The sequence below is a fragment of the Wolffia australiana genome, chromosome 15 (genome assembly GCF_029677425.1).
Source record: "Wolffia australiana isolate 7733 chromosome 15, ASM2967742v1".
NCBI lineage: Eukaryota > Viridiplantae > Streptophyta > Magnoliopsida > Alismatales > Araceae > Wolffia > Wolffia australiana.
Window position 1 is genome coordinate 12,489,151 of NC_135849.1, and position 144,179 is coordinate 12,633,329.

Sequence of the window (144,179 nt, forward strand, 5' to 3'; positions counted from 1 at the left end):
CATGAGAAATAAGAGTACCTCGCATGAGATGAGATCCTCTCAGGTTGAGTAGAAGGGAAATAAAAGGCATTGTGGAGACAAGGAATATCAAGGGGTACTCAACAAATGCTGAATAAAATGGTATTGTCATTGCTTGTTTATGTCTTATAATAAGAGCAATAAGAACTCAAAACTTAAACTTTAAAACACGTAGTCATAGTTTAGAAGCTTCATCCAATTTACTCTTCTTAACTCCCCTGGAATCCCTTCACTTGCCAAAGATCCAAACATGCCCTAACATTTCTTAGCTAAAATATAATATTGATAAGCCAAAAATAGGGGTAAATTTTATGCAATTTTAAACCCTTGCCGTCGTCAATTTTAGCTTATACAATAAAATTTATAAAAACTCTACTTAAGATGTGTAGAGATAAGTACGAGTGTCGTCCAAGGGAAGCTAGTAAGGAATCCAATTGATGTTCTTCTTGAATAATTTGAACCTAAGTGGGGTTAATTTAATCTTCAACAGAGATTAAATCACTCTAATTAGATGAGAAATTTGGAAAGGGGGGTAGAAGAGATGAGAGGACTAGATGAAATAAGGGGCTATAAGTTTAATTAATTGATCCAATTGAAAGGATCAAAGAATTCAATTAGAGAGATTAAGAAGAAAATTTAGAAGTGTTTTGGTTGGTTCTTTAGGTTTGAGAATTCAGTAATAACTACTCTATTGGATAATCAAATGGAAAATTTAATATCCTAGAATGTTAACCCTTTTTATAAGTTTTTTATAGTTTTCTTTTATGTGCACTTGGAATAGCTAGGAAATCTCTCAATTTCTCCTCTAAATCCTAGTCAGGGCTTGTACATTCCGCTCAAGCCAAGCGATTTAGAAGTTCAAACAGGGATCAAGAAGAAAGATTAAGAAATTCAACTAACAACATCAAAAAATACACAAAAAGTTCAAATACAAAGAAGGAAAAAGTAAGAAATAGGTTGATCCAAGCTGGAGCTCCTCTCTGTCTTGCAGCTGTGATAGAGCACCATCAAGCATGAGCTCCCCCTCTCAAAATTTAGCTTTTATACTTAGGTTACATGGTAAAAATACCATTTTACCCCCGTTTAGTAATTAATTTTTATCTATCAATGTAAGCTGGATTCTGAATGATCCAACCATACAGATAGAAAGATGGGATCAAGACGAGAAAATCCATAAAAAAATCATCTCAATCGGACTTCAGGAACAAAAGTTATTAATAAATGAATTTTAAACCAATTTAATCCATTGGATTTAAATTGATTTATTTATTCATTTCTTTTTTTAACACGCCATGACGTGTCACTCTCTCATTGGCTGGCGCATTTTGAATTCTCCTTTTTGCAGAAAAGTCCTTTAAAAAGACCAGAATTGCTACTGGAGGCCGCCCAAAAGTAATTGTGTATATGCCCCTTGCGCACTCTCTCTCCTCTAGTTTCTCCTAAAAACATTAAAATAAATATTAAATAATTGCAATAAAACCCTAGAATATTTTAAATAATATCTTTACGCCTGCAACCACGACCGAGAGCTGTTTTGAAGGTATCATTGCAACAAAATTTTACAAAAAGGCCCTCCAAAGTTTGAAAATAATCTTAATACTCATTTTTTCCTTATAAATATACTTTTTTTTCTTAGAAAAAATGCATTTCTTCTTCAAATAAATCTCAAAAAAATCCTAAAAAATCGTAAAAAATCCTAGAAAATTCACTGATTCATCCTTATACTGATAAATTGCAAAATTTAATATTAAACTTGCCATTTTCATTCAAAAATAATTATTTCAAGCTCAAATAAATCCCTTAAAATTCATACAATTAACAGAAAATTAGGGAAAAATCAGGAATCACTTGAAAACAGTATTTTCATGTAAATAAATGATAACAACCCCATTTTAAGCTCTTTAAATACATAAAATTGTGCTAATAGCATGAAATAAAGACCGAATTTAGGGTGTTATCAAATATGTTTAATTATATTGTCTTTGCCATTGCCATCAAGATATAGAGACCACTTGAAAACATGTATTGGGAAAAAAACCTGCCTAAGATATGTTTGGATCATAATTATTACTCAACATTAATGAAACAGTTCTATATAAAAGCCATTCCAGATTATGTCAAAAAAAATAACTATGTGAGATAATGCTTTGGGATAAGGGCAATATTCTGTTGCTGAAGATGCTTCAGTTTAATGCCACCGTCTTTGTTCATTATCTTGTTTAAAAAGAGAAAAGAAAAAAGAAAAAGGAAAAATAAAGATAAAGAAGGAAACAAAAGGAAAAGTAAAGATTAAAAAGAAAATAAAAACACATGAAAAAAGAAAAGAGAAAAGGCAAGTATTAGATCACGACCCACGTGACTTTTGGCGGTATCACGTGCGGAGAAGAGCAGCTCGCGCGTGCTGACAGGAGATAGAATTTGATGACGTCACAAATGGATGAAAACGTGCCTCAGCAAAATGGCGTCGCCCGGACTTGAACCGGAGACCTTCAGTGTGTTAGACTGACGTGATAACCAACTACACCACGACACCTTGTTACAAGTTAACTTTATGTATATTTTTTAATTAATTATCACCTACACGAATCCACATAAATGCAGAAAAATGTCTCTTTCTCGTGTCTTTGTAGACTTTTATCACATTTGGGTATCAGAAGACTTCTCTGCTTGAATAGAACATTTTCTGTCAAAGACTGCTGTTATTATAAGTTATATCAGAGAGGAGCTTTAAGTGGTGGCATGAGGTTTTCTTACTCATTTCTCTGTAGCCATAACCTCACTACAAATGAGTGGTGAGATGGGATTTCTTTCACTATTTCTCCATAGTGATAACCTCACTGAAAATGACTACTGTCATGGTATTTTCTACTTAGTTGTCTATATCAATAACCCCGATACAAATCACTGGTGACATGTGACTTCTTTCTTATTTCTTAATAGTGATTACCCCACTGCAAATAAGTGGTGCCATGAGATTTCAAAGTTACTTCTATAAAGCCATAACCCCACTACCAATGAGTGGTGGCAGGGGATTTCCTACTTATTTCTATAAAGCCATAACCTCACTACCAATGAGTGGTGGCAGGGGATTTCCTACTTATTTCTATAAAGCCATAACCTCACCACCAATGAGTGGTGGCAGGGGATTTCCTACTTATTTCTATAAAGCCATAACCCCTCCACAAATGAGTGATGTGGGATTTCTTACGTATCTATATATAGCCATAACCCAATTACAAATGAGTGGTGTCATGAGAATTCCTGCTTATTTTAAGACAGCCATAACCCCACTACAAATGAGAGATGGCATCGGATTTCTAACAATTTTTTCTACAGTCATAATCCCTCCACAAATGAGTGATGGCATGGGATTCTTCCCTATTTATACATAGCCAGAACCCCACTACAAATGAGTGGTGTCATAGGATTTCTTAAATCTTTCTCTAAAGCCATAATCCCACTACGAAAGTGGATCATCTTCTCCTTCATATTAGTTTTTATCTTGGGATGAAAACTTTTCAGAGTAATGGACTCCCAGGTGGCTCAAATATTTGGACCATTTCATTCTAGCTTCTACAATCAAACCCCATTGGTAAAGTTATACATGGGAATGTCATCTAGAAAACTTACCCTGTCTCTAACACCATCATATCCACGAAATTATCATCTGTGATAGCGCCGACGTAGCAGTCTAAGGTAATGGAGATATTCTTCTTGAAGGCAATGGCAGTTTGTCGCCCTCATATATGTCAGATTCCTAAAAGTACTACTTAATACACTACTAAATTAACACTCTAAGTAGGGCATGGTCATCCCAACAGAAGCTTATAATAATGTATGGAAACAGCCAGTGTCTTTTTTATGTCTCGCAAAGCAGAGAGACACGCTTCAATTTTCAGGTTGATGATTTCAGGTTGATGATTTCAGGAATTTCAGAGCAAGTCTAGTTGATAATAACTAGCAATGACCACGCCGTTCAAATTGGTGATGATGAAGAGTTCTACTCTGTGTTCATCATTTAACCAGACACCCCACGCGTATTTACGAAACGCCGATGTACTGTTTCATGGCTGGCAGGCTGCGACTTTAATGCTAAAACTGTTCGACGGGATCGGAAGAGTAGTTTTTGAATTCACAATCAATCGCAACTTTCTCTATACTTTTAATTTTTAACCGATTATTGAGCCAGATAAATGCAGATGCTGATTGCTGAGCCCCACCCCTTGACTATCTATCTATGACTACAATCATGTATAGAGCTTGAAAATAGCTGGCAAGTGGCAACATATCGAAGGCTTGAAGCCTCGAACTGTTTAACGCGATCACATCAATACTTTTTGTAGTCTCAATCAACAGCAACAAGCAACAGCGACCACAAATACTTTGATTATAAGTTTATACAATTCTCTTAACCCCGACCGAATGGAGGGAGACACCAGGCTCGTTTTGAACGACTCTGCGTGTATCTTAATTGCGATATAGATGCACAAGTCTCTTAGTCTACTGTTCGACGCGTGATTGCGACCATACATACATACATACTCGTACAGTTATACAAAATGAACACCCTTTCTAGGGCCGTATAGTTATTTATATATCTAGTCAAACACAAGCGACGGAGTATTATATTCAACACGAACTATATATATGTATAACAGAGAGACACCAACAAAAGTCCCTTCTCAAGGGGGTCAACATACGAGAGAAACAATAATAAAAGAATAAAGGGCATTCGTTGGTTGGTTTGTTCATTTCATTTTATTCACAGGAAGTCAGGCGAGGGAGCACTCGGCAGGGAAGCCCTGCGGAAAGCGCCTGGCGTCGGCGCAGTAGTTGTAGATCATGTAGTTCTTCTGCACCCACCGGAGCCTCCTCAAGCTGGTGGCGTCCAGCTCTTGGTTCATCCACAGGCCCTTCTTTCCGCCGCAGCTGGACACGCCTCCGGAAGAGACGCAGGCGTCGGCGTTGAAGTTTCTGTAGGACGCGGCGAAGGGCGCCTTGCTCCAGTCCGTCTTCACCAGCCCGCCCCGCGTCGCCCAGTCGTCGGCGTTCCACAGGCTGGAATAGAGCCTCATGGGCTGGCTCTTGGGGAAGGGAACGCCCCTCGCCTCGTTGTTCTTGAACTCTCTGATCGGCGTCCCGTCCACGGAGAAGCTGCAAACCAGGGAACGAAACACGATCGTCAGGCCTTGATTGTTCAGGTGGTTCTTGATATATATATATATATATAAATAACACGGAAGGAGACTCACATGATGCGCTGGGGGTTCCAGAGGATGGAGTAGGTGTGGAAGTCGGCGGTGGGGTCGAACCAGAGCTTGAACTGCTGCTCGCGGTTGCCCTTGCCCTGAGAGAACACGTTGGTGTGGAGCGTGTAGGGGTCTCCGCTGAGGTTTCCCAGGAACTCGAAGTCGATCTCGTCGTGGGTCGGGCCTTGGGAAGACAGCTGAAATGCCAAAGTCCCCCCAAAGTTAGAAAAAAATATATATCCTAAGAAAAAACAAAGGCTGCTGCGTGTTGGACCGAACGTCGTCTTCCTCTCGCGCGTTCATCCGCTGCAGCGAGACTAGTGTGGGGAAGAGAGGAGAGAAGGAGAGGGAAAAGGGAGAGAGTACTGACGTAGTAGGCGGTGACGGTGCCGGCGGAGTTGCCGGGGACGAGCTTGAGCTGCATGTCGATTCGGCCGAAGAGGTACTCGCGGCGCGACTGGAAGCCCGAGCCGGAGGTCCTGTCGAGGGAGAGGGTGAGCGTCTGCCCGCCGTCGACGATCTTCCCGCGGCCGTCTCCCCACGTAATGTCGAAGTCGTTGAAGAAGTTGCCGGCCGACGCGGCCGAGAGGGTGCCGAACAAGAACAAGAAGGTGAAGAAGAAGGTCGTTGAAGGCATTTTGGGCGGTGGGAAGAGAGAGAGAGAGAGTTGTGTGTGTGTGTGTGTGTGTGTGTGTGTGTGTTGTTTGGTGGAGTGGCGGTGGCAGTGGTGGGAGGAGGAGGAGGGTGGTCGGGGTTTTATAGCGGGGGAGGCAGCGTGAGGAAGAAGGCGAGCTCTTTCTGTCCAGTGACCAGGCCGACTCGCTTAGCTGGCTCCAGATGGACGGTGCGGCTGTCGTAGTTATCGCAATACCCGCGCCACACGGTTTCGTCTTGGTCACTTTCTCTCTCTATCCTCGGTTCTGCTACTAATGCACTGATGCGCGTGACCTGCGACGCACTCCTCTCTCTCTCTCTCTCTCTCTCTCTCTCTCTCCTAATCTACCATTATCTCTCTCACTCCTAATCTACCCCTACATCTCTCTCCTAATCTACCCCATATCTCTTTCTCTTAATCTAACCCTACATCTCTCTCCTAATCTACCCCTATATCTCTTTCTCTTAATCTACCCCTATCTCTCTCTCTCTCTCTCAATCTACCCCTATCTCTCTTTTAATCTATCCCTATATCTCTCTCCTAATCTACACCTATGTCTCTTTCTTTTAATCTACCCCAATGTTTCTTTCTCTTAATCTACCCCTATAGCTCTCTCCTAATCTACCCCTATCTCTCTTTCTCTTAATCTACCCCTATATCTCTCTCCTAATCTACCCCTATATCTCTTTCTCTTAATCTACTTCTATATCTCTCTCCTAATCTACTTCTATATCTCTCTCCTAATCTACTTCTATATCTCTCTCTTAATCTACCCCTATCTCTTTCTGGATCTCTCTCTCTCTTTCTCTATATGTTATCTCTATCTGGATCTCTCTCTCTTAATCTATCTCTATCTCTAAATCTATCTCCATCTACCTCTTATTCTATTTCTCGATCTATCTATCTCTCTTTCTTACTCCATGTCTATCTCGATCTCTCTCTCGTAACGTATGTGTTTCTAGCTATCTCTATTTCTGTTTCACTCTAATCTATCTTTATCACTGCTTCGAGCTCTGTCTATCTCCATATCTCTATTTTTCTCAGTCGATTTCCATATCTATCTCTCAATTTATTTGCCTCCTATCGCTCTATATCTTTCTCTCGATCAATCTCTTCCTCTAATTCCGGCTCACTCTCTACCAGTCTCTCTCTATCTCTCTACCAATCTGTCTCATTATCTCACCACCCTATATCGATCTTCCTCTATCTCTCTCCCTCTTTTTCTCACGCGCAATCTATATCTATCTCTATCTCCTTTCTCTATACATGGCATGGACTGGCACCGACTCTTATCTTCTCTCTTTCAGTCAATTAGAGTGATGGGGCAGCTTTCGAGAGTGGCTGGAGAGCGGCTGGTAATGAGCTGTCGGTGACTCGGTTGATAGAAAACGATGAGATGGAATATAATATACTCTTCTCCAAGATCTTTATGACCGTGTCTGACTTTCCATAAAACGACGCGCGCACGGTGTTATTTATGGCCTTTAACGCCTCTCCAGTCTCCTCAGCTCCCTCTGCACACGATAACTATTTTAAACTAAAACCTCTCTCCATCTCAAAATTATTCTAGAAAAAATAGCGTCAGCTAATATAGATATGAAGACTCGATGTCTTTGAGAAAATAAGAGTGAAAATATATTTTTTCTAAAAAAGAACATTCAGTGGCTGGACAGCGAGAGTCTGGCCAAGTGCTCGCTGCAGGAGGCCTGCCAAGTCACGAGTGGTGTCTCTTCTTTATTCAATACAGTCTTGGAAAAGTCTTCAACGGAGATGACTCCAGCAGTCCAGCTGGCCTTCGTATGATGCCATGAACCCTAATGTCGTCGTTGAAGAATCCATGTTTGATAGATATGCATACCTTGGGGGGATTAAATTACTTAGCAGGTTTAACCTTAGTGTCAGATAGAAACATAAGTCAGAGTCGAAGTTGGGTCTCACTCGTGTTGTTATCCTTCTGTTCCTTCAGAGTTGATGGTCGGCTTTTCCACAGGCAGGCCTGAAGCCCTGCCAATTCTTTAATTCAGCAGATAATGCTGATTCTTTTGTGGAAACATCTTTTTAAAAAGTGCAAATTTGTATACATAATTGGTTTTTATGCATTCCAGGGGTGGAGTGTATATAAACCTCAGTTTAAAGGGGGAAGTAGTATCATCAAGGCTGTATAAGAAGATAGCCAACGAGGCAATGTATTGGGCTTCATTTCACTGTGTTTTCTAGTTTTTCCATCAATGACAAAGTAGCTAAACAGTTGAGCAATGAGCTTATTAAAGACTGTACAGGGTGCTGTCTCGTTTACAGAAACCTAATTATTTCCCTGTAGAACTCCCAATGACAAAGCTCCAGTCAACATTCTGTGTCTAATGTTAGATTGGGGTGAAGTAAATAATTGGCGAATGCATAACCTAGAGATAAATCGAAACATTTATAATCGCCTTTTACAACAGTACAAAGATAAATAATGGGAGGTGAGTGGTCCACCCTCAGGGTTTAGGCTTTGGTTACTTGGGCTCTATGAGAGGAGTAATTTTTTATCAGTTCTTGAATCATTAATCTTGTGAATCAGTTTGATGAGTGTATTCATTCAATCTATATACTATATTATATTACACGATTCAAAATTCCAATTGGTCTTAAAAGTTTTCAAATTATACTCAGTTGAATTTATCTGCATTACCGTGCAATTAAAATATCTGTTCATCAATATCAGGGTGTTCAAGGATGGGTGAGTTTATCTCATCGTTATGATTCATTGTCTCCTGACTTCTAAGAGATTCTCCTTCATAATAGTTAGATAACTGCTAAAAATTTTGCATAGCTCAGAAAAATACTTCAAGAACACAAATTTAAACAACTTAGGTCCAACACATCCCACATCTTCAAATCGTACCTCGCTTAAATATTTAGTACTAAAAAAATTAATATCAAAGTATTTTAATCGAATTTCGAAAGCCTCTCTCACAGTTTAATATTTGCTATGCATATTCAAACCAACACACTACCTCGATCATACACTATTCTAAATTAACATCTAATTATTAGCTATATTCTATATTATTACAAAATCACTTACCTCCAGTAACATTAAACCAATATGATAAGTCTGCATGAAAGAACATTAAGTAGTATGAATAACATATCAACATCAAGGTGTCGTGGTGTAGTTGGTTATCACGTCAGTCTAACACACTGAAGGTCTCCGGTTCAAGTCCGGGCGACGCCAAGACTTTTTTTCGCGCATGATTTTAATTCCTTCTTTAAATTTATCTTTGTGACTTTCGTGCAACCCTTTCATTTGCACCGCCCAAAGCGGACAAATCATGCCCAGTTTTAAATTCTAATCTTTTTTCACAAGTCACAACAAACGTGAAAAAGAATAAAGTACTAATCACACTTCTGACTTGTTAGACTGGTAATGACACTCATTATGAAAGAAAAACCGTAATTGTAATATTTTATTTTGAACAATATTTACGCCGTCAGGCATGCGTTTTATTTGTACCGTTAGCGACTGTCCCCAACTTATTTCACAAAGCTTAACATGACCAGATGATTTGGCCAATGCTATAATTTTAATTTTAAGATAGCATTCACAACATATCTCATTAAAATTGACATTTTTGTTGAGCAAATTCAGTTTATCGCCATAAATTCAAAACAAGCGTCGTTCTATCGATTTCTTTGAGAGAGAGATTCTCGACTGATGGATCTCGAGACAGGGAGAAGCGGAGATAGATGGATCCTGATCAAGATAGACATTGACTAAGAAAGAGAGAGAGAGATATCCTCATAGAGATAAACAAATATTAAGAGGGAGAGAGATCCTGATAGAGATAAGACACATATTGGAGAGAGAGAGAGAGATCCAGAAAGAGATAGGGGTAGATTAAGAGAGAGATATAGAAGTAGATTAGGAGAGAGATATAGAAGTAGATTAGGAGAGAGATATAGAAGTAGATTAAGAGAAAGAGATATAGGGGTAGATTAGGAGAGAGATATAGGGGTAGATTAAGAGAAAGAGAGATAGGGGTAGATTAGGAGAGAGCTATAGGGGTAGATTAAGAGAAAGAAACATTGGGGTAGATTAAAAGAAAGAGACATAGGTGTAGATTAGGAGAGAGATATAGGGATAGATTAAAAGAGAGATAGGGGTAGATTGAGAGAGAGAGAGAGAGATAGGGGTAGATTAAGAGAAAGAGATATAGGGGTAGATTAGGAGAGAGATGTAGGGTTAGATTAAGAGAAAGAGATATGGGGTAGATTAGGAGAGAGATGTAGGGGTAGATTAGGAGTGAGAGAGATAATGGTAGATTAGGAGAGAGAGAGAGAGAGAGAGAGAGAGAGAGAGAGGAGTGCGTCGCAGGTCACGCGCATCAGTGCATTAGTAGCAGAACCGAGGATAGAGAGAGAAAGTGACCAAGACGAAACCGTGTGGCGCGGGTATTGCGATAACTACGACAGCCGCACCGTCCATCTGGAGCCAGCTAAGCGAGTCGGCCTGGTCACTGGACAGAAAGAGCTCGCCTTCTTCCTCACGCTGCCTCCCCCGCTATAAAACCCCGACCACCCTCCTCCTCCTCCCACCACTGCCACCGCCACTCCACCAAACAACACACACACACACACACACACACACACACACACAACTCTCTCTCTCTCTCTTCCCACCGCCCAAAATGCCTTCAACGACCTTCTTCTTCACCTTCTTGTTCTTGTTCGGCACCCTCGGCCGCGTCGGCCGGCAACTTCTTCAACGACTTCGACATTACGTGGGGAGACGGCCGCGGGAAGATCGTCGACGGCGGGCAGACGCTCACCCTCTCCCTCGACAGGACCTCCGGCTCGGGCTTCCAGTCGCGCCGCGAGTACCTCTTCGGCCGAATCGACATGCAGCTCAAGCTCGTCCCCGGCAACTCCGCCGGCACCGTCACCGCCTACTACGTCAGTACTCTCTCCCTTTTCCCTCTCCTTCTCTCCTCTCTTCCCCACACTAGTCTCGCTGCAGCGGATGAACGCGCGAGAGGAAGACGACGTTCGGTCCAACACGCAGCAGCCTTTGTTTTTTCTTAGGATATATATTTTTTTCTAACTTTGGGGGGACTTTGGCATTTCAGCTGTCTTCCCAAGGCCCGACCCACGACGAGATCGACTTCGAGTTCCTGGGAAACCTCAGCGGAGACCCCTACACGCTCCACACCAACGTGTTCTCTCAGGGCAAGGGCAACCGCGAGCAGCAGTTCAAGCTCTGGTTCGACCCCACCGCCGACTTCCACACCTACTCCATCCTCTGGAACCCCCAGCGCATCATGTGAGTCTCCTTCCGTGTTATTTATATATATATATATATATATCAAGAACCACCTGAACAATCAAGGCCTGACGATCGTGTTTCGTTCCCTGGTTTGCAGCTTCTCCGTGGACGGGACGCCGATCAGAGAGTTCAAGAACAACGAGGCGAGGGGCGTTCCCTTCCCCAAGAGCCAGCCCATGAGGCTCTATTCCAGCCTGTGGAACGCCGACGACTGGGCGACGCGGGGCGGGCTGGTGAAGACGGACTGGAGCAAGGCGCCCTTCGCCGCGTCCTACAGAAACTTCAACGCCGACGCCTGCGTCTCTTCCGGAGGCGTGTCCAGCTGCGGCGGAAAGAAGGGCCTGTGGATGAACCAAGAGCTGGACGCCACCAGCTTGAGGAGGCTCCGGTGGGTGCAGAAGAACTACATGATCTACAACTACTGCGCCGACGCCAGGCGCTTTCCGCAGGGCTTCCCTGCCGAGTGCTCCCTCGCCTGACTTCCTGTGAATAAAATGAAATGAACAAACCAACCAACGAATGCCCTTTATTCTTTTATTATTGTTTCTCTCGTATGTTGACCCCCTTGAGAAGGGACTTTTGTTGGTGTCTCTCTGTTATACATATATATAGTTCGTGTTGAATATAATACTCCGTCGCTTGTGTTTGACTAGATATATAAATAACTATACGGCCCTAGAAAGGGTGTTCATTTTGTATAACTGTACGAGTATGTATGTATGTATGGTCGCAATCACGCGTCGAACAGTAGACTAAGAGACTTGTGCATCTATATCGCAATTAAGATACACGCAGAGTCGTTCAAAACGAGCCTGGTGTCTCCCTCCATTCGGTCGGGGGTTAAGAGAATTGTATAAACTTATAATCAAAGTATTTGTGGTCGCTGTTGCTTGTTGCTGTTGATTGAGACTACAAAAAGTATTGATGTGATCGCGTTAAACAGTTCGAGGCTTCAAGCCTTCGATATGTTGCCACTTGCCAGCTATTTTCAAGCTCTATACATGATTGTAGTCATAGATAGATAGTCAAGGGGTGGGGCTCAGCAATCAGCATCTGCATTTATCTGGCTCAATAATCGGTTAAAAATTAAAAGTATAGAGAAAGTTGCGATTGATTGTGAATTCAAAAACTACTCTTCCGATCCCGTCGAACAGTTTTAGCATTAAAGTCGCAGCCTGCCAGCCATGAAACAGTACATCGGCGTTTCGTAAATACGCGTGGGGTGTCTGGTTAAATGATGAACACAGAGTAGAACTCTTCATCATCACCAATTTGAACGGCGTGGTCATTGCTAGTTATTATCAACTAGACTTGCTCTGAAATTCCTGAAATCATCAACCTGAAATCATCAACCTGAAAATTGAAGCGTGTCTCTCTGCTTTGCGAGACATCAGTAGGCATATCAGATCATGTATTATCTAGATGTAATAAGGGTAAGGTTTCTTACACGAGAGAATTATGCTGGAAACATAACATCAGGGAGAGAAAATAAATGTTAAGAAGACTAGTGAAAAAATATCAAAGACCCAACATGAGAAAGCACAGGCATGACCTTAGAGTAAATTTAGATAATTTATATGTATTATTATTATTAGGCTTCCTGGTGCATCTAATTGTTTGCATGCCAAAAGAATACAATTCCCTCCTGAAAAATGTGAGCTAGCCTCTTACCTCTCTCTCTCTCTCTCTATATATGTATTTATTATGTTTACCCCTTGTGTAGATAAAGGCTTGTAATTCCTAAGATCAATACATTGGTGTTTCACTTTACACATGGTATCAGAAGCCTAGGGTTGCCTAGGATCTCATCAAAGAGAACAGCTTTCACGCCACTATTGCTGCCGCTCTATTTATAATCATTATCATTATATTTATCTTTCTTTGATTGCCTATAGTTCTAGGAAACCCCCTCCATATCCATCTATGTATGGTTTCTTGCAATTTATGCCTAAGTTGGTTCATCTGCCAGCTGTTTGCGTTATATACAATCCCTGCATGTTACTGATTGACCGAGATGCTACTCATTATTTAAGTATTTAATTATTTAACTATAATCATGAACTTGATACAACTATTACCATTATCTTTCTTTGATTGCCTATAGTTCTAGGAAACCCCCTCCATATCCATCTATGTATGGTTTCTTGCAATTTATGCCTAAGTTGGTTCATCTGCCAGCTGCTTGCGTTATATAAAATCCCTAAAAATATTATCTTTAATTTTACATATACGATGAAATGATCATATATGCGTGTAATCAAGCTAAGAATGATTAAATTCATATTTAAAATACTACTCTAAATTTTCTAGATTTTAGGGTATTTATGGATTTTTTAATACGATATTCATAAATTATTGTTTTTAGAAGTCAAAATCTGTTCGTATGAATTTATTTAAATGATATTATCAGTTTATCATGATTTAATGCTGCCGTGCCCCGTGAAAGAGTCTTATTTATTCAGATTATGATCAATCATTGGTTACAGCCAATCTACAGCTGTAAATTATGATTGGTTGATTTACGCGTTATGAAAAGGTGATATTATGGAATTCTGATTCATTTCACCATTGGGCACCAATCACTCCTTACCATTTTTAACTTTTAAATGAGTATGAAATGTGTCGACACAAAAATCAGTGATTTAAATCACTGATAACAGAAGTATAGTACAAAGTCAACAATATTCCTACAGAAACATGGTGGAACAATATCAGTGAAATGGAGAAAATGAGGATACATTTTGGTAAATCCAAGGACACACATAACATCCACCAGAATTAGTATCAATTTGAGCTTTAAATGTTGAAAAACGTGGTTGAATCTTTGAGGAATCTGAATCAAACGAAGAGATTGATTTTGTTCACAAGCTGCCTGTTCTACTCATGCATCAAACTGAGAGATCGAAAATCAATGGGCTAGAGACATTAAACTTGACACTCATACCCTTGGATACTGATAAGCTCAAATAGAGGTATTAATTTTTCATGGATATTTGTCTTAATCAATAAAATAAACATTAAGCATTGTCTCGTTTAAGAATATGAATAGCTTGTATCAAGGGTTATCCCCACGAGAAGCAGATCTTATAGATTAATGTATTTTAAAAAGTGATGAGGGGTTAGAAGATATATTTAATAAATTAAGAATACAAATGAATTCAAATTTAGGGTATTTTCTTGTCATTATTATTTATGTCAAGCAATGAAAATTTATAAATATTGTCTTCTAAAAGAACTTGACTGGTCAGTGATGAGTAGAGGTCATCTCTACAAGGATAATAAAAATATGTTTTTAAACACCTTTTATGTGGTGATTGCGGGATGAGAGGCCATATTGATAAGTAAAGAATAATCTAAGAAGAGGATGATGATAATGGATGGAATAAGAAAGGCGTGGTGAATAAAAATGACATGTGAATAAAGATGAATGCCATGTATGAATATGATGGATGAGATCGATGTATAAGTGTGGATGTGAATGGATTTGACGATGAGATTGATATGTATGAAGAGAAGTTAATGGATGGATTTGAATAAATAGCTGATATCGAGAGGATGTAGACAAAATAAACACAAAAAAGTATCACAGTATATCTTTATGTGCTGCCAGGATCAGGGTAATTTAGGAAACAAGAGAGCCCCTTCACTTCTCTTTTCCTTCTAAATTTGATCAATGGTGAACACTAAGAAAACTTGAATCATCTTGAAATCACTCTCTTTCACTCGTACTACTTAAGTAGGAGTAACCCCAAGATCATGTTGAAATATATAGATTGATATATTTATATATGTATATATTGATGGAAGTATATGTGGTTGGCAAGCCAATCACACATTCCACATCTCGTTCCATGTTCATTAATAGAACATATTCATTATAGTGCACGTGTGATGCGTATAATGAAGTCCATGAATACATGATCGGACTTAGTGAATTATGATGAGATCGTAATATGGAGATCACTAGTCTTTAAGCATGTGTCTAAACATTCCTATTCAAAGGATACCCGAGAAGGACATCAAAGTATCCAGATAGAATAACACTATTTAGCCTCACTCATATGATGAGTATGGCCGGTCCCGTAGCCATTAGTGTGGCGACACTAAGGATAGATAGTGGGTGCTCTTTAGTGGAAAGAGTTCATTGAATTCATCCGTACGAATCCCTGAATGGTATTATACCGAACTGTCAATCAAGTTGATTCATGTCACGGTTGTGTAAGTGTTCCTTAGACCTAAGACACCATAGACATCTTGTGGACAGACGGTTGTACTTTGACTATGGCTAGCGAGTCTCTAATCATGGGATTCTAAACGGTCTTATTTCGGTAACATCAAGAAGTACACAAAGACGATTGAGTGGTCAAGATGGAATCCTCCACCCTCGGTATAAGAGGTGACAGCTCAAGGAAGATGATGCAATGAAGTCCTTGGCCAAGGCAGTGAAATATCGGAGAAGAGTTCTCCAATGATTTCTGAATGCATCAGTACTAACTCGGATGACCGATTAGGGTTTGACAGTTGACCATACCCTAAGTCGTCCAAGGAGCATCAAGTGGATGAGGGATTATACATACGCGGTAACCGATGACGAACAGGTTCCATGAGTGAGTCGATACACACTCCTTTGTATATTCTAGGACACGAGGTGTAGCTTGGCACCCCACATGCTGGAGTCTCGACCTATCGATTGGGTTAAATCGATCCGACATTAATTAATCTATATGATGATATAGTTAATTAATTTGGAAGGCCAATAAAGGTTATTGGGCCGCTGGAGTCGTTAACTAGACAGATACATGGGCCTAGAGGGTCACACGTTAACAAAGGATGGTTGGCCTAACCTTCAAAGTCCGGTAGTTCAATGCATTTATACTTTGACGCAAAATTTGGATGGTCAAAACTAGACTAAATGCTTAAACAAATCCCAGTGATCTGGATCAATATAAATCAATTTGTCTAGTCAAATACTTTGACCAAAATCAGATTTATGCATTTGAGTCAACTATGGATTATTTATATGTTTTGAAAGATACAAATCTCATTAATGCATTTTCTCAAAATGAAACTTGTTAATTTTTAAATGAGCTTTCCACGGAAATTTATTTCAGAATTTTCTGATGTTATTTCATTTTTTTAGGCCTGATACATCAGACCTAAACAATGTTCTGATGCATACCTTTGTTGACTTTTAAATATACAAATTTTAAATGTTTCACGTCGTTTATTTAATTTATTTATTAATGATGATGTGGTTGGCATAATATAATAATGAGTGCATCAGAGTGTCCTTTAGGATATACCATAATTGCCTCATGAATTCTATACCTGCTAAGAGAGAAGAAGGGTATAAAAACACTTAACTATTTTGGCTACCATTCATCTCTTTTGCCCAAAGCAAGCTTGCATCCTTCCCACAGAGGTAAATCACGTGAATGTATTTTAATATCAAATATAATGTGTTTCTTATTGTAGATTACTATGGGGTGTTTTCCCATAATGTGATTCCTTAATACATAAAGTTTCTGAAGTCCATGTTTAACATTAGATTTAATACATTTTAATCATTATGTCAGTATCTCATCTGATGGGATATTAAAGGCCCTCTCTTGGATAAGGTAAGGTACCTCTCTCAATGTAAACATCTTGATCCAAGGCACATCCTCCTACAAGAAATTTTAAGAAAGCATTTAAGATCGTTCAACGTCTCCTTGATTTTCTCTATCACAAGCAATCAAGGAAAGGGATAAATTTTAAGAAAAAAATTGAGAAAAGGAAAGATGTAGAAATTTTGGATTCAATAGAGATATATTTAAGAAACCTATTTTAGAAAGAATTGAGTAAATAAAATTGGGAGACATCAAGCATTGAATAGAGAGAAATTTTGAAGATTTATTTTAGAAAGAATTGAGCAAAGGAACAAATAAGAAATATTTTTTTGGTCCATTAACTTGATTTTATCAGGACAAAGTTAAGGTATTTAACTTTTGGATATATCTAGTGAATCTTATTGGGCCAAGAATTAAGATATATATTGAGCTATTTTAGGAGTTTAATTGGGAATTTTTATCATATATCTTTTTGGGCCTTCAGTTAAATTAAATTGATCCCATTTTAAGAATATTATAGGATTATTTTAAGTGAAATTCAATGGACAAAATTGAGCGGCTTCACTGGGATGAAGTTAGAAGGTCTTATTGGGATTAAACCAAGTTCTTATTGAGTCAAGATTCTGAAATACTAGAAGTGAACAAGAGATGTCATCTGTCATTTCATTTGTTATTGTGACGGATCCGTGGCAGATGATGTGGCAGTGACGCATGACATTTTTTGGCCCCGTCATGGTGAGGGATGACATGAATAAATACCCACGACGTGTGACATGATGATGACAGGGGGTCTTAGAGGGGTGACGTGAGGGAACTGCCGTCACAAATGACAGTGGTGACAGAATTTTAAATGATGAAAAAAAAGAAAAAATAAGAAAATTGTATTTAGAATAAAAAGATAGATACTGTGGTCAAAATTAAAAACTTAAATATTACAAATACATTATAATATATATAAATTGAGGGAAAGATAAAGAAAGAGAGATTATTTTATTCCATAATTTAAAATTAATAGCCCTGGTCATATTGAGTAGGTTGCTACTACCGATGCATGTATGCGATACCTGTTATCCCAAAAATTATGAATGCAGATGTTAGTGGATTTGGATATCAATAGTGAATGTCATATATGTTGCTGAACGGATAACAGTTCGCTATAACCTTTGGCGGATAGGGACATCGGATACTGAAATCTTTTAGCTGATAAAAATAACATTATCGAATACAGTATGGGCAAGAAAAATAGATATCGTGCATAACATTGGGATTTTTCATCATCAAAATAATCATTTATTGGTTAATTAGTAAACATTACGAGCTAGATTATGGACAATAAAGGTAATGTGATAATGTAAATGAAACAAACGTCTAATGCTAAATTAATGTTCTGCATTGAAGTCAATTGAGAAAACCTTCCCAGTTATACACTGTAAGAGTAAAGATAACAGGCGTCATTTGGTGAGATTGAGACCACATCGTATTTCATTCCATAAGCTATCTATGTAGAAAGTTTGGGCTGATGGAGGTAGCCTTTGATAGAGGCTGCGGGTGACCTGATATTGGACAAAATCATCACGAGGGAAAAGTTATAGCGGCTCTAATTGATGTGGTCAGTCCACAGGTCAGAGTAAGTTTCACGACTTATTGGGATGTGGCTCGTTTATGAGGTCAACTAGAGTTAGGTGAAGGCTTGCAAGGATTTGTTTCAAACTAGCCTAAATCAGTTCTATTTGCTCTGATGAGAATGGAAGAACATTGGTTGTGGTTTCTTCTTAAGTTAAATCAGACTTGTCGTGGTTGTGATCGTTAGATTCAAAAGGAGAGCTAATGGTGTGCACTCTTGAGTCTTGTGGTTGCTTCGCAAGGCATTGAAGGAGTAGTCAAACACTGGGGCATTGAAGGAGCAGTCACATGGCACCTTTAATGAACTCCATGGTACTTTTAAGATCTGATGTAATAATCAAATAGGACGTGAAAAGTAAACTCCTCTTTCTGCTAAAAAATATCCCATGTCCACAAAATAACAAATAGTTTACTCATATTATGGAACCATTGAATGAATGAAAGATATTATTTGTAATTGAAATCAATAATTTGGTCTGGTCTTATATCTCCAACATGATGCTTCATGAACTACGATGTAAGCCCATCATCTAGATGCCCTATGTCTCAAAAGCTATTGTGGCATCTGAAATTATTATAAAATTATTAAAAAATATATATGCTTAACATAAATTATAATTAAAGTAGATTCATATTTGATGTTTCTGGTTGGGCATCAATGTTAGTGTCAAGAAAAATATTGTACCATTTTTTCCCCTCGACACCAACATTTTTCACAAATGAGTGTGTAGATACTAGGCCCCTAAAGTTGTGATCGGTCGTCAGTGACATGTGCATGACCAGTAGAAAACAACCGTTCTTATGGAGCTGTTGTTATAGTACAGGGATGCAGACGGGACGATATTTTCATCCCGGGATGAATTAGTGGACAAAAATTCTTCCACCGGACGATGGGACCGGTCGATTTTCGTCCTGCCGGATGAAAATTTTGTCCGTCCCAAAGTCGTGGACATTGGACGGATGAATGTGGGAGGAAAAAAATTGGTGAAATTTGTATTAAATTCTCGAAAAATGTTTTGATTTGCAATAAATATGCAGAAGTCATTATTGAATCCCTAATTAATAAAGAATATAATAAATCTTAATACATGCCAGATTAATGTATGGATTTCAAAGCTTTTGATCAATTTCTATTCATTCCATTCTCATCATATTAAATTATGTCTATTTTTTAATTTCATTGGGTTAAAATAATAGTTTAATGTCTAATTAGGGTAATTAAACTTTTTAGAATGGCATCTTTAACTGGATTATATTTTAAAGTAATGCAAAAAATAACAGCAAAATGGAAATTAATTATAGATATGGAGAAATCTTTCGTCCGCCAACTGTCGTTTAACTTACCATTGCGATCATCACGGCTTCAATTTCCTCGTCCAAGACGGCTACGGTGAGTTCCCCCCATCTCTTCTTCTTGATCTTTCTATAAACTTCATCATTTTGAGATCCATCTATGAGACTATGACCCTCATCATCATTTTCCAAGTTTCACCCCTGACTTAGGGGGAAAAATTAGTTGACATCAGCTTTGTTCTATGTTTATTATTTTTGCAGCGCATTGCATTGTGGTCAAAGATTCTATGGGGAAACAGGTCGCCATGGCCTATCTAGAACGTCTAAAGGAAGAGTTTAGGAAGAGATACGGTGGTGGTAGGGCAGACACGGCCCGCGCCAAAAGTCTGAATGATGAATTTGGGTATGTCTGAATTTTTTTCCTTCATCTTGGTTTTGTTTCCTTCTCCTCAATCTTTTCTGAACTTTCTTCTTATTATGCAGTCCTATTATTAAGGAGCAAATGGTATATGTCGTGGGCCATTCTGATGAGCTCATAAAGCTGCTCAAAGTCAAGGCCCAGGTTTCTGAAGTAAAAAACATAATGTTAGAAAATGTTGAGACGCTGGGTTGGTCCATTCATATACCTACCTCTTCCTAACATTCTCATTCTATTACTCTGCCAACCTGTTTCCAACTATCTCATGTTATCACTGCCTTCTTATTTCCAGAAAATATTAACTTTCTTCAGAGGGCAAAAAAGAAATGGAAAAAGTGGGAAGAAACCCGTTACTCAAAAGAGGATGAATCGTGAGGCCGGTAAGCACCGTAGCTGCCTCCGCCACGCCCAAAGGCCGGCCTTTCCCAGCACTAAAAATTTAACCAGAAATTTAATTATATATTGCAGAATAAAAATATGAATAAATAATATTCATTATATTATTTGAAAAGTAATGGCCAATTCACAAAAAGATTTAAACAAACCAGCTCAGCCTTATTTAAACGTGACTGAACGAGAAGTTCAGAAATGTAGCGAACCCTAAAAATTGTTGAGATTGGGAACGAAGACATTAGAATTAAATGAAAAATTACATATTTATCTTAACAATCAAGAGCAAATAAATCCGAATTTTTCGAAAACCCACGACCAAAAGCGCAAATTGTGATATATCTTGAAAACTTTGAACAGAATATGGGAAGCAAAAATCAAACATAATTTGCTTACTGTAAAGTACATCAAAATTTGAAAAAATACATTGGCTACCTCCTGAAAGTAAATAGAGTGATCCAGGTGAGCCTTAATTATCAATGTACTTAGTTTTATCCTGCAAATAATTGAACTAACTCTAGAACGAAACAAACTACAATCTTTGTGAAGACCAGAAATGCATAAATAGACGATGAAGGTAAATATTAATCTCCACACCCAAGAGCAGATGACATGGTAATGAGAACTCCAATTCATAAATCCCAGTTAAATGAATACCAAGAATTAGCAAATGAAATAGAGAGAGTGAGTAACGAAGAAGCATAACTTACGTTAAATGTTAGAGTGTATGAGCGAATGAAACCCGTCCACCACGATCATGTTGTCCCCCCTTACTATGTAACATGGAATATAGAGAGCCAGTAAAAAGAAACATGCTTATGAAAAGATAGAAAATGATCAATCGTAACGCACCAGCACCCGCGCTGTCATCGTCCTCAGAGTTATCATTGGAGTTGGAGGAATCCGGCTCTATACGACGAAGCCATGCGCGAAGCATCATCAACATCTCAATGCTCTCTACATCCAGGCATGATCTTTGGTACATTGTGATGCCTCGGTCGATTGAAAAGAGGCGCTCCACCGGTCCGCTGGTCGAACTAACAACCAGAAATTGGCAAGCAATTTTTTTAAAATTCAAAAAGTACCGTGTCCCAACATCCTTCCGCCAACTTAGAGGATTGTCCTCCTCCTCGCTGCATGGGATGTTCAGATACTTATCCATCTCTTACCTCGGCGTTGACCGTGGTCTATGACGATTGCACGGGCGCGTATATTGCTCCTTGGACGGAAGATACTGTGTCAGACGGTGACTTTTCGACAACTCTTCCTGCTCTGAGTCACATTCACGTGCTTTTGTCATTGACGCATAATCCAAGAGACTGCCAAGATAGGAAAGCACACTTTGGCGACATGACGGATGGACAACCTCTAATTTTGTGAATGGATCCAATGTAGCGACGGTATTATTGCCCCAAAGTACTGGTGCGTACTGCATCAACTTGTTACACATAGCTCAGCATCCAATGCTGCCCCTGCATTGTTCGTAGCACGTTCAAGGTGATTATTCAGCTCCGTGACCAATGACGTTACTTCGATTATTGGCAATTTCTTCGTCAAACACACAAAGTCAGTTCCCTAGCACAGTGGGTCGAGGATGCAAAGGTATTCATCAATCAACTCCCATTCCTCCTGACATAGGCCGTAATCTCTCGAGGACGTCAAAATGAACCTCATAGCCATATGGTCCAGAACCTCTTTCTTCGCAAGAGCACGCTCTAACATCGTGAAAGTGGATTTCCAGCGCATTGGGAGTCGACCTTTATCTTGTTCGAATCCAGGAGCTCAAACATTTTACACATATCAACATATTTCTCCATATGCTGCGTGGATCCCTAAATGACATTGACAATGGCTCTCACGCGTGAAACTACTTCTCCCACGGTGCAACTGTTGTCATTGTATCTTCGCCGACCTGTGAATTGGCTGGGTCATATGTGTCCAACGATTTTATTGGACAAAGATCTCGGACACGTAGCATATTACTTTGAAGAGGTTCTGGATTGCGAATGACCTTGAGTTCGGCCTAGACTACGAGGTTTAGTACATGGGCAACGCTTGGTACATGTCGGTCCATAGTGAATTGGGGGTTTACTATCTTTAGTTGATCCACAATGGAGGTCATCATTGTTCTGTTGTTGGATGCATTGTCCCGTGGTGATGGCACATAGCTTCGACTCGATGCCATATTGATATGCAACTTCCACGACAATCATCGGTATGTTCAAGCGGCTCTTGGGTCCCTTGATCTGTTGCAATCCAAGAAGAAGCTCACATAGCTTCCAGTCCTTGTCGATCCAATGAGCAGTGACTCCTAGAAGGGCGAGGTTATTTTGGGATGTCCAAGCATCCACGGTAAGTGATACGCTGGAGACATTGACAAGCATTTCCACCAGCTTCACTTGGACTTCTCTTTATATCCTTTCAACCGTTGCCTTGACCTCATCAGGACCAGGGATGTCCCCGACCATCTGTCTCCCGTAGAACCACAATCTTCAGAAAGACTTCTTCTTCACAAGATGCCAATGAAAATCGTTGTCGCAGATGAACCTAACGAACTCTTCTTTCGTCTTCTCCACGGTGATGCCGCGTTAGTACAACTTCCGGGAGAGTAGTTTGTAGTGGAGAATGGTTCTATGCTTTAGCTCGAGTCCCTTAGTTTCATCGTGACATTTACAGTGCGCCTTCTCCAGATGTCTCCAAAATATGTTTGTGCTCTTGATGATGACCTTACGGATAGGGTTCTCTGCTTGACATAGCATGCACTGGTACTTGTCCGGGGAAACTTCAACAAAACAATCTAAAACTTTAGATCCTTTGCATCTTCTACTACGAGTTGATATGTTGTCATCAACCTCTACAGGGATGCACTCCGCGGAAATTGACGGCGTAGCCCTAGCAGTCGATTTTGGGGTAGTAGTAGCTGTAGACTCCATCACTCTACCAAGATAAGTAACAATAGGCAACCAATTGTAAAATATGTGACACTTACATTTACATTAATCCACAAAAACTATGGGCCCATAGCAAAAATTATTACCTAGATTTATTTTCAAAGATTGCTGATAAATACAACGTGATATATCAGAATGAATATTCACTTGTTTCACATAACATGGGACATAATTTGATAAAAATCTTGGCCAGGAATGAAAAAAATCAATTTATGTTCCAAGATTGCTGATAAATACAATGTGATATATCAGAATGAATATTCACTTATTTCACATAACATGGGGCATAATTTGATAAAATCATGGCCAGGAATGAAAATAATGAATTTATGTTTGAAGATTGATGATAAATACAATGTGATATATCAGAATGAATATTCACTTGTTTCACATAACATGGGGTATAATTTGATAAAAATCATGGCCAGGAATGAAAATAATCAATTTATGTTCGAAGATTACTGATAAATACAGCGTGATATATTAGAATGAATAAAAATCATGGCAAGGAGTGAATAAAATTTTGATTTATATTTGAAGACTGCTGATAAATGTAACGTAATATATCATCATGATTATTTGATCAAGAAACATATTTAATCAAAATCATTGCCAGGAGTTGAAAAAATTGATATATGCTCTAAGATTGTTGATAAATTCAATAATATATATCAGGGAAAAAAACATAGTTCATGAAAATCGTCGCCAAGAGGGGGAAAAAATTGATATGTGCTCGGAGATTGCTGCGAAACACGACGAAATATTTCATATAATATATTTTATCAAAATGCAAAATAATACCAGAATGAAATTGATCCCGGGATAGAAGATTGCATATAAATACCGGAATTTATAAAATTCATCTCAAGGAGTGAAAAAACAATCGATAGATGATTGAAGAACATATTTTATGAAACTCACAGCAGGAGTGAAAAAATAAATCGATACATGATCGAAGAACATATTTTACGAAAATCATCGTAAGGGGTGAGAAAATGACATTGACCCGAAGATTGAAGATTGGTGATAAATACTGGAATTTATAAAACTCATCGGCAGGAGTGAAAAAAGAAATCGATACATGATCGAAGAACATATTTTATAAAACTCATTGGCAGGGGTGAAAAATTAAAAAAATTACATGATCGAAGATCATGTAGAACATATCAGACGACACAAACGGGGGACCAAATTTCAAATTCTAGCGAGATAAATCGACATCGGGCATACCTTGACATCTAAGAAGTGGTGGTCCTCTTCTTCCTTCAGAGTTCCAAAGGATGCCCTAAGTCTTTTGAGCGTGGGACGGTGGGAACCTTTATGTTTCAAAGAGGAAATGTAGTAATTATAAATATTAATATATTATATTTTTTCATCCGAGACAAAGGACAGGACGGTTTTCAGCCTGGACAGGACAAAAAATCATCCCCAGATTAATGAATAGGACGATTTTTTTGTCGGTGGACAAAAATCCATCCCGTCTTCGTCCCTACGCAAACAACGGACGTATGACGCAGTGAAATTTGTCTCGATCCGTCCTTCGCCCACAGCCGGGATGATCCAGCACTATAGCTGTTGTTGTAGACATTGTTTGAAATTGACTCTCAATATTTGCTATGCTGGGTAGACAAGAACACCATTACCACTCCTTGGTGTGTAGTACGTAGGAAGGTCTCAAATTCCTACAAAAGGGGAGCCAGTGAAGTTGTTATTATAGAGGTTTTGTTACTAAGTGATGGAAGTATATGTGGCTGACAAGCCAATCACACATTCCATGTGTCATTCTATGAATAGTAATAGAACATATTAATTATAGTGCACGTGTGATGCTTGTAATAAAGTCAATAAATACATGATCGTTCTTAGTGAATTATGATGAAATCGTAAAATGGAGATCAGTTATCTTTAAGCATGTGTTCAAAATGTTCTTATTCAAAGGATACTCGAGAAGGACATCAAAGTATCCAGATAGAATAAAAGTTTCTAGCCTCGCTCATATGATGAATATTGCCGATCCCGTAGCCATTAGTGGTATTTGGCGGAAAGAGTTCATCGTGTTGATTCGTACGAATCCCTGAATGGTAATAGGCCAAAATGTCAATCAGGTTGGTTCACGTCATGCTTGCGTAAGTGGTCCTTAGACTTGAGACACCAAAGATGTCTTGTGGATGGACATATGTACTTTGACTATGACGTACAAGTCCCTAATCACGAGATTCCAAATGGTCCTAGTTTGTGTGCATCAATAACTTCACGAAGATGAAATAGTGGTCAAGATGGGATTGTCCACCCTCTTTATAAGAGGAGCCAATGATAACATGCATTTTAGTACCTTAATATGACCATATTTACATGTTGTTTGCATTAATCCAATTATATATGCATGTTATCAAGCTTAAAATGATTAAATTTAAATTTAGAATGTTATTATGAATTTTTTCACATTTTATGTATTTTTTCAGTTTTTTGTGACAACAAATTCTGAAAGAATATAAATTTCTGAGTCAGAATATGATTTTTGTGGAATTTTTTGGCATTAAATTTGTAAAAACATGATTCTTCTAAGTCAAATATATATATTTATATGTATTTTGGCTGTTCTTTTATTAAATAGGGAAATTTGAACATATTTGACATTAAAGTTGGACATTATTTTTTTGACTTTTCCAGGCGTGGGTGATGTGGACCAATCAGAAAAAAGGAACGCCTTTTTTTTGCAAAAAATACATGCGTGGATTGAGGTGGAAAAAGACAAAAAAATAATGACTTTTTCTTCTCTCTCTCTTTGGAATGGTCAACAATGACGGATTGGCGACGTAGCAGCACAACATAAGCACCATGTGTACATGTGGCATGTGCATGTACACATGGCATGCAAATGTCAAAATTTTATTGGATGAAAAAGGGGAAGTTGCTGACGTGGCACATTGACACGCCGCCAATTAGTTGCGAGAATGGTAAAGTAAAACCTATTTAAAGTATATAATAAGCTATACGCATTTTTCCCTTTTCCCCTTCAGGTATGCGCGAAAGAAAATAAACTATACGCGAAAGACGAAAGGACGATGAATCTTAACAATTTGACAGTTCAACCAAAACAAAAAAGGGGAAGTGTCAGCCACGATTACGAGGAGAGAGATAGAATAAGGGCTAGGATTGCTCCAAATTCAAACTGTGATTCTGACAATTAACATGTTTGATTGAGCTGAAATTGTTAGCATTGCTTTGCCTCCTCATTCTCTTTCCATCTGTATCCTCTGATCTATAATTGATGCCTGGATCACTATAAAATTTATCATGAACTTGCTTCCTACTGAGGGAGGCAAATTGGGGTGTTAATTTTTAAATGTTGTTGTAAATTTAATTTTCCTACTATCAAATAAATTTGATAAAACATATAAAATTACTCAAATGTATAGTTAGAGTAAGGTCGTCTCCACAGGGACTTGCCATTCAATTTGTTGAACGGTGACGAATCACAACTATCGAAGATGATTGGCGACAGCCAATCATTTAGTCGAGCAATCATGGCTTCACGATTCACAAAGCCATGATTGCATTTATGACTAACACTGATTTTTGATTTTTTTTGATGCAAGAGCGACATGAACCAATAAAAAAAGGAGGCCTTTTATACAATCAATGTGCGGGTGGGCCGAGGAATAAAAAAACAAAAATAAACTTTTTTCTTCTTTGTCTTTGAAAGGGTCAACAAGGATGTCGGCGACAATGCATCACAACATGTCGCCACGTGTCCACATGGCACACGAATGCACACGTGGCGCGTGCATGTCAGTGGATGATTAGAGGAAGAAGAAAAAGCCATTGACATGGCGCGCGCTGATGCGATGCCACATCAGCCGCGACCTAGAATATAATATATTTAATAATATAGTGCTAATATTTCTTTTTGTCTTTTTCTTTCCACACGTACATGTGGCGACTCCAAAAAATTTGAGCGCACAAGACGAAGTGACACTGATTTTCAGTGATGTGACAGTTCAATTGAAAACAAAAAAAGGAAGCGTTAGAGACAATGACGAGGACTGAGAAAAATCAAGGGCTAGGATTGCTCCAGCTTCAAATGGCCATATCTGACGAACTACAACTCCGATTGAGCTGAAATTTTCAGCACTACTTCTTGCCCCCCTCCTTTTTCCATCAATAACCTCTAATATATAAATAGAGGCTTGGATCACAGTGAAATTCATCCTGAACTTGCTTCCTACTTATGTGGACTGATTGAAAGATAGTGAGTTTTGAGATCCATCAATTGTGTTCTTGGTGTCCTGGGTGTGTGAGGAGAAGCATTGGTGAAGAGGGGAAGCTTATCGGTACTCGCAAATTGATAATCCAAAAATAGGGGTGAATTTTGTGAATTTTATAATCCATTGTTCTTGTTAATTTTAGCTTATACAATAAAATTTATAAACCTTCACTTAAGATGTATAATGATAAGTAGAGGTATCGTCCAAGGGAAGGTAATAAGGAATCCAATTGATAATGTGCTTGAGTAATTTGACCTTTATTAGAGTTAATTTAATCTTCATGAAGATCAAATCACTCTAATTAGATGAAGAGTTTAGAAAGGGGGGTAAAAAAGATGGGATGAATAGAAGAAGTAAGGATCTCTACATTGACTTCTTTGATCCAATAAAAAGGATCAAAGGGGTCAATTAGCAGGATTAATAAGGATTTACTATCTTAATTTGTTTTTGGGGGATTTGGAAACCAAATACACTAACTATTATATCATAAAGAAAATCTATTTTATCCTAGAAATCAAAACTTTTTTATAATTTTTTTCTTAATGTGCAAATGGAATAACTAGGTCAATTTCATGATCTCTCCTCTTAATCCTAGTAAGGGCTTGTACATGCTGCTCAAGCCAAGCGATTTAGAAATGCAGACCAAGTTCAAGAGGAAAAATTACAGACTTCACTAAAACATGGTCCAAATTACACTAAAATTCAAGTACAATGAAGAAAAAAGTACCAAACAGGGTTGATCCTAGATGAAGCTCCTCTTTGTTTTGTAGCTGTGAAAGAATCACCTCCAGAATGACCTCCTCCTCTCAAAATTTGGCTGTTATACTTAGATTACATGATAAAAAATACCATTTTACCCCCCGTTAGTAATTAATTTTTATCCATCAATGTGGGATTGATCTGAATAATACAACATATAGATAGAAAGAGGAAGTCAAGACAATAAAATCCATAAAGAAATCACTTCAATCAGACTTCAGGATCAGAGGTTATAAATAAATGAAGATTGACCAATCTGATCCATTGGATTAGTTTTCATTCATTTAATTTAATTTTTTTCTAGACGTAATGATGTGTGATTGGCTGGCGCATTTTGAACTTCAAATGGTGCGTTGGCCTCTATGCACCATGTACCCTCTAGCAAAAATAGAAAGACAGTATAAAAAAATTAGGAAATGAGTATCAAATTCACTTACCTGTGAGTTCGCATTAGCCCCACCCAATTGAATTTATCCACCTCACGCACAGTGCACGCTCTTTGTATGCATGTCAATAGCATTGAACTTGCCGCCTTCAAAAGAAATAAATTTGTGTCATAATTAACCCATCGGGTTTGCATCTGACGGCTGAAATTTAGCCACGTCTTCACCCGAAAACTTAGACTTAGCGTTCTGCGCTTAAGTCCCTCCTATAGTTTGCATGCGCAATTTGATGTTGCCTAGAAGTATTTATGTATATGCCCATTTGCTCTCTCTCTCTTCCATTTTTCATAAAAAACATTAAAGAAATCTTGATTAATTTCAATAAAATATTGCAACTATTTTAATTGAATCTTTCCGGCAACATACACGACCAAGAGCTGTTTTAAGGGCATAATTTTAACAAAAAATTAATAAAAATCCCTCAAACTTTAGAAATTGCTTTAAAACTCATATTTTCCTTATAAATATATCCTTTTTCTACTTAAAAATTCATTTCTTCCTCGAATAAATTCCCAAAAATTCCAATAAAATTTTAGAAAATTCTAGAAAATTCAGTAATTTGTCCCCACATTAGTTAAAAACAAACTTAAAATTTAAACATGCTATTTTCATTTAAAATTGAATTATTCCAAGTTTAAATAAATTCTAGAAAATTCATAAAATTATCAAAAAATTAAGGAAAAATCAGAAATTACTTGGAAACATTAGTTACATGTAAATATATGATAACAAACCTATTTTAAATTCTTTAAATGCATCAAATTGGGGTAATTACTTGAATTAGATATACCAAATATAGGGTGTTATCACAAATCACTGTGATCTTGGCGGAACGTAAGGATCTATGGTAAGCGTCTTCGCCTTACACTGTTTTTTCCCGACATCATAGTTAGCTTAATTAGATTTTTCAATAAGTTTTTATTTACTATCATTCCACTTCCTTATATTCCCCTTATCTCGTCTCTGTCTTTTCCATCACACCATTCCTACATTCAATCACGATCATATCCTTCGTGTTCTCTATCTCATCTACATATTGCTTCACATAATTTTATGTTCACTTCCTCGTTTCTTGCTCTTTTATGTTGAATTATAGCTATATACAACACATTACGTGATATCACTTTCTCGACTAGTCTATTCTTGTCTTTATATTTTCTCATATCATTAATCACTGTAATAATAAAATTAAATACTTAATCATCGTTCCCTGTGGAGGCGATCCGTACTCATCACTAGCTAAATATTTCTAAGTACGGTTAAATATATTTTTGTTGAATAATCTCAACTACCAATGATGAATTAAACCCCTAAATTTGATATTATCACTAGTTTTTTATGCATGGCTATGCATGTAGCCATCCTTGATGCTTGGTCTCTTCCAGGAATGATGGATAATATGTGGCAGTCAATACAAATAACACCGCCATGTGTTGCTTAAGTTCGTTAAATAAAATATTAGTCCATTATTGTTCGAGCGTGAATACACAAAATAACTTAGTGAATTATGATGATATAATAATACAATGATCACTAGTCTTTAAAAATGTATTCTAAACATTCATATTCAATGGATTATTGAGATGACCATTGAATTATCTTAATAGAATAACACCATTTGAACCTAATTATGCGATGAGTATATTTGATCAAGTGGCCATTAGTGTGGCAACACTAAAGATAGATGGTTGGTATGTTGGGTTCTGTGCCTTGGTTCATTCATGGAAAACACGATTCCATGGATGTGGAAGCGTGTTAATCTATTCATAATTGACCTTTGAAATCAAACATCTAATGTAACTTATGGGGAACTTGTTCCACCCTTGACTTTGTCGCTCTGAGATTCTTCTAAAGCCGTTGACATGTCCGGTCTCTAGAGGTATCCACACGATCATTTGGCTCTTGGGTCTCCACTCATCTTCTTCTACTCTTTTTCAAAATATTGAAGATCTTCTCAGCATGAAGACACTCTCCTTAGTTGAGTGGAGAAGAGAGTGGAGAAAGGGGGGAAGGGGGCTCTCAAATATGGCTGGCCTGGGTGCTTGAAATGAGTGTCCCATCCCTATTTATATTTTACTTAAGTTTTTCTCAAAAACCCTAAAAAGTAAAATATATCCACCAATGCCCTTATGACCTTATGCATGTGATCCTCTAGGCCCATACATCATTCTAGTTAATAACTTTAGTGGCCTAATAATAATTACTGGCCAACCTTATTAATTAACTATATAAACATATAGATTAATCGATTAAGGATCGATTTAACCTAATCGATAGGTTAAGTTTCTAGCCCGTGGGATGCCAAGCTACACCTCGCGCTCTAGAAGATATCGAGTTGTGTTTGAACTCTCGCATGGAACCTTTACCATCATCGGTTAGTGTATATGTATAATCCATCATCTGCGCGAGACTCTCGAACGACTTAATGTATGGTTTATTGTCAAACCCTAATCTGTCATTCAATTAGTACTGATGCGTAATGGGAATCATTGGAGAACGCCTTCTCCAATATCCTCACTACCCCAGTCAGGGATTTTCTACATTGTCTTCCTTGAGTCAATCTCCTCTTATACGAAGGGAGGATGATCTCATCTCGACCACTTAATCATTTCAGTGAGCTTCTTATTACATCCGAGCTATGACTTGTTTAAATCCCATGATTAGATGCTCATAAGTCATAGTTAAAATGTAGTTGTCTATTCACAAGATGTCCTTGGTGTCTCAGGTCAGTGGATCACTTATACAACACTGACATAAATCAATCTGATTGATATTTAGGTATAATACCATTCAGGGATTTGTACGGATCGATTCAGTGAACTCTTTCTCCAAAGAGCACCTACTATCTGTCCTTAGTGTTGCCACACTAATAGCCATACGATCAACTATACTTATCGTATAAGTAGGATCAGGTAGTGCTATTCTATCTCGATAATTCGATGTCCGTTTTGACTATCCATCAAATAGGAATATTTAAAATACATGTTTGAAGACTAGTGATCACTGTATTATGATCTCATCACAATTTAGTAAACACGTATTCATGGACTTCATTATAAATATCACACTGGAATAATAATGAACGTAAATATTTTATTCAATGAGCGTAAATAAACATGGTGATGTGTTTGGTTTGTTGGCCACATAATATCCATTAGGGTCTTCGGAGAAATAGTATATTATATCTAAACGTCAATCATTTTGATTAATGTCATGGTTGCGTAAGTAATCCATAGACCTTAAACACCAAGGGCATCTCGTGGATTGATGAATACATTTTGGCTACACCTTACGAGCATCTAATCATGGGATTCAAACAAGTAATAACAGGGATGTAGTAAGTGTTGGGTTCCGGAGGCCTAGATCTGGATGAACAAATCAAAACGATGCGCAGTGGAAGTCTCTTGCGAATCGAACGACATCAACAAAAACCATTGAAACAGTGTACCTTTATACGAATCGCATTCGTGATTTCTTTGATCCAGAGTGAGACGAGTCGAGCTGCTCAAGTGTGCAACCTCTAGACGTATCCACTTGATCCTCGACACATCGGATCTCCTCCTTCTCATAGACTAGCCCCGTTCTATCTCCGTCGGCGTCGTTATGTCGTCCCGATCACATCAGGGATGGAGAGGGGGTGTGGGGAGAGTGGAGAAGAAGGGGAAAGGCCCCTGAACAATTCTTGCATAGGTGAATTTCATTCAGGGCCTTCCCCTATTTATACTAAGTGGGTATTTTTCATAAAACCCCAAAACTTAAGTATATCTTCCAACGTCCAAAAGACCATTTGCATGTGACCCTCTAGGCCCATGTATCTGTCTAGTTAACGACTCCAGCGGCCCAATAACCTTTATTGGCCTTTCAAATTAATTAACTATGTCATCATATAGATTAATTAATGTCGGATCGATTTAACCCAATCGATAGGTCGAGACTCCGACACGTGGGGTGCCAAGCTACACCTCGTGTCCTAGAAGATACACAGGAGTGTGTATCGACTCACTCATGGAACCTGTTCGTCATCAGTTACCGCGTATGTATAATCCCTCATCCACTTGACGCTCCTTGGACGACTTAGGGTATGGTCAACTGTCAAACCATAATCAATCATCTGAGTTAGTACTGATGCATTCAGAAATCATTGGAGAACTCTTCTCCGATATTTCACTGCCTTGGCCAAGGACTTCATCGCATCATCTTCCTTGAGCTGTCACCTCTTATACCGAGGGTGGACGATCCCATCTTGACCACTCAATCGTCTTTGTGTACTTCTTGATGCACCCGAACTAAGACCGTTTAGAATCCCATGATTAGAGACTCGTTGGCCATAGCCAAAGTACAACCGTCCGTCCACAAGACGTCTTTGGTGTCTCACGTCTACGGACCACTTACACAACCGTGACGTGAATCAAACTGATTGATAGTCCGGTATAATACCATTCAAGGATTTGTACGGATCAATTCAATGAACTCTTTCCACTAAAGAGCACCCACTATCTATCCTTAGTGTCGCCACACTAATGGCTACGGGACCGGCCATACTCATCATATGAGTGAGGCTAAATAGTGTTATTCTATCTGGATACTTTGATGTCCTTCTCGGGTATCCTTTGAATAGGAATGTTTAGACACATGCTTAAAGACTAGTGATCTCCGTATTACGATCTCATCATAATTCACTAAGTCTGATCATGTATTCATGGACTTCATTATACGCATCACAGGTGCAATATAATGAATATGTTCTATTAATGAACATGGAACGAGATGTGGAATGTGTGATTGGATTGCCAGCCACATATATTTCCATCAGTAAGAAGACCACATAGATGATTGTGTGGTCAAGACGGGATCGTTCACCCATGATATAAAAGGATATTGACTCAAGGAAGACGATGCATCCAAATTCCTAGGCAAGAGAGTGAGGATATTAGACAAGATGTTCTCCAATCATCCCCATTACAAGTGAATACAAACCAAATGATACATTGGGGTTTGGCAATTAACCATGCCGTAAGTCATATGGGATTCTCCCATGGATAAAGGATTTTGCATGTGTGGTAACTGATGATGGACAAGGTTCTATCCGACACTTAAAAGACTACTAAATATATTCTAGAGCACGAGGTGTAGATTGGTGATAACATGATAAATGCATGTCTATTTACATGCATTTGAGATGTTTTTGGTATTATTAATTTAGAACTTATCATGTTATCATTCAAATTAACTAAATATTTATGCACTACCTATATTTTCCAATTTTGCACATTATGGTTATTTTCTTTACCTAACTTCCTTGGCTTCTTTGAAGTCAAACATTTTGATCACTAATGAGTATTTTGTAGCCGAATGTACATACATTTACAGGAATGAGAAGATACAATTCTTAAGGAGTTGGAGAATTTTTTAGGACCTTAGTGATTATCAAAATGGGAAGAAATAATGAAATGGTGTCGTGGACTTATAAAAGAGAATTCAGAGGGGGTTGGGCCACAACCTGAGCTACCTATTGGGCCTTCAAACACCTTACAAAAGAAAAAAGATGGAATTTTGAAGGCAAAGCTCTCAACCAATGGAGAAAAAGAGGCAAAATGGAAAGAAAAGAGAATAGAAAAGAGAATATTTTAGTAATTATTCCAATGTATAAATAATCTTTTTATCCCTCATTTTCTCTCATTCTGGACATGCTCTAGCAAGTGGCTGGCTAGCATAACAAGGCATATTTCAGAATCCAGGTTGTTGAGCCTGGCTAATGTAAGTATTGGAGTTTTCTCTTGATCCCTTCTCTTGTTTGTATTGGAAAAGACTTGATCCTAGTGAAATATAAGAATCCAAACTTGAGAGGAAGCATTGAGAGCTATGTAAACTTGCATTGAGGTTTTAGGAACCTAGACTTACATTTTTCCCATTATTATCCCTCCATTTACCCTTAAAATCCATCACTTTCTCACTCTAAACACTCATTTTCCCTACGTCCTTTCTCTAGAATAGTTATTTCTCTCTCTATACCTTCATCCATATCTCTAGTTCATCCCCTCAAAATTTCATAAAAATATCTCCTTCATTTGCACTGTCAAATTCCATCTCAAACTCCCTTTACTGCCTTCTTCATTTTTTTCTCTTTATCTCCTCATTTTGACATTTTCTCTCTCCAAATCTATTCCTATATCTCCCTAGATCATCTATCATTGCCATTTCAAATTCCTAAACAAATCCCATTAAAAAAATCAGTTTTATCCTTTAAAAAACTTATTTCCCCGTTGTCGCTACTGCCATGCGCTGCCGTGCTGTGTTGTGCAGCGCTTGTGCCGTGCTTGTGAGACAAGGACACCCCTCTAACTGCTGGTCCATGCGTGGGCAGCGCGCACTTTCGCAGTGCACAGGAGTGCCCTGTACAGGGCTTTGCCAAATCAGCTAAGTCTTGACAGTATTGGGTCAAGTCCAATGGGGCTTAACCCATTTGGCTGTCCTATTGGACTGATCCTTAGTGGGCTGACCCACTAAGGTCAGCCCTATATGGGCTAGACCAGGCTCGCTAACCAATCTAGTACACCACTACCACCGCCACTGGTGCCGCCATCGCTATTGTCGTCGCTATTGCCGCAACTCTGCCACCTCTAGTACCATCCAATCTGTCACCGCCACCACTCCGCTGCCATCTGGTCGTCCGCTACCGCCGATGGCGATCGCCGGAGCAGGTAATTTCTCTATTTTTTAGCATTTAAAAATTATAAAAATAGAAAAATAAAAAATAGTAAAAATTATTTTGTGCATTTAAAAATTCTAAAAAAGGAAAAATTCGTTAAATTAATATAATCAATGCCTAACGATTTAAATATTTAAAAAAATTCTGAAAAATCTCGAAATCTCATTTTTAATATTTCTAGTGGTGTTTATGGTGTAAATTAAAGTCCAAAAAATTCTAAAATATTTATTTTTGATTTCTGGTGTTCATTAAAATTAGGAAAATTAGTGTAAAACATTTCTAGGGTTTTTTCTTTGTATTTATGCTTTAGTTTAAATCATAGGAAATTATGTAATTTAATTAAAAATCCTTATAAAATTCTAAAAATTATATTTCTCACTTTTAAACTCATTTTTGTTATTTCAAGCTTTAGAAAAATTCCAAAATTACATTGCTGCCTCTCTATGGATGGGCCCCTTATTTGCCTTATATTTATTATAGAGTATTAAGTGGAAACTTTCATAAATATTGTTGGTGAAGTCTGCATTAAAACAACAACATAAAAGCCCTAGATTTGGATTTATCACTTGGCACCCACAACCTGGAAACTTAACCTATCGACTGGGTTAAATCAATCATCTATTGATTAATCTATGTGTTTATATAGTTAATTAAATAGCTAGGTCAATAAATATTATTGGGCATCAAAATTTATTAACTAGAATGACAGATGGGCCTAGAGGGCCACCCACATAATATAAAAAAGGATATAGGAAGATATACTCTATTTCAAGGGTTTTATGAAAAATCTTACATTAGTAGAAATATGGGGGGGGACACCCATTTCATGATGGATATTATGTGGCCTTCAAGCCAAATCACTCCACCATATTTATTTAAGTCCATTGAATAAAATATTACATTCATCACTATTCTAGTGTGATGTTAATAATGAAATCCATGAATACGTGAAATCATATAGTGAATTATGATGAGATCATAATACAATGATCACTAATCTTTAAACATGTATTCTAAATATTCCTATTCAAGGGATAGTTGAGATGGACATCAAATTATCCAGGTAGAATAACACTAAGGAATGGAGAAGGTTACTTGTGTGGCGACATTAAGGACTAATAATGGGCGCTTTGGAGAAAGAGTTCATTGAATTGATCCGTATGAATCTCTGAAAGGTATTATACCTAAACGTCACTTGGTTGATTCATGTCATGGTTGTGTACAAGATCCATTGACCTGAGATACTAAGGACATCTCGTCGATGAATGACTACATTTCGACTACGACTTATGAGCTTGTAATAATGGGATTCAAACAAGTCATAGCTAAGATACATTAAGAAGCTTATAAAGATGATTGGGCAGTTAAAACGATATCATTCACCTTCGGTATAAGAGGAGATTGATTCAAGGAAGATGATGCAATAAATCCGTGGCCAAGGTAGTGCGGATATTTGGAAAGACATTCTCTAATGATACATGCTACACATCAGTACTAATCGAATGATGGATTAGGGTTTGATGATCAGCCATACCCCAAGTCATTTGAGAGTCTCGAGCGGACGATGCAATATATATAGCCAATTACTAATAACGGTAAAGGTTCCATTAGAGAGTTCGAACAGTACTTGGTATCTTATAGAGCATGACTAATAGCTTGGCACCCCACGGGCTGGAAGCTTAACCTATTGATTGGGTTACATCAATCCTTAGTTACTTAATCTATATATTGGTATAGCTAATTAATAAGGTTGTCCAATAATTGTTATTGGGCCACTAAATTTATTAACTAGAATGATACATGGGCTAAGAGGGTCACACATAGAAGATCGTAGGGACATCGGTGAACATATTTTGCTTTAAAGTTTTTTTGAGAATAATTTAAGTAAAATATAAATAGAGAAGGGGCACTCATTTCAATCACCCAAGCCAGCCAGAATTAAGAGTTCCCTCTTCCTCCGCTCTGCTCACTTCTCTACTCAACCAAGGAGATTGTCTTATTGGTGAGAAGATCTTTAAGATTTTCAAAAAGAGTTAAAGAATAAGAGATGGAGATCCAAGAGCAACGTGATTGTGTGGATACTTCTAGAGGCTGGGCATGTGAATGGCTTTTGAGCGATCTCAAGGTGATTAGATCAAGGGTGGAACAAGTTCCCCATAGATACATGTGATGTTTTATTTTGTAGATCAATTTTGAATAGAAAAAAAGCTTCCGCATCCATGGAAAAACCTGTTTTCCATGGTTGAACCAAGGCAGAGAACCCAAAATTTTAGGTCCCCAGGCAATGCAGATTTCCCCCCCACCCCCAAGTGGTGAAGAAGTAGAGGAGATGCATCAACCTTTTAGTCGTGTGGATACCGCTGGAGGCCGAACATTTGATCAACTAGAAGAAACTCTCACCGGAAGCAAGTCTAGAGTGAAAATGGTTCCCTAAAAGGTATTAATTGTATTACATGTTTTATATATCATTTATGAAATAATCTAATGCTTCCACTTAATAAAATAAGTTTTCATACATCAAAACTATAGCCCCAAGAACCCTATAGAGTGAACAACATGGATTCAATAACCGGCTTCATGATATTGTCCACATGCCGCGATAATGCCTCATTAGGAGGATGAAATCTCCGGCAACTAACTCCGTAGATCAGCTTACATAGTTTGGTGTGTATGCAAAAGGTGTTAATATGAAGGCAAATTCCTTAAGCATCTCCTATTCTTCACGTTAGATCTTTGTTTGGCTCCCCCATGATGTCAAGAATGCAACCCTTGCATTAATCACATCTCTATGTGCAATTGCTTCTTCTAGCATCTTGTGCATGCTACACCATTGTGCCAGGAAATCAAGTGATGGTAACCTTGGCTTCAATTTGTGTCCAACTGATATCAACATATTATATTAGTTGTTGTTTGATGATGTTCGTCGGGCTTCAATTCGTTGCTTTGTTATTGTTCTCACTTTATTGACTGCATCACCGAGAGAACCAGTGCATCTATGCAATAGGTTGTCCTCTTCCACTCCCTCCACCGTCATAATCGTTGGCAGTCATGCTAATAGGGGGAAGAGGAAAACTCTTCAATGCAAGTAAATTGAGGGGAGAGAGAGAGAGTGAGAGGGGGAAGAGAGGGAAGAAAGAGAAGAGAGGGAAGAGAGGGAATAGAGTGAACATAGGGAAGAGGGAAGGGAGAGAAAAGAGGGAAGTGAGAGAGAGAGAGAGAGGGAAGAGAGGTTCACGTGGGCCAACGGACCTTCACCGGATAGACCAAAAAGATACGACACAAGGAAGAAAGAAGAGAGGTAGAAAAAAAGACGAGTTCTGCAACTTGGTGGCCACATCACCAAGGGAGAGGACATCTCCTCTCCATCCTCATCTACCGGTGAAGTGAAGTATCTCCTTCTCTCTCCCCGGCGAGTGTAAGTGACCTTCCAGTGATGTTTTAAGAGGCCGAGCACACGCTGACAGATACAACAGAATCTCGTAAAACTTCTTTTACTTTTACCTGCAGTAACAGGAGAAAGAGAGATAGTATCAGGCGTATCCTTCGACGCTTGAAAGATAGATCAAGGGCTAGAGAGGTACAGAGCACCTGGGCATACTTCAACTCCCTCCCTATCCAAGTGAAGACTCATCTCTGTACGACCATGGGGAGACCTGGTAGTAATCCTTCTTCTCAGTCCTTGATCAAAATCTCTGCTGTTTTCCTGCGCTATTAAGTTAACTCACAGTGGATTTCAGATGGAGATGCGATCCAAGAACCGCTCCTTGCGACGGATTTGGAGATGGGTGATGGAGAGCAAGAATCTAAGATTAGAGCGGGATATCTGAAGATTCAGATCAAGGGACTGACGAAGATCACCGCGTCGGGAGAGAAGATACTCGACGGCGTTAACTTGGAGGTTCCGAGAGGGAAGATAGTGGGGATTATCGGCCCCAGCGGCGGTGGAAAATCAACGCTTTTGAGGGCCATCAATCGCCTGTGGGAGCCCCCCTCCGGTTCCGTCTTTCTCGACGGCGAGGATATTATCTCCCTCAATGTTCTCTCACTCCGCCGCAAAGTCGGCATGCTCTTCCAGCTTCCCTCTCTCTTTGAAGGTACTCTCTCTTCAAAGCCCTGTTCTTCAACTGTTGATCATCATCATCATTATCATCATCTTTTTCTTCTTCGATCATCAAGATCATCGCAGTCATCATCTTCTACTTCTTAAATCCATATATTTTTCTCAAAAACCTTTCTGGGTTCCTCTTAGATAGTCATTTTGCCCGGCATTCAGACATTAGCACATCTTGTGATGTGTCTTTTTTCCCTGCCATGTTATAAAGCAGATAGACACATCTATTTCTGGGTTTCTTGTTGGTATTCATTTGTTCCAGAATCTTTACATGTCGTGCGTACAACTATTTATCTTAACAGGCATACCGCTATCATAAGAAGGTCTTTATTTTGAGTATTTCGTCTTCTTCTTCTTTGAAATATCGTGGGTAAGAAAAGAATTGACATGGGGAAGTGGTATTTTGAAAAGGGTCGGTGGCAGATAACGTGCGATATGGGCCGGCGCTGGCGGGGAAGAAGCTGTCCGAGTCGGAGGTGGAGAGGCTGCTGGGTTTGGCAGACCTGGACCCGGCTATGGCCTCCAAAAGCGGGTCCGAACTCTCGGTCGGGCAGGCCCAGCGCGTGGCCCTGGCCCGCACCCTCGCCAACGATCCTGAGGTGAGAGAGATAAAAGAAATAGGGATGGTTATCTCTCTCTCTCTCTCTTGTTTTGCATCTCTCTCTCTTTCTCTCATTTATCTTTCTCTGTCGTTTCTCCTCTCTCTCTCTCTCTAGTTGCTTATCTCTCTCATCTATCTCTCGTTGCTCATCTCTCACTTATCTCTCTCTCTTTTATCGTCTATCTTATCTCTCTCCTTTTCTTGCTCATCTCTCACTTATCTCTCTCTTGTTTATCGTCTAGCTTATCTCTCCCTCGTTGCTCATCTTTCACTTATTTCTCTCGCACTCTCGTTTATCGTATATCTTATCTCTCTCTCGTTGCTTATCTCTCACTTATCTCTCTCTCACTCTCGTTTATCGTATTTCTTATCTCTCTCTCGTTGCTTATCTCTCATCTCTCTCTCGTTTATCGTCTCTCTTTTATCTCTATCTCTCTTTGCCCATCTCTCTCTCTCGTTTCTCGTCATTCTCACTTATCGTTCTCTCTCTTGTTTCCCATGTCTCTCTACCTATCCGTTCCTCTACCTCTTTCTCTTTCGACCTCTCTCTTACCTCTCTTCTCTCTCTCTCTCTCTTGTTGCTTACTTCTTTTTCTTGTTTCTCTTTTCTCTCTCTTTTCTCGTTTCTCTCCCTTGTTTTTCGTTTCTCTCTCTTGTCCCTTATTTTTCTCTCTTGTTTTTCGTTTCTCTCTCTCTCTCTCTTGTTACTTATTTTTCTCTCTTGTTTTCCGTTTCTCTTTCTCTCTTTTACTTATTTTTCTCTCTTGTTTTTCGTTTCTCTTTCTCTCTTGTTACTTATTTTTATCTCTTGTTTTTCGTTTCTCTCTCCCTTGTCACTTATTTCTCTCTCTTGTTTTTCGTTTCTCTCTCCCTTTACTTATTTTTCTCTCTTGTTTTTCGTTTCTCTCTCTCTCTCGTTACTTATTTTTCTCTTGTTTTTCGTTTCTCTCTCCCTTTACTTATTTTTCTCTCTTGTTTTTCGTTTCTCTCTCTCTCTCTCGTTACTTATTTTTCTCTTGTTTTTCGTTTCTCTCTCTTGTTGCTCGTTTCTCTCTCTTTGCTCATCTCTCTCTTACCTCTCTCTTCCACTCTTGTTGCTTATTTCTCTCTCGTTTTCCCGTCTCTTCTTCCTCGTCGCAACTGGTTTTGTGCTGTCGGATATTCGCCCAAAGGGGCGAATTTCCGCGCTGAATCGCGCAACCATTGATAATTAAAAGAAACCCCAAAACCCCAACTTCTAACCTTTATTACCATTTAGACCTTAAATGTTTAATAATTACACCCAGGTACTCCTTCTCGACGAGCCGACCAGCGCGTTGGACCCGATCTCGACCCAGAACATCGAGGACGCGATCCTACGGCTCAGAAACGCCCACGCGCTCACCGTCGTGCTTGTCTCCCACAGCCTGACTCAGATCCGACGTGTCGCCGACGTGGCATGCCTCGTTGTCGCCGGCCAGGTTGTCGAGGTGCTGGACCCGTCCGACCTGTCCCGGGCCTACCACCCGGTGGCCCGTCGATTCCTCCAGCTCAGCAGCTGACGTGGGCCCTCTTAATGGGCCCGTAAAGGCCGAAAGGCGCCGGCCTGTCGGGGAAAAAAAAACAATAAAATTTATTTCTTTTATTGAATGGACGGTCGAGATGCGACGCGGTGAAAACGCAAAGATCCCCAATCCGGAGTTCGTTAGGTTAAATTCGTTTTTCTCCTGCGATCGAGGGCTAAAACTGGGGAGATGGAGACGAGGGAGATGGTCAGCGGCTGCGCGTCGGACGCGGAGATTGACGGATCGACGAGTCAATTGCCAGCGAATCGGGGCAAATTCGCGCGAATTGGCGAGATGAGTACGTGCTGCTCGGTTGGACCGCAGGAGTTTGGGGAAGGTGAAAGGATTTCTTGTCGTGTAATGTCGCATTAGGAATTTACAGTTCACCTTTAGTTACGCTCCCCCTTCGTGGGCACAGCTTGGTTTTCCGTATAAGCTTCCCTGGCAAGTGGCAACCCATCGAAGTACCCACTCTTTCTCTCTCTCTCTCTCTCCATCTCTTGGTTTTTTTTATTTATTTAAATTTGATGCCTTTTTTGGGTATCTTTTGATCCACCCCCATCTCGCCGAAGATCTACGTACATCTCTGGGTTGCTCTTCCGTTTTCTGGGATTAATTCTCCTTTCTGATCTCGTGATTGGGTTCGTCTTGTCTGCGGAAAAGGTAATTGGGCTTGGGAAATTTTCTGACTTTGATCAGTTGTTTCTTGAGTTCGATCGATCTGGCTGTCTGAAAAGGTCCTATCGATGTGTAGTCCAATTGGGTAACTGAGATCGGTCTTCTTGATTCGTCAGAGCTCTGGGTCCTTCGATCTTTTCCTGCTTCGATCTTTTAAGTGCTATTCCGCTGATTGCCGTCGCCCGGTAATTGCCAATTCCTCACGGTTTTAGTAGTCTTTCATATTTCCTCGACTTGAAATTGTGGACGTAACGTGCATTGTTTCCGCAGTCGTGAAATTAGCTTGATTTCTTCGATAGGAAGTCCTGCGATCTCGGTCTTCTCTATCGTCCTAGCCTTCAATTGATTTCTACCTTTGATTTGTTGAAGGCATGGAGGGATCGCTCATTTTTCTTTGCATCTAAAACATTAATTTATCCGTCGTCAGGCAAATGTACTTCCGATCGGCGGAAAGCTCGAACTGGAGTTGCTAAGTTCACGAAGCGGATATTCTCAGAGATTAGAACAACATGGCAGTATCAATGAGGGACTTGGACCCGGCGTTTCATGGGGCGGGCCAGAAGGCGTATCCTTCACCAGAGAGCTCACTTTTTGTTTCAAATGCACTAGTTTCTGTTCATATTTAGATATAATTAAATTTCGTACCTTAGCTTAGAAGTTTTTGCATTTGTCTTTTTGTTAGATTCGTTGTCTGTGAAAAGATTTTAGTTTTTTAATATTCAATTTTCTTGTTTGGTGCTATCATTTGTCCCAATGATGAAAGTGGTTTCAGAAGTCTTTTCCCATTTTATTGTTTATTTTTCCATTCAAAATTGCGTTTTGTGATCCTTGACTTGTTTAAGTGGCATGGAGATATGGCGCATTGAAAATTTCCAGCCTGTGCCTGTCCAAAAATCATCTCATGGCAAGTTTTTTGCTGGGGATTCTTACATTATACTCCAGGTACATTTCTTGACTTGATGGCGCATTGACAATTGGAGTTTTCCTTCTTTCTGTGTCTCGGGATTGCCATTAATTTTGCATCTGATCCTTGAATGTTTTTATATCGCATCTCATTAATCCAGCCCACTATTATATACTTTATATCTCATGCGGAAAAGACAAATATGTTAGATTCTGACTCACAATATGTACAGGAACCGAATTCTGATTTCAAGTCCTTTTCATGAAGCTTTTCAGTATTTTTATTAATTAAGCTGCCAGTCATTTAACAAAATTCTGATTCTGCATTTTTAAAATTTTCAGTACTTTTAACAAAATTCTGAGTCACCATTCTTCTCTATCTTAAATACTTGGATTTCCTATGGTATGTTTCGTCCTTGGCTTTGCCATATATTCCCTAACTTAACTTGAGAAATTGTCCTTAGTCAGAACTTAACTTGACTTTAGATGTTTTGGGCGCAGTTGATCGACTAAAAATTTGTGTTTGCAGTTTGTAAAATTGTTTTTTTCATTTTTATTTTAGCAAATTATTTATGTGTAAAATGGCGTTTTCAGACTACTGTTTTAAAAAGCGGTGCCCTCCAGCATGATGTTCATTATTGGATTGGAAAAGACACAAGCCAGGTAAACGGATCTTGACTCCTTCATCCATTTTTCATTAGAAGTTTCCCCTTACTAATTTAAAATATATCAAAATTATTAAAATTTACAGGATGAGGCTGGGGCAGCAGCCATCAAAACAGTGGAGTTAGACGCTGCCCTTGGAGGCCGTGCTGTTCAGTACCGTGAAGTGCAAGGTCGTGAGAGTGAGAAGTTCTTGTCTTATTTTAAACCCTGTATTATACCTCAAGAAGGTGGGGTTGCATCCGGATTCAAGCACACAGAGATCAATGAACAAAACCACGTGACACGTTTGTTTGTCTGCCAAGGAAAGCACGTTGTCCATGTGAATGAGGTTAACTCTCTCCACCAAATCGAATAGTTATTAAGTCTTATGGATTTGACTGTATATTTACGTGTAGCTTTTCAATGTAAACAGGTTCCCTTTGTTCGTGCTTCCCTAAATCATGATGATGTGTTCATCCTGGACACAAAGTCCAAGATTTTTCAGTTCAATGGGTCTAGTTCTTCGATTCAAGAGCGAGCCAAAGCTCTTGAAGTTGTCCAATTCATTAAGGACACATATCATGATGGAAAATGTGAGGTCGCTGCTGTCGGTAAGTTCTCATTTTATAAGGGATAATATATAGCTTGACACATGGATTTGCTATAACATGTGTTTTACTATTCATAAGAGGATGGAAAACTGATGGCCGATGCTGAAGCCGGAGAGTTCTGGGGTCTTTTTGGAGGCTTTGCTCCTCTTCCAAGAAAATCCACTTCTGATAAGAGTGCTAATGCTGAACCCTTCTCTGTCAAACTGCTGTGGTGATCTCCTGTTTCAAATAAGACTTGCGTATATTTTTTCTCTCACGTTTCTGGCATTCTTAATTGCACAATTTTTTTAATACTTGCAGCGTTGAAAAAGGGCAAACAGTCCCAATTCAAACAGAATCTCTGACCAAAGATCTTCTAGAGACTGGCAAATGTTATATCCTAGACTGCGGCCTGGAAGTATTTGTTTGGCAAGGCAGAAACACGTCTCTGGGAGAGAGAAAGAGCGCTAGTTCTGTTGCAGAAGTACGTACGGAATAGTTTTCTTCTTGATAGAAGTTGGTTTATGATGATGGAATATGACACATCTGTTGTCGTCATGCAGGAATTAATACAAAGCTCTGACCGGTTAAAAGCTAATGTTGTTAGGGTGATTGAGGGTCATGAGACAGTTATCTTCAAGTCAAAGTTTGACTCGTGGACATCTAAAGAAGCACATGACATTGCTGCCTCGGTGGAGAGTAGAGGGAAAGTGGCTGGTATTGAATTATTTTTTCATGTTCAATGAACTTCATCAAAAATAGGGGTTTAATCAAAGGCCTAAAATGTTTCATTGTATGTTGTTGGTGAAGCACTTCTTAAGCGCCAAGGTTTCAACGTCAAGGGTCTTATGAAAGCCGCTCCAGTGAAAGAAGAGCTGCAGTCATACATTGACTGCACCGGCACTTTACAGGTCATCTACTCTCTGGATACATTTTTACTATGAGTGGGGGATAAGTATAAAGTATCTCTCTCAACTACTGGATTGGCCCTGGTCAGATCAAGATCTAGGGATTCATGGTTGTTCAAAATTTTTGAGCAGATCGCATTCAGTATGCTTCATCAATCAAGGAACTATTGAAATTTTTTATCAATGAAAGAGAAATCGATTAAAATTGATGGGACAGTGGAGAATTCTTGCTCCAGTTCTCTGCTTAATAGGAAACTTTTTTCTTTCGAGCTACTGAATTTATATGAGTGATCCACAAATGACGAAAATCTCTTTCTCGTACATCTATCTTTATAGGAAGAAACTAGAGCTTACAAAATTTATATTATTCAGAATAAAATGAAGAGTATTCATAATAAAAGGAAAAAACTTATACTCATCTTCTCTTTGTATCTCTCTCTCTCCCTCTCTTTCTCTTTCCCCCTTTCTTGTCGGGCAGCCTCCACTTTGTGCGTAATCACATTGCTCTGGCGGAAGGAACTGATCGGATCACAATCTGGGCTCTGATCCAATTGATTAAAATTTTTGATCAGGATCATTCTGATCCAATCGACCTTAACTTTTTTTCACTCTTCATTGTATACGATGAAATATGAAAGATAAATATTTTACATTTTACAGGTACTTAATAATTCTGCTTCATAATTCTTTTTACTGATGGATGCAACATGAAAGAAGCAATATGATCTAATTTGTTGGTGTTTAATTGTTTCACTATACAGGTTTGGCGAGTGGATGAACAGGAAAAGGCCCTTCTTCCTTCATCCGAGCAGTCTAAGTTCCACTCTGGGAATTGCTACATCTTCCAGTACATATATCCTGCAGATGATAGAGATAATTATATTATTGGTTCCTGGCTTGGAAAGGGAAGTGTAGAGGTACTTAATATTAACTAATCTTGAAACTGATTTTTTTTGTCGCTAAAACAAAGTTTTTATCTGGAATTGTTGAAATATTTTCTCAATCTGAGTGTCAAATGTTTGAAATATTAGATTTAATGGCTTTGGACCTCACTTCAGAACTTAAAAACTTTGGTTCAATCGTTGTGGAAATGATTACACAAAAGCCGAAATGACTAAATTAAAGAGTTTCAGCTGGTTGCGATCTATCTTCCCTTTTACAAGGGTTTGCTCAACGCTGTGTCTAATATGATTATTTAATCCTGGCAGAGAATTTTTTGTGATTAGTTTTCTGAAAACTGTTTTTCCCGTGTAAATATTGATGGTCTTTTTTGTTTAAATAGTTTATTTTTATTACAGGAGGAAAGAACATCGGCCATTTCTCTGTCCCGTGAAATGGTTGAATCTCTAAAACATCAAGCTGTTCTTGTAAGTTCAAAGCACACAGACCCAAAGCTGATAATCATCTTCTTGGGCTGAATCCTTATTTCCCAACTGATTATTTTGTTGCCATATCTTCAGACTTGCATACATGAAGGAAAGGAACCAATTCAGTTCTACTCGATCTTCCAAAGTTTTATTATATATAAGGTACATATGCCTCCAAAATCTTGTGATTTACCCCCAGCACCCTTATTTGATTCTTTTTTGGCCAATTTGTTGTGAAAATTTAAGGGAGGTACGAGTTCCGGCTACAAGAAGTCTGTAGCCGACAGGGCCATGCCAGATTCCATGTATTCTGAAGATGGAATTGCTCTATTCCGTGTTCAAGGCTCTGGACCAGAAAATATGCAGGCCATACAAATGGAACCGGTATACTTTAAATGTCCTTTGTTCTGTGATTGAAATTTTTCTTGAAGAAATTATTTGATTGAATTTATTTTTATTCATTTTTAGTTTGTCTGTATTAGTTCTTTTCAGAACCAGTTGAAAAAAAGTTAACCGCATGGTTTGATTGATAATATGGGAACATGATGGAATTAGAGGGAGACCTGGAAATTTGCAATGTCAACAAAAATTATTTGCTTTCGATGACTGAAATAGATTTGTTTAGGTCTTCCATGGAGATGACATTGGAAGGGTGGGAGAGAGATAAAGAGAATGATAGAAGAACGATCATTTTTGTATCACCCAGCCGATTCAATAACAGCAACTTCTTATCTACCGCCCTTGGGGGAGGAGAACATCAATGTAAACGGAAATTAATCTGTTGAACCAAGAAAGAGGTTTGAGAAAGAGAAAACCAACTTGATTAAAAAGATAAGAGGGGATTACAAGTGTTTATATAGGGGAGCCCTAATGGGCTAGTTAAGAATGTCCCATATGGGACTATTAGTTACAAAAAAAGAGCTTAAGTGTCAACACTCCCCCTCAAGTTGGGGCGTGGATGTTTTCCACACCCAGCTTGCCACAAAGCTCCTCAAACCTAGGGGCATGGAGCCCTTTGGTGAAGATGTCTGCGATCTGATCTGCTGAAGGCACATACGGCAGGCAGAATTTTCCCGACCCTAGTTTCTCTTTAATGAAGTGTCGATCAATCTCTATGTGCTTCGTGCGGTCATGCTGGACTGGATCATGGGCAATGCTGATGGTTGACTTGTTTTCGCAGTACAGCTGGACGGGAGAGGAAACCGGACAACGTAACTCACGTAGGATCTTTGTGATCCAAAGTGCCTCACAGAGACCATGTGCAAGCGCACGAAACTCCGCTTCGGCACTGGATCGAGACACCACCTTCTGCTTCTTACTCCACGTAATAAGATTGCCGCCCAAGAAGGTGCAATATCCTGAGGTAGACCGACGATCAACAATGGACCCTGCGTAATCCGCATCGGTATATACCTCTAGGCGAAGACCACTGTGGCGGTGGAACAAAAGTCCACGACCAACTGTGCCCTTAAGAACCGAAGAAGTCGATGAGCAGCGTGACGATGACTCATGCGAGGAGTCTGCATGAACTGACTGAGAACCCCCACGGAATATGCAATATCAGGTCGCGTGTGGGTGAGGTAGATTAGCTTGCCCACAAGTCGGCGGTATTGTCCAGGCTCTGCAGGATCTTCATTCTCATCGGCGCCAAGGCAGTGATTAGCGTCAATAAGTGTAGTAATGGGCCTGGAATCCTCCTTTCCAAGCTCATGAAGAAGATCCACCATGTACTTCTGCTGACAAATGAAAATCCCGACAGAAGAGTATGCAACTTCAATGCCAAGGAAATACCTCAACGGGCCAAGGTGGCGAATAGCAAATTCCGACGATAGATAGATCGCCTGTTGTGTAATAGCATCCGTAGCATCACCCGTAATAATGATGTCATCCATGTAGACCAGAAGGATAGCGACTCCCCCTGACGTGGAATGATGGTAGAAGAGGGTGTGGTCCCCATTGCACTGGCGATATCCAAGACGCTTCATGGACGTAGTGAAACGACCAAACCAGGCGCGAGGAGATTGTTTCAAGCCATATAGTGCCTTCTTCAAGCGGCAAACAACCGAGGAAGGAGTAGAGGGGACCAAGAAGGCATACCCAGGAGGAAGAACCATATAAATTTCCTCAGTCAAGTCGCCATGAAGAAATGCATTCTTGACGTCATATAGCTGCAGTACCCAGCCACGGTCTGCAGCAAGAGTCAAGAGAATGCAGACAGTGTTCAGCTTGGCCACTGGAGCAAATGTCTCCTGAAAATCGACACCATATTTCTGCGTAAAGCCTTTTGCAACAACGCGTGCCTTATGCCTCTCAATCGTGCCATCGGAGTTTTGCTTTTCAGCATAAACCCAACGGCTATCAACCAAGTGCTTGCCCGGTGGGAGAGGAACAAGATCCCACGTATCATTTAGGGCAAGAGCTTGAAGCTCCTCCTCCATAGCCCGACGCCAATGAGGCAAGGATAAGGCAATGTCCACTGTCTTCGGAAGGGAGATGGAGTCAATTGAGGTAAGCAGTGCATGGTATGGTTTGGAGAGACGAGGGGAGGAAACGTAATTAGTTAAAGGATATAAAGGAGGAGAGCGGGAAGGAGGCACAAGGGCCAAGGAAGATTCTTGGGAGGTAGAGGATGAGGCATCCAAAGGAGGAGAAGAGGAGGGAGTGTGGCGAGAGATATAGGTGAGGCCACAACGTTTTTCCGAGGCGTCGATGAAGAAGCCACAATTGGTCATGAGACGCCGAGAGGGAAACAGCAGCAGCAGCAACAGCAAGAGAAGAGGAAGAAGGTCAAACAAGATAGAGCCCCTCACGCTCCTCAGCAAGTGAAATCGTCTCCCCGGACACCTTATCACGATAAAAACAGGAATTTGGAGAAAAGGTGAGATCATGGTTTAAATCACGAACAAGTTGGGATAGAGATAGGAGATGATGAGCAAGACGAGGAACATGAAGAACGCGCGAAAGTGTCATAGAAGGGGAAAGAGTAACATGACCAACACCCGCGACGGTGAGAAGATCTCCAGAGGCGGTTTTGACTTTAGAATGACTAGAAACGGGTTCATAGGTCGAGGATTAGGAGTTGTCAAGAGAGGAAAGAAGAAGATAATGACATAACTCAATAGAGTACATGGCTGGGTATAGATATACCCTAGGAGGGAGAGAATGATAAGAGGGCTAATGGGCTCATAGAATAGGGCCCATTAGCCCATAAGGCTGACTATCTCACTAACACCCCCCCACAAGCGAAGTATGGATGTCATCCATGCCGAGCTTGGACACTGCACGTTGCAGGAGAGGTCGAGATAGTCCTTTGGTAAGGACATCAGCAGCTTGATCAGCGGATGGAATAAATTCCAAGTCAAAGATGCCCTCGTCCACGCGCTCCTTGAAGAAGTAGCGGTGGAGTTCCATATGCTTGATCCGTCCCTTTTGGCCAGGGTTCTTTGCCAAGGCGATTGCCGACTTGTTGTCGCAGTAGAAGTGGATCGGGCCGGAATACTCCACACGAAGGTCATGGAGAATTCCGTATATCCACTGGCCTTCAGAGGCCCCATCGGCAAGTGCCCGGTATTCGGCTTCAGCACTGGAGCGAGACACTTTGTCCTGCTTGCTGCTCTTCCAACTGACAAGACTGCCGAAGACAAAAGTGCAGTACCCCGTGGTGGAACGACAGTCCACAACTGAGCCGGCAAAGTCCGCATCAGTGTACACCTTCACGGTCCGCTCCATACTCCGAAGAAAGAACAAGACCTTCCCAGGGCAGCCCTTTAGGTACGCAAGTACCTGGTTGGCCGCCTGACGATGGATCTCCCGCGGAGAGTGCATGAACTGACTGAGGAGGTTGACGGCGAAACTGATGTCGGGGCGGGTGTGGGTCAAGTACAGGAGTTTCCCCACCACCTGCTGGTACTGATATGCGTTCACCGGTGTTGAGTCCTCCCCCTTACCCAACTTGACGTTAGGGTCGATGGGAGTAGTAACCGGTGCACACTCAGTCATTCCGGTCAAGGCCAGTAGGTCAACGGCATACTTCTGCTGTGACACAAAGATCCCCCGGGGGGAGTAGGCCACCTCAAGGCCGAGGAAGTAGCGAAGAGGCCCGAGGGCCTTGATTTCGAACTCTTTGGCCAACGCAGAGCTGAGGCGGCCGGCCTCTGCAGAATCGGACCCCGTGATGAGGATGTCGTCGACGTACACGGCCAAGATGGAGACACCCGCGGAACTGTGACGGAAGAATAGGGAGGCATCCCCATTGCTCTGAGTGTAGCCCTCGGTCTTCATGACCAAAGAGAACCGACCGAACCACATCCGCGGTGACTGTTTCAGTCCATAGAGAGACTTCCGCAGCCGGCAAACGGTGCCCGGGGGGCCAAGGGTATACCCTGGAGGTGGCTGCATGTACACCTCCTCCGTCAGGTCACCGTGGAGAAAAGCATTCTTCACATCAAGCTGTCGTATCGGCCAGTCGGAATGAGCCGCAAGCGCCAAGAGGAGACGGACTGTTTCCATCTTCGCCACAGGAGAGAAGGTCTCGAAGTAGTCCACGCCATACGACTGAGTAAACCCCCGAGCCACAAGTCGAGACTTGAGGCGCTCAAGAGTACCATCAGCATGATGCTTTTTGGCATGAATTCACTTGCAATCCACCGCCCTCTTGCCAGGAGGAAGTGGGACGACTTCCCAAGTGTGGTTCTTGAGCAAGGACTGCATCTCCTCATCCGTCGCCGCTTTCCAATGAGGAGAAGCAAGAGCATCGGATAGGCGACGAGGGAGGGGATGCGACTCGATGTGAGAAAGAAAGGACCGGTAGGAAGGGCTTAGCCGATCAAAAGAGAGATAATGAGATAAGGGGTAGAGAGGTGTGCGAGTGCACTGACGAACCCCTTTCCGAAGGGCGATAGGCCATCCCAACTGAGCATCATCATCAGTAGATGAGGGTGACGCATCGTCTGACGGAGGAGCGGAAGCAAAGGAGGGAGAAGAAGATAGCTCCCCGGGGGTAGGGGGAGGCTCCCCGGGGGAAGATGGTGGTGCACTATGAGAAGGATACGGTGCACCAAGAGTAGGAGGTAGCTCCCCGGGGTGAGAGATGGACTTCCCGGGGTTAGGAGGTGCACTAGGGGGAGGATACGGTGCACCGGGAGGTGAGACGGTAGGAGGCAAGGGAGAGAAGGTGGCTGGGGACGGCGACGGTGGAGGAATGGGTCCCACAAACGGAAAGGGTTCCAAAGAAGGAGTCGAAGACGCCTCAACCAGCGGAAGACGTGGCGAGGTAGAATCACCAAAGTAAGACTCATGCTTGGCAAAGGTGACGTTTGCCGAGATGAAAAATCTCCGAGACGGAGGGTGGTAGCAACGGTAACCTTTCTGGAGAGAAGCGTACCCGACGAAGACGCAGCGGAGAGCTCGAGCATCGAAGCCGGCGAGAGGAGCCGTATCGTGGACGACGCCGTGCACCGAAGATGCGAGGGAGGAGTCCAGTCCGCAGTGAGAGATGGGGGAACGCCGTGGAGAGACGAGCCAGTGGGCTGACAAACCCGAGGGGCTGGGAGGGGAGACGGTTTACGAGATGGGTACTCGTTAAGACCGCCTCACCCCAATACGCCCACGGAACAGAATAGTTCAGCAGAAGGGTACGGGCGGTCGACGTGACATACCCGATCCGACGTTCTGCCATACCGTTCTGTTCCGGGGTGGCCACACAAGAGGACTCGTGGAGAATCCCATGGTCAGCAAAGTACGTGGCCAGCTCGGTGTTGAAGAAGTCCCGGGCGTTATCGGAGCGGAAGCGCTGAATACCTCGGCCAAACTGAGTACGAACCATGGTGCAGAAGTGACGGACCGTCGGAGCAACCTCAGATTTGGCGGTCAACAAGTAGACCCATGTGTAGCGGGTGGCCTCGTCAACAAAGATCTGAAAGTATCGGTGGCCCTTTAGGCTAGCCTGTGGGGTGGGTCCCCAAACATCACTATGGATTCGAAATAATGGAGTGGAGGAGTGCGAGGTGGACGGAGAGAAAGATGAACGACGGTGCTTCGCTAGTTGACAGGCATCACACACGATAGTCTGAAGGTCCAATCCAGTACACATCGAAGGAAAGAGACGCTGTAAAACTGAAAATGGCGGGTGACCCAGCCGTTGGTGAGCCAACTGGAGACGTCCCATACGCTGCACATCCGCCGGTCGGAGTTGGCGGTGAAGCAGGAAGCACCGAGAGCGCCCCCCAACGTCCAACAACAGCAACCCGTTCTCCCGCCTAATCTGTGTAGTCCGACCCACCTTGTCAGATAGAAACATCCCGTCAGGCTGAAGGTGAAAAGAACAGGACAAACTGTCAACCAAACGCTGAGGAGACATAAGTATAGCTCGCAGGGTGGGGACATGAGGAACATTGCTGACCACTCCGAGGCCGTCTACAAACACTGCCCCAATTCCAGCAACACGCAACCGTCCACCACCGGCTGTAAGAACTGTACGGTCCCCACTATGCCTTTCGTAGGATACAAACCGGTCATTGAACGGGGTCATGTGTTCGGTTGCCCCCGAATCAAGAACCCAGCTCGTATCCGATACGAGAGGCGAGTAAGAAGCCATACCACAATACCACTGGTCAGACTGAGGGAGAGAGAACGCACCAAATCCACCAAAATGTGCCGTCGACTGAGTCGGAGTCTGCATAGTAGCCACTTGGTCACGGAGACGGGCCAAGTCGGCTTGGAGCTGCTCAATAGTCGCCGGGCTGGTAGAAGAGGTAGAGGAGGAGGCAACCATAGCTTTCCCTTCGGTAGCCTCCTTTTTCTGGTTGTCGTACTGACGCTTCTTGCACCACTTGCGGAGATGTCCAGGCTTGCTGCAGTAGGAGCAAATCAGCCCGGAGGGGGCCGCCTCCGCGTGGGGAGCAGGAGCGGGCGAGGGAGGCCAGGTGAGGAGGGCAGTCGAGTCACGAGCTGCCTCCGAGGAGAGAGTGCCAATGACATGAAAATGACTCTCCTCTTCATGGAGTTCCTTCACCAAGTCATCAATGGAAGGAAGGCCTTCCTTGCGATGGAGGGCACGGCGCCGAGTGTCGTCATACCCCTTGTTTAGGCCATAAAGAAACCCCAAGAGGCGTAGGCGAAGAGTGTTCTGGAATGACTTGCACGTAGGATCATCCGTCGGCAAGTAGTAGTCCACCTCGTCCCACAGCTTCTTGTGTTCCAGCGCATAGTCCGAGATGCACAGTGCGCCTTGGTGAAAGTTGCTGGCTTTAGCAACGAGGCGCCAGTTGTCCCCTTCGCGGCCGCAAAATTTGTTGGCCTGGTCCCAAAAACCCTTCACGGTGGAGCAGCGAGGGAACCTTTCACGGAACGAGGGTGCCAGGGAGGTCGTGTAGAGCCATCCAAGGACGAAGTGTTCCTCGGCTTCCCACGCCGCATAGTGTGGATGGGTCGATGGAAGCGGGGCTTGTGTGCAATGCTTGAACAGTTGGCGAGCCTTGAGAGTAGTCTCGACAAAGTGATGCCACTGTAACAAATTCGGGCCCTGGAGACACGTCGTGTCGGGAACTGCCGGCAGAGAATGAGTAACCTTGTGTGACAAGGGTTCTCGTTGAAAGTCTGCATCGGTGAAGCCATCATCTGGGACGGCCGATTGACGCGTCTGGCCCGTGGAGTAAAGTTCCTCCGACATCAGAGCCGTGGTCTCTACGGAGACGGCTGTTGTGACTGAGGATTGCGGCCCGTGTGACGGCTGCGGTTGCTGGCAGTGGCTGCGGCTGCTGCTTCGGCGGCGGCTGCGGCTGCGGCTGCGGCGGCTGCGGCTGCGGCTGCGGCGGCTGCTGCGGCTTCTGCTGCTGCTTCGGCGGCGGCTGAGGCAGCTGGCTGCGGTTGCGCGCAGCTTCAGCTGGCGCGCGGCTGCGGCTGCGGCTGTGCGCAGCTGTGGCGCGGCGGCTGCAGCTGCGGCTGCGCGCGCTGCAGCTGGCGAGCGGCCGCGGCTGCGGCTGCGCGCGCTGCGGCTGGCGCGCTGCCCGCAGCGGCTGTGCGCGGCTGTGGCTGCGGCTGCGCGGCTGCGGCTGTGCGCGCAGCTGCGGCTGTGCGCAGCTGCGGCTGTGCGCGGCTGCGGCTGGCGCGTGGTTGCGGCTGCAGCTGTGCGCGGCTGCGGCTGGCGTGCGGTTGCGACTGCGGCTGTGCGCGGCTGCGGCTGGCGCGCGGTTGCGGCTGTGGCTGGCGCGCGGCTGTGCGTGGCTGCAGCTGGCGAGCGGCTGCGGCTGCGGCTGTGCGCGGCTGCGGCTGGCACTCGGCTGCGGTTCCGGCTAGGGCTGCGGCTGCGGCTGGTTCTCCGGAAGCTCCGCGGGCTGGCTACAGCTCGCGCTGTGGCTGATCCGTCGGTCACGCTCCGGGTTCGCTGGACAGCGAGAGGGTGATGTCAAACCCTAGATGGAAGAGCTCTGGAGCTCTGATACCAACACCCGCGACGGTGAGAAGATCTCCAGAGGCGGTTTTGACTTTAGAATGACTAGAAACGGGTTCATAGGTTGAGGATTAGGAGTTGTCAAGAGAGGAAGGAAGAAGATAATTACATAACTCAATAGAGTACATGGCTGGGTATACATATACCCTAGGAGGGAGAGAATGATAAGAGGGCTAATGGGCTCATAGAATAGGGCCCATTAGCCCATAAGGCTGACTATCTCACTAACAGGAGTCATATGAGCGGTGGCACCAGAATCAAGAAGCCAAGTGGAAGATGACGCAGGAAAATTTCCGGAAGTCAAGGTTGGAGAGGCAAGAGCGGTGGACGTACCTGCGTGGGCTAAAGAACACGAGCCCACGACGGGAGGATCAAGAAGATGTCGAAGACGCTCCATTTTCTCAGGAGTGAAGCTAGGAGATGAGGAGGCATTGGCCGGAAGCAGAGCATACTGCATAGGCACTTGTCCTGGACTCAGCACGCTCGGTGAGCTGGCAGGAGGGGCGGCGGCAGCAAGGTGACTCTGTTGAGTCCGCTTCCGTTGGAGCTTGAAACAGGTTTCCTTTGAGTGACCCCTCTTCTTACAATAATTGCAGAAGAGTGTGGGATCGCCCTTGGGAGACTCCTCCGAGCGAGATGAAGTCCCTCGGGCGGAAGAATTCGGCGATGAAGCATGAGTAGCCGCAGCCGGTGTTGCCGCAAACGCCGAGGTGACGGAAGGTGCCTGCTGAAACCAAGACTCCTCAATCCGTACACTCCGGAGTGCATCTTGGTAGGTGAGCATCTTCTCCCAATGAATAAGCTGGCCACGTAGTGATTAATATTCCGGGTTGAGACCCATCAGGAATTGAAACACACGAAGCTGTAGCACATACCCCCGCTCCACCGAATTCACCTCGGGTGGCATGTAATGGTCGATCTCATTCCACGAAGTGGTGAGTTCGTTACTGTACTCCAATACCGTCCGATCCCTTGACGAAGATTAGCGGCCCGATGCACCAATTCGTACAAAATGGCAATGTTGTTCCTCTTGGAGTGGCTGTTGAGGGCGGCTTCCCAGACGGCTCGAGCACTCGCCAAAGACAGAAACTCCCCCCTTAATATTAGGGGCGATACTGTCAAGTAGCCAGCGCTGAACGACTCCTTCAACGTCGAGCCAATCATAGTATGCTGGGTCTGTCACCGGTGGTCTGTCTTCCGTTAAATGACGCATTAGTCATCCTTTTAGAGTGATCTGCACGTACTGTCGCCATTGAAGGAGGTTGAAGCCGGTGAAAATTCCATCGGGCGGCATCTTGGGCAAAGTAAATGGTGCTGGACCGGTGAGACGAGTCGATGCAGCCGCTGTCGGAGGCACAGGAGAATGCACCGGAGTCATCCCAGATGTCTGAGAGGCAGAGGTCTGTTCTTCAGACATCGGACAGCACGGATCGAGGCGCAGGAGAACCCGGATGAAGCAGGTCACCCGCAGACGCGCGCAGAGAGGCAACCGTGCGAGGAGAGGCGGCTGTACGCAGAGCGGAGACGGCCGCGGGCAGAGAGGCTACTCCGCACGAAGAAAGAGAGGGTCCGCGCGAAGTAGAGGGTCCGCGCGCGGAGAGAGAGAGAGAGAGCCGGTCGGTCGGTTGATCGCGGTCGATCGGTCGATTGAGCAGAGGACGCACGACGACGGCAGGAGCCGGTGAGTCGGAGCGATGATGAGTTCGAAATTTAGGGTTTCGGCTCTGATACCATGTTGAACCAAGAAAGAGGTTTGAGAAAGAGAAAACCAACTTGATTAAAAAGATAAGAGGGGATTACAAGTGTTTATATAGGGAAGCCCTAATGGGCTAGTTAAGAATGTCCCATATGGGACTATTAGTTACAAAAAAAAGCTTAAGTGTCAACATAATCTATAGACAAATGTTTAAAATACCCTTCAAGGGGGTTGGGAATCCCTCCAAATACAAATGGTCAACTTTTATGCAGTAAGAGATAGCCCACATTGACATGCATGGATAATATACCTTATATGACGATTCTTTATATTTATGATCTTTCTTGTATCAGGTGGCTTCATCGTTGAACTCTTCTCACTGTTACATACTTCATAATGGCAATACTGTTTTTACCTGGTCTGGAAGCCTTACGACCTCTAACGATCAAGAAATTATGGAAAGACTTCTTGATATTATAAAGGTATGATTTGAAGCGGTTTGTTTAGCTTTCTCTTTACAGAATTTCGCTTTGATTTTGATCCGCCTATTTAATCTCTTTTGAAATAATTTTCACACTTTTCCGTTTTCTGTTTCAGTAAACGAGACTATCTGTCTAGAACTTTTTTATTATTATAGTGTCGACCAAAATTACCGTGAATGATTTATCGATTTTGTACGTCTGCAGCCTAATGTGCAGTCTAAACCGCAAAAAGAAGGCAGCGAATCTGACTTATTCTGGAGCATCCTCGGTGGAAAATCTGAGTACTCAAGCCAAAAATTTCATAAAAATGTGGAAAGTGACCCTCACTTGTTCGCCATTACTTTCTCTGAAGGTATCAATTATGGAAGAAATATAATATCACCTTTATTTTACTTCAAATCTTTATTTTTTTGACTTGTCTGATGGTTTTTATTCTATTGTCGATATTCTCTTCTTGGGATCGTTGGATGAAGGGCGATCAGGAAATTTAAAGGTTCGATTGGGCGTCTGAGACTCCTTGTGATGTTTTACTTACAGCTTTTTATCATCCTTAATATATTGAGGGTTTTTTAATTTTTGTAGGCGTCGGAGATATTCAATTTTACTCAGGATGATCTGTTGACCGAGGACATATTTATTCTAGACAGTCACTCGGATATCTTCGTCTGGGTGGGGAAACAAGTGGAATCCAAGGCCATGGATCAGGCTCTGACCATTGGAAAGGTTGTAGATAAATCTCTATAATGTTTACTGATTCTTGAAAAAACTTCCTTTCATTTAATAAGAAAAAGAATATCTGTAATCTCAAAATTATCCTCGTATAATAAATATTGATGGAGATAAACTGAAGTGAACTTAATTTCATAATAATAGTGCGGCTACACTTGAAGATTTTCTGATTTCAGTCTGAACGTCTGTTCCAGAAATTTATTGAGCACGATTTCCTGATGGAGAGTCCATCTGCGGAGACTACTATCTTCGTGGTGATGGAAGGCATTGAACCAGCCTTTTTCACCCGATTTTTCACTTGGGATGCGTCAAAATCCTCAGTAAGAAGATTCATCTCTTAGAATTTGTTTTGTGGCACTTCATACGTTTCATCTCCAAGGATATTCGTGTAATTTTGAAAAATTCAGCTGAAATCTTCGCATCATGAAATTAAGCCCTAGACTTAATTAAAAGGCCCTGACCCCTTTGTTTTAATCTTTTAGTTTTAGTTTTATTTTGTTTAAATATTCTCTTTAAATTATTTTTTGGTATGTGCTGTTAATTTGTTCATTTTAAATTTAAATTTAGTTTTAAATTTTATTTTTATTTTATAGTTAAATTTTATTTATTTCTTAATTTAATTTTTCTTTTTTTATTCTATTAGTTATTTTATGTTTTGCTTTATTTTATCGTTTTTAATTATAAAAATATTGCAGTTGTCGCTTTTAATTTTGATTGATATTTCTCTTCTTTTGGCGATGACTTGTTCTTGATTCAAACGGACGTTGTTCATTGGGAATGATTTTCCAATGAAAACACTTGACAATTTCTTATTATTGGGAAACAGATGCATGGGAACTCGTTCCAGAGGAAGCTAGCGATCGTTAGAGATGGCGCCACCCCAACATTAGAGGCAAGCAAAATGTCCAAATATTTCCGCAGATAAAATCCACTTAAAATTTTTGGTTCAGTTCTCCAGTCCCCTTTCCATCTTCAATTGCAATATAAATTTGGCGTTGAATTATCTAGCAGAAACCAAAACGGAGAAGTCAAATATCTCAAGGGGGAGGAAGAGCTGGGCCAGCCGCCCCGGATAAACCGGTGCAGCGGTCGAGAAGTGTGACGTCTTTCAGTCCTGACCGAGTACGAGTCAGGGGTAGATCTCCCGCGTTCAATGCACTTGCAGCCAACTTTGAAAACCCAAGTGCCCGAAATCTGTCCACCCCACCAACGCCTGTGGGTAAAAAGATGTATCCGAGATCTGGGGCCGCTCAAGATTCTTCATCCGTGCCCATAAAGTCACCCGCAGTGCCAGCAATATCTTCTTCTTTTGAGAAGGCCGCCGGGGGTTTGGTCATTCCTAGTCCAAAACCACTCAAAGGCATGCCCCATCTCTCTATTTCTCTCTCTTTCTGTGTTTCTCTCTCTCTCTCTCTATCTTTTTCTCTGTCTCTCTTATCTTTCTGTCTCTCTCTCTCTCTCTTCGTATTCTATCTTCCTTTCTCTCACCCCTATTCTCTCTCTTTCTCACCCTATTCTTTCTCTCATCTTTCTCCCTATTCTCTCTTTTATCTGTCTGTCTATCTCCTTTTTCCCCCTCCCTCTTCTCTCTCTTCTATCTATCTATCTATCTATCTATCTCCTATCTCTCTTCTATGCCTATTCTATCTCTTCTCTCCCTATTCTCTTTCTTCTCTTTCTCCCTATTCTCTCTCTTCTACCTCCAATCTCTCTTTTCCCACTATTCACTTTATTCTCTTTCTCCTTTTTCTCTCTCTTCTCCCACCATTCGCTTTCGTCTCTTTCTCCATGTTCTCTTTCTTCTCTTTCTGTCTCTTCATTTATCTATTTTCTCTCTCTTCTATCCATCTCCTCTTTTCTCTCCTTCCTCATTTATTTATCTCGTATGGTTCTCTCTTTTTTTAGTCCCTTCCCTTTCCCTCTTCTGTTTCCATCAACCCTATCTTCTCTTTTCCTCTCTCTTCTCCCTCTCTCACTCCTGTTTTGCCCACTCAATCACTAAATGATCTCTCTCTAAATTCCTCTGCAGGGGCTAACAAATCAGAAACAGAGGGCGCAAAGGATGAGCCATCGGCCACATCCGCAAAGGAAGAAAGTGTGAAAGAAGAAGAAGAAGAAGAGAAAGGACTTACTATATACCCCTACGAGCGCTTGAAAGTTACAGCAGAAGACCCAATCACAGGAATCGACGTCACCAAGAGAGAGGTATACCAAGATCATCTTACATGCATTATGAATATGTAAAATTTGACCACTGAGATCATCGTATACATCTCTGCAGACCTATTTATCCTCCACAGAGTTCAAAGCAAAGTTTGGAATGACGAAAGACGCCTTCTTCAAGCTACCCAAGTGGAAGCAGAACAAGCTCAAGATGGCCGTTCACCTGTTCTGAGGGATTCTCCCTTCTGGCTTTCTGCTCCTGTGGAATGAGAGAGAAACCGATGTTCTTTGAGCTGACCTTGATGCTTCAACTTCCTCGGAGAAAACCCTAAAATCAAGAAGAATCAGTGTCTTTTATAATCTGGTTCTGTGCCCAAGAGCTGGCAGAAATTGGGGCATTCCAGGGTTGATGTAGCTGAGGAGAAAATGCACTGGTTTCTCATCCTTCGCTTGCTTGGTTGGTGTTATCTGTGTTGACAGTTTGGTGTGAGCTTGGGATTTTGTCCCCTCTTGAAATTTTCTGTACAAAGAAATGAACACCCAGATTGGGCGATTTGAGCTAGAGTATTGAACTGTGTTTGTATTTGAGTTGTACTGCATCGAGGATTGGACATGGTTTTCTCAATAATATCATCTTGCCTGTTTGTATTGGCTCATCTTCTCTCAATCGGGTGCCTTGCTTTTTTTTGGAAGTTATTGTAACTGGTTCAAAAATCCAAAAATAACTGGCTCAAAGATTAAAGAACAGATCATCTGACTCGGTTCATATCTTGAGTAGAAAAAATTGACCCAGCCAAGATGGCTAATAGAAAATTGGGTGGGCCATGTCGGCCTGCTCACCCAGACTGGGTTTTTTCTTACGCCATTGAGGTTGATGGGTTTTTTCTTTAATTCGGATATATCTTTTAAAAGAAATATAAGACAACTTGTATACTATTTAAATTCACTCATCTTACATTAAATCCCCATAAAAAAAAGTAATGATTTCTTAACAAGGAGAGGGGTAGAGATTGTAGGAGAGAAACACAAGCTTTATATAATTGGCATCACCAGCCTAGAGTATAGTGTCCAAAACAGTCTGGTAAAGCTCCCATCGGTCCCCCCAGAGCATGCTGGATCACTGTCCATCTACATGCTTCCTACATCACTGCTCAAAGCACGCCCGCTGAAAGTTTCATCATCAGAATTCGAACTATGTGGAGAGATGAATAAGAAAATTAGATGCAGAGAAAGTAAGAGGGTAATAATTTAGATGTAAGTATGTGAAAACCTGGATGTGGGAAATATAAGTGAATAAGCTAATATAGATGCATATAAAAAATGAACTGGGATTGATATGGGAAGAGGCACAGAGAGATTAGAATTGAGATGGATTTTGAAATCAATATAAATATAAGAGATACAGTAACAAAGATAATGATAAAATTAGGGAAAGTGATCAAGATAGATATGCAGAGGATGTCGTATGGTAACCTTTTTTTCGAGACACTAAATATACATATATTGGCATAAAAAACTTTCAACATGCATCAATATTTCAATATTATGTTCCAGTAGTTTTATTTATATTGTATCAATTAAAAATATATAAGTAAAATTTAATTCATTAATAATAAAATTATAATACTTATTAGTAGTAGATTAAATCATTTTAAATGTATTTTAAAAAGGGTTTTACCTTGATGCTCATTTTTCTGAGTCTTGCTATTAATTAATTATTGACGTTTGACAGTTTAGTGATTTATAAATTGGTTTTAATGAGTTCGTTCTGAAGTTAACCATTTTATTTTATTATTTAAACTGAATTGAGGTACTGATTTGATAAGTAATATGACACCATATTATTGATGATCTATTTGCATACATTTAATATATATAATGTTTTAAAAATATTTTAGGCGTATTTTAATTAATTATGAATTTGAAAATTCAAGGATTTAATGTATATCTAGGTCTTTGTCTTCATTTTTAACTTTAAAGATTATGTTAAATTTTAACAACATAAATTAAAAATTATGAATAATTTTTAATTTCCCCAATATGTACCATCTTAATCAGAATGAAAAATGATATTGGGTCTGTTAATAAGCATGCACCTTAGCACAATGTGGGACTTCAATCAGAATGGCCTCCGAGCTGTCCAGAATGTTTGTGCTCATGACTCAGGATAGCCCAGTACCATTATGCAGTTATGACACATTTAATCAATTTGATAATACTAGTTAATTTTTATTAGATATCTCTCCTATAATTAAAACCATATTCTACCAAAGTCTTGGTAGACACCAAGGTTTTATTTGACCTTGCAGTTTATCATATTTTGGGAAATTTGATATGAAATTGGTGAGTAGTTAATGTACTACACCAGAGAGAGATTCTAAACATGACATGTCCTTGGCTGAGGTAGTGGAATATCATGCAGGAGTTCTCTGATGATTTCCCATTGCATCAATGCCGATATACACTAATTTGTGTTAATTATGTCATTTTAGGTTTCTGACTTATGAAAGTCAATGTCTTAGTTTATTTATATGTTTTAAGGATTTTATATTCGATAACTAAATATAATTTGGTATAATAAAGGTTGGAAATCAATTCAAAAGAATTTTAAGAAGATGAGAAAATTTTATTTAACTAACTTATTCAATTTTTATAGCATAACTTTGGAAATTTCAATAGAATTTTATAGTATAGAAGATTAATTAATTATATTTAAATAAAGTAGCAGACATCTAGGTAGTACTGGGTGAGATTTTTTGATGTCAGTGTAAATGAATGAAGTGGAGTGGGTGGATCAAAGTTACATATAAATAAACAATGTAGTTGGTGTTGGCATGCGAGATGGTGAAAACCCAGGTTGTCCTCGACGATGATAACATAGGGAAAAAAAAGTGAAGATGTGAGTCTGAAAAAGACGAAGATTGCATTCAATTGTTGTCAAGTGGCCCAAGTGGTCAGGTTGTGTTTACTGTTCATGAGTCTTGATCTGGTTGGCACTCTTTGATCTGGTTTACTGTTCACAAAACTTAATTGCTGAGCCAAACGAGATTTTGGAATGATCAAATCACTCCACTAATAATAAATAAATAAAAAATCAGGACACCATTTTTACATTAACGGGAGTTGTATTTATAAATCAAATACCATGGATGGATGGGTGATGTAAAATGAAACTACTCTTATAATTTCAGCTCCAAAATCATTCTGGATCATTGAATATTGCATTTTAACTTTAGTAATCTAATCCATTATTGTTTTCTCTCTCTTCATCATGGAGCTCTATTGTGGCAAATAATCATCAGATTCTCAAAGATTCCACGTAGAATATTTATTTAGAAAGATACTTCATTATTGGGCTGACACATGTTCTCTTTTCAGTGAGATTTTTGCAAATCATTGGCACAAAAAATGTGCATTTGATTAGATGTGTGCATCTCCTCAAAATCACCAAAACATTGAAAACGATTGTGCAGAAATCCCACTCTGCCCCATGTACCACAAGAAAATAAATAAGAAATGACATTTTGGCTAAACGACGCCTGTATGGGTGCTCCCTAAGAGCTTGGCGACATTTACTACAAAAAGTGTTCTTTCATTATATTGGCTGTGGGATTTATGAGGTAACTTTATGATAAAATGTATAGTGGAATTCATCCTAACCATTGAAAAGTCTCATTGAGCGGATGATGCCGATCATTTGGTTATAATCTTAACGAATCAGAGTGCGACACCTGACGAGGTGGATTACATCCAATGAATTTGTATTTGAAATATTATAAATAATTAAATAAATAAAAAATTATATATTTTATGCAAAAAATAAAGATGCAAACCGATACACAATATTTTTTCTGATATCTAAATTTAGTGTCTTAAAATATTTTAAAATATCAAATATTTTATAATTTTCATTCTAAAAATATAAAAATAAATTGAGATTAAAGGACATTCATTTATGATCATTTAAATGAAAATAAATAAGTAACACACATCAAATTACAGTAAAAAAGATTGGTAGTGGTTGATCTTTAGCAGACAGAGCTCTGTGGATTGACCTGCATGAATCCATAAATGGCATGAAACCAAAATATCAATCACGTTTATTCACATCATTGTTTTGTAAATGGTCCTTGGTCTTGAGACACCAAAAGATTTTGTGGACATGATGGTTTTACTTTCAATATGACTTGCAAATTCCTAATCATGTAATTATAAAATAATATTAGTTGGCACAGAAAAAATTTCACAAAGATTATTGAATAGTCAAGATGGTATCGTTCAGTGTCAATGTAAAGGAGAAAACTCAAGGAAGATGATGCGATGAAGTTTTTAGGAAAGGTACTGGAATATCAGAGAAGAAATTATTTTTTGGATCTATATAAATTTATTAATTAAATATAATTTACTTATAAAAATATTTTAAAATATTTTACTAATTAATCGATTTTTAAAAAAAATTATGAAATAAAGTTACTAATTTTATTTGAGTTTTTAGAGAAAAATTCAATCTTCCTTCATCAAACAGATTTGCTAGAGCTTCGATAGTGCTCATCATGGCTGATGATGTCACATACATGCTAATGTGAATTTCACCCCTTTAATCCATCACTTTTGAACTGTAAGAACATAATAAAATGAGATTTTGAATGAGAAAATCACTCTATTAATCATAATAAAGAACACAATCCAAGGGTGCCTATGTCTTAAGATGGAGAGTCTTTTATAGATATAATATTATGGATGGATAGAGGAGGTAAAGACATAACTACCTTAAAAATTTCAGCCCAAAACTCCTTTTGGATCATTTGATATCGCAGTCTGAATTTGGAACAATCTGAGCCATCTAACTTTCTTTCTCCTCAGATTTGTGCCGTTGATTGTGAGCATGCACAAAATTTTAGGAAGACATGAAAATTCAAAAAAACTCATCAAAAATATTTAAATAAAATTAAAACTATATTTTTTTTATTAAAATTATTCTGTTCTTAAAAAATTTAACATGAAAAGACCCTAAAAAATTAAAATTTTATTCTTAAAATATTATAATAATTAGAAAATTATGAATATCTAATTTATGATTTATAAAATTTATTCCTTAATGAAATTCATATATAGAATTCTGTTAAAATACCATAAAACAGATAAAAATATGATATCTATTCTTAAAATGTTATGAATCATTTTAAGACTTAATAACATGAATTAATTATCATTTAAAATGAGAATAAAGACACCTCATACATGAAGTTACTATCAAATTTTGTATGCTGTGTAATTACCAAATTGCAGAATCCATTAGGATTAACTCAAATTAGTGATTCAGGTTTGCCATTTAACCATACTATAATGTCCTAGGAGCATCAAGTTGATGATGGAATATACATATGCAATAATCGATGACAAAAATATTTAATGAGTGAGTCAATTCACCCGTTTGTATATTTTAAATCACACGGCATGACTTGATACCCCATGGGCTCGAAACTTGACCTATCGACTGGGTTAAATTATTCTGTCATTAATTCATCTATAAAATGATATAGTTAATTGGTTTGGTAGGTCAATAAAGTTACTTGATCATTGGAGTCATTAACTAGAAAGATACATGGGGCTAGAGGGTCACACATAAATGGTATTTTAGAATTTGAAATATATACTAAAATTTAGGGTTTTTTATAAAAAAATGAGCATCAATATTGGAAGTCCCTGAATGAAATTTAGTGAGGCCCAAAATTTTTCATGTCCCTACCTTTCTCTCTTATCCCCTTGTACCATCTCCATTTTGATATGATTGAGATGATGTAATAATGATGGTGGAGCAATAACAAGGCTCCTGATGATGGAGGAGGAGATTTTATGTTAGGGGGATTATGTACATACATCTAGAAGCTGCATCCTTGAGGGGACCACCACATCTCACTTGAGTAAATAAATCAGAGATCTGATATGTGAAAATGTGAAAAATATGTTTTGAATGTCATTTCAATTCCATTCACTTTCTTCTGTTGCAGGAATCAATTTTGTTTCATCAAAATAAAGGCCATAGAAACCAAAAATTAAGTGACTCTATGAGTTTCAAGTAGACGAGAGACTATGCATACATGGTAGCTGATGACAGAAAGGTTCCATGAGGGAACATATATACTTCTTTGTACCTTGTAAACCATGAGGTATTGTAGCTTGGCACCTAAGGGACTGGAATATCAACTTATCAGTTGTTTTAATTTTATCCTTGATTAATGGATATGTATGTTGATAAACATAAATAATAGTATTTTCAAAAAAGGTAACCAGACATTGATTCATTTACTAGACTGATATATGGGCCTAGACAGTCATCCTCAAATGATCTTTTGTATGCGTGAAGATGAATTTTATGAGTTAAATGAAAATTTTGTGTCAACTATGAGAAATCACTAAACTTTATTGACCTTGGCCAGAATTCTTCTCCCTTCTCCCCAGTGGTGCCATCCACTCTCGGTGCTATGGAATGACAAAGCAATTGGCAATTGATTAATAAAAGTGCTCATTGAGATGACAGATGAGATTTGACATGATGAAGATTGTGTGGAAACTTCTAGATGCTTCTGACACATGAACATATCAATACATCTTGTACAAGGAACAAAGAAATCACATATATGATCCATCCAAAGGTGATTTGATCAATCATTTTTTTCCATTCTTTTAAAGTGCCTTCATGAGTCCATTTAATCTTTAACTGTATAAATCATTAAGTGATCATGTCAATTATGGCCTCAGAACCCAACACATATTCCATCAGCACATTCAGTCTTCAGCTACATCAATCATTGAATGATCATGCCGACTATGGCCTCAGAACCCAAAACATATTCTATCGGCACATTTAGTCTTCAACTACATCAATCATTGAATAATCATGTCGACTATGGCCTCAGAACCCAAAACATATTCTATCGGCACATTTAGTCTTCAACTACATCAATCATTGAATAATCATGTCGACTATGGCCTCAGTACCCAAGATATATTCTGATGGGGGACCATCGTGACGACACTGACTCGAGGCGAATCCAACCACACCGAGCCGCTCGCATTGACATTCGCAACCCCGCCTCCACATATCCAGCGTAGATGGTTTCTTCATTTTGCATGTTATTTTGTTGTATTTTGTTTCGCTAAACTACTGGACCGGGCCAGTGTGTTTGGGCCTTGTCCACTTAATTTTCATTTTCTCGTAGTAACAGTTGTCTAGTTCAAGGACTTCATCTTATGAAGGTTTCTTTCCCTAGAATCGTTCACTTGGCACCTATCCTCCCTATATTAGGGGATAGCATGCCCAAGTGTAGGTACGATTTTTGAAAATTGAAAGGTTGAAAGTTTCTTTCTTGTCTTTTAGAGAGATTAGATAGCAGTTAGGTTTTTAGAGAAAGTGGAGAACGTTATCTGTCATCGTCACCATCACCTCCCACGTCGAGATCACTCCGTGGATCGCTTGCCACCGACCGAACACCTTCTTGTCCTGTCTTCTTGAAGCTCCTTCAAGAACCAGGTTCTTGGTTTGTTATTGCAACCCCGATCTGTAAGAATCGATCATCTTGATCACATCTTGATGGATCTTGTTCGACGCCTCGATTGCTGCCACCAAGAACGACATCGGAGCCTGCCTCCATCGTTGACGCCGTCCCCGCTCATTGTCGTGCCGTCGTCAACGAGCTTGCTCCAATCTTATCGCGTGCCCCGCCCGTAAAGAGCTCCACCGTCGCCTGCGCGCCATGCCCGCGCCTCGTCTGCGCGTCACGCCTGCCTTGGCACCCCTGCACCCGCTCCTCGCTTGCGTGCCACGCCCGCCTGGCGCACATGCGTACGTCGATGCACCGCACACCGCGCCCGCCTGCGTTCCCTTGGTGCAATTGCACCCGCGCATCACTTGTGCGCCGCGGTCACCTGTCGCACTCATACCCACCCAAGCACTACTCCTTGCACCCATCCGCGCTTGCCTGGACGTCGTGTTTGGACCCCGCCTCCGGTGTCCCGCACAGCGCCCTGTCCGCATCGCCGTCCTGCTGTGCCACCGTGTCGGTGCCTGTATGCCGATCTGCTATTCGTGCGCCCCATCATCCGCTCGCCCACGCCCCTACAATGCAACTATCTCCATGGTATCTCCTCGTCGTTCCCTTCATCTTCAGTATTATTATCTTTTGCAGTGCCGTCATCCCCTATCATTTTCCTCTGCCCACTTATTTGAAAGTTGATTGAACAGGATAGCCACCCCCTGTCGAGAGGTAGGATATTCTTTATGGTAGAAGATTAGTTCTGTGATACAAGAGTGTGAACAACTATGAGCCGTAAAATGCTCCTTGTGTCCTAGGTGTTCTAGTAATCTTGAGGTTCATTGAGAGTCTATTGTGATTGATCTTTTCCTTTTGAGAATTTAAGGGATTGTTCACCTGATTCAGCCGTGGCTTTTACCGCTCATCTGAGAGTTTTTTTTTAAATACTCGTACATTCTGATAATTGGCATTTCGTAAATCATCATTACTTACTGTGTTGTAATAAGAGCCGCTGATCCCGGCACACATCGTATTACATCATATTCCTTTTAAGTTGATATTATCCTTCAAGTACTCTTCCAAATGGAGCCTCATCTAAGGAATCCTTCTTCATAAATTGGATTAAGAGAAAATTATATCACTAGGTACAATATACAATGAATTCATTCACTTTTGACAATGATTGACATCTAAAACAAGATTCAACTAGATGATGAAAATATGAATCAATGCAGAATTTTGATAACTCAAAATAGAAACATTTGATGATTACATCAAATTTTTATGAATTAAACACACTATTATTAGGTTCTAGAAAGAGGTTTTTTATGGTGGGAAATCTCCAGCCTCTCGAAGTACGAATGTGAAAATTTTAATCTATACTTGTTATTCTCAATCATCATTGCCAGATAGGCTTGAGGGTCTTCTTAACATTGCAATCACCATCATGACGGGGTGGCTCTTCAAGCAAAAAATGGAAACGAAGGAAAAACTTGGTGGGTATTTCTTATTTAGGGCTTAGTGTTATTTTCATAAAAGCTTAGAGGTAAGGAATACCAGAACAGAGCCAATGTTTGTGACGAACTCATTTAACTAGAAAACTTTCTAAAAAGCATGAGTTACATTTATCTGCTGTGATTCTGTCATCAAGTTTGTGGAGGTACCCTACCTGAAAATATTTTAACAAATTTTACCTCCATTTAGTTTAGGCATGAAACCAGATGTAGACTTCCTATCATCTGGATACAATTTAAAACTTGGGTTTGTGTAAACATAGATTTTCAATCAATGCCAACCATAAACTATAAATATATAATTATTCCATCTTTCACTTACAAATACAAATCATACACTTGTAGTTATCTCCTCCTAGAGTAACTTGGAATTATCTCATAATTCTCACAGGCCATACCAGGCCTTGAAAATAGTATGATACACTTGGTTTATCTGATTGTCAAGAAACTGAATTATTTCCATATCTAATTTTTGTAGAAGTTTTTGGTAACTGTTGTTAGAGATCTGGACTTCATGCCTATTTGATATGAGATCTATCTTTGATTTATGCATTTAAGCCTTCGGATGATGATTTAAGTGTAACTTACTGATTAAAATCCTGGTAATCACCTGGGTATCCCAACATGTATGTATTCCCATTAGGTAGGTATCTTATCCATACCTATATTCATTTTACAATCATACCTATATTGACGATATCTATAGTCTTTAACTTGATCTTTTTATTAAATCACATTAAAATATTTGTCATTAACTACATGATTTAAATAAAAATTAAATAATTTAGTTAATGATTAGAAGTAATGAAGATTATTTTTTTTGTTTTTGATATTTTATTTAAATTTTAAATGCATGGAAAATCTGCTCTACTCCATACAAAGATTACCTTGGAGAGTTGATGATTTCCATGCAGAAAACGTTGGATTATAGTTAAACACTTATCAATGCTTTCTAGTTATTTTTTCTTAAAATTAATTATACAGACTTTAAATGTCCAAATAATATTTATCCTTTCTTATATGCAATCAAAAGTAAAATAAATTATACAAAATATTTAAATCACTAAATTACCTTTATAATATAATTTAATTTTTTAAAATATTAAAATTAAACAATATAATTTCACTAGTAAAATTATTTCTTTGATTTTCAAGCTTAGAAAAATTCAAAATTTTCATATCTACTTCCTAATCAATTGACTTCTCTATCAAATGGAAATATTACAATTATGTTTTCAGTTTAAAATTAAAACAACACCATAAAGCCCTAAATTCAAACTTATTAACTGGCAGCGTGGGGAGCGAGACAATGAATATCTTGATTTACATTATTTAAAAGTTTAGAAATTTCTCCAAGTCAAATTGTGTGTTTTTGTTCTGATTGTAAAAGGACTTTTTTTTTGGAAAATAAAATCCTTTGCTATTAAATCCTTTGATCTCCTAAAAAGGTATAATTTTTAGATTTTAATTTGTTATTATCTTAATGGAAATATTTAATTTGTCGATTATATCATACATGAAAAAATATTTTCATATGAAACAATCATGCTTTATTATTTTGGGAAAATCATTGTTTCATCATGCATGTCATGAATACTGCTATGATGGTTAATATATATGTCAGGATAAAAATAATGAATTTGAGGATGCTTCTCTAGTTTATTATCACTATTCTATCACCAACTCTCTTCACTCAATATTCGGGCCTAAATTGAACGTCCCTGCATTTTATTCTTGATATGATTCTGTTCAAAGATTTTCATCAGTTTTTTTCTTATGAATCATCTTATTGAGATTTTTGTTAAACTTAAAATCAGTTCTTAAAATATTAATTTGGGTTAATAATTAAATCTGGATTATGTGAAATCTAGAAATCAGTTTTATTATGATAGTAAAATCGTCAGTTTTCTTTGTAATATGAGTCATTCTATTATCAAGTTGGTCCCATCAATACCTTTCATTTAGTTCTGATGATATGTTTTAACTTCTTTGATTGATCTCATTAAATGGAAGATTTACACATCAGAATATATGCAACATATTGATAAAATAATTGAGATTATAATGCAATAATTGGAGACTGAACATCAATGTACTATAGAGTTTAAGATGAAAAGTCAGGTCAAGTCCAATCATAACCTTTTGTTGTGACAGTCTAATGATCTTTGTATTTTTTTTCGTCCCATAAAATTCTATTTCAAAAATTGCTCTTAACAATTTATTTAATCATAGTTAGACTCCTCTTTCAAATAGAGTCCATCACCAAAAATAGATGTCAGCCGATTATGCATAATCATGATTATCTTTATTAGTTTATGATTCATTCTTAGATTATGAAATAAAAAAAGTTTGAGCATTTAGAAGATACTATTGAAATGATACTGATTTAGTTTGATATTCTACCTAAAATAATGAAGACTTAAAGAAACTATACTATAAAAGTTTCACTATGAAAAATAAATATTGTACTTATATTTCCTAAGCTTAAAGGAAAATATTGAAAAAAGGTTTTATCTCAAATATTTGTTGGCAACATCAGAGTACTACAGTTTTAATGGTCTCAAATCTTAAAATAGCCCCCTTCCCTCCATTAATGTAAATAAGACAGATTTACATTTTTTACTAATGGATTTTTTCAGAATTATAATGTAATTTTAAATCACGTTTGGTCCTTTTTTGATTTTCAAGATTGAAGGATTAAATTATGAGGAATTTGGATAAAAATTCCTGAAAAAGAAAAACTGCGCTAAACCCATTAGACGTGGGACAACATGGTTAGTGTGAGCTTCTATCTATTTTAATCTTATTGATTTTCCCTTTTATGATAGGTTATCTCCTAGAGGATAGTTTATTCATTCACCTTTTTTCACCACATTGGTGTCTTGAATGCTCTATTGAACTTACTAAGATCCATTGGGAGGACAATTGGGAATGGTTACCTATGAGTCTCTCTCCACTTCAATTAATGTCACATTTCAACCATATAATTCTGCTTCCATAAGTGTCAATGCTATTCAAAGCCCACTCCACTCCAATTAACACATGCAACACATGTCCAATGACATCAACCATCACCTGATGCCATTAGAGTGCTGACTGATGGCTAAGAGGGGGGGTGAATTAGTCTACTTTTGTATTTATGTTATCTAATTGTCTTTTAAAGATTCCTTATTTAATATCATCTCTCAACCACTCTTCTCACCTTAACACAGTATTTTACCCTGCTTGGGGGCACAAAAGTGCCCTTAATGCAGCCTCGAGAGATCATCTAGATCTCAGGACAGTCACAGGCTCAAGTGCCTAGTGAAAGTCCTATAAAAACTGCAATTCACTATATGTGGGGTGAGCGTCACTCTTGCCTTACAACTACACTTAAGTCAAGAAAAAAGAAACTATAGACATCTCCTCCACAACACCACTGAGCTCCTAACATGCACCCTCCTTGTCCTGACCCAGCTAAACTTCTTAGCCTCGGTGACCACCTACCTGCAATAGTAAAATGCCAATCTTTCCTAGTTGGCCTTGGTCAACACACTAACTTCTTAGGTTCACCAAGTTCAGTCCAAATACATTTTCTAACTAAATCGATAAAAAAACTAGACTATAAACTTCAGAGTAGCAGAATGATAAGTCACTTACTTATCAAGTTCAAGTTGATATTATCTAAAGTACTATGGATCAAATACAGAATCTTAATAATCAATGTCAATCAAATCAGAATCTAGAATGAAATATGTTGGAAATTAAAATTCAATTCAATACTACAAGTCAAAACCAATCAGAGTGGTCAAATAAAATCTAATAACAATCTAGATTTACTTCAATCGTCTTAATCATATTCAATCAGTTCTGAATGGTCAAAAGTAAGTGATCTAAGTCAAAATCAAGTAAATTTTACTGATTTGATTAAATTTAGACCTCGATGTGATCAAATCAAACTATATTTACTGGATGTGATCAGTTATGATTACATCAATGATAACATCAAATATGATCAATTGAAATCGATCATAAGAATCAAATATGATCAGTTTAGAATAATGGATATAGTCAATTTTGATTTACTTATTGAGAGAAAAATAATGTTAGTCGGTTGCAATCAAGGTTATGATTCAATGCATTAATCAATTAACCAGAAGTGATAAAGTCAAAATTAGGTATAACCGGATGAGATGAGGTATTATCAAATCAATGAAAGAAACAAATGAGATCAAATTTTCAATCAAATTTATGATTGAACTGAATTAACAAATATAATCAGAATCTGTTGAAGAGCATGGTCACAAGATTAATTGAATAAAATAATTGATATGAAATCATCAAATTCAATTTACAGGTAACATCAAATCAAATAATCTGTTATGATCAAATTAGATGAATAAACTGACTTGATAAAGTCAAAAAATATGATATGGATTAGATGAACAATTAACAACAGATTGATTATCAAAATGTAAATTTAACAATACTGAATTTCAGAGTAGATAACCAATGATTAAATCTGGATAATCAGCTCAGTGATGCAGGACAACTAGGGAGGCTGACGACTAGGGAATGATAATGATGGTGGAGAATGCAGGACGGGTTTGGGTAGAGGGATAAAACAGGCCGCAAAATTCACACGATCTAATTCGAAAACCTAAAACCTATGAAATAATGGTGGTGCAGCCCCGTTCCTCGTTGAGGCCAGGAGTAGTGTCTTCAACCACCGCGACGATGACTAAGCACCAAATCCAATCCTCGAATTCACGTTCACGGGAAATCTCACGAAAGGAAGAATTTGTGGAAGTTTCAAGAAAATCAAATCAAATCTAGAAGCAGTGGAAGAATCCTCGTGGAACACTAGATGAAGAACACACGACACTAAAGGAGTTCGGGCGTACCTCAGCACCGTAGTGCGTGATGAGGCTACGGGAAATTCAGGTAGTGACGCGACTGGGTGATCCGGGCGTTGTATGGCCCACTGGATGAAATATGTGGGCGTTCCGGGCGTTGAGCGGCCCTGGTAGTGGGACGACCAAACTAAGCCTAGTTGCTCGGTGGCCGGAGTGCTTGGGCGTGGGGCGTCGTTGGCGGGACGATTGACGTGCGTTTCGACATGGTGTCGCGCATCCAACTGCGCGGTCAGTTGGCGGGGGGGTCAAGGGGGGAGTCGCCCCCTTGCGGGGTGTGGGCAGCGCCCCGACACCAAAAACGGTATGCACGATGACCTGTGGCGGCAAGAGCATCCGGGGCGTGGGCGGCCTGCGCGTTGTCGCTTGCCCCGACGGTCGGTGGCAGCCCCTGGGGTGTTGGGCGGCCTAGCGCCTTGGCGCAAGGCGGCCAGGCGCTAGGGCGTGGGGGTGGCCTGGCGCTAGGGCACTGGGCGGCCTTGCGCCTGGGCGCGGGCTGACCTAGCACTAGGGTAGGGGGGCGGCGTGGCGCTAGGGCGCTGGGCGGCCTTGCGCCTGGGCGCGGGGCGGCCAGGTGCGTAGGCGCTAGGCGGCCTTGCGCTGGGGCGCTGGCCGGCCTGGTGCTTTGGACGCCGGGAAGCCTGATGCGAGGGTGCTGGGCGGAAAGGAGGAGAGAAGAGAGGGCGAGAAAGAGAGAGAGAGAGAAGGAGTTGGCTGGCGGCGCGAGGCGGCGACGGCGGCGATGGCGGTGATCAGAAGGAGGGAAGGGGATAGGGGAGGCTAGGGAAAGTCCTCCAAGAAGAGTCTAACAAAAACTCAATTCTTGAATTATGACTTGCCTAACTATTTCTTGAAACATTGGCCTATACATATAGGGCTTGGAGGAAAGAGAAAATACAGTTAATATAAATAAAATAAACACGAACGACGTGACGAGCGACGTGGTTTTGTGTCACATCAGGGGGCAGTTCTGGATCTGCCTTTGGCGACATGTTAGGACGCGTGAAGGGGCGTGCTTGGGTGGAGACGTGCCTGATGCTGGCGTGTTGACTTGATCCGGTGATGATGGCTGCATGTCTTCAGCGATTGTGTTGACTTCAGATGACGGTGGTGACGCGTCCGGTGTCGATGCGTTGACGTCGTCACCACCACTCACTCTTCAAGATATTTAATCAAGAATATAAGAATTGAATTTGGAAAATCAATTTGAAGTTTCAATTAGAAGGTTTCAGGGATCAAAATAGAAGAGTCAATTTCAAATTTTCGATTAGTAATCCAAAACAAATTCAAATACCCAATTCTGAATTACAGATTAAAGAATCAAGAATCGAATTAGAATTCTCAATTTTAGATTTCAGAATAGTAAACTCCTATGTGAATATTCAATTATGAACTTCAGATTGAAGAATCAAGAACTATAATATGAGTGATGACTGATCTGAATTACTAATGTCCAAATTTCGATTCAAGATACAGATATCAGATTGAAACTATTATTATATTCACAAAAATACTATCAAATTTAATCAATTAACCAATTTCTAAGGAATTAGGAATTGAAAATATCATGAACAGTTATTATGAAAACAATCTCACCAATCTTTATGAATGCAGATCCAAGGAGTGAATGGTGAATCGATCCCCCAGATAGCCCCAATTTCTTGAAGCTTGAAGCTCTCAATCAAGAACAGATCTCAGATCCCAAGGTGATCACCAAAAATTTTGGAGAGAGAGTGGGCGTCCACGAAGTGAGTACATTTTCCAAAAAGGTGCTTTTATAGTACCTTTACCCTAATGGGCTGAAAAAGGTATTATAATTTTTTTCTTTAATATCAGAAAAGCAAAGTAGGAGGAATGGTTGACGGCCCCCCTTTTTAAAATAACTCTTGAGGTCTTGGGTTCAAAACCCAAACAACCCTATATATATATTTAATATTGATAAACTGATTTATAATGAGAAAAATTATTATAATTTATAAAATCAAATAATAATACTCTTTTAACTACTTTAGTAAGCGGCATCAAGAAGGATTAATAACTCATTAAATTCAAAATGTTGATAAACCATTAAAACTTACCTGATCAAAGTTTTATTCTCATGAAGATCCAACACCAAGTAAGGTATTTAAATTAGATTCAATTATTATTTCCACCAAGAAACTTCTATGAAATTAAATCCAGATGAATTAGGTTCAAATATAATGAATATCATCATTTTTATAGTTATTTTAAGTTTTCCACTAATTTTGATGCCTAAATTATATCTAAGTCCTAAAATAATTCAAAAATTATTTAACTATGAATGTTCTCATCTTCCATACCCTTTTGAAATATGCTTGCAGCTATGAATAAAAAATCTTGCTGATATTTTATCCCCACTGTAAAGTCTATCATGTCAAAATGTTCTTATTAGTATCCTAATGTCTCATTTGGATATCCAATAAACCTATATTTTTCAAGCCTAACTTACATACTATTTGGGTGACTCTTCACAGGGACTAGCGTCAACATATGGAGTATAACTCACTAAGTCTTGACATAACATATGGAATGTATATGCAGCTGAATCAAGCACTAATTCTCAAAGGAAATCAATAAATATTGATTCCTTTTTATTGATACTTAAAGTAAGATAATTTGTGCAAACCATCATCATATATAAAATATGTGAACTCCATACACAATTATTCTCCTTCTGAATCTATTTGATGCACATTAATAATATTATTCAATTTATGATTTGAATTCTCTCTTGGAATATTTGAAGTAATTTCACAGTTTGAGTTTTCTAGTTCATTAAGTATGCACATCTAAATATAGAGGCACCATTAATAAAATTAGAATATGTCATACCTCATCCATTCTCTGTTCACTTGCAGTGGAGGAGGCATGATTGTGACATGATGGTTGATGTGACAGATAGGAAATACTTGGCTGACATGGTGATGATGGATGATGTGACAGAAAAGTGAATGATCAATGATGGGATTAATTTGACCTGCTGTAGTAATTAAATATAAATCCACTAAAACTAATGAAAATTAACGTGAATTAAATTTTGATAAACCATAAATTCTGTGCTTCATTAAAAACATTAGCACCATTTTATGCAATTAAAGAGTTTAAAATAGGGTTGTTATCATATATTTACAAGTTAATATTCCAAGTAATTACTGATTTTTCCCTAATTTTATATTAATTTATCAATTTTATGGAATTTATTTAAGCTTGGAATAATATATTTAAATGGAAATGACAGGTTTAAAAAATTAATTTTAATGTTAATTAATATGGGGATGAATTACTGAAATTTTAGATTTTTTAGAATTTTATTGGGTTTTTTGGGAATTTATCTGAGGAAGAAATGAACATTTAAATAGAAAAGATATATTTATAATGAAACTAGTAGTTTTACAGCAATTTCTAGAGCTGGAGGGGCTTTTCTTAAATTTTTGTTGCAATTATGTCCTTAAAACAGCTCTCAGTCGCCCATTCCAGGCGTAAGGATACAATTAAAATAGTTGTAAGGTTTTTATAATATTAAGTGGGATTTTTATATGGTTTTTAAGGAAATATGGAGGAGATAGAAAGCAGAGGGTCATATGCATAAAACTTTTTTGGGCAGCACCAGTTTGTGCGTGCGAATATTTCAGAGAATTTTCTGCAAAATTCCTCAAAAAATTTGCCAACCAATGTGAGATTGACACATGATTCTATGTTTCAAAAGTTAAAATTAAATAAAAAGAATTGATCTAATGGCTCAGATTGGTCAATTTTCATTTATTAATAACTTTTGATCCTGAAATCAGATTGAGGTCAAATGTTTACGAATTTGCTCGTATCGACCTCCTCTTACTATCTGTATGCTTGGATAATTCAGATCACGTAGATAGATAAAAAATTAATTATCTTTAGGGGTGAAATGATAATTTTTACTACTTAACCTAAGTATAAAAGCTGAATTTTTAGATGAGGATGTCACTCTGGAAGGGGCTCTTTCAGAGATGCAAGACAGAGAGGAGCTACATCCTGGATCAACCCTATTTGGTATTTTTTACTTCATTGTATTTAAATCTTAGTGTAATTTGGATCAGCTGTTAGTGAATTTTGTGATTGTTCTTCTTGATCTTTGTCTGCATTTCTAAATTGCATGGCTTGAGTGGAATGTACAAACCATTGCTAGGATTGAGAGGAGAAATTATGAAATTGATCTAGCTATTCCATTTGCACATTAAGAAAAAAAATTATCAAAATTTTTAATTTCAACGATATATTAGATTGTGTTTATGAGGTAGTAGTTAACGAATTTGGATACACAGTTCCCCCAAAACAACCAAAATTAAAATTTCTACTTAACCCCTCTACCTAACTCATTTGATCCTTTTTATTGGATCAAAAAAGTCAATTTAGAGATCCCTAATTCTTCTAATCTTCTAATCTCTTCTATCCTCCTTTCTAAATTCTTCATCTAATTATGGTAAATTGATATTCAATGAATATTAAAATAACTCTCATTAGGGTCAAATTACTCCACTAGATCACGAATTGAATTCCGTACTAGCTTCCCTTGAATGATACCTACACTTATTACTATACACCTTAAATACGGGTTTTATAAATTTTATTGTTTTAAGATAAAATTAAAAACGAAAAGGGATTCTAAAATTGCAAAATTCACCCCTTATTTTGGCTTATCAAATGTATGATGATGAGAAAACCTATTTTCCTGCATAAATAATAGTTAATTACAATCACATTACCTTACCAGCGTTTCAATAATTTTTGGTAAGGATGGAGTCATGGTGAGGATGTACACTATTGGTGAGTCTAGTAAAGAGAATTTATCATGACCTATTCTAGAAATGGTGGGAACTTTGAGGCAAAGGGGGGGAAATGATGAAAATAGGCTGGTGTTGGTGGCAGAAAAGCTCGAGGCTATCCTCCATGATGGTGTAATCCTTGGCTATCATCCATGATGATGCTAGTGATTGTCTGTCTGATATACATCTGTTATTCAGTATCAGACATTCGATATCCGATATCCATAAAAAATTAAGACGGTGTTGATGGATATTATGTGGCCGTCAAGACAATCACACTACCATGTTTATTTACGTTCATTGAATGAAATATATGCATTCATTATTATTCGGTGTGATGTTTATAATGAAGTCCATGAATATGTGCAATGATTTAGTGAATTATGATGAGATCATAATACAACGATCACTAGTCCTTAAACATGTATTCTAAATATTCCTATTCGATAGATAGTTGAGACGAACATCAAATTATTTAGATAGAATAGCACTAGTTGATCCTAATACGATAAATATAGCTGATCCTAAAGCTATTAGTGTGGCCACACTAAGGACAGATAATGGGTGCTCTTTGGAGAAAGACTTCATTGAATTGATTCGTACGAATCCCTCAATGGTATTATATCTAAACGTCAATCAGGTTGATTCAAGCCACGGTTTATTAAGTGATCCACTGACCTGAGACACCAAGGACATCTCGTGAGTGGACGACTAGGTTTTGACTATAACTTACAAGCCTCTAATCATGGGATTCAAATAAGTTATAGATCGGATGTAGTAAAAAGCTTACGGAGATGATTGAATGGTCAAGATGGGATCATCCGCCCTCGGTATAAGAAGATACTGACTCGAGGAAAATGATGCAGAAAAATCCCTGGCCAGGGTAGTGAGGATATTAGAGAAGGCGTTCTCCAATGATCCCCGTTACGCATAAGTACTAATCGAATGACGGATTAGGGGTTGACGATAAACCATACCCTAAGTCGTTCGAGAGTCTCACGCGAATGATGAATAATACATATACAATAACCGAAGGTAGTAAAGGTTCCGCGAGAGAGTTTGAGACTACTTGGTATCTTCTAGAGCCCAAGGTGTAGCTTGGCACCCCACGAGCGAGGTGTAGCTTAACGTATCGATTGTGTTAAATTGATCCTTATTTAATTAATCTATATGTTGATATATTTAACTAACAAGGTTGGTCAATAAATGTTATTGGGCCATTAAATTTATTAACTAGAATGATAGATGGGCCTAGAGAGTCACACGCACAAGATCATAAGGCCATTGGTGGATATATTTTGCTTTGGAAGGTTTTTTTGAAAAAACCTTAAGTGAAATATAAAGAAGGAAAGGGGTCTCATTTTAAACACCCATGCAAGACTGATTTGAGAGCCCCTACCTTTCTCCACTCTCTTCTCCACTCATCCAAGGAAGAGTGTCTTCATGGTGAGGATATCTTCTAGATTTTGAAGAAGAGTTGAAGAAGAAGAGGCGGAGATCTAAGCGTCGAGTGATCGCGTGCATACTTCTAAAAGTTGGATGCTCTTGATAATTGAGATTTTGGGGTAATTAGTGATGAGTTAACTTCACTAATTAGTGTCGTTGGTTTATCCGAATTAAAACAACAAAAATTTATAATAACCTTACTAGCGTAGGGAGAGTAAGGGTCGATCCACAGGGAGCAAGGGTTTTTTTCTTAGGAATTTGTGCTTTAGTTATGTATTTTTTAATAATTTTAGAGGTAGGTTTACTACATATGAAGATAAATAACTAATGAAATAAAAATATATAACAAAGAAAAATAAAATATTATTATAATATTATAATAATATTAATAGGCAGAAAATAATTTTTTTGTATTTTTTAGGAGTATTTGAAAGCTAAAACAAAATAGGAAATGAAACAGTTTGGCGCTCTGGACTTAGTCAAAATTTGGCTAAGTTCGGATGCCAAATGGGGAAGGTGCCTTGGTGGAGGAGAGAGAAAAAAATGGACTGTACTAAAATCACTCTAGAATGAGTTCTAGAACGAATTTTAGAGCGTGGTTGGATGCACTGGAACCGTCTAGATATTGACTAGCTGATCCAAGACTACCAAAAGACAAAAGACGAACAGAAAAGAATGAAAAAGGAGAAATAAGAAGGTAACCTCTTTGTCACACCCGCTAAGGTCCAAGGGACTTCTTCTTCTCCTTTCCACCAGCTTCTTCAGCCCTAGATGCTTCCTGCTCAGCCTGGCACTCACTGAGGTGAATGGATCTATGACTCAATTGCACTTAGGCCACCAAACATTACTTTGGATTGAATCACAAGATGAATTTTACAATAGGGTGAAGTGGTTTATATAGGGAGAGAGAGCAAAGGAGAGCCATTGGATTTTTAATACAATGGATGGCCAGATCTTCTTTTTAGGGTCATGATCCACGTCCATTATGGTCCTCCAATCAGCATTGAGACCTTTGAAATACCCCCTGGACGTTCAAGGCTTCTTTCCTTAATTAGCATTAAAGGTGCTATCTTTAAGTCTCCACCCTTGGATGTTTTGTGGATTGAATGGCTGGATCTTCTTCTCTGGCTTGGATCCACGTCCAAGGTTGTCCTCCAATCATCATTTAAGCCCCTGAAATATTCATAAATAATCATGACTGGACCTTCCCCTTGCCCTCCTTTCTTTGGCCCAACATGCCTCTCATAGTGGGCTTAGTGGAGCTTCCTTAGTGGGCCTTTAGACTAGAGCCAACTGTCTTGCTTTGGGCCTTCTTTCTTGGCCCAGGGTTGTGGCTGAGCCTGCTCCTCAGGTCCAAATAGCTTCCTCTTCATTTAATTATCTCCTTTATTCATGAAAGTTTCACCTAATTCCTGCATCTTCCACATAAACTAAGAAGAGAGTGAGATTCATTCCACTTAACTCATTGAGTTAAGTGGGGTTAGTCCCACAAATGATAATAATTAAGTCCAAATCAGAAAAAGGTGATTTTGTTTCATGATGTTTCACAACTTAACATAAATGTTGATAATATATCCAGATAAAGATAAAGAAGTAGATAAATTAGCTGAAATTGCACATATATATTACTATCATTTTGGATTTATCAAATACCCCCCAACTTAGATCATTGCTAGTCCCTTAGCAATGCCCTTCGATTTTCTTTGAACTTCCCTTATCGCCTTTACACCAAGAAGGTATCTGCATGAAGGGTTAAGTTTATCAATCACATATCTAGATGAACATTTTCCTTCGACAATCTAGGTCAAAACCTTTGCAGGAATACATGAACTTTTTTCTCATGGTCTGAGCAGAACTGGTGGTCATAATAGGGCAGCTTACTTCTCTCTAGGCTCAACACCATAAAAAAAAGATTTCCTCACTTCACACATTGAACTGGGCCTCACCCCTCTTGGTTCACTCGCTCACAAAAGAAAGGGCTACCTAAGTGGTGATGTCCCTAAAAGCTTCATCAGACCTGAAATAGAGAGTATGCACTCTTCGCCTCTTATTATGAGCACAAGGTAACAAGGCGTGTTAAGAAATGGCTTCCTATCTACTCTAAGCTTCAAGAGAGATGAGAAGAAAGGTTTAAGGAGAATGGGCAAAGTCTGAGGTAAGAAAGTCGGAGGAAGATTACTTATATAGCCTACTCCCAAGATTCAAGAAGAAATGTGGAAGGTAGAAGAAGGTAAAGATGATCCTCATAAGTTATTCATCTAGGTAGAGAATGCATTCATTATGGAATGATAGGAAGTTCATAGGAAACAAATAAGAAGAAGAAGAAGAAACAAGCCCCATACTAATTTTTCCTTTCTTTTTTCATAATTTTGTAAAATGTATTCTTCATAGTAATTTTTCTGTATTTCCTGTTTTTTTTTTTTTTTTGGGCTGGCAAATAGAAGAAGAGAATAAGAAAGGATGTATGAACTACCGTAATCAAATAAATTTTCTTGAATGAATGTCAATCACAGATTTCATGCAATCACTCTACCCTCAAAGAGGATTTTTGTTTTTTTGTTTTTTTTTTACTTTGAGGATCAGAAAGAGGAAATAGATTGAGAAGATGTAGAGTGAATATCAATGGAAAAGATTTAAAATCAGATGAAAAATATCAACATGATATTGTTTTTAAAGATAAGAGAGATAGAACGACTTGGGAGTAAGGCATTTCATAAGCAAGGAGGTGGGGTCGTATATAGGTACGGTGAGGTAAAGGTGGTAAAGGGTCAGTAAGCATAGATGGATGAAGATGGCAAATGAAGAATTGTGGGATGAAGATTTTATAAGAGGTATGAAATGGAGGGGTAATGTGCTCAAGACTTGAAGAAGTGCATCTCACTATCCAGCATATGATTAGGCTGATAGGTAGTCATTCACATAGATAGGTTCGGTTAAATCAAAATATGGGTGTAGTGGGGGTGTCACACTTTCACTCAACACTCAAATCCTTATCTATGGGGTATACACCTTTTGATTTTCAGATCTGTCCTTCACCCTACCATGTACTCTCGCCATTTGGGGATAAGATCATGTACTACCTAGAAATCAACATTGATGCCCCTATAATATGATCATGATGCGCTCAGTGAGCCTAGCTTCCCCACATTTTCTTCTAGGGTAAAAAGATAAAAGGGGCTGTCCAAAGTTTGGTTATGGCATGATGTTGAATTCAAGAATCTTTTATACCCCCATCTTATTAAAAAAAAAACATTGAGACATCATAGAAAATATAAAACTTTTAAGGCGGATTGAATCTCCCCCCACATAGTAGTTGCATAGTCCTCAATGCATAGGAAAATATAAAAAGGAGTTTAGAGGGCGCAAACAGTGGGTTGAGCGCTTTCATGTAGGTTCCTTCACGTCCATTTCATGTATTGGTGGTAGGCATTTTCTGAAACCAAAGAAAAGAAAAGAAAACAAAAGAAAAACAAAGAAACAAAAGAAAATAATAAAGGTAAAAAATAGAAATAAAAGCTTTAATGCAGCTCTATGGATGTTACTAACCTGCAGGTTTTTCCAATATCATACTAAGGGGTTGATGAGGAGGATCATCATGTAAGTAAGGCTTCAGCCTTTGCCCATTCACTGTGAATTGTTTATGGGTTCTAGGATCCAAAATTAAAATGGCCCCATTTTCATATGATTCTACTACCAAATAAGGTCCATTCCATCTACTTTTTAGCTTACCAGGAAAGAGTTTTAATCTTGAATTGTAAAGCCATACCTTTTGATCTTTGACAAAGGTCCTTCTTCTGATGTTTTTGTCGTGGAAGGCCTTCATCTTGGCTTTGTATATCTTGGAGTTTTCATAAGCCTCATTCCTAATTTCTTCAAGTTCTTGGAGCTGGAGCAACCTGCATTTTCCTGCTTCATCAAAAGAAAGATTTAGCTTTTTAATTGCCCATGAAGCTTTATGTTCCAACTCCAATGGTAGATGACATGGTTTTCCAAATATCAACCTGAAGGGGGACATTCCTAAGGGTGTTTTATAGGCTGTTCTGTAGGCCCATAATGCTTCATTTAGTTTGTATGGCCAATCTTTCCCATTGGGCTTCACAATTTTTTGAAGGATTTTCTTAATTTCTCTGTTACATAATTCAACCTGCCCATTAGCTTGCGGGTGATATGGGGTAGTTACTCTATGTTGTACACCATATTTTTTCAAAAGCTGTCTAAAATTAAAGTTTACAAAATGTGACCCCCCATCACTAATTATAGCCCTAGGACATCCATATCTGCAAAAGATGTAAGTCTCCACAAAATCAGTGACAACTTTACTGGTATTGGTCCTAGTGGCTATGGCTTCTACCCACTTTGAGACATAGTCTACAGCCATTAAAATATACTCATATCCATCCGAATTAGGAAATGGTCCCATGAAATCAATGCCCCATAAATCGAAGATTTCTACTTCTAAAATGGGTTTTAGAGGCATATGATTTTTTCTATCAATATTTATAGATGCTTGACATGCTAAACATTTTAAATAAAAATCATGTGCATCTTTAAATAAATTTGGCCAATAAAACCCACTTTCCATTACCTTATGGGCTGTTACCTTAGCTGAATAGTGACCTCCTCCTAAGTTGGAATGACAGAATTTAAGGATGTTGTTCTGTTCTTCTTCGGGTACGCATCTTCTAAGAATTTGATCAGCTCCTTGATGGAATAGCTCTGGTTCTTCCCAAAAATAATCTCGCATGTCCTTGAAGAACTTCTTTCTCTCATTGTAGCTCCATCCTGAAGGGACTCTTCCTGTCACCAAAAAATTCACAATGTTTGCAAACTATGGAACATTTCCTGTTTGGATAGCCAGAATTTGCTCATCCGGAAATGCTTCATGGATAAGTGAGGAGACATTTACTTTGATCCTAGAAAGATGATCAACAACATAATTTTCACAGCCCTTTTTATCTTTAATTTCTATGTCAAATTCCTGTAATAATAAAATCCATCTGATAAGCCTAGGTTTAGCTTCCTTTTTAGATAAAAGATATTTTAATGCCGCATGATCAGTGTAGACTATTATTTTACTACAAAGCAAATAAGGTCGAAATTTTTCTAAAGCAAAAATTACAGCTAGCAGTTGTTTTTCTATGGTAGAGTAATTGAGTTGTGCATCAATTAAAGTTCTACTAGCATAATATATGGCCACAGGTTTCTTCTCTTTCCTCTGTCCTAAGACTGCCCCTACAGCAAAATCCGAGGCATCACACATGATTTCAAATGGCAAGCTCCAATCTAGAGCTTACAAAATAGGTGCATGTGTGAGAGCCTTCTTCAGCTCTTCAAAAGCAGAAATAGCACTTTTATCCAAAGTGATTTCATTAATTTTACTAGAAAGGAAATTAGTAAGAGGTTTGGAAATTTTAGCAAAGTTTTGAATGAACCTCCTATAGAAACCTGCATGGCCTAGGAACCCTCTAAGGGTTTTTAGATTTGTGGAGAGTGGAAGGCCCTGGATGAATTCTATTTTGGCCTTGTCCACTTCCAGTCCACGATTGCTGACCTTGTGCCCCAATACCACTCCCTCCTATACCATAAAATGAGATTTTTCCCAACTTAGCACAAGGTTACTTTCAATGCATCTTTGAAGAACTTAAGTAAGATTTAGAAGGCAATTTTCAAAAGAATCTCCAAATACAGAAAAATCATCCATAAAAATTTCTAAACAATCACCTACTAAATCAGAGAATAAAGAGTTCATGCATCTTTGGAAGGTGGCTGGAGCATTACATAGGCCAAAAGGCATGCGCCTGAAGGCATATGTACCTACAGGGCTAGTAAAAGTTGTTTTCTCTTGATCATCAGGATGAATGTTAACTTGATTATATCCTGAATAACCATCAAGAAAACAAAATAAATTCTGTCCTGATAGTTTTTCTAAAATTTGATCAATGAAAGGAAGGGGATAATGGTCTTTCTTTGTAGCCTTATTTAATTTTCTATAGTCAATACATACCCTCCATCCAGTTATCAGCCTCTTCTGGATTTCTTCTCCCTTTTCATTGATCTCTACTGTTACTCCAGATTTCTTTGGCACCATGTGAATAGGGCTGACCCATTCACTATCAGAAATGGCATAAATAATACCTGCATCTAGCCATTTTAATATTTCATTCTCTAATACTTCCCTCATATTTGGGTTCAGCCTACGTTGGTGCTCCCTAGAAGGTTTAGAATCTTCTTCTAAAAATATTCTGTGTTCACAAATTGATGAAGGGATTCCTCTAATATCCTCAAATGTCCATCCTAATGCTCCTTTATGCTCTCTCAATACCCTAAGCAAATCATTTTCTTGTGAAGGAGTAAGGGACGAGGAAATAATCACAGGTAAGGAATTTCTAGAATCTAAAAATGCATATTTTAAAGATGATGGGAGAGGTTTAAGCTCTAAGTTCAAATCTAGGGAGAGTGTAGGAGGCTCAGGTTCTACTCTTTCCTCGTTGGCATCATCTACTCTCAATAAAAACCCTCGAATAGCATCGACATCATCCTCGTCTTCATCACAAAATTTTAACTCTTCGTTACTCCCTTTAGGACATTTCATCATCTTGGATATGTCTAATTTAAATCTTTCCTCTCCAACCTTAAATTCAACAGTCCCTTTTTCCCAATCCATGATTGTTCTAGCTGTCACCAAGAAGGGTCTTCCTAGAATGATAGGCGCTAAACTTAGATCTCCCTTTACCTTTACCTTAGTTACAATAAAATCGACGGGGATCTCACAATTTTCAACGTTTATCATCACATCAGATAACCTACCCTCTGGTTGTCTAATTGTTCCATCAGCTAGCAATAGATCCATGCAGATTTCCTCTAATTCCCCAAAACCGTATTCCTCATATAAAACTTTTGGAATAATACTAATACTAGCTCCTGTATCTAATAATACTCTAGTAAAAATCTTTCCTCCAATTTCACATGTAATAAAAGGAGCTCCTGGATCTTTCTTTTTAATGGGAACAGAGTTTAAGATACTAGAGGCATTTTCAGAAAGCTTAACTACCTCCTTGGTTTTCCTCGATGTGCATGAATCCTTTAAATATTTCTTTAAAGAAGGTGCACATTTAATCATATCCTCTACGGCTATTGACATAGTGGCTTTCTTGAAATTCTCTAGGAGTCTATACTCATAATCAGGAGAAGACTTAAGGGGTTTTAAGGCCGAAGGATAAGGAATGGGAGGGGTGTAGGTTGAAGGTAGGGGTTTCACACTAGGTGATGGAGCCTCTCCTTCTCTTATGTTATTTTCCTCCAATTTTGTTTTTTCCTTGCCTCGGTGAGGATCTTGAAGTTCCTTGCCATTTCTCAATTTTGAAATGACTTGAATTTCTTCAAGATCTTCCTCATTGTCATGATATAGGGTTTCCTCTTGTAAATGACATAAATTTTTGGGATTAATGGAAGGTTGAGTTGGAAATTGACCTGAGTGGGAGTTGGATTCAACTCCCTTACCTCCATGGTCAGCTGTTGTTTGCTTCAAGCTCTCCAATAGCTGTCTGGTCTGCTCTTGCGCATCCATCATCATTTTTGTCTATGTTTCCATCATGGCTTGCATGCACATCTCCATTTCTTCCCGTAGCCTTCGATTCTGCTGCTATATCATGTGAGAGATCACAGGTGTTAGAGTGGACAAATCTTGTACCTGGTTTTGTGGAGCTGCTTGATAAGACTGCTGTGGTGGGGTCTGGAAGTGGACTCGTTGCTGGAAAGGGGCCTTGGTTCCTTGGGAGTAGATTCCTTGGTTGTTGTAGATGGTCCTCTTTGGTCCTCCCCAAGGCTGTTGGTTGTGGTTCAACAAATGGACTTCCTCCTCTCCAAGTTGGCATGCTCCATCCTCATGATCTCTGCTAGAACATATAGAACAAATCTGTGCTTTCACAAGGGGTGAGTTAGGGAGAAAAGCATTCTTTAGAGTGGAAGTTAATTCTTCAAGTTTCTTGTTGGTTTCTCTTATCCATGCATGAAGATCAGCTTCCTTTGAAGTTACTTGCAGCACTCCTCATTTTGGGTTGGCATTTCTTCCATTTTGACTTGCTCCTATTTCCTGTAGGTCAGTTTCAGCCACCCTTTCCAAAAGATCAAAGACTTCATCCTCATAAGCCATATAGAACGAGCCACCAGCTATTTGATTCACTTTAGTTTTTAAAATATCAGGAAGTGATTCATAAAAAATTTCAGCTAGCTGACATTTTTCTATTCCATGGTGAGGGCATTTTCGGATTAATTCATTGAACCTTTTCCTTGATTCATTAAATGCTTCATGATCATGGGGATAAAATTTCTGAATTTCTTTTCTATAAAAATTAGTTTTGGAAAGGGGATAAAATTTATGTAGAAATTTATTCTGCATTTCTTCCCATGAGTTAAATGTTATGCCTAAATTTCTATACCATGCGAAAGCCTTATCTTTCAAAGTAAGAGGAAAATATTTCATTTTTAAAGCTTCAGTAGTTAAACCAGGAATATTTTGAGAGGAACATCGAATGTGAAAATCATCAAGAAATTCTAAGGGGTTTTGAGAAGAATGACCAGTAAATTCAGGGAGAGAGTTAAGTAGGGCATTGTCATACCTAAACATAACCCCCTCACCTACATTGATGTTGATGCCGGTTTGCCATAAACTTCCTGATGGAGTAGATCTATCCAACATCGTCCTTCTCCTCCCTTGTTGTGGTTGACCATCTTCTGCCATATCGACTTCTTATTTATCTTGAGCTGTAAGTGTTGCTGGAAGAGCAGGATATTGAGTGTCTAGATCTTCCTCAACACTAGTCCCAGCCTTAGACCTTATTAAGACCATCAATCTCCAAAAAAGTAGTTAGAAGTACCGTTTGTTGAGGGTTAGCTGCCCTCAACTTTGGCAAAAGAGGAAAAAATACAAATTCACTAAAAATAATCACCGTGCTCCCTGGCAACGGTGCCAGTTGATAATTGAGATTTTGGGGTAATTAGTGATGAGTTAACTTCACTAATTAGTGTCGTTGGTTTATCCGAATTAAAACAACAAAAATTTATAATAACCTTACTAGCGTAGGGAGAGTAAGGGTCGATCCACAGGGAGCAAGGGTTTTTTTCTTAGGAATTTGTGCTTTAGTTATGTATTTTTTAATAATTTTAGAGGTAGGTTTACTACATATGAAGATAAATAACTAATGAAATAAAAATATATAACAAAGAAAAATAAAATATTATTATAATATTATAATAATATTAATAGGCAGAAAATAATTTTTTTGTATTTTTTAGGAGTATTTGAAAGCTAAAACAAAATAGGAAATGAAACAGTTTGGCGCTCTGGACTTAGTCAAAATTTGGCTAAGTTCGGATGCCAAATGGGGAAGGTGCCTTGGTGGAGGAGAGAGAAAAAAATGGACTGTACTAAAATCACTCTAGAATGAGTTCTAGAACGAATTTTAGAGCGTGGTTGGATGCACTGGAACCGTCTAGATATTGACTAGCTGATCCAAGACTACAAAAGACAAAAGACGAACAGAAAAGAATGAAAAAGGAGAAATAAGAAGGTAACCTCTTTGTCACACCCGCTAAGGTCCAAGGGACTTCTTCTTCTCCTTTCCACCAGCTTCTTCAGCCCTAGATGCTTCTTGCTCAGCCTGGCACTCACTGAGGTGAATGGATCTATGACTCAATTGCACTTAGGCCACCAAACATTACTTTGGATTGAATCACAAGATGAATTTTACAATAGGGTGAAGTGGTTTATATAGGGAGAGAGAGCAAAGGAGAGCCATTGGATTTTTAATACAATGGATGGCCAGAGCTTCGGTTCAGGGTCATGATCCACGTCCATTATGGTCCTCCAATCAGCATTGAGACCTTTGAAATACCCCCTGGACGTTCAAGGCTTCTTTCCTTAATTAGCATTAAAGGTGCTATCTTTAAGTCTCCACCCTTGGATGTTTTGTGGATTGAATGGCTGGATCTTCTTCTCTGGCTTGGATCCACGTCCAAGGTTGTCCTCCAATCATCATTTAAGCCCCTGAAATATTCATAAATAATCATGACTGGACCTTCCCCTTGCCCTCCTTTCTTTGGCCCAACATGCCTCTCATAGTGGGCTTAGTGGAGCTTCCTTAGTGGGCCTTTAGACTAGAGCCAACTGTCTTGCTTTGGGCCTTCTTTCTTGGCCCAGGGTTGTGGCTGAGCCTGCTCCTCAGGTCCAAATAGCTTCCTCTTCATTTAATTATCTCCTTTATTCATGAAAGTTTCACCTAATTCCTGCATCTTCCACATAAACTAAGAAGAGAGTGAGATTCATTCCACTTAACTCATTGAGTTAAGTGGGGTTAGTCCCACAAATGATAATAATTAAGTCCAAATCAGAAAAAGGTGATTTTGTTTCATGATGTTTCACAACTTAACATAAATGTTGATAATATATCCAGATAAAGATAAAGAAGTAGATAAATTAGCTGAAATTGCACATATATATTACTATCATTTTGGATTTATTAGCTCTTAGAGCGGAAATGTCAAGGATGAAATGTGTTTCCCAAAATTTACTTTCAATGGTTTGTTTTAAAGATAGATTGTGAATCAATCAACACAGTTCCGCGTCCATGGAACGTGTTTTCCATGGCAGAACCAAGGCACCGAACCCAACAGGTGTCTGATATCGGATATTGAATATCGGACGATATCCGTCGATTAGGTGAAGACGGATATCGGAGACGGATATCAGAGACAGATATCTACTAGGCAGTGTCGAGATGGATATCAGATACCAAATATTGGATTTGGATATCCGGATATTGGAATCCGTATCCAGATATCGATATCCCATATCCACAGCAAAATCGATATTTATCATCATCTTAGATACTCAATGATAATAACGCCATTTGTTTTTAACATATCTTCTACCTCGTTTATTATATAGAGCTTAAACTTTTGATTTTTTTCCATATGGGATAACAGGATTCGAAGTTTAACATTAACTCCAAATTCTATTGTCCCACATGGAAGAAAATAAAAATTCCGAGCACTATATTTTAAAAGAGGTAGGAAATCAATTAAATGTGATAGTAATATTTTAATAAATAACTACTACATTATTAGTCCATACATGTGTAAGATATTTTATTAATTACCTATATTTAACTTATAGTTTAGTCGTTCAATAAATAGAGTTTAACATTTCTAATTTGTTCCATAAGGGACAGAAGAATTCGGAGTTTAATGTTAAATCCCAAATCTTGTGATCCCATATTGAAGAAAAAGAAGTATGGACTTTATATATTAAACGAGCTATATAATTTATTAGAAAGTTCTCTTCTTACCCGCTGGCTCGCGTAAACCTTCTCCAAATGTCGTACTATGATTAATTATATTTTTATTAAATATTCAAAGTTGGATATTGAAATCCAATATCGAACTCTGATACTTGATATCGTCATTCTCCCCCTGAGACAGTGGCGGATGACAACATCGAGACGGATATCGATATCGGATATCGTAACTGTAGCAACTGATATCCGATATCCGGATATCAGAAAAGACGGATACCAGAAATTCCGGTATCTGATACAGCGTCCGTCCCAATACCGTAATCTGATACCAGTATCAGGATGGGTGAACACTAGATGATGCGTTTGGAAAAAAAGAAAAAGATGTAAATAATGATAAAAGACAAAGATTACACTAACCTTATGTTCATGTGGTGCTTTCTATTTATGAGTCTTGATCAGAACATCACTTCAATCATTCATTCTTAAGACTAATGAAAGACCCCAACGAGATTTGTGATGAGAAAATCACTAAGCTAATCATAATTGAGAAAAAAAGAGAAGGATGCCTTTTTTATAGAATGGGGAGGTCTATATAACCGAGACATGGATAGATAGATGATATAATATGGAACTGCATTTAACATTTCAGCCCAAAGATTCTTATGGATTATTAGATATCATTTTTAAAGTTGTAGCAATTTTGGTTGTTGTCACTATGTCACATAATGCTTTGATGTGCCCAATATGTTGTGTTATAACACAGTAGAAGGGATACTTTTGTAATGCGCTGACACATGCATTTTTTTTTTGAAAATTGACCAATGATTACATAATTTTACACACTTTAAATCTGTCGTGGACACATGTCGCTAAAAATGACAAGATGGTGCCACTCATTTCTTGGAAATCAATGTTTAATATGATACCCACAATTTTGCTTTAAATCCTGCTCTTGTTAAAGGGGAAAAAATCAGGCTTAATTAGTTCCCTGCTTTTATTAAATAAAATTATGTCATGTCTACATACACCTGAAAGATGGGTTTTCAGATTTATGGCAAAAAATCCTCCTTTGTAGATTTGTTGCATTCTACATTAGGTTAAAAGAAAAAAATAATAAATATATTAAAGAATAGGCTATCAAGAACATTGCCAATTGGTAATCCTTTGTCGTTGCCAATGATTGGCTTAGGCTAATCATTTTGAGAACTCATAGAGAACAGGTTTTATCACCTACCAGAGAAGACTAATTCAAATAATAAACCATTTTTAAACCATAGATATTTTTAAATAATTCAGGAAATATATCTTTTCAGTCATAGAATATGAGAAAATATGGAAAAATCATAATATCATTCTAAAAATATAATAAAAAACTAAAAATATTTAAATAGATTCTAAAATATTCCAGCTTATGATTATTTTTTTAATGGGACAAAAAAGGGAAATTAGAATATCATTCAAAAAATGGGACAAAAAATGGGACTAAAAAGGGAAATTAGAATATCATTCAAAAAATATAATAAACGATCTTAAGCTCAAATAACAGCTATATAAATGGGACAAAAAAGGGAAATTAGAATATCATTCAAAAAATATAATAAACGATCTTAAGCTCAAATAACATCTATTTATGATAATTTAAATGAACACACATTTTATGCTCAATCCAACTCAATGTGCAAGTTGCTACACGTTAAAGACAATCAGAATATGTAATACACATGCGAGGGAAGTAAAAACACACATAAGTTACCTAAAATATAATAAATTATGAAATAGATAGGAAGCCCACACCAAAACCACGCTGGACTATGTCATGGTATCAACCTGGCACCACCCTAACTATGACGGCCCTCACAACATGTCTTACCCTTCTCACCTTATTTCTGACACCCCTCACTTGTCTCAACCCCCTCACTGTCTTCTCGGGGACCGGAACACCGACCCCATCACATTATTACCAGTCCCCCTCATCACTAATACACCAACACTCCAACCCTGTCATGGCGTGACCATATTCCCTAAGTAGCTGACAATGACACACCAACCTTTTCCACTACCCTCGTCACCCACATGATCACACCGCACAACCAAAATGCCCACAATAAACACTGAAACCTAGTCACCTCAACCGTACTACAACATGACCAGTCCTCCCATCCCATTTTTGACCCCTCCATTTTCTGGATACCCTCACCTTTTTTGAAGACCCCAACCCTTATCACTAACACCTGAGCCTCTCACATCAGGATTGCTCCTCCCCGTGTCAATGACACCCTGACGCTACCCTGTCACAACATGATCAGCTTCCTCCCCATCACTGACCCCAAGAAGCACCAATGCGAACACTATGATGGCATAGCCAGTCCCCTGATAACATGGATCTTGTATATTGACATCATTCACAGATTTGACAACCAAATTTTCATGATTATAGTGCATGTAGTCATTATTTTATGATATTTCCACCATTACCATCCCTTCCATTAAAACTTAATTATTGCATTATAAATTTAGATTACATCCTAAATTCATGTTTGCCTCTTCTAAAGGTCACAAGATTTCAAATAAACTAGATTTATCAAGTTTAGTTCTTTTTGTGATTTAAGTGAATGAACAATGAAGAAAAAAAAGAATAAAAATATAAGAATCAATCAAATTTCAAAGTTTTCCTAATTTGAATTTTCAATTTAAACTAGTAATCTTGAAAGATAAACCTTTTTCTGTCTAACTATTTAATTAAGTTGGAATGACTTTAATTATCTAATTATTTATTTCTGTGTAACTTTGAAAGTTGTCCTAGTTTGATCAAATTTAGAAACTAACGGATAATTTTTTGTTATGAATAGTGCTTATAAATTAAATTAAATTGTTTCAAATTGTATTATTTTTATATTTTTTACTATATTTAGGGCCTAAAAAGTAAAAAATACATACGTGGGTCCGCAGCGACAGCTAACGTGGGTGTACCTATTTTGTAGTCTCCAACAAGCCAACATAGCAACACGAGCCCATTGCGGCATCTATGTAGCACAAGGGTCGCCCATAGGTGTTCCACATTGCTCAAGAGGATCTAACATATGGGATAAGACATTGAAGTTCTACGTACGTGCACATGGAATAACATGAGTCATCAGATGAAGATCTAATACTTGATGCTTGTTCAATGAGACAATTGATTTAGGCCCTCGAACTAAAATAAAATTACATGTGTACTGTGAGATTGAGCTGTGAGTGGAAAATCCAAAAATTCATAAATAAATTCAAAAACATAGAGACTGAATGGGAAATTAATTCATGCCCCGTCTTAGTTACATCAACCCAACTTGGGACTATCACAGCGAAACATTTGAAATTATTTCTCAGACATACGTTTCTGCTCCTGACACAGCTGTCGACAGCAATGATTCTTGCACTCAGTTAAAAACTCCTGATCCACAAATTTTGATTCGTCTGAAGTGTCAGAATCTCCAAAACCTAAGAGATGACCTTTATCAGATGTATATTCTGACCTTAGCTTTGACCTCTATGCTCTACAACAATCTCAAACCCGACGACATGAAAGTAATAAAAGTAAGCCAATTTCATTTCTTGACATCATCTATGTTTAAGTGTTACATGATCATCAGATTCAGATTGCACTAGTTAAGTGTTACACGACCATACTCCTCAAGATTGGCAGCATGACTAGTGTCTTCTTTCTTATCTCAAAGGGAGTATCTCACTTGTCTCATATTTTAAAAAATCTGATATATTCCTCAATTCTTATAGTGATGCGGATTTGGGCTCAATCCGCAGCTGGTAGATTGGTCACCTGGGAGCTGTCTCATTTATCAAGGTCAAAATATCGTTTCTTGGAGCTCAAAACCAACTTATAGCTGCCACTTCCAGCACAGAACCTGAGTAGAAATCTCTCGAGAATGCCACAACTGAAATCCTTTTGCTCAATCCACTCGTCTGAGAGCTGAGAATACAGGAAAATCCAATCCCAACTCTCTGAAGAGGAGTCAGCAACTCATCAAGAGACAACAAGGAGCTGACGTGGACCAATAGGAACGTTAATAAAGAGTAGCTAGTAAAATACAAACACACCCCTTATACTCGTTATGAGAATAATTGTTAGGATTAAATATAGGATCAAACATAGTTATATCATTAAGCATAGTTAGGATAAACTATATCTAGGAATACACGTAGATAGGATCCAACGGTTACAATTTGTTTTATTGAAGCTGTTATAATTTGTTATGACGGCTACGATCATAACAGATTATCTTTATATTTTAGAGCTATAAATTTTTGCTGTAAATACCAACCAATTTAATTTAGCAAAGTCTATGGATAAACAACGATCTTGATCATGCATATTTCTCTTCTCTCTCTTGTTCCTTTTCCCCTCATCTCTTCTTGTTCTTGAGCGGGAACGGAACTGTTTCACCCTTCACTGTGACAATCTGGGAGTGACAGATCTTGCAGCCAATCCAGTTTTCTATGCTTGCACAAATCATGTGAAAATTGACTCTTCACTTGTTAGGGAGAAACTAGCGGCCAAACACCTGCAAATCCAATTTATCATCACAGGAGTCCAAGTTGCTGACCCACTGACTAAGCCTCTTCCTTGGAATCGGTCGGAATTCTTTGAGAAATCATATCAGACGCAGTTCCAATTACAGGACCAATGACGTACATGTTAGGGAAGTACTATGTTTTTGCAAAATATCCCATCCCGCACTTTTTGGAAAACAGCCATAACTCATGAGTTTATGAAAGAATATCAGAGGCAACTCATCTTGCACGTTGAAAGTAGAAAGCTTAAATATTTTAAAAGAGGACGCCTAACTAAACAGGCCCTCTCGTACGCAACGAAGTGTTCCACTTGATTTCATGAGAATGAGAGAGCTGAAAAAAAGGAAGGATTTTATTTTATTTTCTTCATCAGACGTATGAACCCCGTTGATGTGAGTTTATCCAGTCTTGATCGACTGAGTGGGCTAGACGATTGGAGTGATATCCAAGTACTTTTTATCACTAATTATTATCCTCCCCACACTATTTTGGAAGCACAAGAAAATGGTAAACACTAAGATAGAGGTCACATATTATCCGGGCTTTCTGATGATTTTACGATAGAGGCTACATACTAAGAAACACATGGAAACGATTAACATTCTACGATAGAGGCTACATACTAGGAAAAACATGGAAATGGTGAACATTTTACGATAGCGGCTACATACTAGGAAACACATGGAAACGATTAACATCCTATGATAGACGCTACATACTAGTAAAAACATGATCATTCTACGATAGAGGCTACATAATAGGAAACATATGGAAACGTTTAACATTCTACGATAGAGGCTACATACTAGGAAACGCATGGAAACGATTAACATTCTACGATATAGGCTACATACTATCCGGGCTTTCTAATGCTTTGTTTTTAAGAAGTGCGGTTCTCATAAAGCTCCAAAGAATAGTTTCCTGGAGTTTTTAGCTCCTAAGTACTATATTTAGAGGAGAAACAGGCTCCATTGAGAAATACTTCAAACGTTTATCATTTTTTGACCTCGTCAACTCCGGCATGTCTATTCCAAGCGTAGCTGGTTCGGTTTCAACGCTTCTCCTCTCCTCCATGTTCATCCACTCCTTCTTCCCTTCCCTTCTCTCTCTCTCTTTCTTCTCTCCTCTCTGTAGGTTTCTATGGCGACGACGAGAAAGGACGGAGCTTTGACGAAGGAGAAGGTGAACAAGTCGCCGGCGAGCCAATCACAGGACCTCCGAGAGCGGCGAACAAAGTCTCCGGCGAGCTCGTCGGAGAAGAACGCCACCGCCGTTACTTCACCAAAGAAGACGACAGTACCAAACTATCTGAAACCCACCTTCAGCTCTTGCCCCACGGCCAAACCCCAAAAGAGAGCCCTGAAGAAATCCAACTCCTTCACCCGCTCCCAGCCCAAAACTCTCCTCCCTTCCAAACCAAAGCCCAAGGACAAAAACAAGGTAAAAAAAGACAAGGACAAGGACAAGGAACAGGACATGCCACCGCACTCGCCAAACCCACAAGAGGAAATTAAGGAGGAAGTCAAAGTATCCCCAGAGGAGCCCATTCCGAGTATTATCCCCGTTGAAAGTGAGGAATTCTCAATCGTAAGTCCCACCCAGATTGAAGAGAAACCGGCTCAGGAGGAAGAAGTTGCAGTGGTCGGGCAAGGAGAAGAAGAAGAGGAAGAAGAGAAGGAGGAAGAGGGAGAAGAAGAGGTTGGCTTTGCAGAGGAAGAGGAGAGAAGAGAAAGAGAAGATGTAGTTGAGAATTTGAAGGGTTTTGAAGACGGAGGAGAGAGTAAGGAAAGTAGGAAAGAGGCGGTGGCGGTGGCAGCGCCGTCTCAACAAGGGAAGAAGGAGGCCGCGCCGGTGTACAACGATGTCATTGAAGAGACGGCGAGTAAGTTGGCGGAGAAGAAGAAGAGCAAAGTTCTGGCCTTGGTCGGTGCCTTCGAAACCGTTATCTCGTTGGACTCTGGCAGCCCAGGCCAGTGACTGACTCTTCAAGGCAAGGATCTTTGTGAGCTTTTGTCCTGTCCTTTTGCCATTATTTATAATTATACTTGTCCCTTTCTAATTACTTGGGGAGAGGCCGTCTGTGAACCATGTTAATTTCTTGAATAAAACCGTAATTTAGTGGTGAAAATGGTGTTGATTCAGGATACAATTCCTCAAATATAACCCATGTTTTTTCATCTCTTGGGGGGAAGGGCAGTGTGCCATCAAACTTTGGATCTTGGACCTCTGTTGATTTTATAATTATTCTTGTCGCTTTCTAAGTCTTGGGAAGAGGCCGCCTGTGAACCATATTAATTCCTTCAATAAAACCGTAATTGAGTGGTGAAATCGTTTTGGTTAAGGATACAATTCCTACAATAAAACCCATTTTTTTCATGTATTGTTTAGGAATCTCTTGTGAGAAGGGGGCAGTGTGTCATCAAACTTTTGATCTTGGACCTTGGTTGATTATATAATTATACTTGTCCCTTTCTACTACTTGGGGAGAGTCTTTCTGTGAACCATGTTAATTTCTTCCATAAAACCGTAATTTAGCGGTGGAATCGTGTTGGTTAAGGATACAATTCCTTAAATAAAACCCATTTTTCTTCATGTATTGTTTGATGGAATCTCTTGGGGGAGAGGGCAGTGTGTCATCAAACTTTGGATCTTGGACCTTGGTTGATTATATAATTATATTTGTCCCTTTCTAATTCTTGGAGAGAGGTCGTCTGTGAACCATGGTAATTTCTTCAATAAAACCATCATTTAGTGGTGGAATCATGTTGGTTAAGGATACAATTCCTCAAATAGAACCCAAGTTTTTTCATCTCTTGTTCGGAATGGGGCAGTGTGTCATCAAACTTTGGATCTTGGTTGATTATATTTTTTTTGCAGGTATTGTCATAAAATTTTCGACTTGATTAGCACATTAAAAAAATATTGGTTTTGATTTTAAATATTTTTCCATTTCATGAAAGTAATTATTTAAAAGTCCATATTTTTTTAATAAGTTGTTTGTTGAAATCCTTCCCAGTCCTTGGGTAATTGGCTTACTGTCATTGTGAGCACTTTTGATCAGGGTTTAGTTTTTATCGTTTATAACTTATATCTATCACTATTGATGCAAGTCAACGATCAAACATCATAATTCCTCAGGAAAACATGGACATTCATTTTACAAATTATTATCCTAACAGGGCCCTAGCTCTGCAAACAAGATTCAAATTTCATTTCACAACTTTTCTAAACAAGGATAAAAACCTTAATACAAAGAATTTTGTGCATAAAATAAATTTCATTTCTCCAGACGTCCTACTTCTCATCATTATATTAGTCCCAATAGATATAATTAGTAACATTCAACAGAATAAAGAGGAGAGAAATTATGATTCTGGGCTGAAAAAGGAAAACAAGAATCTGCTGGAAGAATTAAATATATATATTTTCAGTTGGTCCCGGTCCAGCGCGTCAAAAGTCGGTTAAATAAAACCTGCACATTTTTTTATTCATGGCGCAGAGTCAAAGCTCTTCAATTTAATAATGAAATTAAATGCCCACTGGACAGTACCCGTGCGCACTTAAATACACATAAAAAAACCTTTTAAAAGGTTTTAAAAAAAGAAAAAGAGTACAAATAATTCACGAGAAGAGAAGAGCCACCGACGAGCGTAATTAGTGGCCCACCGCGGCCCATTGGAAATATCGGATTCTGGTACCGGGTCTAAGAGGACCCGATGGGAGGGTATTTAAACGGGGCCGCCGCTTGGCGCGAGCGAAGAGAAACGTGTAGAGATTTCAAGCGGGTTGTTGCAGCGGCGAATTTCCTTTAATCCGCCGTCGGCGATCTCTCCCTCGCATTGCCGCGGAAGAAGGATTGAAGATCGTCGAGATCATGGATTGGTGGAGGAAGATGATCTTTCCTGTGAGAAGAGCGTGGCTGATCGTCTCCGCTCGCGCCAAGGTCGGGGCGAAGGCCGGTAATTCCTCGATCAAATCCCGAATTTCCGAAGATTTCCCCGAATTAGGTCCTCTTCTTCGAGATTTGGTTTGAATTTTCGAGGTTTCGCGGAATTAGTTCTTCTTCTTCGAGATTTGATTTGAATTTTCGAGGTTTCGCGGAATTAGCTCTTCTTCTTCGAGATTTGATTTGAATTTTCGAGGTTTCGCAGAATTAGCTCTTCTTCTTCGAGATTTGATTTGGATTTACGAGGTTTCGCGGAAATAGGTCGTCTTCTCTGAGAGTTGGTTTGAATTTTCGAGGTTTCGCGGAATTAGGTCGTCTTCTTTGAGAGTTGGTTTGAATTTTTCGAGGTTTCGCGGGGCAGGGCCGGGGATTTTGAAGCTCAGCGACGACGTCCGGAGCTGTGGCTACGAGGACGTGCGAGTGATGTGGGAGATTTTGAGAACTGAGCTCGAGATCTCCTCCGCCGCTCCGCCCAAGCGAACCTTCTGGAACGTCTTCCTCTGGCCCCATTCTTCCTCCCGCAACCCCGAGCTTCATCCTCAGTGACCAAATCATAGATCAAAGAGGAAAATGAAGATGATCATGATGATAATCAGGTGGGAGTGGATCCGAATAAACAAACCTAGGAGAGAGATCCTAATCTTGGAATATTCCCTTGGTATATACATCTGTATATTGATAATACCCACGAAGCTCTTTCCTTTTCTCTCCAAATCTCTTCTTCCCCGAGAGTTCGGGGGACGAATAATCCCAGAAAACGACGCCCAAAATTTCCTTTTACGCCGTCACCATCTGACGGAATAAAATTCAGAAAAAGGGTGTTATATTAGAAGGTTTCTGACGGGATTCTGAGAATTTTCTTAAAATTTGGGGTTTTCAGAGCTGGCGTTCATCTTATCCGGATTTGCTGCCATTGGCAGGGCCTGGAAATGGCAGAATTCCTGTTTTGTTATTACTAATTTCGTTCGGTCAGTTGACGTGGGCGTGAAGCTTTTTCGTTGTTCATGGCTTTTTTTTTTTTTTCTGGGTTTGGAGAGCGACGTGCTACCTTCCGTGGAGACGAGGACAGTCCCCTACCCTCTGACAAGTCGTGTCTAGTCGGGCTTTCCACAAGACGGGACGGGACGTATTTCCCTAAAAATCTAGTTTATGGATGACGGATGACGGATGACGGATAAGTGATACATATGCATTTCCTCAACCTAGAAATCAGTGACATGCGAGGCTGGATCTCAGTAGGTCCTGGCTGCCACAACTAGGAAGCGGATCATGACTGGTGACAGATGGGAGTGTGACGAGAAGTTAACCAAATGGGTTGCTCTGATTTATCCGATATGTCGGTAATATCAGATGATGTAATATCTGTCCGATATCCAATATGAATTGCTCTGATTTATCAGGTTTACAGAAATTTTCTTTAGGTCTGGGGTTGTGAGAATCTTGTCTATTGACGGGACGGGATGACAGTTACAGACAGTCCGGACAGAGTGAATGGCCGTCTGTTCAGTCATTCTCTCTCTCTCTCTCTCTCTCTCTCTCTCTCTCTGTGATGCAGGACGGATCGCAGACGTGGCCTGGAGAGAGAGAGAGAGAGGTTTAAAGAGGAGAGAAAGAGAGGGAGAGTCAGAGGATGAGTAGTGCTACTTTGAGAAGAAGAAAGAAGGCGCTAATGAGAGGGGGGGGGAACAACGGAAAGAGAGAGAGGTCTGGTTATAACGAGCGTGGATGTGGGAGACAACGGGAGAAAATAGAGAAGATAGAGTGAGAGAAAATAGGGGAGATAGAATGAGAGAGAATAGAAAAGGAGAGCGTGAATGATAGGCGTGTGGTCGAGAGAAGAAGTAGGCGACAGGAGGAGAGGGAGCAGGTGGAGAGAGAGAGAGAGAAAGGGCGCGCGATAGAGAGATAACACTAGAGAGGATGCTCGCCAGAGAGAGAGAGACAGATCTAAAGAGAACTAGAAAGAGAGATGATTGAGAGAAATAACTGGAGAGAGAGGGACAAATAAGAGAGGGGGTCCAATAGAAATAAAGAGTGATGGAGGGAGAGAAAGAGTCAGCCAATAGATAAAGAAGAGAGACGGCGATTAAGAGAAAGCCCGATAGAGATAGAGAAATAAAGAAGAGAGAAAGCGAAAGAGAGAGTATCGTAGGGAAGAAGAGAGATAACGGTAAAAAAAGAGAGAGAGCGCGATCCAAGAAGGGAACATACGGGAGAAGCGGCAGGAGATAGAGAGAGAGGGAGAACGCCAAACAGAATGTGATTGAGAGAGGGGAAGCACGAGAGAGAGAGAGAAAGACGAGTTAACGAGAGAGAGAATGCACGAGAGAAATAACAATAGAAAAAGAGGGGATTTAGAACGGGACGCGATTGAGAGAGAGAAGGGGAAGAGAGAGAGAGAGCAATGGGAGAGAGAACGGGAAAAGAGAGAGAGCGATGAGAGAGAGAACAGGAAAAGAGAGAGAGCGATGAGAAAGAGTGGGACCAAGAAGGGAAGAACGCGGCTAGTAGAGAGAGACAGAGCGTTCCCAATAGCAAGAGACTTAGAACTCGAGAGAGAACAGAGAGGGAGAACGTGATAGGAAAAATGCGAACAATAAAGGGAGAAGATTGAGAGAGGGAATGGCGCGGGAAGAGAAAGAGAAAGGGAAAAAAGAGAATGATGTACGATCCATGGCTGGTGACTGAAGGGAGACGGTAGCAGGAGGGTGTCCCCTCAGCGGCAGCAGTGGCGGTACTTTCGGCAGCGACAGCGGCAGTGGCTGAGGAGAAACAAATGGGCGAAATTTCTCGAAGGAAACTTTTCTTCAAATCAAATTTGCCGTTGAAAACAATGAAGTGGAAGAAGAAAGTGGGAAACGTGGGAAAGAGGGTGACGGCAGTTGCTACTCCAACGGCCACAAACGTGGGTTCGCCTGTTGTGCGATCTCCACCACTCTCACTCTCACTCTCTCTCTCTCTCTCTCTCTCTCTCTCTCGCTCAGCTTCCCAAATCTAACTCTCACCCTCACCTCAAATCCATGTTATAAGGGCTGCATCTCAGTTGGAGAGCATGGCAGCAAGGCTACTCTGCCACTTACTTTGCCCCATCACATACTTAAGTCGTCAACAAAGGATTCAACCTGCTACCCCACCAGACATAACATTGCGGGGTAGCCAGAAGGGTTGAATTATCATTCCAGGTCTTCATTTCTAGGCTTTGACATTTTGGATCGGGGACCGGTTGAACCAGGATCGGCGGTCCGACATTTCATGGGGGACTGGCCAGTCCGTGCGGATCCAGTCTGCAGGTCCAATCGGACTGGTACTGGGTCGCCACCCTCCACCCTTCTCCCCCCGCTGCCCACCCACCCTCTTCTCTGCCCCCATATGCAGTATGATGATCGTCGGGATTGATCGTCTTGTATTACAACACAGCTAAAACCGAAGTGACCTAAATGATATGAAATTATGAAATGCTAGTGTGAAAAAATCAATGAATAATAATTCGGCATAGCTGATGAGTCTGAAGATCAATTAAAGTCCCGGAGTTTGACTAGTCAAAGTCAGACTCCCAACGTCCCAATTAGATCAGCTAGACGACTAGATAGTGGGGGGTACCGAGTACTCTAGGACGTCCACGTCCTCTACTGTTAAGACTAGTCGTATCACAAGAAAATCTTATCTCTCGACGATAGGTGGCTATTCCTATTGCAATAACTCGTTCCTAGGCAGCGGAACACATACGACGACAGCATTGAAAGAAATAATTTGACTTCGAATAAGGGAAGATGATGGAACCTGGATGGACCGTAGTCCATGGCAATTTTGTCCTCGGCATGTGTAAATCGGGGTTGCATGAAGACGAATGTGCACAGGAGGGGGGGGGGCTGGGGCTGGCGGGCTCAGACGAGTACGTGGTATGCGGGGATGCTCAAGGAGATCCAGACGCAGATGACATGTGGGCACGTACAGAGGCGCGGTGCGCGCTGGACGCGCGGGCACACGCGGAGGCACCGGCTGCAAGTACACCGCGCAGTGAATGCGGGCGAATGGCGGGCAAGGCACGCTCGGGGGGGGGGGGGCTTTGGTGTAGTCAAGCGCGAGCGTGTGCGCAGGCATGCTGGTGAGTGTGGGTGCACGCGGGTGCGTCGGAGAGCCAGAGGCACCAACAGCGAGAGCGATCCAAGAAATGACTTCATGGAAGTGACTTTTCAAGAATCGTCTTCTTGAGAAGGTGGACGATCAGATCCACGGATGCCGGGGGTACAGGAGCACGGGTGTGCAGGAGATGCTCCGGAGAGGAGTTTTTGCAGGCTGACAATGAAAAGCGCGAGCGTTCTTGAAAATGGGATCAAGAAAGGGCTTGGCGCAATGAAGAACCAAAACGTGGAAGAAGGCAGCGACGACGCTTGGCCTCCATGGAATGATAGCGTCATTTCGGTGTGCCTCTTCCCACGATCTAGGCTAGAAAACGATAAAAGATAACTCCCCAAATGGAGGTGCTGGGAGCTGATTGAGGAAAATCCTTTCAACTTCAATAAACTCCAAGGCTTTCCTTGGGCATGCCGTCCCCTTATATAGGATAGGGAGGATGCCCAAATGGGCCAAAACAAGTGGAAAACAGTCGCGTGACGAGAATTCTCCCTAAATTACATTATGAACATAACAGAAATAACACGGATGAGGCCCGACATAATGGCCCAATCCGAAATATTTCAGAAAAATAAGTCAAACATACGAAAATAACACTGAAACTGTTGACCATTGCTAGGCTGAGTACTTGAAGTCGTAGTTGCGGACATCGGCTTGGGCTGGTCGGTGTGGTTCTTGACGTCCCTTGCTTCTGGTGGCGAGATCATCTCCCATCATCTCTCCTCCTCCCCCCTCTTGCCGCTGCCCATTCCCCCACCCTCTCCCGCACTTTTGCGACTAGCCAAACCACCCCTCCTGCCCCCCTGCACACTCGCTGCCCCCCCTCCCCCCGCACTCGCCGAGCTCCCCCCCCCCTTCCCCCCCTCATTGCGGCCCAAACCCTAGCCCTCGTGATCACCACCGTCCCCCCCTCCCGCCCCTCGCGCTCGCCGTGCAGCCCGCCCCCCTTCCCCCCTCTCGCGCTGCCCAAACCACCACCCCGTCCCCCCGCACTCGCTGCTACCCACACCCCCCTCCTCTCCCCCCTCCATCTCGCGGCTGCCCAAACACCCCCAACCGTCCCCATGCACTTGGGATCCTTTTTTTCTCATATCTCTTATTTTATATTCTTCTTCTTTTATTCTTCTTTTCCTCTTTTTTTCTTCTTTGTTTTTTTCATCTTGTTATCTTCTTATTTTTTTCTCTTCTCCTTCTTTTATTCTTCTTATTTTCATCTTTCTTTTTTTCTTCGTGTTCTCTTCTTCTTTTATTCATCTTATTTTCATCTTCCTTCCTTTTTGTTGTTCTCTTCTTCTTTTATTCATCTTATTTTCATTTTCCTTTACTTGTATTCTTCTTATTTTCATCTTCCCTTTTCCTGTTATTTCTTTTTTTCTTCTTCTTTTATACTAGAAGAACCTTTTTTTCATGTTCTAGTTGGTTTTGTTTTGGTAGTCTTATTTCTTATTATAATGGTTAATAGTCTTGCACTATCTGGCTTGATTAGTTTTTTACTTTCCAAGATGGATATTCTAAATTACCTTGTAATGCCATTTTCTTATAGAAAAAGTTATTGTCAATTTTTCATCTTGACTTTGATTTTGACTTTGACAAGTCAACAAAACTGGACCTGGACTGAACAAGACCGGACTGAAACTGGGCCGAACTTCAGGTAAGCTTTAGGTCCATGCCGAAAAACCGAACAGGACCGGGACCATCAAAACCTAGTCATTTCCATCATTCTCCGATGTTTGATGACAGAAATGACTTCGTCCAGTGATCAATCCTCCAATCCTACCATCCAGGTCCCTGGAATTGGATGGAATGGACAGAGGGACGGTTGCAAAAAAAATCAAGTAGACAGGGATTGATGACGGAACGGAACGAGAGCCAGCAAGTAAAAACCGGTTCGTCCTGTTCACCAGGAAAAAGAGATTTATTCAAGGGGGAAAATGAAATGACCTTTGTTTGCCCCAAAGTGACGGCGAGGGGCGTGCCTACACAAGAGAAAGAAGAGGTTGAATAATAATAATAACAATAAGAAGAAGAAGAACAATAAGAAGAAGAAGAAGAAGAAGAAGAGGGAGAGAAGGACTGACCGAGGAGCGTGGGAATTCAAGTTCCGTAGTGCTGGCGGCCGCTGCAGTAGCTGGAGGGGACGATGGAGATGTCCTGGCGGCCAGTCCACTCCTCGCCGGGCTTGAGCGTGATGGGCTTCTCGATGCAGGCCGCCTCCACGCACACCATGTGCTTGAAGTCATCGTCTCCCAGGTCCACTATCCCCTTAGCCTTCTTCTCCCAGGGGTTCCACACCACTGCTCCCCCCCAGGTTCACAGACCAAGCCGATGAGAGAGAGAGAGAGAAATTAAGAAAGGGAGAGAGATAAACTGAAAGAGAGATAGATTGAGAGAGAGAGAGATAAATTGAGAGAGAGAGAGAGAATTTGAGAGATAGTGAGAGAGGGAGAAAGAAAATGTGTGTGAGAGAGATTGAGTAGGGAGAGAGAAACAGGCAGAGGGGCAGAGAGTGATACTGAGACCGAGAGAACGAAACTGAGAGCGGTAAAAAGTGATGCAGAGATCGAGAGAGAGAAAGATTAATAGTAGAGATAGATAGAGAGAGAGAGTAAGAGTACGGTAGAGATAGAGATAGAGAGAGATTGAGTATGGTAGAGATAAGAGAGAGATTAAGAGTATGGTAGAGATAGAGATAGAGAGAGATTGAGTATGGTAGAGATAAGAGAGAGAGATTAAGAGTATGGTAGAGATAGAGAGAGATTAAGAGAACGGTAGAGATAGAGAGAGATTAAGAGAACGGTAGAGATAGAGAGAGAGAGAGAGATTAAGAGTATGGTAGAGCCAGAGAGAAAGAGATTAAGAGTATGGTAGAGATAGAGAGAGATTAGGAGTATGCTAGAGATAGAGAGAAAGAGATTAAGAGCATGGTAGAGACAGAGAGAAAGAGATTAAGAGTATGGTAGAGATAGAGAGAGAGATTATGGTAGAGATAGAGAGAGATTAAGAGTATCGTAGAGATACAGAGAGAGATTAAGAGTATGGTACAAATAGAGAGAGAGAGAATTTGTTTGTGTAGAGATTGATAAATAGAGTAGAGAGAGAGACTGCAAGGGAGAGAGAGAGAGTATAGAATGGAGAAAGAGAGATCGAGAGAGATAGTGTGTGGTAGAGATTGTTAGTTGGAGAGAGAGAGACTGGCAGGGAGAGACAGATGCAGACAGCGAGAGATTTTGATTGTGGTTGGGATTGGTAGTTCGAGAGAGAGATTGGTAGGAAGAGTGAGATGGAGAGATATTGAGTGTGGTAGAGGTTGATAGATAGCGAGAGAGGGACATTGGCAGGGATATATTGAGTTTTGAGTTGGTAGAGATTGGTTGATAGAGAGAGATATTTAATATGCTAGAGATTGGTTGATGGAGAGATAGATAGACTGGCAGGGAGAGAGTCTGGCAGAGATTGATAGAGAGAGATGGAGAGAGATATTGAGTGCGGTAGAGATTGATAGATAGACAGAGACAAACAGAGAAAGGCAGGGAGATAGACAGAGATACTAAGTGTGGTTGACATTGATCGATAGAGAGAGAGTGAGACTGGTAGGGAGAGAGAGAGAGAGCACTAGAGAGAGAGAGCATGAGAGAGAGAGAGCACTAGAGAGAGAGCACTAGAGAGAGAGAGAGCGAGAGAGAGACACTGACAAAGAGAGAGAGGAAGAGAGAGAGAGACACAGAGAGAGAGAGAGAGAAAGAGAGAGAGAAACAGAGAGAGAGAGAGAGACAGAGAGAGAGAGAGAGACAGAGAGAGAGAGAGAAAGAGAGACACAGAGAGAGACAGAGAGAGAGAGAGAAAGAGAGACACACAGAGAGAGAGAAAGAGAGAGAAACAGAGAGAGAGAGAGAGAGAGAGAGAGAGACTCAGAGAGAGAGACACAGAGAGAGAGAGAGAAAGAGAGAGAGAAACAGAGAGAGAGAGAGAGAAAGAGAGAAAGCAACAGAGAGAGAAAGACAGAGAGAGAGAGAAACAGAGAGAGAGAGAAAGAGAGAGAGACAGAGAGAGAGAGAAACAGAGAGAGAGAGAAACAGAGAGAGAGAGAAAGAGAGAGAGACAGAGAGAGAGAGAAACAGAGAGAGAGAGACAGAGAGAGAGAGAAACAGAGAGAGAGAGACAGAGAGAGAGAGAAAGAGAGAGACACAGAGAGAGAGAAAGAGAGACACAGAGAGAGAGAGAGACAGAGAGAGAGAGAAACAGAGAGACAGAGAGAGAGAGAGAGAAAGAGAGACACAGAGAGAGAAAGAGACAGAGAGAGAGAGAGAGAGCACGATAGAGCACGAGAGAGAGAGCACGAACCGGCGTCGGGAAGGCCGTCCTTCCTGATGACAAAAGTCCTCTTCTTCTCATGGTCAAGGACAGCGATCTTGGTGGGCGTGGAGAGGTAGACCTTGTCGACCTCCGACTCGAACGTGATCGAGTCGCCCTGCTCCGTGAAGCGCTCCCTCTCCAACAGGTTGTCCAGATAGTCCAACGTCTCCAGCCCTTCCACCCGCACCTCGCTGCCCATCGTTTCATTTCACAAGATATTAAATGGGTTTTCATCGTTTCATTTCACAAGATATTCAATGGGCTTTCATTGTTTCATTTCACAAGATATTCAATGGGCTTTCATCGTTTCATTTCACAAGATATTCAATGGGTTTTCATCGTTTCATTTCAGAAGATATTTAATGGGTTTTCATCGTTTCATTACACAAGATATTCAATCGGTTTTCATCGCTTCATTTCACAAGATATTAAATGGGTTTTCATCGTTTCATTTCACAAGATATTAAATGGGTTTTCATCGTTTCATTTAAAATGGATATTAAATGGCCCACCTGATGTCCGACACTGATAAGTAGGTGTGGTAAGCAAACGTGAAGGAGAAGGGCTTCCCGTCCGTGCCTGTATTTCTGATGCGTGATGTCAGCATGAGATCTCCTGCCGGCCCCAGGCTGACCCTCAACCGGAATTCGAAGCTGGAAATTGGTCAAACGCTCGTGAAAAACAAAATATTGGGGAAATTAAAATATAATAATTGATGGGGTTTTTTTTTACTAGTGCGGCCAGATCTTGTAATCTTCATCGGATGGCTTCAGGATCAGGTCAACGAAGGCTCTGTTAGCGCTGATTGTTGGGAGTGGTGGGGGATTCGATTCCACTGCCCAAACCCTGTTTCTCGCAAACCCATGTTTCTCTAGGGCTCCATGGCCGCCAAACTATTGAACTCAATTTAAGAAATATTAATCAGAAAAAAACCTCGATAGAGATTTAAAATTTCAAGTCTGATTTCCAGATTCTCACTTGGGGAAAGCAAATTGGGATTCCTCCGCGAATGGCATTTGGTGGCTTAAAAATAGCCTGCCAGAGAAATTCATAGTGAATGTTCAACCATGTTTGGATTCCAAAAATAAAAGATTGCCCGCAAGTTATTCTGCAGAACCTTGCTGCTCATGAAGAGTAGTTCATCGCCACGGTCATTTTTCCATGATGTTACGTGTGCCCCGTAGAGGTAGACCTTTTATCAGAAATTAAGAAAAGAAATTGCACAGAGTTGATAAGATGTTTAAATTGGAAGTTGTGAATTCGAAGAGGAACATATCATGAAAGAAGAACAAGACCGAAAATAATAACTGAAACTGGACTTCACGTTCATACAACACATTATTTATTTATTTTTTCACAGAAGAAGCTTTAATACGCAGAAATTAGTGATATAAACCACTTTCTGACTATACCCAAAGAGAGACGTCAGGGGCAGATGAAACTCTTTCCAAGATGGTGCCATTACTATACATAACAAAGTATTTCCATTGAGAGATCAGTTGCTGTATTGGGGAAGTGGGCTAGACAAGAAGTGTAGATGTTCATTAAGAGAGGAGAGGGGACTTAGACATTAAGAGAGGAGCCTGTTGACTCTAGCTTCATTCTTCTTGGCTAGCCTTAAATCTAAACGTTCTCAAAAAAATGTGTGATGTAATAATGCTATTGCAATCAATTCTAATTGACTTCTGAGATGAGAATGACTTTGCCTTCTTTATTTTAGTCCTGAAATAATTGGATACAATTTCTTGCACCATATCACCGGACAAATCGCTATTACGGGTATTGAGGGAGGATATCCATTTTCAACGGAAAGACATAAGGAACAAATGACCAAAATGCCACTACAAAACTAACCCATGATATGATTGTATCAAAGGAACCGTCCCTTTATAATAATGGCAACAAAGAATGCATTAAAACCGGCCTCTGATTATAACATGATTGAGAAGTAAAAATCATGTTCACTAAACAGCAATATAAATTAGCAGCGAGGAGAATCAAATCCAGGAAAATGAACCACGAAAGACAACAGTAACGAACCGAATGGAACATCCGACTGATGATTGATGAATATTTTTTTCCTCTGTTTATGTCAATCAATATCAATTCATTGTTCTGGCGTACCGATAAACGATCAAGTCGGAGTTCCACTGCACGGTCATCGTCTGAAACCTTATAATTCCTTCATTATCGCCGCAGAGTTTCGATAACCAGTCCAACGAATTGACATCGATTATCACAAAACCGAAGAAAAAGTTCGCCAACTTATTAAAAAACAGTCCGGTGCTCGAATGGATCACGACGCTCAAGTGTTCAGACAAATTCAGAGACAAATTTAAGCAGAGAACAAACCTCAGCCGAGCTGCCGCGGATCTCCCGAAGGACGATCTTGTCGAGGCCATTGATTCCCTTGCAGAGCTCCACACACTTGAAATTGCTCGACAGCTCCGCCATCTCTCAATCAAGAGATCGATCTTTTCCAAACCGAGAGCTTCGGATCAAACGGAACAAGAATCTGGAAGAGAAATTTGTACCTGTTCTCGCAGTCGGAGCCTCCCGCTAGTTTAAACAGTGATGAAAAAAGGGGGCTAAAATCAAAACGGATTTTGGGGGTACCGACACCGCCCTAACCGCGAGGCAGTTGTCAAGAAACAGGTAACAGCACCTAAAACGTGGACGGTAACTACACCGCTGCTCCAACCGGTGACCACACCGCTGAAGGCGGCTAACTATTTTGTCCCTGGTCAACAACATTTTGTTGGACCTTTGCCCTGGTAAAAAATGTGACCTTGTATGAATGTATGGACAGTAGTGTAATTTTAGGTGAAAATTTGAAGATTACCTTGCCAATCCGTGACGGGACGAATGCTGAGCCTGATATCGAAAGGGGGATGTCCAATTATAGTTCAGGCACGCGGACGAAAAAAATAATCCCGTCCAAGGATATGGACGGAATTATGGACGAAATTTCATCCCGCCGACCACTATATGGGATGGTTTTCATCCCGTGGGACAAAAAAACCGTCCGTCCGGAGGTCTCAGATGATGGATGGATGAATCTGGACGAATAACCGCTGGATTCACATCCGACGATTGAGATGTAGCCACGTGGCCTCGCTATGACAATTCACATTCTCTCTCCTCCTTATTTCCTTAAAAACTTAGAAAAATATATATTAATATATTAAAATTAAAGCCGGCTGGCCTTCTTCTTCCATCCAGCGGCAGCGCTCTGCCGTGATGGCCTACGTTCTCCGACGAAGGCTGCGCTACAGGCTGTCCCCCGAACTCTACCTTCTCGACGCGGCCCTCCGCGCCACTGTGCCGACCAGCTTCTCCTCCGCGGCGGGCAGCAGCTCCTCGCCCTCGCCTTCAAATCTCGCTTCGCCGCCTGCGCCTTCGTCGTCGTCGGCCTCGTCGATTCCTTCTCCAAGTGCGGCCTCCCCACCGTAGCCTTGGGCCTCTTCCACTCCCTCTCTCCTCCTCAGCGCACCTCCAACTCCGTCCTCTGGAATTTAATGGCGGCCGGCTCGCCCGCAACGGCGACCCCGCTGCCGCCCTCCACCTCTTCCTTGACATGCGCTCCGCCGGCGTTCTTCCCAACCGCTTATCCTTTCCCACTGCGCTCGCCTCCGCTGCCGCCTCCTCCCCCGCCATTGTTCTTCAGCTCCACGCCTCCCTCCTTCGCTCCGGCCATGACGGCAGCCTCTTCGCCCGAAGCTCCCTCGTCGACGCCTACGCCAAGTGCAGAGTTCTCCCCTCTGCTAAGCTCGCCCCGCGCGAGGGCGGCAGCCCCGTCGCCTGGAACTCTTTATAAAACGGGTTTTTTCGGTCCCGGACGAGGAACGGGACAGTTTTTTTCCAGGACGGAAGAGAAATTTGTCCTGGGAGGACTGGAAGGGATGGTTTTCTTACCATTGGACAAAAATTCGTCCCGTCCTTTGTTCCTGCACTGAATCCAGACGTCGGACGAGACAAAATGCGCCTCGTCCCTTCCATCGTCCACGTCCAGGACGACCCGGAACTATGTCCAATATCCACCTCTATTGATGTTGTGGTATTCAGTATCCGTTGATGGTGTTTGTTATCGGTGGTTACACTACTGTTGTTGATATCCGTCCCGATATCGGCATCATCCTTCATCTCTAGATTTTGATTACAATTATCGGATACCAGTTTTTTGATATTTTGTAATAGTTTTTTGTATTAATACTAATATTATTATGTAAGCACAATAAATAAATGTGTACTGTTTCTAACTATGATTGGTGATTTATAAGTACTGTTATGTCTAGCACAACGGGAAGGGAACTAATTGGGCATCCATTCATTTACAAGTCCACATATGTAGAAGAGTAAGTATTATTCTATGAAAGTAATCTATGAGGAAAATTGTTGGGAACAAAATTTTGCATTTTTTGGATGTTTGTTTCTTTTGTTTTCCTCTTTACTCTGAATGGATGGCTCATATGATTTGTACTGGGCAACAGTTAAGGGATCTACCATGGGGCCAGCCACATCAGATATATAAATCTAAAGCATGGTCAATGAAAATATAATGTGACAAGTATTTTATTTCCACCGTGACAATGTGCCTTTCTCCTTCTATGTGAATGAGAATCGTTCTTGCAATCTCTCTCCTTCTCTTCTTTCCACAAGTTTGTATAAGAGTTACGGTGAAGATCAGGATATCTTGAATAATGCCAAAGAGAACACATAATTTTTCACTGGCTGAATCTGGGTCTTTCATGGTCTAGGAGGCCATTGCCATCGGAACTGGAAGATTGGTATTTGAGTTGTGAATGGCAATCTCCTTTCCAATTCTGACAAAGATGAACTATCCAATTTGGTCAATGAGGGTAGAGGTGTTTTTGGAGCCCCATGGACTCTGGGATGCCATCAATGGTGCTGCAATAAAAAGGAAAAAAAATTGGGAATGCCTTAACCTTTCAAAATACAATTGCTCATGACATTCTTGTCTAATTAAATAACAAAAATACTGGAAAAGAGACTTGGGAGGCGCTTCAGAACATAAACCTAGGCACGGACTGTGTCAATATGTCATGAATCCAGTCTTCATCAAGCTGGATTCATAGATTAATCCATCAAGCTGCATTGACCAAATTCATCAAGCTGCATGAAGCTTCATGAAGGGTTTGTCGTCACCAAGTTCCTTTGTGCGATGCCAACCAAATTCGACCCTACAAATTCATTAATAGATTAATTTTTCTACATGACTAATTAAACCTTGAAGGATTTAGTTGTTTTAATTAGTCATGCGGATAATCTTAGAGCCCTATGTTTCGCTGGTTTCAGATCAGCCGCTTCACTTCTCAACAGATCTTCCCAACTCACTCAAAACATCAAGAACACTCTGATGGACCTTCGAAGCCTTCACTCTCTTTTAATCAGCCTCTCTGGGAGGAAGTGAGATCAAAGAAAATCTTTGCAAATATCCAAGGCTCTATTTCTATTTTCAACTGTATGGATGGAAAGAGGCAAGAAAAAGAAATCTGCACTCAAAACTTCTTCCCAAAACTCCTTTTTGATCGTTATATATTGCAATTTAAATTTGGATCATTCACAGCCTTCTGATTTTTTTCTCCTCAGATTTTAGAAGATTGTCAAAAGTCAAAGAGCCATTAAATAATTTCAATATATATACATCATAATAATGTCACAAATATATTTTTGAATTTAAAAAAATGATATGTCTTCAGATATACTGCCAAAAAATTCAAGAAAAATCATAATCCAACTTATAAATTATGCTATTTTAGAATATGAGGTCATAAAAACTATTAAAATCTTTAAAATTCATAACTTCAAAATATCATTATAAATAAAAATTTAATCATTTTAGACTTGATAACACACATGTACTCAATTAAATCCAAATACGGATATAAATATGGTCATATTGGTGTCCTAAAAATGTGTGTTATCTCAAGGTTTCACAATGGTGATGGAAATTAAATGGATAGTGATCTATGATAAACACAGGAATTTTCTGGCCAAGTTAAAGACATCAAGGGGATGCTTTTATTTACTTAAAGCATAAAATGCATGATTTCAGTCAACTCAAGGTCAACTAAATGCTCCAACATGAAATGTTTGGACATTTAAACTTTTAGCGACTAAAGTCTTTGTAAGACAGACAGTTGTAGGTATGCCAAGATTGACTTCTGTTGATAAAATATGTCAAAGTTCTGTAGCTAAAACATATCATATCCTGATTTCTATTTGTATCTCATTTTAGAGAAAGCAAAAAATTATTCCATCTACTTGGCAAAGTAACAAGTTCTTTTTTATTTTAGATGACGATTTCACATGTTTGATGTGGGTTTCATTTTGAAAACAAAAATCAGATGCTTTTGGTCCTTCTAAAAGATCCAAGGGACTTGCTGAAACTGAGAATAATCTAAAGATTTTGGATTTCAGAACCCATAGAAGTAGAACTTTTCTATCTAGAGAATCCATAGCTTATTGTGACCAAAATGGCATCAAAAGGCAACTGAATGAACCATATTTCCTTCATCAGAATGGTTTAATAGAGAGGAGGATCATAACCATCACTTCGATGGTGAGGTGCCTGCTAAAAGTTAAACTACCTTTGCATGTTGGGAGATTAGCTGTTATCACTGTTGTGTATCTTCTAAAAAGCTCACCATTAAAAACCCTTGATGGAGCTAAACCGTAACACATATGACTGGATAAAAACCTAGCATGAGTCATCTATGAGTCTTTGGATGCTTAAGTCCATGTCAAGAAACTTAGTTAACGCATAAAGAAACTTGATGATAGAAGTAAGCGAAATGTATAAATAGCTTATGAATTGGGATCAAAGGCATACAAATCCTATGATCTTGAAGGTGGAAAAATCATATCGCCAGAGATGTGATATTCAAAGAATAAAGCTGTTGGGACTAGGAAAGTCTGAATATTTTGAACAGAAGATATAATCTTCATTCTATGAACTCAGTTTATTTTAATGATTAGGTCAAAGAGAACACTCCAATAGTAGAGGGGCCAGAAAACATTGGAAATGGAGAAATGCCTAAAAGGTATGGAGACCTTGACCAAGTTCATAGAGATTCAAAAAGAATAGATCTCCTCTTTTATATGTCGCAGCTCTTCTTCACATAAGAACCTTTTAATTTCCAGGAAGCACAAGAGGAGGATGTATGAAGAACTACTATGAAGGAAGGAATTGATGCCATAGAAAGAAACCAGACATGGATTCTAATGTATCTGTCAAAGGGTTGCAAACCTATTGATTTGAAGTGGGTCTTTAAGATCAAGAGAAGTCCATCTAGAAAGATATTGAGGCATTAAGCCAGGTTAGTTATAAAGGGTTATGTAGACTGACCTAGAGTAGATTTTGCACCTATTTTCCCTTTTAACATGAATGGATGCCATTCAACTAGTGGACAGCACATGGAGGTTGAAAAGTGCATCATTTTGATGTGAAATCAGCATTATTAAATGGATATTTCCTGGAGGAAGTCTATGAAAAGCTACCATAAAGTGTCATCATGAAAGCAAAAGAGCCAAGTTATGAAACTCAAGAAATTTTGATAGGGACTTAGACAAGCTCCACATGAATAGTATACCAAGTTGGGCAAGCTTCACGTGATTAATATGCACTCTACAATGAGATTTTCAGATCTGAGCATGCTGGTAAGATTATATGTCAACAACATGATTGTGACTGGACCTGGAGGCTACCACATTGAGATTTTGGAAAAGGAGCTGTAAGATACTTTTGACATGAGTGATCTCAGATTGCTAAGTTCCTATCTTGGAACTAAGATTATCTAAGAGCCTGGAAAATCAGTTTTTGCCACAGAGTATATGTGCTGAAGATTTTGGATATGAAATAATGTTTGATTGTAATGGTGGACACTATGTTGCAACCAAGCCAATTACACAACCATATTTTATTTAAGTTCATTGAAGAAAAAAATGTTCATTATTATTTTTGTGTGAATACATACAATGACATGATGAATTCTGATGCCACCAGAACACAGTGATCACTAGTCTTTAAACATGTATTATAAATAATCCTATTTGATCGATAGTTGAGATGGACATTAAATTACTCAGATGAAATAACACTCTTTGACCCTAATTTCAAGAAAAGTAGGACTGATCATGTGGCGGTTGTTGTAGAAGTACTAAGGACAAATGGCGGGTGCTATTTTGAGAAATCGTTCACTAAATTGATCTCTATCAATCCCCATATGATATTATACCTAAATTTCTATCAAGATGATTCATATTATAGTTGTATGAGTGATCCATTGACTTGAGACACAGGATATCTTATGGATGGATGATTTATTCTGACTATCGATTTATGAGTATCTAACCATGGATTTCAAATGAGTCTCCACTGAAATGAAGTAAGGGCAAGTTTTTTTTTGTCTAGGGTCTTGATATGGACGAGAACTTATAACGATCATAGCATAATATTTTGAAAGGAATCAAAACTACACCATTTAAACTATGGAATCAAATTGAATCAACTAGACATGGATCACATCGGTGATTTCTTTGATCCTCGAGTGAATCTTGTTGAGCTGCTAATGTGTGTAGCCTCTAGACATATCCATGTGGTCCATGGTATGTTAAATCTCCTCCATTGTTACGAGCTCAGCTCATGTTTGGTCATTGTCACTACATTATTCCGATCACATTGGGAATGGAGAGGAGCAAAGGGGAGAAGGGAGATGAAGGGGAAGATCCCCAGAAAATTATGGCGAAGGGGTGAATTTTACTTAGGCCCCCTTTGTTTATACTAAGTGGATATTTTTTATGAAACCCCTAAACTTGAAGTATATCTTTCGACATCCAAAAGACCATTTGCTTGTGACCCTCTAGGCCCTTGGTTCAATCTAGTTAATGACTAAAATGGCCGAAATGGATGCCAATTTAACCAAATATGTATCAACTCACTCATAATTTATCTATATGATCATTGCCATTGATTGTGTTTGTATACTACCAATTTAACCAAATGATTGTGTATAACTTATCTATATGATTGTGTAGATAAATTAGTGACGTACAAATGTAACCAAATGGATAGGTTGATTCTTTTGCCTATAGGTGCCAAGCTACAGTTTGTACACTAGAAGATACAAATGAGTATGGATCAACTCACTCATAAAACATGTTCATCATCATTTATTGTGTTTATATGCTACCTCATTCACATGATGTTCCTAGGGCGAGTTAGGTTATTTTTAATTGTCAAACCCTAAGCGGTCATTCGAGTCAGTAATAATGCATTAAAAAATCACCACAAAACTCTTTTCCAATATTTAACTACCTTGGCCAAGGAATTCATCTCATTATCGTCATTGAGACGTTTCCCTTATGACAAGGGCAGCCAATACCATATGGATCAATCTAATCATCTTCATGAACTTGTTGCACCAAAACTTAGACAATTTAGAATTTCATGAATTGGAACTTGTAGGTCAATAGTCAAAGTCAATTGTCCATCCATAAGGTTTCTATAATGTCTTAGGTTTAAGGACAACTTACCCAATCTTGATGTGAATTAACTTGATGGATAGCTTGGTATAGTATCATTTAGGAATTAGTACGGATCAATTCAGCAAACTATTTTTACCAAAGGGCACCCCTATCTATCCTTAGTATTTCTACACTAATGGCTATGGTGATTGAAATATATGCGGCCAACAAGCCAATCACACATTTCATATCTCATTCCATGTTCATTAGGGTGCATGTGTGATACTTATAAAGAAGTCCATGAATACACGATCAGGCTTAGTGAATTACGATGAGATCGTAACACGGAGATCATTAGTCTTTTAGCATGTGTTCTAAATATTCCAATTCAAATGATACTTTTAAAAAGACATCTAAGTATCTAGGTAGAATAGCATTGTCTAGGCTCACTCAAATGATGAGTATGGTTATTTGTGTAGCCATTAGTCTTGAGACATCATAGATAGATAGTGGATGCTCTTTAGTAGAAAGAGTTTACTGATTTGATCCGCATGAATCCATTAATGGTATTATATTGAAGTGCCAATCAGGTTGATTCATGTCATGGTTTTATAAGTGATCCATTGAACATAGACACCAAAGACATCTTGTGGACGTACAATTGTACTTTGATTATGACCTTGGAAAATGTAGTGAAATATAGGAGAAAAGTTCTCTAATGATTTTCAAACGCATCAGTACTAACTCGGATGACTGATTAGGGTTTGACAGTTACCATACCCCGAGTCATATTAGGAGTGTCAAGTGGATGAGGGACTATACATGCACTATAACCGATGATGAACATGTTCCATGAGTGAGTCGATACACACTCATTTGTATCCTTTAGAGCACGAGGTGTAGCTTGGCACCCAACGTGTTGGAGATTCAACTCGATTGAGTTAAATCATTTTGATGCTAATTAATCTGAATAATGATATAGTTGATCAATTTTAAAGGTCAATAAAGGATATTGGACCGCTCGAGTTGTTAAGTAGACAGATACATGGGCCTAGAGGGTCACACACAAATAGTCTTTTGGATGTCAGAAGGTATGCTTAAGTTTTGGGGGTTTTATGAAAAATATCCACTATTATGAAAATGGGGGAGGCCTTGAACAAAATTCACCCGTGCCAGAATTTTTCAGGGGCCTTCCCTTCTTATCCCTTCTCTAGATGACTCCTATCCATTCTCTATGCAATCAGGATGGCATAACTATGGCGACGAAGATTGACTGGGGCTCATCAATGAGAGGGATGAGATTCGACGTGTCAAGGATCACTACGATATGTTTAGAGGCTACACACATGGGAAGCTCTATGTGACTTGTTGGAGGATCAAAGGAATCATGGGTGTGATCCGTGCCAAGGTAATTCATTTCAATGATTTTAATGATCTCGTTACGATTTGATAACATGTCTTTCGCTGCATGGAATCCTCATCTTCATCTGTATCAAGGCCTATAGAACCCAACATATGGTACCGTACATAGATACCATATGATTGAGGCAAGATAATGTTATTCTATCCATATACTTTGATGCCCTTCTCAAGCATCTTCGAATAGGAATATTTAGAACACATCCTTTAGGACTCTTGAACTTTGAATTACAGTCTTATCATAGTTCACTAGGTCTCATCATGTATTCATGGACTTCATGACAAGCATCACATATACATCATAATGAACATGGAATGAGATATGGAATGTGTTATTGGCTTTTCGACCAAATATATTTCCATCAGACAGAATCGTCCCTCCTCAATATGGGAGACGACTGAATTAAGGAAGACAATGTAATAAATCCATGTCTAGGTAATTTGCAAATATCGAGATTCTTTGCAAATATTGAGGATATTAGAGAAGGCATTCTCCACTGATCTCATCACACACTAGTACTAACTGAATGACGTATTCATAATTGATGATTCATCATACCTAAGTCATTCAAGAGTCTCACATGGAAGAAGGATTATATATGTAAGGTGACCGATGACAGAGAAGATTCCATAAGAGGGTTCAAAGACTACTCTTTATCTTCTACAGCACAAGGTCTTGCTTGGCCTCCCAAGGGCCAGAAACTTAATCCATAAATTGGCTTAAATTGATCCTTGATTATAATATAGTTAATTAATAAAGTTGGTCAATAAATATTATTGGACCTTTGAAATTATTAAGTAGATTGATATATGGGCTTAGACGTCATATGCATAAGAGAAAAGGACATTGGAAGATATCATCTATTAATAAGGTACTTTTTCTGACAAATTCTTGATAAGTATAAATAAGAGGGGGGTACCCATTTTAGGTTTCCATGCCATCCAGATCTGGGAGCTCTCCCTTTTGTTCTTTATCTATTTCTCTATTCACTCCACAAGGCCTTCAAGAAGATTTGGAGAAGATGAAAAAGAGATCACAAAGCCTTGTGGGAAACTTTTTCCACCCTTGACTTGCTTCTTCGGAGAAGCAACTCTTCTTCATCTTCATCAACCAAAGCGCAGCCCTATAACCTAATAGTGAGGCCAGGTTGTAAGGCCAAAGTTCATTTTTTAAAAATGAAAATTCCAAAAATAGTCTAAAAATTTGTTTATTGATGCCATTTAGGGTGTTTTTTGGACCAGAAATGGCCAGCACAAGAGCGAGACACAACGTTGGGTGTCACCACCGGCTATAGCCATAGTGTTGCATCCCAAAGTACTAACATTGTGAACAACGCAGCCGCCACGTGTAGCTGCACGTAGCAATTATGCCCGACCACACAGGGGCACTAGCCCGCCATGGGCAACCACTAACGGCTGCTCTACATTTGCACTGGTCACATAGGCACATGAGCTTACTTGCAAGCCTCATGTATGTCTTACACACACGACCTGATATGAATTACTGGAGTGTCCTAACTCCAATCATTTAGCAGTAGCCAAGAGGATTATCAGATATATTAAAGGCAGAGTAGACCTTGGAATGATAAGGAGAGTTTTCACTAGCAGGTTATAATGATAGTGATCACATGGGTGATCCTGATGACTAGAAGAGTACAACATGTATGAAAATATTTTTTTTGGTCAAAATTTGATTATTTGGACGTCATAGAAGCACTGGACCGTGACAATAGAAGTGGAATCTCTTCTTTTGAAGAAGAGTATATCTGCAACTACTTGCCACAGAATTTTCCTTTCTCAACTCATATGTAAGTTTATAAATCGGCCCCGAAAATAAGTGGAGTTCACGATAGAAGATAAGTGTGCAATTGCACTGAGCAAAACCATGAGCTCATAGTCATTAAAAATGCATATATATACATATAAGAGAGATCAATCGAAATGGAGCATATTTATACAGAGAACTGACTAGGGGATTTATTCACAAAATCTCAGGGAAAACATAATTTTATTGAGTTACAAACAACCCTGGGAGTTCAGTATGTGACTATGATTCACGATTAGGAGGGAGCGCGATACAACTAATCTTGAAGCAAGATCGTTGGGGAACAATTTTTTCATTTTTTGTTGGATGTTGATTTCTTATGTTTTTTCCTTTTTTGAATGTATTGCTCTGATGATCAAACATATGTGAATTGTATTGGCCAACACTTCAGTGGTCTACCACGGTGGCAGCTACATCAACAATATAAATTCAAGGCATGGCCGATGATAATATAATATAACAAGTTTTTTCCATAGTGGCAGTCTGTCTCTCTTCTTCTACATGAACAAGAATCATTCTTGAGATTTCTCTCCTTCTCGTCTTTCCATCATTATAAAGCTAGCTAATTAGTAGTCAGATATGTGACTAGGTTGCTTCCTTTATGGAATCAATATCAGAGTTGGCTATTGTGTGATAAGTAGTGAGGAGTGATGTAGAAGTAGCAACTGACATACAATAGATAGTTGAGTGATGTGAAACAGACAACAAGCGACAAACAAGGGGTAGGGAGTGTCACGCGATATAGACAGTAATGCTAGCAATGGATGCATGGGGAGCGAAGTGGTGAACAGAATGCAAGCAAGAATCAAGCAATGAGTGGCAACCAAAAGATAATTAAAGTGACATGAAACACATAATTGAGCCACAAACAAGGCTTTTCCTTCAACTGATATTATCTCCTTTGTATGAGAGTATACTCATATCATATTTGACTCTAACAAGGGTGGACTTCTCACTAGACTAGATTCTAATGTAGTCCACTTATAGGTAGAGTTGATGTTGATCAAATTCAAATTTTGATCAACTTTATTCATCCAATCATAGCTGACTATGATTAGACATTGATTGTCACCAAAGTTTAAAATGGTTAAAGTTGAGTCAGATCAAAGGTTAATTTCTGGCAAGAGTTGGCTCTTATTAGAATCAGCTTATAAATGTAGTTGACTCTACTCGCATGTAAATGTGTGATTAGAATTTGACATTGATCAGAATATATTTTTTATAGGAAGTCAAAACTGATAGCAGTTTATGTTAGTTAGAAGTCAACCTCCAATTTCAATTAATTGCAATATAATTTATGTCGTTTTAATTCAAATTCAGGTTTTGGACGTTTTTGTTCTATACTTCAAGCTCAACATATTCTTAAAAAATTAAGGGGGTGTTGAACCTTTTCAAGGTTTGCATCTACAACTGTCCATGCTTGTACAAAAAAGTCTTTTAATAGGCATAATTTTTATTCTTTTTGATTTATTTTAACTAGATTGGCTATGACCAAGTGATAATCACAAATAACATGCTCTTGAATATTAATTTAATGTATTCGATATTTTAAAATCCATTGAAATGTTCATAAATGAATATTATTCAGACTTAAATTAATGCATTATTTTTCAAGATTTAAAATAACCCAGAATATGCTTCGAATTTGAATTGAAATAAGCAAAAGAGAAAATTAGGGTTGTAGTCACTCTCTTATTCATTGCATCAATTTATTGCAGGTGTCACTCAAGATCCTTAATGCATTTGTAGTTAGATAACTTATAAGTTGGATTAAGATATTTAAAGTAAGATGTGATGGGTTTTGTTTGTGTCTCCCACTCTCATCCTTCTGGCCAATTAATATAAATATTCGTAAGGGTTTTATTATTATCCTCTCAATTTATGGTATTTTATGGAATTAGTTGGCCTTATCTTTGCAAATAAAATAAATTAAAACCCCATATTCTATATTTATTGATTAAGTATTTAGAAGATATAAAGCACAAATATATTTGAAATATTTTTCTTGGACAGGTTTAAGAATCCAATTCATTCATAATGCAACTAATGATTGGCATCGGCCAATCATTACTTGTGGCACATGATTGGCGTGGGAAAATCATTTGGTGGCAGCCCATGATTATGACATATCATTTAGTTTATTAATTTATTATACTTTTTGGATAAAATATCATTCGGGTAATAGAATGCACCTAATGTCATGATGTGCTCATACACATGTCATGATGTTATATGATGAAACGTGAATGACACAATCATTGTGTTTGCCTTCCTTTGTCTCTACATATTTCAAATATATGTTGTGCTATCCCATTCCAAACACAAACTTTAAGCCAATCATTGTCTCCATTTTGGCATTTTTAAGAACATGATTCTGCAATTAATCAAAGCAGGATTTTTGTGAGAGTTATTGGCATTAGCTTCCCAAAAGATACAAGTGTCCAATTAGTAATATATCATATTATAAAAAAATTTATATCAACTTAGAATTTAATGGAATCTGAATATTCCGTGCCATGCTAACAATGCTCGATGAGGCTCGAAGGTGAACTAATAAATCAACTACCCAAATAAATCAACTTAGAATGTAATGAAACATTTTTGGGGAAAAATTTTTAAGAGTATTTTAATCTTTATTTCCTCAATCAACATATCATTTTGGACACATAAATGCACCCAAATCAATGTGAAAGGGTATCCCTGTATGTGGTTTTCCTAATTAAAATTAGTAGAGTTATTTACTCTTTCAAAAACTTGTTTGGATCCATTTTTTAGTGTCATGACCAAAATAGTAAGGATTGACAATCTAATCAAGACTTGTGGAGGGAAAACACCACTTGGCTAATTGGGCATGTGATAATGGGTTTAGTGTGATCTTCAAACATTTTTAGACTAATGTCTTTGTGTTTTTTGCATAGGTTTTTTGTTGTCATGAATAGCCTAGGTTTTAATCATCATGCACAACCACATTAAAGCTATCACTCATCGGAGCATAGCTGCCTCCATATCTGCTGCTATTATCAGCAGTACGAATACGTCAGTTGCTTGCTCCACCACTCATTTGTAAAATGTCTTACAATATCTCTGTAGTGTTCCACAATGGTAAAAAATACATTACCCTCACTCAACTCAGCACATTTATTGACACCACCAATACTAACAAAACAACAGCTAAGGGAATTAATTATAATTAATCATTATTTCTAATATCATTCTATAAACTGAGTAAATTAGGTTATGTAGAAAAAATACTTTATCATAGACATAATAACCTAAAAAATTCTCTTTTTTCTTAGCATTCAATATATTTATTTCTTAAAATTATAAAACATATAAATTTACAAAAATTCCCTTTTGTCAATATGTGCTCCGTATGGATTCAACCCTTACTCACTTTGTGCTCATAAAGGAAACTATATATATTTTTTCATAAAATTAAATGATTTCAAATGTGTAATACATCCCAACTTATGGTTTATCCCAAAGTGAATGACACTCCTAATGGAATGGTCCCTTCTTTCATTAAGAAAACTGCATCGGAATTAGAATGAAAATGGAACCATAGGTTATTCTCCCTAATGTATTTTGCCTAGGATACATGTAGACACTCAATCTGTCATTTGGATAGAACTTATTTTTTCATGGAATGGATACATAATTTTTTTTAATCCATATAAAGATGTTTTTAATCCTTTGAATCACTAGATGGTCAAGGATAGGCCTTAGAGTAAGATCTAACAATAATAAGTTCTGCATTGATGAATTTATTCTTTAAACTAAAACTCCAGCTCAAAATTTAACATTGTATATATCTTAATATCATTCATTATGCACATACATTATATATAAAATCCTACAAAATAAAAGGAGAAAAAGGTCAACGAGGATATGTCAAAATACTCAATGGAAAAAGGAAAGACACTAAAATATAAAATCCTTATTATCTTATATCCTTCGGAATAAATAAACATCATTTTGTAGAGTAAAGGGGGATACTGATAACATGATAAATCCATGGGTATTTACATAGTTTGATATTATTAATTTAGAATTTGTCATCTTATTATTTGAATTAACTAAAATTTATGCATTAGCTATAAATTTCAATTTTCCACATTATGGTTATTTTTAACTAACCTCCTTGACTTCTTTGAAGTCAAGAATTTTTATTTCTGATGAGTATTTTATAGTTCTTCATGCGCAGAAACTTACAGGAATGAAAAGATACAATTCTAAAGGAGTTGGAGAATTTTTGGGAGCTTTGTGATTCTCAAAAAAGGGCTTGAAAGGATCAAATGATGTTGTGGGCCTTCAAAAGAGAAATCAGTAGGAGATGGTCCACGACCTGACCTGCCCTGGGCTCTCAAAAGCCTTCAAAGAAAGAGGCTGAAGATTACAAGGGGTAGCTCTCAACCCATGGAGAAAAAGAGGCAAAATGGCAAGAAAAGATAATGGAAAGTACCCAAAGGGGTATCTTAGTAATTCTTCCAATGTGTAAGTACTCTTTTTCTCCCTCATTTCCCCTTATTCTGGACATGCTCTACAATTGGTTGGCCAACAAGGCAAAGGCATTTTGAAAATCCAGGTTGTTGAACCTGCTTGATATAATCTCTTCAGTCTCTTCTCTTGTTTGCGTTAAAAAATGCATGATCCTGGTGAAATATAAGGATCCAGAATTGAGAGGAAGATTTGAGGGCTTACCAAAATTGCATTGAGGTTTTAGGAACTAGGATTTGCATTTTCCCCTTTAAATCAATCACCTTCTCACTCTAAACACTTACTTTCCCAAATTTCTCTTGCTATAATTGATTCTTTCTCTCTCTAGACCTTCATACATATCCCTATTTTTTTCCGTAAAAAGGTTATAAAAACTCTTCACCGTTTGCACCTTCAGATTTCATTTCTAATTCCCCCTGCATCATTTCTTCACTTTCTCTCTCTAACTCCTCATTTTGACCATATTCTCTCTCTAGAGCATGTTTGTTATCTCTATAAATTCTATCATTATCTCTCTCTATATTCTACATCATTTCCCATTTCATATCCCCAAAAACATTGCGGTAAAAAATTCATTTTTAGCAATGTGAAAGCATCTTTCTTGGTCATCGTCATTGTGTGGTAGTGTGGGCTGCATCGCAGCTTGTGCGTGGCGGAGCCCCCCCTTGCTTGTTGGTCATGGGCGTAGAGAGACACACCCCCTGGGTAGAAGGGATCGCTCTCCAAAACTTAGCCAGTTTATTGGCTAAGTCTCAAACATCCCAACCAGTATGAACTGGTCCAAACAGGGTCGAACCCGGTTGAACCCTTTAACATTAAGTTCATTAATTTTTTAGTGTTTTAAAAATCATTGAAAAATCAAGAAAAATCCCTAAAACTAATATAACCAATTTCTAGTAATTTTAACATTTTTATTATTTCTTATGGTTTTAGTTGTAAATTTAATTCCGAAAAATTCAAAAAATATTTATTTTCGATTTTTTTTGTTAATTAAAATAAATAAAAAGAGTATAAAATATATAAAGTAACTCAAAATCCCAAAAGTCCAGAAATTATAATAAAAATAATATTTAAGAAATTTTTAATGATTTTAGTTGTAAATTTAATTCCACAAATTCAAAATATTTATTTTTTATTTTTCTGTTAAATAAAATTATGAAAAGAGTATAAAATATTTTTTAGTGTTTTGTTTTGTATTTTTGGTCCAAATTAGATCATAAAAAATATATAAAGTAGCTAAAAACCCCAAAAAATCCAGAAATAATAATGAAAATGAGACTTAAATTTAATTCCAAAAAAATCAAAAAATATTTATATTTAATTTTTGGTGTTAATTAAAATTAGGGAAAAGAGTATCAAATATTTGTAGTGTTTTTTTTGTATTTTTGGTCCAAATTAAATCATAAAAAAATATATAATGTAACTAAAAATCCTAACAAAACTCCAGAAATTATAATCAAAATGAGATTTTTAAAAAAATCATTGGATAAGGTATTCTCCAATGATCCTCGTTACACGTCAGTACTAATCAAATGACGGATTAGGGTTTGACGATAAACCATACCCTAAGTTGTTTGAGAGTCTCGCACGGATGATGGATTATACATATACTGTAACCGATGACACTGAAGGTTCCATGAGAGAGTTTGAGACTACTCGGTATCTTCTAGAGCACGAGGTGTAGCTTGGCATCAGTACTAAAAATTCAAAAAATATTTATTTTTGATTTTTGGTGTTAATAAAAATTCAGAAATTATAATAAAAATGAGATTTAAAAATGATATCATTAAAGAAGGCATTCTCCAATGATCCTTGTTACGCATCAGTACTAATCAAATGACGAATTAGGGTTTGACAATAAACCATACCCTAAGTTGTTCGAGAGTCTCGCGCGGATGATGGATTATACATATATGGTAACAGATAACAGTAAAGGTTCCATGAGGGAGTTGGAGACTACTCGGTATCTTCTAGACCATTTCTAATTTTATTTCCTTCATTTTAAGCCTAAGAATAAATCTGAAATTAAATTTCTGCCTGCCTTGTGAGTCAACCCCTTACTTGCACTATATTAATTATAGAGTATTTAAGTGAAATTTTTCATAAATATTATTGGTGAAGTCTAAATTAAAACAATGCCATTAAACCCCTAAATTTTAACCATATTAGATACCAAGCGTGATATTTGTATTTTGTGTAAGAGAACTAATATAGACATTATAACTGGTATATCAACTATTTGGTGTACTTAACACACTCAGAGTTATTTATTTATTATTTTTACATCTAGATTGAAATTAGAGTATGTTAACTCTTATACTACTCACACTTGTGTATTTTATGGAAATTTCATGAAGTTCATTATTAGTAAAGTGTAAATATTCAATATTCAGCTCAAATAGATTACTCATTATAATAAGTAATTCTCATAACATGATAACTGCGTTAATAATAATAGGAACGAGCTGCTGGAACATGAGGACTCCTTCGAGACCTGCAGCGTATCACCATTGTATCCTTCTGCTTTTGTGTCATGGGTGTGGGAAACTGGAGTTTGTATGTCATGGCTCGGCCCATGTCCATAAACTGCTGCAAACACTTGATATATATATATATATATATATATATATATATATATATATATATATATATATATATATATATATATCCCCCTAGTGGGATCCAGGGCATGACTGGATCGGTCTCAAAGCACAACCCCCTAGGTTGGTCGTACTCAGCACCATGTCTTCTCTATTAAATGAGGCATATAATACTAAATTTATTATTTTATTAATTATATTATTTGAATATTTCTGTATTTCATATGGATATGATTTTATGCATATTTTGGGTATTTATCACTAGACCAGTGGTAAAGGCAAATTACATTTGTCTTTTTACTATTATTGCAAATTTAATTCGCCTAAAACAAATAAAATTTATGACTATGAAAACTCGCTCAAATAGATGTATTGTAGTAGTGAGGTCATCTCCACAGTGAGTGGCCTTTAAAGGTGAATTAAATACTTAAGATAGGGTAATGGAGAATTTAGGATGATAATAAAGGCATATAAAGAGATAAATCATAGGTTGATAAAGAGAAGTGATAGTAATAATAATGAAGATAGTGAAAATATGAAAAATAAGTGATAAGTGGGAATAAGTTCTAGAGTTAAAGAGAAATAAAGAAGGTGGGTGTTTAGAGGATGGGCTATTAATGCTATTATTATTATTATTTTAGGTGTTAATAATGATATGGATGTTATAGATCAATCAAGCAAGTCAGTACATGGAGAATCAAATTTACTTATATTCACAATAATCAAGCAAGTAAGATAGGGACTGGGAGAATTATGGTTAGAGTTTTAACTTAGATGTAGGACAAATATGGTATAGAGAAATTAATTTATATCTTATCCTTAGAAGGAGATATACTTAGTGTGCTTATATACTTTAAGTGATGTTTAGGTCGGATGTTGGGTAAGATAGATAGATAGGTCTAACAGTGAAGATGATGGCGAGGAGGCACACACATCACCTTCGAACGCGTCGCCTTGGTCAACCGGACTCAACACGTCTGCTATGGACCAACGGCGAAGTCAACCCACCACGATCAACCGAAGTCAACACCAAAGTCAACACGCCGCAGCCGTCGACAAGCACGTCTCCACCCGCGCACGTCCCTACACGCATCATGACACGACGCCAGAGGCAGATCCACAACTGCCCTTTGGCGTGACACGGCGCACGTCTTTACTTTCTCGTCTCTAATTTCTCGTCATTTTCTTTTTCCTCCAAGGCCTATATATAGGCAATTGTTTTCAAGAAACATTAGACAGTCATAATTTCAAGAATTGAGTTTCAGTTAAACTCTTCTTGGAGGAGTGCCCATCCTCCCTCTACCTTCAAACACTAGCCGTCACCGCTGCTGCAGCCGCCACTACCGCCGACGTCGCGTCACCGGCCACCACCTCTCCCCATCCATCTTCTTCTCTTCCACCTTTCTCCCACCCTCTCTCTCTTTCTCTCTCTCGTCTGCCTCAGGCGCCCTTCCAAGGCCGCCCAGGCTCCGCCCAAGGCTGCCCTTGCCAGGGCCGCCCAAGGGTGCCCAGGCCACCCCCGCCAGGCCGCCCAGGCCCGCCCAAGACCGTCCCTGCCAGGGCCGCCCAAGGCCGCCCCATTCAAGCCACCCAGGCCCGCCCAGGGCCGACCAAGGCTGCCCAGGCCGCCCCAACCAGGCCGCACAGGCCCGCCCAGGGCCGCCCAAGGCCACCCAGGCCATCCCTGCCAGGGCCGCCCAAGCCACGTCCTAGACCATCGCTCAGAACGCCCCAGGCCGCCAGTCATCGTCGACGCCATCCGATGCTTTGAGCCGCGCGCACTACGCGCACTCCGGGTGTGCTCCGCCGCACTCCGCACACTCAGTGCGCGCGCCGGCGCTCCGCGCGCTCTGTGCATTCCGCGCACCCTACGCGCGCTTCGCGCGCGCGGGTATTTGCCTACGCCTGACTCTACGACAACAACATCTAGTCTCAACCAGGGCCATTCAACGCCCGGAGCGCCCAGGTCCCGTCGTTCAGTGGGCCTCTCAACGCCCATATTCGCCGAGCTTCGTCACGATCTGAATTTCCCGCAACCTCTTCACGCACTACGGTGCCGAGGTACGCATGAACTCTTTGGTGTCGAAGTGTTCTCCGCTCAGTGTTTTCTCGAGAAGTTTCCACCGCCGTCAGAATTAGATTTGATTTAGATTTTCTACTTCTTCTCCCTCTTTCTCGAGTGTTTCCTCGCGACGCGAATTCGGGTATTGATTTCGTTGCTTAGGCATCGTCGTGGTGGGGGAAGACAGTACTCCCACCCTCGATAAGGGTCGGAGCTGCACCACCAGATTTTCATCGGTTTTAAAGTCCAAACCCGACCGTGTGAATTTCAGTGAACTTTTTTATCCCTCCTACAAACCCGTCTATCACCCTTTACCCGTCGTCAACCCATCTGTCTCCTCAGTCGTCCTTTTTCTTAGTCGTCCATTCCTTAGTCGTCCATTTTTTAGCCGTCCTACGTTAGAAGAAGGCTGACTATTATTGTGGATGTGAGTTTAAGAATAAGAGGAATAAATTGACAGTTTTGATTTAGTTTTAGAGGGACATAATTTATTTGATTGAGAGGGAGAGAGTAGTAGAAGATAATAGGAAGAATAGTACTAGTCAAATATCAATTATACTTATTAATGTATAGCTAGGATATACAGTATGCTAGCATAATATGGTTTTTTAGTTTATAAATGTGATATATGTATTTTTGAATACGATAAAAGTCACAAGAAAAAGAAAAAATTGGAGAAAATGATGAGTGTCCAAAACATTTTTGTGAAAATGCTTCAGTGAACCTGCAATAAAAAATTGGTAAAAATATCCGTTCCTATTGCAAGCGATAATGATCAATGCTCAAACAAGTGAAAGAAAAATATCCAAGGATTGATAAAGGGGACTCTGATCTTATTGAATGCTATGATTCAAGAGCAGCAATGGGTCAGTCGTTTGTTGTCAACCAAAGCTTGGTGTGGGATGCGTGCTCTTCTTCTTTATGCTAGAGCGATTCTCTGGTGTCTTGAGTCCTCCTTAATCTTGTTGAAGACCCTTTCAGACAGATAGAGAGGTCTAACATAATGTAACATGACTTCCAGGATTGGACGACTCATGTTACACCACAGGAAAAGATTGAAAGAAATGTATGCAACAGGTATGAATCTATGCGGAAGTGTAGGGATTCAATGAGAAATAGGCCGCATTGCTGATTAGATTGACGATCAATTAAGAGACCAGAGAGGGCTAGGCAGAAATCAAGCTCCCAATGACCCAGTTTTCAGGTTAGATGACCAATGATGAGGGGGACAACAAAGTGTGCAAGGGCGTCTGCAGTCCCTTATGATAGCAATCCTAGTCGATATAAAAAATGAATCCCTAACTCTCGACAAAGGTGGCTAGTCCTATCAATGTCTTTAAAATCTCTAGGAAAATGAACAAATAGAGAGGCGACACTAAAAGAAAAAAAAAACACTACAAAATAATGGGGAATGAAGGAACCAGGAAGGGTCGAAACTCGTGATGTTAGTGGTGGGCAGGGCTGTAGGCAGATGCAACTTGGCGCGCGTAGCCTGCCATCTAGGTCCCCTGCACGCGGAGTGCACAGAGTGCGCGACCTGGGTCACACGACTTGCAATTGGTGACAGTGGCTGACAGTTGGGTGGCTGTGGCTGCGGTGATGCAAGGTGGTGAGTCGGCTGAAGGCGATGAGCAACATAGGCATCCTTGGAGAATGGCTCCAAGAACCCCAAGAAGTGACTATGGAGATCAAGAAGCAGGTGTGGCAATGAAGTCGTTCTTCCAACCGAGGGGTGGCTCGACGTGGTGAATCTTATGACGTGGCAATGTGCAGTTTCCTCGCAATCTACTCTAGAAAATGGTAAAGGGGTAACTCCCAAAGGGAGGAGGGTGGGATCCCAGATGAAGAAATCTTCAAATCTTGAACTTTCAAACGAACTCCAAGTGGCTTCTTGGGCATGCTATCTTTACAGAGTAAAGAGGATGCCCAAGTGGGCCGAGTTAGGAGAAACCATCCTGTGAGAAGGATTTCCCCCTAACCGCCCAGCAATACATGCAAAAAATTAAATGATAACGGTTGAGGCCCAAAACACAATTACCCATCCGATAATTCATAAAAAAATACAATAAAATAAAGGCAACCAAGGTGACCGCTGCTAGGCCCTATACTTGAAGCTTGGGTCTCGAACGTCAGTTCAAGCTTCTCGGGGTGGTTGTTCACGCACCGTTGTCCTGCTAGTTGTATGGTCCCCCATCATGACAGCTCCCCTTCCAGCTCCCAACATCCCTTCAAGAGTCCTCGTCATCACCTTTTCTATGACAAAGATCCCATCAAGTTTCAAAAAAACCATTTAAGTGTTGAGTGCGGTTCTCTCAACCCAACCATCAGCTAGACCCAATCCAACGACTCTAGGAAAGCATTTGGATTGTTCAGTGGTTCCCCCCATCGCCGGCCTATACCAGCCGGCTGGTGAGAACGACGACAGGGGGGAAGAAAGATGAGTTTACCCCAGCCATCCGATCTCCCTCATTTGGGTCCAATGACTACGATTAAGTTGCAGCCACGGACCCCCATGTGTGTCAAGTCAACATAGTTTCTGTTATTAGTTCCCCTTCTAATTGATTCCTTGGGTTGCCCCACCATACCTGGTGGCTTTCGACAAATGACATGCTGTCATAATAGAAAGTAATGCTAAATAGCATGAGATATAAAATGGACCGTCTGATCTCCTTATGAATATGAAAGAATTGAAATTAAAAGTAAATTATTTGAGCATGAAAGATTATGTAATGCATGACTAGTACTTTGGTATTAACTGAAGCTAATATCAATGACATGATCAAAACTTGATTTTAAGTTAACTTTCCCTGGCTCATTTGGGATTCATCAACCAGCTTGAATGGTAGGTCAAGATATTTAATTACTAATATATACACTGAAGTTCCATGTGTGTAGAGATTTAGAGGAATAAAATGGTATGATTATCAATGGGCTGGAGCATTTTGTGAAAAAATTAAAGCAGTTTCAGTTGTAGGCCTCAAAGTAGATCGAAGGGCACGGTCTATCTCTTGGATCCCTCAACTAACCCTCCTAACTACCTATATAAAGAGGATCATTAAATTCCCGTGGAACATTTTAACTAATAAGAAGAAAGGAATAAATGGCATAGATAGAAGTTGTGAAATAAAAGAATGGAATTTAAGGAATCATGCCCATTTACAAATATCTTCTCTCCCTCTCCCTCTCTCTCTCTCTCTCTCTCTCTCTCTCTCTCTCTCTCTCTCTCTCTATTTACCTCATTCTGGACATCCTCTAATAGTGGTTATATGAAAGGATAAGACTCCCTCGGATATTGTTGGTTCAGTGTGCCTGATGTAAGTATTTTCAAGAATTTACCCTTTGCTCATATTTTTCTTGTACGGAGAAAATCTGATCCTGGTGAAAATAGAAGCATTAAATTATAGGAAGAGGCTTTGGGAGCTGAAGACATGAGCATCAGCACTATATCAACCTAAACCTATGTTTTCACCATTGTGACTATCTATTTTCTCCACCTTCCCTTTATTTTATATGACTTTCTTTTTCATTGCAAATTTTTCTCCAGTTTAGCTCTTCATAACACGTGAATTATTGGGTTATTTTTGTTACCTTTGAATCTTTATGCATTAAAATAATTATAAATGTGTGTTATCAATCCTAAAATGATTAAATCTATTTTTAGAGTGATATAATGATTTTTGTGGGTTTATGTTATTTTCAATGAAAATTTCGGATACCATACTATTTAAAAAATTGATTTTTTGATTCAATATATATATATTCAACTTTAGATTCATGGATATATTAATTTTATAAGTCAAAATATAAATTTTAGTATAATTTTTATTGCTTATTATTTATTGTATAATGATTTCTTAATGTATTTACATCTTAAAATTGTGCCACGTAATATGTGGCCATTCAATTCAATTAAATGATGACCAATTTAAAATCATAGTCAATGATAAGCTGTATGAATGATTGCAAAAAACACAATTATAGCATTGTAAATCAGTGTGAGGAAGTACCAGCATTGATGACGGGGAGAGGAAAAAAATAGACAGCTAGGATTGATCCAACTTCAAAGCTGGATATCTGATGATCCAAAAAGCCAATTAAGCTAAAATTTTGAGGATGCTTTTTTTTCACCCCTCTTAAACTTTCTTCTAACTCATGGGGGATGAACTAAAGATAGTGACTTTATGAGATTCATGAAGCTTGTTTTTTGGTGTTATGGGTGTGTGAGATGAGACAATGGGGATGAAGTGGAGCTTACCTGCACTCTCAAACCATCATGATCCTAGTGGAACGTAAGAATCTATCATAGGTATCCTCTTCATACATTGGTTCTTCTCGACAACACCATCATTAGCATAGATTTATTTCACTGGTTTAGCCTACTATTGTATTGCATACATATACTCTTTATTCACGTCTTGTCATTTTCATGCCACTATCCCATTGTCAACTTATCATTCTCCTTATGCAACTCGCTCTTTATGTCAATCCTGTACATTCCCCAAGTTATTGTCACTTCATCCTCACTCTATTTAGATCTTCAAAAAACCTAATTATCACTACCTACTAAAATCACATTTGATCATTGCTCGAATCCATATTTTATATGTATCTCATCTCATCACAATAATCAATATTTAAATAATATTAAATCCTTAATCACCCTTGTGGAGATAATCTGTACTCATGATCAACCAAATTTACTTAACTGAGTACATGTTTAAATTTTTATAGATTAAACTCAAGAATACATATGAAAATTAAACCCTAATTATATGTATGTTTCCTCTCCCTAAAATTTAGTAAAAAATATAGAGCATTGCACAACTCAAGCATTTAGTAGAGATCGTACTCATCATTAGCTAAATTTACTTTAGTGAGTATAAGTTTATATTTTTATTGATTGAACTCAAGAATACCAACGACACATTGAATCCTAATTTTTGAGCTTATTACCTCTCCCCCGGTATCTAAATCATAAATTATATCTGTGTTTTCCCTCCCTAAAATTGAGTAAAAATTTTAGACTATTGCCCATTATAAATTGAGTTTTTACACCACTCAGTTGTGACCGCATCCCCATGGCTATAGATTGTGCGCAAAGTGTGCAACCAGTACTAAAATATGTATGAAAATTCTCTAAGGCTTTAAGGACTCAACAGAAATCTCTGAATTTTTTTTCTGGATGCTGATGTAATCAGGTTGGTGTACAGATCTTGTAGATCCCTCTAACTTCCCCATCCAACGTTGTGAGGCCACTGCCTAATTTTGATAACTTGCCGGCGCCAAATACTTTCACATCTGGCCATCTTTTTCAATCCAGAAAAAAGATACTTTATATTTTGAAAGTTTTAAAACTAAACTAAGACTATGAAAGAAATTAGATATTGTATTTATCATTTATATTTGATTTTACTTTAAAATTAATTGCATAAAATTTTCTAACAATCCTTAAATCCAAAAGAATATATTACTCCTTTCAAATATATGACTCACAATTTAATTTCATTTAAAATATTTAATAAAATTAATGTTTTAATGAAAAGTATATAAAATTACATAAAATTCAAAATGTTTCCTTATAATATCTTTTTCTCTAATATGTTTCCTTAAAGTATATAATTGAAAATGAATGGATGATATGACAGATTGCCATGGCCACTTAAGGATGATATGACATGTAATCATATCAACACTGTCACAATGCATGTCATCTACATATTTTTTTGCCTATAGAAAATTTTACCAAGAAAGTATCATTAATTTTGGTCACAGGGTCATCATGAATCCACTAAATCTCATATGGTTACGCATAAGGTTCTGTCTTGAGTGCCAATTTCTTCACATGTTAAGTGAATGCATACTCTTAGTAATATAGCCATCAATAATAACATATGTACCTTATTGCTAAAAATACATCGACTAAAGTAATATAAGGAAATCCTTGGTGTTCTACCACCAGTAATAGAGCATCACCACAGTATCAATCAATGGTATGTTCTTCAAATTCTTCATTTTAATAATATATATCCTCATATTCTATTGCATATACAAAATATATAACACTCCATATTTGGCAATCATTAGATTTGTCTCCTTCTCAATTTCAGTGATGATACTTCACCACTGTATTAGGCACATACCAATTCTTGGGCCTTGGGAGCTTCTATGCTATAATCAAGCCACTAAGCCTCTAAGTAAATGTGTTTGATCCTCCACTCCGTGATAGGTATCCTCCACCTAGTCTAGCACCCCTAGAAATGAAAGAGGTACACTTTATGGTGCGCATGACTTTGACCTTATTCCCATCATCTGTTCAACAGACTCAGGTGCCAAGACAAGATCAATCATTTTATCAAAATTCTGGCTGGTAAGCTTCTCTTGAATATCCTTACAAAAGTCATTTTAATATCTTGAAATGTTGTCAATTAAAGTCAACTTTCTAATTGATAAAACTCTTTCATTTAAGTACAAACATATTTTTAATCAAACATAATACAAAACCTATTTTTAATCAAACATAATAAATCAAGTTTTCAAAAGATTCTTCAACTTTTCCATTTATGAACATGTTAATTACTTAATATAGTTTGATTCGCATGAACCTACTCCCGCCAAGCTGAAGTAGAATCCCTGAACGTGTAAAAAATAATTTTATCCTGCTTCTCTTTGTCAATCCACAGGAAGTTGAATGAACTTACAACTTCAGCTAACTAGCCAAGAAATTCCTACATTTCTAGTTTACAAATAAAGTGGGGAAGATCCATCTTCATGTGATGATTAGCTTGATGCCTGCTTCTAAAAGTTGTGGATGTTAAAAAATCAAAATAATCACATAGCTTATTTCACTTGAGATATTCTCCAAAAGATCTTCCATCAAACATTATTCTCAATTTTTTTCTCTTACAAGGTTGTTCTAGAGCAAAGATACACAAAAATATTTGCTTCAAAGTATCATTTACCATCTTGATCTATTTAAGGAACACCACCATCAAATCATAGAGCTCTTCTCTACTCACAAAGCAATACCTCAAGAGAAGCATCTTCATGAATGTGCATACCCTTGCCATTTGACATATTCACACCTTGATGGTGGAACCATAAACTTTATATGAATTCCCCTGAAGCAACCTTAAAGCAAGAACACCTTAGAAACACGACTTGAGCTAACAAGCCTTCCTCTACTTGAAGTAACTAAGTCTTAAATCTACATAAGTAGCCCCTTCAACCCTTGAGTCCACAAGAAGGTTGTGGTTGAGTCCACAAGGATGAGAACACTGAAAGGAGAGAAAATTTTTCTTCAAAAAAAGAATACTTAAAAACTATCCGCTCCATGGTTACAATGGAGCCTTTTATAGGTCTCTAAATATTCATGATTCAGGGTCGTAAAAAATGATGGTAACCTTGAAAAGACAACTTAAAACATTCAGGAAAATAACAGTAAAGATACAATATATAATTTCATAAATCTGTCAGACCTGATCAGAGATATTCTACCAATTTTGCCACCTATCGAATCTGTTAAAGGATATTTTGTGGCTCAAGAAGATTCAGATGAAACAAACAAGAATAACTCCACTTATTTAAAAAATAGCAGATATGTTTGCAGATTGTGTGAATAGAACATGTAAAATGATTTTCTGGGTCTCTAGGTGATTTCTTAGAAATCTAGTCAGTTTCTAAAAGATTCTCCGTCGTGGACCAACACCTGTTAATGGCATTAATAAATAAGCTTATGCACTACATCACCATTCAATATTGAAGATTAATATAGGATATGTCATAATTTGAATCGCATTACCTTTGTTTTATTTATGTAAATTAAACCGATTCTATACATGGATAAACCTTGTGCTTTTCATCTCTATGCTTGGCTCCAGGTCCTCAAATGCATTAAAGGTTCATGCTTCTAAGGACCTTTTTTCACAAAATTCTATTCTATGCCTTCAAACTTTCTCAGATTCTGCCTTCAAATCCTTTGAAGGACTTTGATTCCAAAAGTTCCGTAAGACTCCTTAGTATCATCTAAGACAAGGCAATAACTTAGTAGATCTCCACCCATAGTTGAAGCGAAATATGATTCAACTACCGCTGGTATGACGAACATATTGTGACTATCAAGCTCTTACATACACCGCCAAGAATCCTACTTTTGATCAGACAAATACATCTTAATTATTTGTCATCTTTCTTCGGCGAAAGATGCTGGAAGGTGCCCATATTGGCTAAACAAATCAGTTAGACGATTTGTTATATCTCCATTTCTCAATGGCATCCTCTCTAAAATGCTCCTGAAATAATATACACTCTTGGTCATTGTCGTGTAGTCACTCTAACGTCTGTCAAAACGAAGCCCAAGCTGAGTGGCCTTCTTTATGTTGAAGTTCTGGTCTAACTTTTTTCTTTTATGTTGATTATTTTGACTCTTTCTTTCATAGGTGCTTGCTAGAGTACATGGGCCCATGCGTATTGTCAATTTATAAAGCTTTTGCAAGTGGGTTCGTAGATTTGGAGAAGAGAATCGGAAATTTCCCCTCATCTGCAATACAGCCATCTAGTCTTTTGGAGAAGAGTCAAACCATATCTCTCAAACGGTGACTCTTTGTCTTCCGCGACAATGGCGTCAGATCTCAGCTAGTGTGGGAACCACCCTGGTGCAGCGACTTGTCATCAAACCTTACCGGTCAAGCACGCCACTACGCCAACCCACCTTGTCCAATCGTACCCCATTATCAATGCGCAGACCCTTCTCTTTCTTCTTCGTGTCACTTGATCCAGGCTCTTTCGGTGCGCCAGATCTCTTACGTCCCTATCAAATTCCCTTGTTCCCCAGTTGAAAGAAGGTCTCTGATAGGTCTTCGTATAGAAGCTATCAGATAGGAAATTACACGCGGAGCTGCCGCAGAGCTGGCGCAAGGACGGAACTGCAGCGCGCTAGATAAAATGCCTTCGCTTTGCTATCCGGAGCTCTCGGATATTCGTCTCTCCGAAGTAATTTTCTACGCAGTGTGTACTGTAAACTCTAGTTCGTCTCTTTATAACTCCACCTCTCTCTCTCTCCCTCTCACTTAATACGTTTCAATCAGTCAATTAAAGAGTTTATCTATCTATCTATCTATCTATCTATCTATCTATCTATCTATCTATCTATCTATCTATCTATCTATTTATCTATCTATCTATCTATCTATCTATCTATCTATCCATCTTTCTATCAATCTTTCTTTCTTTTTTTAATAATAATATTTAATACATAACTGTTTATTTTTTCCATTTTCATAATTTAATAATTTTATTTTATTTATCTATCATTGTTATTTATTATTTTAGTGGTTGTACTACAGTTTTTATTAATCTCTTTTTTAGCTATATTTGAGGCTATCATTTTATTTATCTATCAATTTATCCATCTATCTACATATGAACATTGATTAGTATAATAAACAAATTTAATTATTTGCAGTCATGAATTGCTAGTTTTATGAAACCGTGAGTCTGAAACCCACTATTATAATAAAGAAAAGATCATCCCCCCGTATTTTATTATCTTCCAACGAACGATGTACCATCACTTAAAAGGTATTTTCTTTTATCCATAAGTTCATGAAAGCAGGGAAAGTTACAATGCAATGTCCAAACAATGCCTTTGCTATCATGCGGCCGAGCAATTATGAGCCGCCGAATCTTTCATGTTCGAATCAAATTAGTCTTTTATAGAAAGTCAGAGACGATCAAACTTAGGCAAGTTGAAATATCTATTTGATCTGACAGTAAAAAAAGGGCAACTATAGAATAAGCGATGGGGGTCCACATAGATGCCTTGTCCAAAGAAGAAAAGTCGGCATCTTTAAAAGGCTATGCATACCGAGCAGGATAACCGGCCCCATGCAATTAATCGAAGCAGCCAGCTACCAAGCACATTAACGGTGTGCATACATGTTCAAATTAAGGTCAAAGTACACGTGGAACTTATTCATCGACACTCGCTGAGATAATCTTCCTGGCCCACTTTCTCTCCCACATAATTCTCAGATCAAGATTAGTCTTGTTACTGCCCTGGCAGCTATAGAATAAGAGAAAGAAAGAGAGAAAGAGAGCGACAGATATATAAATATAAAAATAGATCGATAGAAAGAGATAGATATATAGCCAGAGATGTTGAGAAATAGATAGAGAGAGACAGAGACGATGGGAGACAGAGAAACGGCGAGATAGAGACACAGAGAGAGAGGCAGCGAGAGACAGAGATGGAGGGAACGGAGAGAGAGACACACAGAGAGAGAGGCAGCGAGAGACAGAGATGGAGGGAACGGAGAGAGAGACACACAGAGAGAGAGGCAGCGAGAGACAGAGATGGAGGGAACGGAGAGAGAGACACAGAGAGAGAGAGGCAGCGAGAGACAGAGATGGAGGGAGACAGAGACGGAGAGAGAGACACAGAGAGAGAGAGAGACAGGCGGAGAGAGAGGCAGAGACGGAGGGAGACAGAGAGACGGAGAAAGAGTGAGACAGAGAGAGAGAAAGAGAGAGAGAGACAGAGAGATGGAGAGAGAGAGACAGAGAGATGGAGAGAGAGAGACAGAGAGATGGGAAGAGAGAGACAGAGAGATGGAGAGAGAGAGACAGAGAGATGGGAGAGAGAGACAGAGAGATGGAGAGAGAGAGACAGAGAGATGGGAGAGAGAGACAGAGAAATGGGAGAGAGAGAGGCAGAGAGAGGAAGAGAGAGAGAGAGAGAGAGAGAGAGAGAAAGGGAGAGGGACAGAGAGAGGGAGAGAGAGAGAGAGAAAGAGAGACAGAGATGGAGAGAGAGAGAGAGAAAGAGAGACAGAGATGGAGAGAGTTGGAGAAGAGAGAGAGAGAGCGAGCGAGCGCGAGAGCGAGAATGTGGGAGAGAGAGAGAGAGAGAGAGAGAGAGAGAGAGAGAGAGAGAGAGAGAGAGAGAGAGAGAGAGAGAGAGAGAGAGGTATCGTGTTGAAGAAGAGCACTCTCTGTACTGGTCTTTTATTTCCAACTTGTCTCACTGTGACTGGAAGTACGAAGAAGCAGATTCGGTAAACTTGTCCTGGAGTTTAGCAGAGAACCGGGGACTCTTCCAGCGTGACAGCAGATCCATCCACCAGTAGCCAAATTTCCAGAGCCGCAAGGAACCTTATGTCCCCACATACCCGGACAAGATCCAATTGCATTAATCGAGGCCATCGCCAAAACTCTCTCTCTCTCTCCTCTCTCCACAACTTTCCTTGAGGCAAATCAGAGCAGTTCGCCAGTTTCCGTTACTGCTACAAGAACTGATCAACCCATGAATCAGATCTCCCAACGTGGGTGCTTCTTAAATTCCCGGATCAACTAAAGATAATTCTGAGAAACCCCGACGTGGGTGAAAACCTCGGAGAAGATAAAAAAAATATCTCTGGCTTGGAAATCGAGAAAATGCCGTTCTGCACGGGAGGAGGAGAAGGAGAAGGAGAAGGAGAATCAGATCTGGGTTCGTTGGTTTAATGGCGACTGTCCCACGGCGAAGAGGGTAAGTGAGATTCAAGGAGATGGGCTCCCTTTCGGCGCGCGTCCACTTGGGAGATCAGATACGGGGTATTACGGGTCCATTTCGTGTCGCCATTGATGAGATCTCAACTCTATCACCGGCCGCGCGTCATCTCGGCGTTGGCGGCGGGACCGTGTGGAGGTGGATGTGGCAGGTGCATCAGAAGAATTAGAATGAGGCCGCGCCATCAGATCTAGCGCGTCGGCTACGCGTCAGCTGAGGAGTGGAGGCGGACGTTTCCGACGTCAGCTGTAGACTTCTGTACATTACTGTCGAGTGGCGACCCAATGAACCACTTCCACCGCAGACGCGCTACAGATAGAACGGGAGAGAGATTAAAAGATGTGACACGGAAGAGAGAGAGAGCCGGATAGGTAGAGGAAAAAGAGAGAACTAGACAGAGAGAAAGATAGAGGGAAGGGGAGAGAGAGAGGTAGACAGAGGAAAGGAGAGAGAGAGAGCGATAGAGAGAGCGAGAGAGAGAGAGAGAGGAGAGAGAGAGAGAGAGAGTTAAGTAGACATGGAGGGAGAGGAGGGGGGAGAGAGAGAAAGTGAGAGAGTTAGATCGCGAGAAAGATGGACAGATTGAAAGAGAGAAGGGGAGAGAGAGAAAGAGAAAAATAGATAGATTGAAAGAGAGAAGGAGAGAGAGAGAAAGACAGACAGATAGAGAGAAGGGAAGAAAGAGAGATAGTGAGAGAGTTAGACATATGGAGACTTGGAGAGAGAGGTGAGGAGGGGAGAAAAAATGAGAGAGTTTGATGACGAGAGAGACAGGCAGAGAGAAAGAGGGAGGGGGAGAGAAAAAGAGAAAGATAGACCGATAGAGAGACTGTGAGAAGGGAGATGTAGAGATAAACGGATAGAGAGAAGGGAAGATGTAGAGATAGAGAGAGAGAGAGATAGACCGATAGAGAGAAGGGAAGATGTAGAGATAGAGAGAGAGAAAGATAGACCGATAGAGTGAAGGGGAGAGATAGATAGATAGATAGAGAGAGAGAGAGAGAGAGAGAGAGAGAGAGAGAGAGAGAGAGATTCTTAAGATGACAAGGTATTGCGTCAGGTAACAGAAGGAATGACCGGGGAAATTCAGAGCTGATTCAACTGGGATGGCCACAATTCTACAACGCAATTCAGACCGCAACTGCATAACCTTACCAGCACCTGTCGGCACTGTTAATGAATACCAGGACGATTCAAGTTGGTGTTGGTGGCTCTCTCCCTCTCTCTCTCTCGCTATACTTGACATTCGATACGTCTCCACCGCAAATTGCTCTCTCTCTCTCTCTCTCTCTCTCTCTCGCTCTCTCCCTCTCTCTCTCTCTCTGGTTCTCTCTCTTCCGAAGACTGCCAACGCCCAGATGCCGTCCGCATTCTGGTGCCTTGACACGTCCCACTCACAAAAAATGTTCCCTTGAACTTCTCGAGTATTAAATGGCGTCCTGCGGTAGATGAAGAAGAAGAAATGTAAGAATCAAACAAGACTTTTCCGCGGGAGCAGGAGAGAAGAGAGAAGGATAAGATTCAGCCAACGCCGCACATGTGAAAGAGATATAGAAAGCCGCCTCGCCTCTTCATTGCTTAGCCGACGTTGTCCGCAGTGTTCGATTAAATTATATTTATGAGACAATATCATCAAAGAGACGTCGTCAACGGGACTAGATCTGATCTGATCTGATCGGGAGGGGA

At 39.5% G+C, this 144,179-nt stretch overlaps 7 protein-coding genes and 2 non-coding genes across 11 annotated transcripts; 6 read left to right on the forward strand and 3 right to left on the reverse strand.

Moving 5' to 3' along the window:
- Nucleotides 1–2,477: 2,477 nt before the first annotated feature.
- On the reverse strand, nt 2,478–2,551 carry TRNAV-AAC (transfer RNA valine (anticodon AAC)). The gene has a single exon. It is a non-coding gene; the product is annotated as a tRNA-Val (tRNA).
- Nucleotides 2,552–4,641: 2,090 nt separating this feature from the next.
- LOC144713047 (xyloglucan endotransglucosylase protein 7-like) lies at nt 4,642–6,007 on the reverse strand. Its single transcript, XM_078587528.1, has 3 exons — nt 5,638–6,007; nt 5,271–5,464; nt 4,642–5,172 (listed from the first exon to the last, which is right to left on the reverse strand). Exons 1-3 carry the CDS (start codon nt 5,902–5,904, stop codon nt 4,791–4,793), a joined length of 843 nt encoding a protein of 280 aa, XP_078443654.1. The 5' UTR covers nt 5,905–6,007; the 3' UTR covers nt 4,642–4,790.
- Nucleotides 6,008–9,068: 3,061 nt separating this feature from the next.
- TRNAV-AAC (transfer RNA valine (anticodon AAC)) lies at nt 9,069–9,142 on the forward strand. The gene has a single exon. It is a non-coding gene; the product is annotated as a tRNA-Val (tRNA).
- Nucleotides 9,143–10,500: 1,358 nt separating this feature from the next.
- On the forward strand, nt 10,501–11,858 carry LOC144713048 (xyloglucan endotransglucosylase protein 1-like). The gene is given in 4 exon segments (XM_078587529.1): nt 10,501–10,646; nt 10,648–10,860; nt 11,034–11,227; nt 11,328–11,858. Coding segments are annotated over 4 exon segments (840 nt in total). The 5' UTR covers nt 10,501–10,595; the 3' UTR covers nt 11,710–11,858.
- Nucleotides 11,859–38,973: 27,115 nt separating this feature from the next.
- ABCI17 (non-intrinsic ABC protein 3) lies at nt 38,974–42,034 on the forward strand. The gene is made up of 5 exons (XM_078587473.1): nt 38,974–39,108; nt 39,201–39,349; nt 39,431–39,787; nt 40,216–40,403; nt 41,692–42,034. The coding sequence occupies exons 2-5, from the start codon at nt 39,337–39,339 to the stop codon at nt 41,944–41,946; spliced, it is 813 nt and encodes a 270-aa protein (XP_078443599.1). The 5' UTR covers nt 38,974–39,108; nt 39,201–39,336; the 3' UTR covers nt 41,947–42,034.
- Nucleotides 42,035–42,157: 123 nt separating this feature from the next.
- Nucleotides 42,158–61,213, forward strand: LOC144713014 (villin-5-like). Of its 3 annotated transcripts, XM_078587471.1 has the most exons (24): nt 42,414–42,612; nt 42,704–42,812; nt 43,055–43,192; nt 43,470–43,569; nt 44,125–44,193; nt 44,282–44,524; nt 44,609–44,786; nt 44,865–44,997; nt 45,087–45,249; nt 45,329–45,482; nt 45,576–45,676; nt 46,435–46,590; nt 46,972–47,040; nt 47,134–47,202; nt 47,287–47,424; nt 57,539–57,667; nt 57,872–58,019; nt 58,141–58,160; nt 58,250–58,390; nt 58,591–58,716; nt 59,223–59,288; nt 59,408–59,756; nt 60,426–60,601; nt 60,678–61,213. In XM_078587471.1, exons 3-24 carry the CDS (start codon nt 43,137–43,139, stop codon nt 60,789–60,791), a joined length of 2,898 nt encoding a protein of 965 aa, XP_078443597.1. In that variant the 5' UTR covers nt 42,414–42,612; nt 42,704–42,812; nt 43,055–43,136; the 3' UTR covers nt 60,792–61,213. The 3 variants fall into 3 exon arrangements, with proteins under 3 accessions (XP_078443598.1, XP_078443597.1, XP_078443596.1); XM_078587472.1 differs by lacking the exons at nt 42,414–42,612; nt 42,704–42,812 and adding an exon at nt 42,158–42,286; XM_078587470.1 differs by lacking the exon at nt 42,704–42,812.
- A 36,289-nt stretch (nt 61,214–97,502) lies between these two features.
- Nucleotides 97,503–98,685, forward strand: LOC144712670 (uncharacterized). The gene has a single exon (XM_078586935.1). It carries the CDS (start codon nt 97,767–97,769, stop codon nt 98,601–98,603), a length of 837 nt encoding a protein of 278 aa, XP_078443061.1. The 5' UTR covers nt 97,503–97,766; the 3' UTR covers nt 98,604–98,685.
- Nucleotides 98,686–100,370: 1,685 nt separating this feature from the next.
- Nucleotides 100,371–101,278, forward strand: LOC144713287 (uncharacterized). The gene is made up of 2 exons (XM_078587851.1): nt 100,371–100,585; nt 100,934–101,278. Exons 1-2 carry the CDS (start codon nt 100,501–100,503, stop codon nt 101,116–101,118), a joined length of 270 nt encoding a protein of 89 aa, XP_078443977.1. The 5' UTR covers nt 100,371–100,500; the 3' UTR covers nt 101,119–101,278.
- A 5,274-nt stretch (nt 101,279–106,552) lies between these two features.
- On the reverse strand, nt 106,553–111,643 carry LOC144713009 (Galactose mutarotase-like superfamily protein). The gene is made up of 8 exons (XM_078587462.1): nt 111,412–111,643; nt 110,177–110,251; nt 110,038–110,094; nt 109,792–109,952; nt 109,572–109,712; nt 109,048–109,250; nt 106,785–107,000; nt 106,553–106,682 (listed from the first exon to the last, which is right to left on the reverse strand). Exons 1-7 carry the CDS (start codon nt 111,511–111,513, stop codon nt 106,801–106,803), a joined length of 939 nt encoding a protein of 312 aa, XP_078443588.1. The 5' UTR covers nt 111,514–111,643; the 3' UTR covers nt 106,553–106,682; nt 106,785–106,800.
- Nucleotides 111,644–144,179: the final 32,536 nt, after the last annotated feature.

What these genes read in the sequence shown, in the direction of transcription:
- LOC144713047 (XM_078587528.1), bottom strand. Translation starts at nt 5,904, where the DNA reads ATGCCTTCAACGACCTTCTTCTTCACCTTCTTGTTCTTGTTCGGCACC. An exon ending in GCACCGTCACCGCCTACTAC is followed by an intron (nt 5,465 to 5,637) that starts GTCAGTACTCTC and finishes TTGGCATTTCAG; the next exon opens with CTGTCTTCCCAAGGCCCGAC. An exon ending in TGGAACCCCCAGCGCATCAT is followed by an intron (nt 5,173 to 5,270) that starts GTGAGTCTCCTT and finishes CCTGGTTTGCAG; the next exon opens with CTTCTCCGTGGACGGGACGC.
- ABCI17 (XM_078587473.1), top strand. An exon ending in GCTTCCCTCTCTCTTTGAAG is followed by an intron (nt 39,788 to 40,215) that starts GTACTCTCTCTT and finishes TATTTTGAAAAG; the next exon opens with GGTCGGTGGCAGATAACGTG. An exon ending in CCCTCGCCAACGATCCTGAG is followed by an intron (nt 40,404 to 41,691) that starts GTGAGAGAGATA and finishes AATTACACCCAG; the next exon opens with GTACTCCTTCTCGACGAGCC.
- LOC144713014 (XM_078587472.1), top strand. Translation starts at nt 43,137, where the DNA reads ATGGCAGTATCAATGAGGGACTTGGACCCGGCGTTTCATGGGGCGGGC. An exon ending in GGCGATCAGGAAATTTAAAG is followed by an intron (nt 58,161 to 58,249) that starts GTTCGATTGGGC and finishes TAATTTTTGTAG; the next exon opens with GCGTCGGAGATATTCAATTT. An exon ending in TCGACGTCACCAAGAGAGAG is followed by an intron (nt 60,602 to 60,677) that starts GTATACCAAGAT and finishes ACATCTCTGCAG; the next exon opens with ACCTATTTATCCTCCACAGA.
- LOC144712670 (XM_078586935.1), top strand. Translation starts at nt 97,767, where the DNA reads ATGGCGACGACGAGAAAGGACGGAGCTTTGACGAAGGAGAAGGTGAAC.
- LOC144713287 (XM_078587851.1), top strand. Translation starts at nt 100,501, where the DNA reads ATGGATTGGTGGAGGAAGATGATCTTTCCTGTGAGAAGAGCGTGGCTG. An exon ending in CAAGGTCGGGGCGAAGGCCG is followed by an intron (nt 100,586 to 100,933) that starts GTAATTCCTCGA and finishes TTCGCGGGGCAG; the next exon opens with GGCCGGGGATTTTGAAGCTC.
- LOC144713009 (XM_078587462.1), bottom strand. Translation starts at nt 111,513, where the DNA reads ATGGCGGAGCTGTCGAGCAATTTCAAGTGTGTGGAGCTCTGCAAGGGA. An exon ending in TACTCTTCATGAGCAGCAAG is followed by an intron (nt 110,095 to 110,176) that starts GTTCTGCAGAAT and finishes TTTCTCTGGCAG; the next exon opens with GCTATTTTTAAGCCACCAAA. An exon ending in TCCCAATTTGCTTTCCCCAA is followed by an intron (nt 109,953 to 110,037) that starts GTGAGAATCTGG and finishes TGAGTTCAATAG; the next exon opens with TTTGGCGGCCATGGAGCCCT.